At 49.8% G+C, this 137,760-nt stretch overlaps 10 protein-coding genes across 32 annotated transcripts in view; 2 read left to right on the forward strand and 8 right to left on the reverse strand.

Moving 5' to 3' along the window:
• Positions 1 to 1,254, reverse strand: part of LOC123578586 (natural cytotoxicity triggering receptor 1-like) — a 5,223-nt gene extending 3,969 nt beyond the window's left edge. Inside the window, exons 1-3 of the mRNA XM_045441519.1 lie at positions 812 to 1,254; positions 693 to 728; positions 225 to 509 (exon numbers count right to left, since the gene is read on the reverse strand). Coding sequence (XP_045297475.1) covers positions 225 to 509; positions 693 to 728; positions 812 to 845 — 355 coding nt within the window. The 5' untranslated portion in view covers positions 846 to 1,254. The remainder of the gene's footprint in view (positions 1 to 224; positions 510 to 692; positions 729 to 811) is intronic.
• Positions 1,255 to 4,140: 2,886 nt separating this feature from the next.
• On the reverse strand, positions 4,141 to 24,426 carry LOC123578590 (immunoglobulin alpha Fc receptor-like). The gene is given in 8 exon segments (XM_045441523.1): positions 4,141 to 4,422; positions 5,315 to 5,522; positions 7,933 to 8,220; positions 10,058 to 10,342; positions 13,287 to 13,322; positions 13,738 to 14,997; positions 18,867 to 18,907; positions 23,856 to 24,426. Coding segments are annotated over 6 exon segments (909 nt in total). The 5' UTR covers positions 13,772 to 14,997; positions 18,867 to 18,907; positions 23,856 to 24,426; the 3' UTR covers positions 4,141 to 4,364.
• A 1,782-nt stretch (positions 24,427 to 26,208) lies between these two features.
• LOC123578591 (killer cell immunoglobulin-like receptor 2DL4) lies at positions 26,209 to 32,647 on the reverse strand. Of its 2 annotated transcripts, XM_045441525.1 has the most exons (5): positions 32,541 to 32,647; positions 29,059 to 29,180; positions 28,829 to 28,861; positions 27,967 to 28,063; positions 26,209 to 26,520 (listed from the first exon to the last, which is right to left on the reverse strand). In XM_045441525.1, the coding sequence occupies exons 1-5, from the start codon at positions 32,579 to 32,581 to the stop codon at positions 26,424 to 26,426; spliced, it is 390 nt and encodes a 129-aa protein (XP_045297481.1). In that variant the 5' UTR covers positions 32,582 to 32,647; the 3' UTR covers positions 26,209 to 26,423. The 2 variants fall into 2 exon arrangements, with proteins under 2 accessions (XP_045297481.1, XP_045297480.1); XM_045441524.1 differs by lacking the exon at positions 26,209 to 26,520 and having other exon boundaries at positions 26,564 to 28,063.
• On the reverse strand, positions 32,646 to 43,261 carry LOC123578585 (leukocyte immunoglobulin-like receptor subfamily A member 6). 3 transcript variants are annotated; one of them, XM_045441516.1, is made up of 9 exons: positions 42,178 to 43,261; positions 41,202 to 41,641; positions 41,008 to 41,043; positions 40,535 to 40,819; positions 40,082 to 40,384; positions 39,561 to 39,857; positions 39,041 to 39,343; positions 33,559 to 33,609; positions 32,646 to 33,413 (listed from the first exon to the last, which is right to left on the reverse strand). In XM_045441516.1, exons 2-9 carry the CDS (start codon positions 41,341 to 41,343, stop codon positions 33,268 to 33,270), a joined length of 1,563 nt encoding a protein of 520 aa, XP_045297472.1. In that variant the 5' UTR covers positions 41,344 to 41,641; positions 42,178 to 43,261; the 3' UTR covers positions 32,646 to 33,267. The 3 variants fall into 3 exon arrangements, with proteins under 3 accessions (XP_045297472.1, XP_045297473.1, XP_045297474.1); XM_045441517.1 differs by having other exon boundaries at positions 33,559 to 33,606; positions 41,202 to 43,261; XM_045441518.1 differs by lacking the exon at positions 41,008 to 41,043 and having other exon boundaries at positions 41,202 to 43,261.
• A 10,406-nt stretch (positions 43,262 to 53,667) lies between these two features.
• On the reverse strand, positions 53,668 to 59,725 carry LOC123578584 (leukocyte immunoglobulin-like receptor subfamily B member 3). Of its 10 annotated transcripts, none has more exons than XM_045441506.1 (13): positions 59,287 to 59,724; positions 59,094 to 59,129; positions 58,627 to 58,911; positions 58,178 to 58,480; positions 57,657 to 57,953; positions 57,137 to 57,439; positions 56,774 to 56,824; positions 55,769 to 55,879; positions 55,398 to 55,440; positions 55,283 to 55,320; positions 55,045 to 55,100; positions 54,113 to 54,274; positions 53,668 to 54,034 (listed from the first exon to the last, which is right to left on the reverse strand). In XM_045441506.1, the coding sequence occupies exons 1-13, from the start codon at positions 59,318 to 59,320 to the stop codon at positions 53,888 to 53,890; spliced, it is 1,866 nt and encodes a 621-aa protein (XP_045297462.1). In that variant the 5' UTR covers positions 59,321 to 59,724; the 3' UTR covers positions 53,668 to 53,887. The 10 variants fall into 10 exon arrangements, with proteins under 10 accessions (XP_045297462.1, XP_045297461.1, XP_045297467.1 ...); XM_045441505.1 differs by having other exon boundaries at positions 54,113 to 54,277; XM_045441511.1 differs by having other exon boundaries at positions 54,233 to 54,274; positions 55,045 to 55,097; positions 59,287 to 59,723.
• Positions 59,726 to 63,174: 3,449 nt separating this feature from the next.
• On the reverse strand, positions 63,175 to 72,864 carry LOC123578461. The gene is made up of 4 exons (XM_045441333.1): positions 72,851 to 72,864; positions 72,290 to 72,639; positions 69,797 to 69,906; positions 63,175 to 63,816 (listed from the first exon to the last, which is right to left on the reverse strand). The coding sequence occupies exons 1-4, from the start codon at positions 72,862 to 72,864 to the stop codon at positions 63,634 to 63,636; spliced, it is 657 nt and encodes a 218-aa protein (XP_045297289.1). The 3' UTR covers positions 63,175 to 63,633.
• An 11,297-nt stretch (positions 72,865 to 84,161) lies between these two features.
• LENG9 (leukocyte receptor cluster member 9) lies at positions 84,162 to 97,752 on the forward strand. Of its 2 annotated transcripts, XM_045441534.1 has the most exons (3): positions 84,162 to 84,166; positions 87,306 to 87,310; positions 95,633 to 97,752. In XM_045441534.1, the coding sequence occupies exon 3, from the start codon at positions 95,657 to 95,659 to the stop codon at positions 97,223 to 97,225; it is 1,569 nt and encodes a 522-aa protein (XP_045297490.1). In that variant the 5' UTR covers positions 84,162 to 84,166; positions 87,306 to 87,310; positions 95,633 to 95,656; the 3' UTR covers positions 97,226 to 97,752. The 2 variants fall into 2 exon arrangements, with proteins under 2 accessions (XP_045297490.1, XP_045297491.1); XM_045441535.1 differs by lacking the exons at positions 84,162 to 84,166; positions 87,306 to 87,310 and having other exon boundaries at positions 95,539 to 96,194; positions 96,342 to 97,752.
• Positions 89,347 to 94,432, forward strand: CDC42EP5 (CDC42 effector protein 5). Of its 4 annotated transcripts, none has more exons than XM_045441537.1 (3): positions 89,347 to 89,754; positions 90,015 to 90,150; positions 93,493 to 94,432. In XM_045441537.1, the coding sequence occupies exon 3, from the start codon at positions 93,902 to 93,904 to the stop codon at positions 94,361 to 94,363; it is 462 nt and encodes a 153-aa protein (XP_045297493.1). In that variant the 5' UTR covers positions 89,347 to 89,754; positions 90,015 to 90,150; positions 93,493 to 93,901; the 3' UTR covers positions 94,364 to 94,432. The 4 variants fall into 4 exon arrangements, with proteins under 4 accessions (XP_045297493.1, XP_045297494.1, XP_045297495.1 ...); XM_045441538.1 differs by having other exon boundaries at positions 89,350 to 89,754; positions 89,993 to 90,150; positions 93,902 to 94,432; XM_045441539.1 differs by having other exon boundaries at positions 89,351 to 89,754; positions 93,826 to 94,432.
• On the reverse strand, positions 97,312 to 109,535 carry LENG8 (leukocyte receptor cluster member 8). Of its 5 annotated transcripts, none has more exons than XM_045441529.1 (16): positions 109,400 to 109,512; positions 107,728 to 107,820; positions 106,622 to 106,796; positions 106,138 to 106,239; positions 105,263 to 105,373; positions 104,206 to 104,458; positions 103,847 to 103,988; positions 103,398 to 103,586; positions 102,724 to 103,002; positions 102,495 to 102,635; positions 102,059 to 102,344; positions 101,229 to 101,330; positions 101,081 to 101,149; positions 100,861 to 100,990; positions 100,571 to 100,778; positions 97,312 to 98,593 (listed from the first exon to the last, which is right to left on the reverse strand). In XM_045441529.1, the coding sequence occupies exons 2-16, from the start codon at positions 107,763 to 107,765 to the stop codon at positions 98,431 to 98,433; spliced, it is 2,388 nt and encodes a 795-aa protein (XP_045297485.1). In that variant the 5' UTR covers positions 107,766 to 107,820; positions 109,400 to 109,512; the 3' UTR covers positions 97,312 to 98,430. The 5 variants fall into 5 exon arrangements, with proteins under 5 accessions (XP_045297485.1, XP_045297486.1, XP_045297483.1 ...); XM_045441530.1 differs by lacking the exon at positions 109,400 to 109,512 and adding an exon at positions 108,948 to 109,037; XM_045441527.1 differs by having other exon boundaries at positions 97,312 to 100,778; positions 109,400 to 109,535.
• A 4,212-nt stretch (positions 109,536 to 113,747) lies between these two features.
• TTYH1 (tweety family member 1) lies at positions 113,748 to 128,903 on the reverse strand. Of its 3 annotated transcripts, none has more exons than XM_045441531.1 (13): positions 128,432 to 128,903; positions 125,630 to 125,804; positions 123,609 to 123,720; positions 122,921 to 123,141; positions 120,143 to 120,238; positions 118,806 to 118,878; positions 118,355 to 118,430; positions 117,831 to 117,886; positions 117,597 to 117,689; positions 117,362 to 117,454; positions 114,494 to 114,636; positions 114,329 to 114,374; positions 113,748 to 114,239 (listed from the first exon to the last, which is right to left on the reverse strand). In XM_045441531.1, the coding sequence occupies exons 1-13, from the start codon at positions 128,886 to 128,888 to the stop codon at positions 114,201 to 114,203; spliced, it is 1,680 nt and encodes a 559-aa protein (XP_045297487.1). In that variant the 5' UTR covers positions 128,889 to 128,903; the 3' UTR covers positions 113,748 to 114,200. The 3 variants fall into 3 exon arrangements, with proteins under 3 accessions (XP_045297487.1, XP_045297488.1, XP_045297489.1); XM_045441532.1 differs by having other exon boundaries at positions 125,626 to 125,804; positions 128,432 to 128,660; XM_045441533.1 differs by lacking the exon at positions 114,329 to 114,374 and having other exon boundaries at positions 125,626 to 125,804; positions 128,432 to 128,663.
• Between the last annotated feature and the right edge of the window lie 8,857 nt (positions 128,904 to 137,760).

A 137,760-nucleotide genomic window follows, 5' to 3' on the forward strand; every position in this document is an offset into this window, starting at 1 on the left:
CACTTTTCATCACAGAGGTCACTTTTGAGGATACTCCCCAGATACATGCAAACATCCATCTCAGAACATCTCACCTGGAGAGCCTGACCTATGACAAATCCGCTCCTAGACCACAGATAACCAAGGAGTGAGGTTTGGATGACACTAAAGGAGATTAGTAAATGATGACCCTCCCCGGGATTCAGGCTTGGGGGATGACCACAGATAGAGGATGGGACATTTACCTGTTACCACCAGGTCCAGAGGGTCACTAGGATTTGACCAGAGCTCCCCGCTTCGGTAAATGCACCTGTATTGCCCTGCAGTGAGCAGGGTCATGGCTGAGATGGGGAATGAGACTATGTTCCTTATTCCAGGCTGTCTTGGGCTCTGCCAGGCAGAGAGGCGTCCCTCGAAATACAGCTGGTACTCAGTGGCCTCAGGAATCCCCTGGCATAAGATATTTACTGGCCTTCCCTTCGGAATCATGAAATTGGGCTTGGCCCAGATGATGGGTTTTGAAAGAATCTCTGTAAGGGAATCAGAGGCAGGAGTTCTACATAAAGCCCCTTCCCACCCACATTTCCACCCGGTTGCTGGCCTCAAGCCTTCCTAGCAAACCAGAGCCCCTGTCCCCTCCTCCAGTTGCTTGTAGGTGGATACTTAGCCTGAGCCCAGAAAAGAGACCCTGGGGCTCTGACGGAGGGACTCACGTGTCTGGGCGCCGATGGTCTGGCTCAGATACAGCCCTGGAAGACAGGAACAGTGAGCCAAGCCACCCCACCCATGTCCAGACCCCAGGATTGTGTCTCCCTCTCAGGAGAGAACTCACCAAGGCAGAGCAGGGCAGTGAATGTGGAGGTCATAGCCTAGATTCTTCCAGGCGAATGTGGAGATGGAGGCCAGCAGGCCAGCAGGCCAGGAAGATGCCACAGGATGTGGTGGGTAAAGCCTAGCACTAATTGCCATGGGGCTTTCACCTGACCTTTTTTTTTTTTTTTTAAACAAGAGAAGGTTCACGGTTTTCCCTCTACCTCTGACCATGAGGTATAAAGACACATCTGATCATATCTGTGGTCTAACCAGATCCTCTGACAGTTGTGTGCCCCACCTGAAACTCATTCGTTTCAGGGCCCACTTCTAAAATCTGAAATGTGGACATGACACCCAGGGAAGGCAGAAGACGATGTACAGAGAAGAAACGTTAGAATCATTAAAAAAAATACGTGTTTAGGGGCGCCTGGGTGGCTCAGTCGGTTGAGTGTCCAACTTTGGCTCAGGTCATGATGTCACAGTCCGTGGGTTCTAGCCCCGCGTCGGGCTCTGTGCTGACAGCTCAGAGCCTGGAGCCTACTTCAGATTCTGTGTCTCCCTCTCTCTCTGCTCTGCCCCCGCTCATGCTCTGTCTGTCTGTCTGTCTCTCTCTCAAAAATAAATCAACATTAAAAGAAAGTTTTTTTAAAATATGTGCTTAGCCTTGGCTCCCCTCTGTTCGTTGTGCATGTTGGGAAAGTTATTTGGTGTCATCAGAATGGAATGATAACACTATCTTCTCCAAAGTTTCATTACGATGTTTCAACAAAATGCTGTTTTTTAAATGAAAATGTCCTGTTTTTTACATAAGTATATTCCTTTAGTCTGTTATAAAGCAGAAATTAAATATTAAAATATTTAACATTTTCACATATTTTGAAATTCAAAATGTGTTCATATTTTTCCCTCCAAAGGTCTAAACGATGTTCGAAAATGAAATGTTATGCCAATTTATGTCGTGCCTTATGTTCTATGAGGAGATCTCTCTCAATCTGGTATCTTTTGTTCTTATTTCTTGATTTTGTGGTTGAACATATTCCATTCACTTTCTTATTTATATATAGCAAAATCCACTCTTTTCCTGTTCAGTTCTGTATGAGTTGTGATAAACGTATACAGTCACGTAACCGACACCTAAGTCAAAATGTAGGACAGTTTCGCCCTCATATAAGTGGTGTCAGTAGTGTTTTTCCTTGTGTGTCTGACTTATCTCACTTAGCATGGTGTCCTCTGGGTTCATTCCTGTGGTTGCAAATGACAGGATTTCTATTCCATTCTTTTCTGTGGCCTCCAGTCCTCAGCTCCAAATTCCAGGACCCCTCTTCTCTAGCCAGCCAATGTTCACCCATGCTCCCCTATCTAGATGGTCTCCACCAAAATATCCTTATAACGTTTGGAGGAAAGGCACTGTCCTCATGTGCCTATAACATCTTTCTCTTGGGTAAAGAAAAGATCAAGCGAGATGATCACTGTTGATTGAGATGGTAGCTCGCACATCCATTCTTGGGCGGATTCTGACCTACAATCGGTAGCTCTCCTCTCCCTGTGAAAAGGTCATGTACTGGATTGCCACTGTCTTGTCTTCCCATAGAGGATTCGCCAAGGACACAGTTGGGGACTTCTTCCAGCTGACTTCCTGTGTTGCATCATTTAGGGAACTTAGCCTTGATAGACTAACAGGAAGAATGAGTGAAGAAGCAGTGGGTGGGGACCAAGGGCCACCTACCGGAATGTTTACATTGACCACATTTCTAGAGAGAGGACACAGCCTATGCATGTGAGAAACCTGGTTATGTGCTATGGGTTTTTTGTTTTTAAGTCACTCTTGGCTTGTGGAAACGTTTAGATACCAAAGCATGGGAGAGGGAGGGCAGTGGTTGCTAGCCCACAGGAGACAATGAGGCAGGCTCATCTGTAGATGACAAAGATGTCTCTAGGCCAAGAGGACATCTTGTCTCACCTCTCTTCCACGATACATCTTAATTTGCTCATCATTGTCAGCCTAAAGTCCATCCATAGCATGAAGGTAAGGCTCCTGATGAATGGGTCCCTGCGTCAGGAAAGAGGTGATCATCCTTTGGGGACAAAGTGACCAGGGGTAGAGAAGTAGTTCTCTTGGAATTGTGAAAGTTCTGCTACCCCTTGCTTCAGAGATTTCTAGATTCTCTTCAAGAAGCTGGTTGCCTGATAACATGTTCCTTTGAAATTATTTTCAAAGTTGGCGGGAACTCCCTGGGATTGAAGTCAACCTGCTGGCACCAGAGAGGATCAGGCTAACATCTCCATGGCATGGCCCTAGTTGGGGTGGGATTTGGACTTTAGAGAATGGGTCTAGCCTCAGTTTCCTGATGGGTTTCCTCTCTACTTACTATTTTAATAATTTACACATGCATAATGACAGTTCTATATCTCAAGTGTTTTGGCGTGCTAGTTCTCCCATTATATTTTGAGGGTTCTTTGTTTCTTCACGAAGTTTGCAATATTTTATTGCTGGTCATTTATGGGTCAACTTTTTGCAAATTGTTGTAAAATATACATAACCAAATTTTACCATTTTAACTACTTTTTTATCGTAGCAAAAAAATACATAACATGAAATTCACCATCTTCACCAAGTCTAAGTATACAGTTCAGTAGTGTGCAGTACATTTCATTTTTAAGTAATCTCTACACCCAATATGGGGCTCAAACTCATAACCCTGAGATCAAGTGTTGCACACTCCACTGCTGAGCCGGCCAGGTGCCCTTCAAATCATATCATTTCTAAGCCTCTGTTTGTTCATGTGACACATGGATTGATTAAAATAAAATTCACAGGGCTGTAGTCAGCTTTTGTAAATGAAATGACTAACAAAAAGCCCAACATAGCGGTGAAGGTCATGGAATATAAGTCCTCATACTCTTTTCCCCAAGCCACGCCTTCCATTTAACCTAAATCAGCCCAATATATGAACTATCAAAGGTAAATGTACTCACCATTCAGTGCCTGGAATAAAAAAGGCAAAGCAGAATTTATTTTTACCCTGTTAAGGGAGTTTCGCTGGCTAGACATGATGCCTCTGAGTCTCTGAGCAGAGCCTACAGGGTTTTTGGGAAATATGGATTCTCAGGGCCTCTTGTGGATTGGCATCATCTGTAAAAGATGTTTATTGAAGGGGGACTTTATTTTATTTTATTTTTTATTTTTTAAAATTTACATCCAAATTAGTTAGCATGTAGTGAAACAATGATTTCAGGAGTAGATTCCTTAATGCCCCTTACTTATTTAGCCCATCCCTGCTCCCACAATCCCTCCAGTAACTCTTCGTTCTCCGTATTTAAGAGTCTCTTATGTTTTGTCCCCCTCCCTGTTTTTATATTATTTTTGTTTCCCTTCTGAAGGGTTGGCTGTCACTCACAGGTGCAGTTACTGAAGTAAATCCGTTTCTGATTGGCTGACATTTAGAAGCAAGGAGCTGATTGGTTGAATCACCAGGGCGTTTTTCATTGAGGGGAGTGGTCATTGCTGATGGGTGAAAAACTGGTTCCGGCGGCTTTTTGTCATCATGGCTACCAGACAACGTAGTCTTTTTCTAGGAGGGGAGGGTCTTTTTATTCCCAGGTTTACAGTATGCTTTTCCACACAAGGCCCTGGTGTGGACACAACCAAGTGTGTGAGGTTGATCCTATCTCTCTGTGGAATCAAATCTCATTGCATCTCTCAGGTCCAAATCCTGGCTCTGATGTAAAGTCTCTGATTAGCCTTCCTCTGAAACTGTGGCACTTCCTCGTGGTTTTATCTGGCCCAATATCTAACATGTCCTTCATCAACTTATTTGTTCATAATCTGAATAAATATTTCCAGCATTTTATGTTTTGCATACCTCACGATAGATACTACAAAGAGATGATTCGATAGACTAAGCAGCTCAAAGGACTGAGATAACCCAGAGGAGATGCTTGTTGGGGCTGTTTTCACAAGTCTATCAACTTTGCATTGGAGGCATGAGACATCTTGAAATGTTAGTTTCATAAGAACAGGAAAGTCTTTTTAACAACAGGGAAGGCATGTGTTAATACGCAAATGTCATCGTAGGGAAAACTAGAAAAACTCATGTCATGGGAAATATGGTATGTTGAATGGACAGTATTAATAATTAATTGGTGGTATTAATAATTAATGTCATTCTGAATGTTAAGGTCTTACCTAGGAGGATGTAAGGGTACCTGGTTTGGCTGATAAATTCAAGACAGATTAAAGTCTTGAGCCAGACCTTCTGTAGAGGCTGGAAAAAAAGTCAGGATTGAGAACTAGGAATACTTTGAATAATTTTTATCACAGACAAGACTGTACCGAGGATTTTATCACCAAATCTAGAAAAGTGGTGTACAAACGTATTAGATACATATAAGAAAATACGATTGGATTGGTTTGAAAATGGATCCAAAATTGTCAGTGCCTCTTTCTCCCTTATATTCTCCCAGTAGTTCTGCAGGGCTCCACAAGTGCTGACTCATTTCTCTTTCAGTGACCGGTGGCTACCTGGTGTCTCTTAAGGCTTTGTCCAAAGGTCCAGTCTGACATTTGTGTTTACTCCGGCTCAGTTCAGGAAAATCTGGCCAGTCTTCCTTGTTTGGAACCTTATGGCTGTGCCAATTTCCAATGACTATGGCCAAGAGAGCCACAAGGACCAGTCCTGCCACGCCCATTCAGATCAAATTCTCCATTGTGTAATCTTGGTTCATTATATCTGTGGACATAATTCAAAGGAGATGAGCAATCATTGGTCATGTTCCGTTTCATCCCAACACAGAGCCCTGAAAAGGAGCTCATTTCCCTGTTTGTGCTTCCACTAAACCCCCACCCTCAATAAGCTCATGCATTCACGAGTGCCATACTTAGTCTGTGAGCCTGGATCCAAGGGGCATCTTGTGAACAGGAAAGGAGGTGATTATGGGGATGTTGTGTTGGCTCTTGAATCCCTCTTCATGTAGTAATTTCCCTCAAAGTCTAGTCAAAGCCTTGCAGTCAAATGTTCTGCTCCTGAGCTATATCCCCTACATGCACCCCAATGTTTATAGAAGCACAATCAATAATAGCCAAAGTATGGAAAGAGCCCAAATGCCCATTGACTGGTGAATGGATACAAAGATGTGGTATATATATACAATAGAATATTACTCAGTGATAAAAAAGAATGAAATCTTGCCATTTGCAACAACATAGATCCAACCAAAGTGTATTATGCTAAGTGAAATGAGTCCATCAGAGAAAGACAAATATCGTATGATTTCATTCATATATGGAATTTAAGAAACACAAAAGATGAACATATAGGAAGGAAAGGAAAAATAAGATAAAAACAGAGAGGAGGCAAACTATAAGAGACTCTTAGATACAGAGAACAACCTGAGTGTTGCTGGAGAGGAGGTTGTGGGGCGGGGTGGTGAGCCAAATGGGTGATAGACATTAAGGAGAACGCTTGTTGGGATGAGTATTGGGTACCATATGTAAGTGATGAATCATTGGGTTCTACTCCTGAAGCCAAGACTACAATGTATGTTAACTACCTTGAATTTAAATAAATAAATTAAATTTAAAAACCCACAGCCTTGCAACACATTCATGTATTCAGAATAGTACATTTTCTCTACACTTTCCTCACCCCACATAACAATTTGTGTTCCTCTTCCATGCGTGACAAAGGATATGGTATGGTTGGTATCTGGGAAGTAGCTAGGAGAAAGTCTTCAGATAATCTTTGGTAAAATTTATCTCCTCTCTTGTGTGACTGTTCACTAGACATTGCTGTTCTCTGAAACTTTAAAAAAATTATCTTCATTTGTTATATGGGCTTCATAGGCCTATGTGCCAGGAATTAATAAAGTACTATGAGATTACAATGCTCATAAATTGTAGTAACTCTCTCTGGTTAAAATACAGAAATTAGGGACACCTGGGTGGCTCAGTCGGTTAAGTCCAACTTTAGCTCAGGTCATGATTTCATGGTTCGTGAGTTCAAGCCCCGCTGTCAGAGCAGGGTCTGCTTCAAATCCTCTGTCCCCTTCTCTCTCTGCCCCTCCCCCTCTCGTGCTCTCCCTCTCCCTCTCTCAAAAATAAATAGACATTAATAAATACAGAAATTAATTTCAAACGGATTTGGATTTTCAGATTAGAAGATAATACAAGATAGTATCATCCTGACACTGGGACAGATGATTTTAAAAACAAGACAAGGTGACTACTCTAAAGAAAAAGACTAATAGATTCACTCCTCCTCCATTGATGCCCAACTATCCATGCACTGTTAAATGAAAAGAGCACTCTAGCCTGCATGATCTTACAGAGCCATGACTACTGTATCTGCTCAGCTTGTGGAGTGATCAGACAAAGTGGCCACAGGAGATGAATGCGGTTGCCCCACTCAGCGGTCCGCAGTTACTTTCTTTTGCTCGAACTTGTCTTCTCTCGCTGAGCTGAGTAATGCAAACAGTATAATAATTGGGCTTATGCTAGAGTTTCTAGCCAATCACTCAGAGTGGAGTCTAGTACTGAAGGTCAATTTAAGGGTTCCCAGATGCAGCTAAGCATATGAAAAAAGAGAAGTGGGTCAGTCTAAGGTGGTGTCTGGGATCTATGTCTCAACCATACCCCTTAACATGATTCTAAACGTTGGACTCTCCATTCTCAACAGACCACATGTTTTTTTTTAATTGTTCTTTAATGTTTATTTATTTATTTTTGAGCGAGAGAGAGAGAGAGAGAGAGAGAGACAGGGCATGAGCGGGAGAGGGGCAGAAAGAGAGAGAGGGAGACACAGAATCCTTAGCAGGCTCCAGGCTCTGAGATGTCAGCACAGAGCCAGACTCGGAGCTCAAACTCATGAACTGTGAGATCATGACCTGAGCCGAAGTCAGACGCTCAACTGACTGAGCCACACAAGTGCCCCCAGACCACGTTTTTAAAGGGCACTGTCTACAGAACTCTCAGAGAGGATGTGAATGTTGAATGGGGTGTGGATGAAAGTCTTTCTCTCTTCACAGTCCTCTGCTTAATGGCCTTCTACTACCCCACTGTTTTTTCTCAGTGTACCTTCCATATTCCTGCTTAATGCCAAGGCCCCAAGAGGAGGATTCAGGGCTGGACTGGGGTGCACCTACCTGTGACCACAAGCCCCAGGGCATCACTGGGGGCTGACCACACATAAGGGCTGCCACTGTACCAACCATAGCACCTGTAGTTCCCTGAGAAGTTGTGGTTCACAGGGCCTAGAATAAAGTTGCCTTGGTGTACCCCATTTTGGTGCTGTGACAGGGTGGCTCCTCCTTCTTTGGTCAGTGAAAATCTATCAAATGGGATGTCTGTTGAGCTGCACTGCAGGGAAATATTCTCTCCCAGCATCACCACCATGCCCTGCACTGCTGAGAGGGAGGGTTTGTCGTACAAGCCTTAAAGAAAAGAGAGTGAGCTATTAGCAAGATTTTTCATCCTTTTCCCTTTATCCTCAACACTCATGTTAGGTCCATCCTAAGGGAAGGCAAGATGCTGATATTCCTTGATTCAAAGGAATGGGAGCTGGGAACTTCCCATTTTCCTACCCCAGGACATATACTCTGTCCCAAATTATTGCAGACGGGGCTGAGCAAACAAGCAGCCTGTGAGACTTGGGTGAGATACCATTTTCAAGAGATAGAGATCTTGTTTCTAAAGCCACAAGACCCACATGATTCTGTTCCCAATTACAACCTGTGGGGCTTTCCCCCACACCACCAAGAAATTCTGAGACACCCGCTGGGCATCCCATAATTCAACTTAATTCTGACATTATCTCCCTGGAGATAACGTCAGATCCCATAGGTTAGGAGCTCAGTCCTATGAGACCACCCCCACTTCAGATGCCAATCACAAGTCCTTGCTGTCACCTGTGCTTCTGACAGAATGGCTATAAATCAGAAGTTCCCAGAACTCCTTCCTTGGGTTCGCTTAATTTGCTAGAATGGCTTATAGGACTCAGGAAATCAGTTTACCCACTAGATCACTGGTTTATTCTAAAGGATGAAATCAGGGACAGCCAAATGGTAGAGATAAATAAGGCCCACGTGTCATATCCTTGTGCCCTGCTCTACCAAGTACCTCCTTGTGCTTACCAACCTGGATTCTCTCCTTTTGGGTTCTTATGGAGGCTTCATTACATAGGCATGATTGATTGAACCTTTGGCCATTGGTGATTGATTCAATCTCCAGCCCCTCTCCTCTCCTTGGAGGTAGTCCAAAAGTTATCTCTTTGACATAGCCTCAGGAGTGGTCAAAAGGGGGTTGTTAGGAATATCAAAACATCTTTGTCATTCATATAACTCAGGAAATTCCAAGGGATTTAGGAGCTCTGTGCCAGGAACAGGAATGAAGACCATATATATAGTTCTTACTATAAATCACAATATCACAAGCCACATGTCAAGGAAAAGGGCGGATAGTATCCAAAGAGTTTGAGGAGCTATGTCAGGGACAGAGAGAGTCGACATTATGTAAAAAGAATGTCAGCAGGTAGAAATTCAGGGTGGACTCTTCTAGAAAAAAGATGCTTCTAGAAGCACAGGGTCAAGCCACCTTGAAGAGAGAGAGGGCTTAAAACCAAGGGCTGGATTCATGCAGGGAGCATAGGGAGCATAACTACCTCACCCGCCTCAGGTACAGGCTGCATATAGTGATTTCCTTCCATATGGAAAGGGTTGGGAGACAAACCTGCTCATGCCACCTCAGCCAGATGCTCAATCTCAGCATCAACAGCCATATTCATTTGCATGGTATGTACCCTCAGTGTGATGTGGTGAAAATGTCACTGTGCTTCTGTGGTCTCCCTCACAGTGATCCAATGACCCCAGCAACTTCCAGACAACTTCCAATATTGGGACATTCTACAAAATACCTGACCAGCACTCCTTAAAACTTCCACATCCAAGGGGAACCTAAGCAGACATGATAACTCTATGCAGCATGGGATAGGATCCTGGGACAGATGGACTCTGGATAAAAGCTAAAGAAATCTAAATAAACTGCGGACTTCAGTGCATGCTAAGTTATCCATATTGGTTCATTAATAGGAAGAAAAGTCCGTACTAATGGAAAATGTTAACAGCAGGGGAGAGTGGGTGACAGGTCTATGGGAATGCCTTTGTCTTATCTTCTCAACTTTTCTGTAAACCCAAACTGTTCTAAAAGTAAAGCCTTTGAAAGAATAAGAAAGAAACAACACCCAAGGGCTGGAGACGCTGGATGTGTCCTCACCTGTCACCACCAGCTCCAGGGTTTTGCTGTGCTCCGATAATTTGTACTCTTTCCTATATTGGCACTGATAACGCCCTGCAGTGTTGGTATTCATGTGGCTAATGAGGAATTCAGCCTTCTCCTGAAATCCCAATTTCTTCTCTACCACCTCAAATGTGGGGTTTCTCAGGATTTCCAGTTGGTACAAGTAAGACTCAGGAGTCCCCCAACACAGGATCTTCACAGACTCATTCCAGGGAATCACAGAACCAGGTGTGGCAGATATAATAGGAATGGGAAAATACCCTGGAAGAAAATAGAGCCCAGAGTCAGGTGCCGGCCATGGAGAAACTATAGTGCTTTTCTTCTCTGTGGGGGAAATGCAAATAAGTTAAGGTCTGAAAGACCCAGGATTCCTTCCTTTTTAAAATCTTTTCTTTTTTTTTTTTCTTTTTTTTTTTTTTGGTATATTTCAATTGTAGTAAAATATATATAACATAAAATTCACCATTTCAACAATTAATTTTTTTTTTATTTTACAGAAAGTGAGAGCACGAGTGGGGCAGAGGGGCAGAAGGAGAGAGAAAGAGAATCCCAAGGAGGCTTCATGCTCATCATGGAGCCCAACCCAGGGCTCAATCCCATGACCCTGGGATCATGACCTGAGCTGAAATCGAGTCAGCTGCTCAATGCACGGGGCCACCCAGGTGCCCCTCGACCATTTTTTAAGTGTACAGTTCAATGGAATTAATTACATTCATCATATTGCACAACCATGACCTCTATTCTCAGAATTTTTTCATGACTCCAAACAGAAACTCTGTAACTATTAGGCAATAACTCCCCATTCCTCTTTCCACATCTGATCTACTTCCTGTCTATGAATTTGCCCATTCAAGGTACCCCGTATCAAATACAGTATTTGTTTTTCCATGTCTGGTGTATTGCACTTAGCATAATATCTTCGAGGTTCATGCATGTGTACCACGTGTCAGAATACCCTTCTTTTTGATGGCTAAGTCATATTCCCTTGTATGTGTAGACCACATTTTGATTATCCACTCATGCCAATGAATATTTGGATTGTTTCTATCTTTTGCTATTGTGAATAATGCTGCTGTGACCATTGGTGTACAAATCTCTGTTCAAGTTCCTGTTTTCAATTCCTTTGGTTGTATATGTAGGAGTGGAATTGCTAGATCACATGATAATTCTATGTTTAGCCTTTTGAGGAACTGAACCCCTTCCTTTTCACATGTTCATTTTCTTTTTGAGGTGAAGTTCACATAACATACAATTAACCATTTTTAAAGTGTATGATTCGGTGGCATTTGGCGCATTCACAATGTTGTCCAATCATCACCTCTATCTTCTTGCATTTTTATCACCCCAAAGGAGACCCTGTATACACCAAGAGGTCACTCCCCACTCTACCTTCCCACAGCCCTTAGCAACCGCTAGTCTGCCACAAAGTCTGTTTGGTGTTCCGTTGCCATGGCAACCCTCATGAACAACTACAACTCCAAGCCTGCTGGTTCCTTTATCAAGATGTATCATCTCTTTTAGACCTAGTGGTCTAATAGTGGTGTGCTCAACTGCAGCTCTGTGAGGAGGGGCGGGGGGGTGTAGAAAGGGAATTTGCCATTCTCATGAGGATTGCTGTGAAGGAAGACCAACTTGCTACAGGTGGCTGTGAAAGGTGTTGACTGTATTTACCAAAAATTGCAGGACTTCCTTTTATTTAATAGTATTCACTCACCAATACCTCCATGCTTTTGTTCTTCCAAAACAGATGAAGAGATCATGGATATCTCCATTAATGCAGATATAATGTTTATTTAATATAATGACCTAAACCAGTGGTTCTCAACCAGGAGGCAATTTTGCCTCCCAGGGGACAATTCAGTAATGCCTAGGGACATTTTTGGTTGTCACATGGGGGCAGAAGGCACTGTTGGCATCTTCTGGGTAAAGGCCAGGGATCTTACAATGCACAGGACTTCCCTCCAAACAACACCTGCTCCCAAATGTCAATAGGACTGAGGTTGGGAAACCCTGACCTAAACAACCTGGTTAAGACCTTTAGGGGAATGATAATATGGGAAGTGTCAGGTACTACTTTTAAAAATAGACAAGTGTAGGGGCACCTGGGTGGTTCAGTTGGTTGAGCGTCCGACTTCAGCTCAGGTCACGATCTCGCAGTCTGTGAGTTCAAGCCCTGCGTCGGGCTCTGTGCTGACAGCCCAGAGCCTGGAGGCTTCGGATTCTGTGTCTCCCTGTCTCTCTGCTCCTCTCCCATTGTGCTCTGTTTCTCTCTCAAAAATAAACATTAAAAAAATAGGCAAGTATATAATCACAGGTCATGACACACAGTCTGCAGTACAGAGACACAGATCTTGGCAATCTGATAACAGATGTGAGGGTTCAGCTGATACATGAGGATGAGTAGCCTAGGCGATGTGGACAGACAGGTTAGGAGCATTGTGGATCACAGGAACAACAGGAGAAGGTCCTGGATACAAATAAGTACAAATAAGTATGGGACACATGAAAACAAGGTCAGAGTGACTGAGGAGCAGAGACTCGGTGGGAGAATGGAAAATGGGCTTGGGGGAGCAGAAGCAGCCCAGCACAGCTAGGGAGCCACGGCCATGGCCATGTCAGTAGGTTTATCTGAAGTTAGACCCCTGATGGGTTCTATGAAGGTGATAAACATACTTGTGTTTTAAACACACAAGTAATTCAGACTACAGTCTTTAGAAGGAACTGGAAGAGAAAAGACAGGGATAGACATGGGATTCCATCCAAGGCAGTAACAGAAGTGACTGAATATACAGTTGTAATTGAGAGCTACTTCATACTAGTAGACTGCACAGGAGGGAAGGACTAAGGCAAAATCTTGCTGAGTGAAGCAAAGTGGATAGAGTGGAGAGAATCAGGTTGTGAAAACAAGTAGGTCTGACATAGGAACAGATATTGGGCAATCCCTGATGGCTCCCAACTTCCTCACCCTTGCAGTTGTGAACATTCAGTGAAATACATGTCTTAGATATGGAACAGACAGCCTCATGGAAGCAATCACTAAACCCAGGGCTGAGTATGATGCTTTTGAGGGGTCTGGAGAGGGGGGCACAGCAGAGATGGCTTAAATGGGGAAGAAAATTGGAATTCATTTTGGCTTTTGACTGTCTTTTCAACCCTTCTGTTCCAAAGTAGAAGGTGTCTGGGAAAGATTTAGGGGAACACTTACCTTCCTGTGCCCAAAGCTTCTGGCTCAGACAGAGCACTGGAAGAGAGAGATTCACAAAAGATCAGTTTTCCAGTTTCAACAGTAGTCCTTGTTCCAATTCATGCTGACTAATGACATGCAGGGTGTCAATTTTTTCCCCCCCACAGAAAGGATAGTTTTCAGGTTCATCTTTTAGTTTTACCTCCTAGATTCCAGGCCACAAGGCTCTCATCTATAGGAACTCTGGACCCACCATGGATCTCTAGACAGCATGATGTGGGTTGAACAGGCCCCACAAGCCACTTGAACTTGAGCAGACACAGTTACAGACATCTGAACAAGGCCCAACTCTCTACTAAGGAGGCCAGAATCTCCTTGGCAGCCACTGAAGTCACTGAGTCCTCATAGTAAGAGGACATGGACAGTTTTGGGACATCTTCCCCCCCTGACCCACTTGCATTACAGGACTCACCGAGACAGAGATGGATGGTGTCTCTGGGGGCCATGATTCTGTCAGAACCTCAGCCCAGTTAGTCTCTTGTTGGGGCACATTAGCAGAATGACAGATCCTCATAAAACAGTAAGATAAATCAGCAGGAAGTATGAGGTAAGAGTTCCTTGTCAGAGAATTTCTACATCTATTGCCTCACAAGTAATGGTTCCTTCCTAAAGAACTTAGCTCTGGATAGCTCTTGGGTGGGGTCTGAAGGAGACCAAATGTCCTGTTTAAGTTTCCCATGAGAAGTGAGTGTTTTCCTTGACCAATGTCTAATGGGCTCAAATCCTTATTCAAACCAGATCCCACAACCAAGTGGAAGGCTCTGGGGCAGAATGTAAGATGGTGCCATAGAGACAGAGGTTCTTCTCCATTGGACCATTAGTCAACAGCCATGTGGCCTTGCCTGTTATGGACCCATGTACCTTCTCTGGAATTCAGAGACAGAGTATATCCACTTGGGCTTGACTAGCAAGAGAGTATACTCTTGCACTGGGATTTTCTCAATGCCAGCATGTAGGGGAATCTTTTCAGGAGCTATTCATCATCTGTAAAGAAAGAAACTCCTATGCCTATACTTATCTGTATATCCATATCTCCATCTATCTATATATCTAGATACAGATCGTGGGGTATATAGATAGTTAGATGTAGACTAGCTGTAGTTAGCTGTAGACTCCTGGCATCACTAATTCTTCAAGGATGGGAAACCAAATATTCCAAATCAAATTCTCTACCATGTACACTTCATTTTAACTGTAATACATCACTCTTGCCTTTCAATACACCAAGTATCCTGGGCCTCTCCCATCTTTTGGAAGACACCACTGACAGATTTTAAAAATAGTGAAAATGAGTCTTTAAGAGAAGTGACTTTGCCAAAGACACCGCACCTAAGAAAGCACAAAGCAAAATCTAAATGCTAAACCTCCAAAAAATATCCATCTCTGAAGCATGTTTTGGACCCTTCAGGGGAGATGCTAGGGTTACTTGGTCACTTCATCCTGGGACAAAATGAACATGACAAACACGTTATATTCCAGTAATAGACAGATGGTGAATTTGCTTATTTGTCTGTAGTAACATAACGACAGAAGTCAGAACTTACTCTTTTTTAAAAAATTATTTTATTTTTTAATATGAAGTTTATTGTCACATTGGTTTCCATACAACATCCGGCGTTCATCCCAACAGGTGCCCTCCACAATAGAACTTACTCTTGAGGGAAATGAGGAACTGAAAAGAGATGAGGGATACGTTTTGAGAAATGGCAAAACCTACTTATCTTAGTACATTCTGATATGTGAAATATTTGATATTGTATATCAGAGGGTACATGGAAATGTTACTATACGCACACACACACACACACACACACACACACACACAGAGTCGCTGTCTAATAAAACATGGCTTTGTCGCTGCAAAAAATGAGTTTATCTCAGGGTATAACACATTTTCCAGGGGTTCATGGCACATTTTTCAGCTAGTTTTTGGAAATGGTGACCAGCATTGCATCCTAGACAAGGTTTTTTTTTCAACTTTAACATTATTGACAGGGTTAGATAGTGATTCTCTGCTGTGTGTGGGGGGGTGGGGGGCAGGAAGCACCATCCTGGGCATTGCAGGATGTTGACAAGCATCCCTGGCTTCTGTCCACTAGATGCCAGTAGAACCCCCTCCACAGTCGTGACAACTAAAAATGTCTCCAGACACTATTATAATGGTCCATGTGTGGATACAGCCACGTTGCCCCAGCTGAGAACCAGTGTCCTGTGTTGTCTGCTGGCATGTATGGGCTGAGGAACCAGAACTTGCTTTGGGACATTACTGAACTTCATGCATTCCACAGCATCCTTTCCTTGAGGAATTCAGGTTCTACAGAATGTAGACCCCACTTAGGGTCACAGAACCTAGATCATTCCAGTGGAAAGGTCTCTAGAACATCTTTCTAGGCACAAATCCCCAAAACCTTTCTTTAATCTTCTCTTCCCTGGGATCTCAACAGCCAACTTGTTCTCAGAATCAAACTTATCCCTAAACACCTTTTTTTTTTTTTTTTTTTTTTTTTTGCCTCCCAGGTGCCCTGGAAGTAGCCTCTTACTTCTCTACTGAGAAAGAGTACATTGTGGTCTGAGAGAAGGATTCGCCTTCTCATATTCATTCATAACACTGTAAGAGAAGTCACATGGAGACTTAAACTCTTTTCCAAATTCTTGCCTTAACCCTAGCATCCAAGCTGAAACCTTGTGTTCAAACTGAGGTTGTGGAAAACCTCAGTTGTCCATGTGATTGCTATGGGTCCATGCCCCAGTCTCTGGGGAGTTCCAGGTAACTCCCCCATGCCTCCCCTTGTAGATCTCAGTAGGACCTAATACACTTACTTTCCTTTCTTGGCTATTGTACACCTCTGTTGTGCAGAAACCAGGAGCCCCACAGAACTGACCCATGCACAGGTGCTGTCTGTCTGTTAGGTCCTCTCATCCTTGTTCAGGTCCCTCTACAAACTGTTGATGATAGAGAAAGCTGAACAACTTCCTTTCTCAATAATAGCTTTGGTTTCCCTGCAACATGTGCTGAACAAAAATATCTGACTTCCTGGAAATATTTTTGAGCCAAGCCCAAGGTCTCCCCTGGTTCCAAAACCCAAGTGTGTCTTAAAGTCCATACCTGGACCAATCCCCTAAATCCAAGGTATGATATATGTTTACAGGAGGTGGTTTCACCAGACAGTGGTTGGGTTCAGGGGTCTTCTTTTTGGGGCCCCATCATGGTCAACAAACATGCCATGTTGTGTGAACTTTGACAAGGTACTTAATCTCTTTGAATTTCCCTACTTAGCAAAGTGCAGATAACAAGGAGCCCTGATAAATTTTACAGAAAGATTCATTGAAGAAATATGTGTGAAACAGATTTTGTTGAAGAGGTGCTCAAAAATGTGAATTCCTGTCATTGCTGCACAGAAACCTGTCATTTTCACTGTTGTTCTCTAACAAGGTTAACTTTGATGCTAGTTCTGCATCCAAAATATTGCTGAGTCTCCCAAACTCTGATGTCTTAATTTCTTGCACTGTTTTGTTTTTTCCAGAATTATCCTGATAGATCCACATCCTGCTACTGGATTTCCTTGATTGAGCCTTGGGGGCAATCGTCTATACTAAATTGAGACATGGGGTGCGTGGGACTCCCTAATGTGCCCTGAAGGAGTTAGCTGCAAAGGTGATGGGCGAGAGCCAGACTCCATGCTGGGGACACCAGCCAGGTGCTCTCTGGCCACCAGAGCTTCCAGTATCTCTCACTTGAGGATACCTGGGCCTGCCCCAGCATGGCTTCCCGGATTCCAGTAAGATTGGGTAGATCTATCTGGATGGTTCTGGAAGGACATAAGAGTGCAAGAAATTAAGGCATCAGAGTTTGGGACACTCACCACAACTAGACACATAATTGTGACATAGTCACACAATGGATTCTTACACAGGATGGAAAATAATTTTTCACATGCAAAGATGTGATGAAATATCAAACATATAATGTTGAACGAAAGGTTCCAGTCACAAAAATGCATAGTATATGGTTCCATGTAGGTGAAATTCAGTAATAGCCAGGAAGAAAGATGATTAATAGTAGATAGATGGTAGCTTTGTTTATTTGTTTATAGTAGCATAGTAACGGAAGTCAGAACTTACCCACAAAAAGGGCCAAGAAAGTTTTCTGGGGTGTTAAGAATATTCTACATTTTGGCACAGGTGGTGGTTGCAAAGGTGCAAATGCGTAAAATTCTGTCGAACCACACACATGAGTACTTTAAGCCAAAATTAAAGCAACAAGTGTTTAAAATGATTATCTGATGATAAATTTATTGGTGATTTTTCTTTTTTCTGTATCTATTTTCCAACTTTTTTTTTTTCAACGTTTATTTATTTTTGGGACAGAGAGAGACAGAGCATGAACGGGGGAGGGGCAGAGAGAGAGGGAGACACAGAATCGGAAACAGGCTCCAGGCCCTGAGCCATCAGCCCAGAGACCGACGCGGGGCTCGAACTCACAGACCGCGAGATCGTGACCTGGCTGAAGTCGGACGCTTAACCGACTGCGCCACCCAGGCGCCCCTATTTTCCAACTTTTATACAAAGAATGAATGTCTTTTCTGTAATGAGAAAAGACCATCAACATTAAAAAAAACAACAACACATCTCTGACCCCCTAGTGTGTTTCACATTTTAGCCTGTGAGAGCAATACAGTTGTTTACCCTGTAAACAATGAAGAACAAAATTATTTAGAGTCTTAGCCTGGGGACACATTACTTCACACTATACATCATGTCTTAATTCATGGGTAAGATATTTGGTCCTGTCACAGGCAAATGGTCTTGGAGAATTCTTAATATCATAATTCTTGATTTGGACAGTATGTAGATAATTCACTTTAAGGTGGAGTTACATCAATGGTAGCAGTTAAAGATAGCACTAAGTAAGAAATTGACTCAGCATAATTACAGGGAGGTCTCTATTGACAGGGTCCAATGGAGCCAGACAGCAAGGAAGCCAAAGTCAAAATCAATAGGGATCAGCTCCTACCCTTTACCATAGCACAACCATAGCACAGAGCAGGGCAGAGAACTTAGGGAATAGATGGTAGAGATGAGAATAACAAGGACAACAGTCCTACGAATGTTTTCTAGGGGGTCCTGAGGTTTTTATCTCATCTTAGGGTGAGATGAATCTGAAGACATAATTTGTTGTTAGGACAGAGTTGTCAAGCGAGGTTTCAGAAAGAGCTATGGCGTCCATGGGTCTAAAGCCTCCTCAGGATCTTTCTGGGTGTGCTCAGGCATAGGATTCAAGCCTTGATTGGCTTTACAAATTCCATGTATACACTGGCATCACTCGAGTGTTCCTTGGGCCCCTGGGAAGTGGGGGTGGTTTTTTGCTGTGTGAAAATGCAATGACCCAACTCTGTGTATGTCACCTCCTGTGTGTCTTCTGCTGGAGGATCCTGCATGATGGGAAATGGGAAGGACGGTGTGCACACATTTGTGGGCAGTAGGAGGAAGTGAGACTGCACTGAAGAGGGTGAGCTGAGGAGGACCTACCTCCCTACTCACCATTCTGTCCACCTCAGGCTCTCTGTTCATTATAGCAGCATCTGTAGGGAATAGAAGTCATCAAAAACACATGGAAGGGCATTTCTGGGTCCTCATTTAATAGATACAGATACCCATGCACAGAGGTGCAGTATTTTTTTAAATATAATTTATTGTCAAATTGGCTTACAAAAAATTACCCAATGTTCATCCCAACAAGTGCCGTCCTCAATGCCCATCACCCATTTTCTCCTCTCCTCCACTCCCCCATCCACCCTCAGTTTGTTCTCTGTATTTAAGAGTCTCTTGTGGTTTGCCTCCCTCTCTGTTTGTAACTATTTTTTCCCCTTCCCTTCCCCCATGGACTTCTGTTAAGTTTCTCAAGATCCACATATGAGTGAAAACATATGATATCTGTCCTTCTCTGACTGACTTATTTCACTCAGCATACACAATGGAATACTACCTGGCAATGAGAAAGAATGAAATCATGCCATTTGCAGCAACATGGATGGAACCAGAGAGGTGCAGTATTGCCTGGAGTTACTACCAAAAAGTAGAGTCAGAAATTCTACCTCTCTAGGGGTGACTGAGCGTCCAACTTCAGCTCAGGTCATGGTCTCACATTTCGTGACTTTGAACCCAGCATCGGGCTCTGTGCTGACAGCTCAGAGCCTGGAGCCTGCTTCAGATTCTATGTCTCCCTCTGTCTCTGCCCCTCCCCGGCTCATGCTCTCTCTCTCTCTGTCTCTCAAAGATCAATAAACGTTAAAAAAAAAAAAAAAAAGAAATTCTACCTCTCGAAAAGTTCACAGACCCATCCCATTAATATCTCCCTATTTCCATTCCATTGATAAGGATGGAGGGCACTGGTGTTCTCTCTAGAAAACCTGACCTCTGTGGCTCCTGCCTTGAACCAGGCATCAGCCTGCAAACAGAGAACTCACACCTGAACACTCTCATCCTAGTCCCCTGCTCTGCTTAGATGGAAACTGGCCTCTTCTTCCCAAGACTCACTCTTTGTGGCATGGCACCAGCGATGAGTGAGGAAAAAAAGAAGGATGGTGAGGAAGACGATGGCCACTAAAGGGCCCAGCCAGAACATGCAAGTGTCTGGGGTTACCTGCAGGAAGATGTGAATCTAAGGAGAAAATCACAGTAGCTCTCCTTTATGGATTGCCTCCCATTTATTGATTGTTGGATAAATACCTACAGTATCTCTACCTCAACCCTGAATTGAACAACGTTCTTTAACAAAAGAAAGACTAAATTCTTTAACAAAAGAAAAAATTGAAACCAAAGTCAAAGGAAGTAGAGTTATTTTATTTTATTTTTTTTTAATTTTTTTTTCAACGTTTATTTATTTTTGGGACAGAGAGAGACAGAGCATGAACGGGGGAGGGGCAGAGAGAGGGAGACACAGAATCGGAAACAGGCTCCAGGCTCTGAGCCATCAGCCCAGAGCCTGACGCGGGGCTCGAACTCACGGACCGCGAGATCGTGACCTGGCTGAAGTCAGACGCTTAACCGACTGCGCCACCCAGGCGCCCCAGTAGAGTTATTTTATGTTGTACAGGCAGGAAATGATAACAAAATGGGTGAGCAAGGGCTGCACAGTGCCATGTGTTTGCTTTGCGTGGTCTCATGAGTCCTATAGTAGGTTACTGCTCGTCTGATCCTCTCTACCAGCTATTACTGAACATATTTTGTTGTTGTCCATTCACTGTCCCAACAAAACCAGTCCTTTTGGGAATTAAGAGGAAAGTTGACTCTTAATTAAGCACTCTTAATTAAATAGTGCTTGTTCCTGTCTCTAAGATTTGAACTGACTCAAAAGGGTATTGGTATTCACCTCCGAGGGATCTATCATATGTTCACAGATGACTGGTCGCAGGGGTGAAGTAGAGGTTTGAGGTGAGTGGAATGGAGTGGGGCAATTTACATCATGTATACAGCACTTTCTCTGTTGCAGAAGCATGTGAAATGCTTTCACGTTTTTGTCCTGACCTCATCCACACAGAGAACCTAAAACGGGGAGATTTAACCTCATTTTATTGTGGATAAAATAGAAGATAAATGAGCTTATCATACAGAAGTGGAAAAATGACTATTTGAAGCCAAGTGCCTTTGTATTTCTGGTATACTATACTGTTACACTAGGCATCCTCATTTGTACACACTTCCCCCCGCATGATTCCTCTCTCCTGACTAGTATAGGTTTAGTTGCAGTGAAAATTAATTGCACAGGGGCGCCTGGGTGGCACAGTCGGTTAAGCGTCCGACTTCAGCCAGGTCACAATCTCGCGGTCATGAGTTCGAGCCCCGCGTCAGGCTCTGGGCTGATGGCTCAGGGCCTGGAGCCTGTTTCCGATTCTGTGTCTCCCTCTCTCTCTGCCCCTCCCCCGTTCATGCCCTGTCTCTCTCTGTCCCAAAAATAAATAAACGTTGAAAAAAAAATTAAAAAAAAAAAAGAAAATTAATTGCACAAAGGAATGAATGAGTCCAAGAGCAAGCAACTAGGAAAAACCAGATCCAACAGAACCTCCTCCAAATGGTTCTACCTCAAGAACATGTCTTGTATTTATCTACTTCATTCATTTGGTGTCTAACTTGGCACCACATTTCACCAGGAGGGTGGCAATTGCATCTTCTGTGGTCTCTTGGCTCCCAGTTATACGCCTTACAACCCATTTTCATATAAGTCACTATTAATCATATATGGATTCCCAGTAGATGCTTAGACGATTTGCAATGGGACTGAACATGTAGCACACATTCCTTGTTCTTACTCAGCTCCTTTATACAATCTGGTTCCTCTCTGTCTCCTTCCATTGATCTTGTCATTCTCTCCACCTCCCCTGCAGCATTTAGACTCTTCCTTGAGCATAAGATTATTCTCACCTTAGTGTCTCCTTGGGTGATAGCTCTGGGATATCTTTCCAACAATCTTCAAAGAATTAAACACTTCTTGTCATTAAGGTCATGACCTAATACTGCCCAAAATTGAGAGAGTCTCTGCCACTCACTCTAAACCATCCACAAAGCACTATCACTTTATTTAAATTTTCATGTATACTTTCCTCATAATTGATAATTCATCCATTCATGCTCTCATTTTTGGCCCTTCCACTTAAGCTGCAATACCAGCTTCCCAAGATGCATTCCCAAGGTATCCTGTTTACTATTGGTAGTAGGCAGAAGAATGCATCCCTCAAAAGTTCCATGTGCTAATTCCCATAACTTGCAATTATGTCATGTTACATGACAAGGAGGAATTATGGTTGCAGATGTAATTAAGGTTGCTAATCCACTGGCTTTAAAATTGAGAGGTTATCCCAGATTATCTGGATGGCCCCAAAGTAATCACAAGAGTCCTTAATAGAGAAGGAAATGTGATGAAGGAAGGGGGGGGGGGTCTAAGTGGTTCAATGTGAGTTAGACTTGACCAATCATTGTTGGCTTTGAAGATGGAGGAAAGGGACCATGAGCAGAGGAACACGGGCAGGCTCTAAAAGCTGGAAAGGCAAGGAAATGGATTGTCTCCCAGAGCCTCCAGAAGGCACGCAGCCTGCTGCCATCTTGGTTTCAGCCTCATGAGACCCATTTCAGAACTATGAACTATAGAACTATGAGATCATTTTATCAACTGTGTTGATTTGGGGCGCCTGGGTGGCTCAGTTGGTTAAGCATCCAACTCTTGATTTGGGCTCAGGTCATGATCTCATGGTTTGTGAGTTCAAGCCCCACATTGGTCTCTGCTATCAGTGCAGAACCCGCTTTGGTCCCTCTGTGTCCCTCTCTCTGCCCCTCCCCGTTCGTGCTCACTCACTCTCTCTCCCTCCCTCTCTCTCTCTCTCTTTCTAAAAAAAAAACAACAAAAACTGTGTTGTTTTAATGTACTGAGCTTGTGGAAATTTGTTATAGCACCAATAGGAAATGACTACCTATGGCATATCCAGCACATGGACATACATGTGCACTGGAACAGTGCATGAACAAATAAATGAAGGAATCACATGTATGGGTGAGAGACTGGGTTCTGAGTTCTCCCTCACTCTACTAAGCATATCCGTGTTGCATCCTGACAGACAGGAGCTCATTTCTTGGCAAATGGAACTTCTCTAAGCACTACCTACCCCCACCAGCTGTTCTCTTCCTTTCTCTCCTCCAAGATCCCATGATTCTTGTGGGGGGCTGGGCCCCGCTGCCAGGCTGAGATCAGGTCGAGCAACGGCTCCCTGTTGACTCAGCCAACCCGGTGGTTCCCCTCCCATTCCCCCACTTTCAAGGGCATACGAAAGCCTTGTCAAGGCTGAGAAAGTTAATTCCTGAAGCCTGTGGTCTGCAGGTGTTGGCAGTAATGCTACCTCCCTTTTTCTACCCCGAGTCAGATAGAAACAAACATGGGAGTTGTGTTTTGCTAGCAATCTTATCAACAAGGTCTTGTTGTGACCCGTCTAGAAAATTCACAAGAAACACAGAACTAAATGTTTTGGTTGGCAGCGATTATGTGAAACCTGATTATTCTTAGAATGATCTGATCCATAAGAGTCTTATATTATAAAAGATTGTGTATAGCAACAATAAAGCCGTCACTTGGGCCATCAGCCCAGGGGACCCTCCTGTTCCCAAACTTTCTCTTCTCTCTTTTTTTCTTACATTCCTCTACCCTCAGGACCCTGATCTCGGTGTTTGTTGCGCCGGTTGCAACAGATTCTCATCTCTACTTAGGAGTGGGGAAAGAGCAGGTATGGTGTTATTCCTGGCAAGCGGATCAGGTTTATTTTCACTCTCTTCTTTTGGAGGAGGTCTCTGCTGCAGAAAATTAGAGTTTAAGAGTCCTCACTGGCCTCATGCTGACCCCAACCCCTTCTGCCATTGTAGAGTCTGGGGATCAGAAAGGCATGGTAATGAGCCCAAGATCACAGAGCTGGAAGGTGGCTGAGCCAACACTCAAACCCAAGGCTTCTCTTTGTCTACAAACAAGGATAAAAGAGATCCTTCACTTACCAGTTTTGGAGTTTGGTTCTCTGTATGGAAGGCAACTACTTGACAGGTTTCCTAGAAGACCAGTCAGGAGAGAGGTGGGGATGTGGAGTTGCCCATATTCTATCCACTGAAGCTCATTGTCATCTAACGCTGAGTTCCTGGGAGCTCCTGGGACCCCTCCCCATAATCCCTGGGGACTGAATCCCTGAGACTTCAAGATGCAGAAAGAAAACAGGAGAGGTTGGGGATGACAGGGGCCTCTACTTAAGAGGAGGTTTCTTGATCTTTCCCCAAAGGCACCTGTACCACCTTGGAGATCTCTCTGTGGGTGGGAGGTCAGGAGGGGCTCCTGGGAAATGAGTAGTGGTGAGGGGCCAATGCAAGCTATGATTTCCCCAAACTGAGCCCCTTTTCTCCCCCTCCTGGGCCCGCCTTGACCCCTTTCCATCTTCCTCTGTACACAGACCCCCCAGTGTGGGTCTCTGTGCAAGATGCACAGGAGGAGGCTGGAGGCGAGTCCTCAGTCTCTCCTTCCCTGTTTCTTTATCTATGTTTCTCTCTCTCCAGAACTCCTAAGCATCCTCCCATTATCAGAACACCCTTCACATATAGCCTTCAGACATATCCTGAATCACTGTGCACAGAGCAGGTTGTGTGCTTCCTCACCTGTGACAGAAAGGTACAGTGGGTCACTTGGGCCTGACCATTCACAGGGAGAGGAGTTGAAAGAGCCATGGCATATGTAGGTCCCACCCAGGGCTGGTTTTGTGAGACCCAGAAGGAAGTGGGCCCAGGATGCACCATCGTGCCTCTGCCCCTCAGCCAGCTGGTGCCCACGGAGCTGCCCGTCCCTGGGAAGATGGTACACGTCAAAGTTGCTCTCTGAGCAGCAGGACAGGGTCATGTTCTCTCCTGAACTCAGCACGGCACCCAGCTGGGCCCAGAGAGAAAGTTTCTTATGTAGACGTGGAGGAAACGGAGGCAGTTCAGTTAGAGAGGCTTTTCCTTGCTCACAGTGTACTTCACACCTGGACTGAGAATTCTCTTTCCCTGTTCCCAGAGCCTAATGTCCACTTTGTCCCCTCGTGTCCACCTCTCTATTTCCTGTTCTTGCCTTCCTCCATCTTTCCCTTTTTGTGTTGGTTTACTCTCTCTGCCTCTGTGGGATCTGTCGGTTTGATCTGTCTTTTTCTTTCATGAGTCTCTTATTTCATCTTGTCTCTTTCTGCATTATCTATCTATCTATCTATCTATCTATCTTCTATCTACCATCTGTTTATTATCTATTATCTATCTATCTATCATCTATCTATCTATCTATCTATTTATCATCTATCTACCTGTCTGTCTCTATTACCACCATCTTGGTGACTTTCTCTGCTTCTATATCCCTAGTTCTCTTTTGGGATCTCTGTTATCTACCCCACATTATCGTCTTTCTCTATCTTTGTGCTCCCGCTCAGGTCTCTGTCTTTTAGGGCTTTTATCTGTCCCCTCCATCTTTATGTCTACTTCTCTATCCCTTTTTCTTTCTTCTGTTTTATGTGTCACTGAACCAGTGTCTGTCTATCAATCTGTCTGTCTCTCTCTGTCTCCCCTCCATTCTGTGTGTGTGTGTGTGTGTGCACATGTACACATTGCATTTCTGTGTCTCTTTACATGAAAGACTTTATATGGCCATTGATGTACATTGACTCTGCTTTCTCTCTGATTGCATCTTTCTGTGGGCTTTGACCTCAGTAATCCTGTAGCATCTTGAGCAACCTTGAACATTGGCCCAAGAAACAGCTTTGGGAACCCATAAAACATACCACATATAGGAGCTAGTGACTGTCTCCTCCACCTGGGACCATAGTATCCAGGGTCACATTGTGGTTCAACTACATGGGATGAAGTCATGTAGGAGGGAATACCACACCTGTGGGTGCCACATGAGGAGAGGACCCAGGGCCCATGGGGAATCAGCCTGAGAAAGGCCAACCTGGCCTCAAAACTTGGTCATATACGTGGTGTGTCTTTAGGTTCTCCTGGTAGAGAAGAGGGTGTGGAGATTAACTGGAAACCACGTTCTAAACTGTCCCAGATTTCTGAACAAAGTCAGAGTGGAAGGGCACCTGTCTCTGATGTGAATGTACCCATCTGTGTCCCTTCCTTCACTCTTTGTCTCCACTACTGACTCCCTATTTCTGCCCCTTATCTGTCCTTTATGTTATAACTAATGGTTTGTACTGTCACCCTTCTGTCATTGTCTCTCTAGGTGTAGCTCTTGCCAAGGCTATCTCTCTGCATAAAAACCCATGTGAGTGTCCCTCATCACCACCCGGGGCTTCCAAGTCTTAGAACACCCTGTCTGTATCCCAAAGAGGATGGGAGCAGGACATTCTCACCTGTGATCATGATGTCCAGGAGGTCGCTGGGGGTAGACCACTCATAGAAGGAGTGATTCAGAAAACCGAAGCATCTGTAGGTCCCTGCATGGGCAGCTGTCACAGACCCATGATGAAGTTAGCATGGGAACCCTCACGATGGGGCTGCCCAGGAAGGTGCCAAGGGGCCTTGGATAGCTCCTCACTGTGAAGAACGAAGCTTTCAAACTGGATCTCTGAACGACAATGCAAGGTCATGTTCCCTTCTGATTTCACCAGGGGACCTGGCTGAGCTGAGAGGGAAGGTTTTCTGTAGATTCCTAAGAACATGGACATTGTAAGTTTACAAAGAGCGACCCTGCCTCACCCCATTCCCTGGGACCCTAAATGAGTGAGGGTGCCCCTGTGTCTGTCTTTCACCTCCTTCTTTGTGTCTCTGTGTCTTTCCTCTGCATGTCCCCCTCTGTCTCTGCCCCTCCTTTGCTCTGTTTCTCCATCAGAAGAAACAGCACCAGATTCCATTACCACTGTTCTCATCCTTGACACATTAACTGTTGCCCCTGTTTCCCACAGACCCCTTTTCTGCTTTGTATGGTGGGGGTGGGAGAATGACACTGCAGGCCGCATTTCCAGGCTCTTTTATCAGACCAGTTCCTGCTCTGTTTGATGAGTTGGAATCTCTGGTAGGAGACAGGAATTAAGCAGTAAAGCAGGTACCATAGTAACTCCCAGTGCCTACCAAGCCTGTGCCTAGTGGGGATGGGCACATCTTCTGCCATGTCTGTGACTTCTCCAAGGCCCCAGCTTCCACAGGGCACCCCTGAGTCTGGCTTTGGGAACGCTCCCCCCATTATGTCACTGCAGTCTAGTGGTGGCATCAACATCCTGCCCTTACCTATCGCAGGGAGTAGCTTCACTTTCCCTGTTTGGCTTCCTAATTTGTTCCTCACCTAGGTATCTTTATTGGTTACCTGTTGTTGCTGTAATAAATTGCTACAAACATAATGGCTCAAAAGAGCACCAATCTGTTGTCTTATAGTTCTGGATGTCAGAAGTCCAACATGGGTCTTATGGGCTGGGATCAAGGACAGCGTGGACAGGACTGTTTCCTTCTGAAGGCTCAAGGGGAGAATCTGCTCCTGTGTCTTTTCCAGCTCCTAGGAGCTGCCTGTATTCCTTGTCTTATGACCCCTTCCTCCAACATCAGAGCTAGCAATGGCTGGTGGAGTCTTCTTCATGCTGCATGACTCTGAAGCTCATTCTCCTGCTTCCTTCTACCCTTATAATTACAGTAAGTCCGTCTGGATAATCCAGGATAATCTCTCCATCTCCAGGTCATCTGCTTAATGACCTTCGTTCCATATTCAACCTTAATTGGCCTTGGACTATTCATAGATTTGGAGTATTATGGTGTAGACATCATTGGGGGCCATTATTCTGCCCACATACATTAAATGCCCTTGGAGCAGCTCCTATTGTTATAATTGGACCTGACTGACACTCCCACCAGGAAACTCTGAGATTAGGAAGATCAGGTCAGGAAATAGTTCCTCTAGAGAAGCACTCTCTGACCTGTGACCACAATCAACAGGGGGTCACTGGGTGGTGACCACACAGAGGAGCAGCCAAGGTAGGATCCACAACATCTGTAAGTTCCTGCATGTGCTGGGGTTACAGGGCCAGCGAGGAAGCTGTCCTGCAACATTATGCTGTAGAGTTCAGGAATGAGGGCATCAGTGACCTTGTACAGTCTGAACATGCCAAACCTGCAATGAGAGTGACACTGAAGAGTCACACATTGTCCTTGAGGAACCACTGGGCTTGGCCAGGCAGACAGGGAGGAGCACAGCACAGGAGGACCACCTGGGGGAGAAGGAAGCACAGTATTGGTCTCCTCTCCCTAAGCTCAGAGGCTCCCCCTCCTTCCATGTCTCTAAGGCTCCTTTCCAATCCAAGGGTGCCCATGCCACACAAAGACCCCACACCACAGAGACATGGCATCTCTTACAAGTAACCTGTTGACCGAGAATTCTGAGTGGGCACTGAATAGTGGGCTCTTAGTAGGTGTGGATAGTGTGAAGTTTGTTACATAAAAGAAGACAAAGCAGACACTGAAGAGGAGAGTAATGACCTATGTGAATGCCACGTCAGCAAACACATGAGGCATGTTACACGACAAAGCCATGTCAGAACATGCTGGAATTCCAGGGGTTCTGGCATGTGGATTTTGTACCTCTGCCATGGAACAATGTCAGCAGCAGCATGGGGCTCCTACTCTCATGGGCGTGCTGAGGAGCTTTAGTGGCTGTCTTGTCCTCAGACATCCTGTTGTTCCTGTCACCTTTTGCATCCCCTGTTCTACAGATGGCTTCTCCCAGACATCTCAGCTCTGAGCAGCAGTGTCTTCCAGATGGCTTTAGAGCATGGCTCAGCCAAGGAGAGGGTCTCTGGACCAGGACTAAGACTAAGATTTCCCTGGGCCCCCACTTTCTATTTCACAAGAGATTCTCCCATAAGGCCTCCTGCAGTCAACCCATCACCCAGCCTCCTGTGCCATCTGCCCTCCTGTTATAGGGATACTCTTATCCTGAGTGCATGGCAACCCAAGTTTTGGAGGAAAAGACTCACCCACTTGTGCCCAGATCCTTTGGATGAAGAACTCTGGAAAGAAAGACTCATGATAGGTGGTCCATCTCCATAGAAGACTTGGCCTCCCACTCTTTCCCCTGCCTGGCCTGAGCCTTACCATCAAGGTCCACCTTGCCTCCAAGGGAGCAGTCTGCTGTGGGGATGCCCAGCCTTCCAGGCCAATATTTCCACCATAGCGTCCCCTCCCTTCCTCCCCTTCCAGGACTCACCAAGACATGCCAGGCTGATGACTATGCGTGGTATGGCGCTGCTTCTGCTGAGCAGTGACCCAGCAAAGTTGAAAAGTACACAGGATGCCATGAAATGGGCCCAGCTCATGTTTATAAGTTGACTGCAATAAGGAAAGGTGATGCATACAGGCTCTTTTTGCTTTGCCAATGGGTGGTGCAGGGCGGGGGGGGTGTGATGGGGTGGGGTGGTTCAGCTTAGGGTAAAGCCAGGCTTCCTGGAAATCGTTCAGAGCTGTTGTGTCGCATCATTTATTGTGGTCAGACTTGAAACACAGACACAATCCCTCATACTCAGAATGACGAAATGATAGCTTTTTTAAAAAGTCTAAGCTGCAAAACCTTCATATGTAATGTGCAACATTTGTAGTAGATACTATCATAAAAAGAATTAGGGCCCCTGGGTGGCTCAGTCGGTTAAGTGTCCGACTTTGGCTCAGGTCCTGATCTCACGGTTCGTGAGTTCTAGCTCCGCGTTGGGCTCTGTGCTGACAGCTCAGAGCCTGGAACCTGCTTCAGATTCTGTGTCTCCCTCTGTCTGTCCCTCCCCTGCTTGCACTCTGTCTCTCAATCTGTCTCAAAAATAAATAAACATTAAAATTTAAAAAAATTTTAAAAAGAATTACATTGTATAAATCAAAATGATGTTCTAAGCTGATATTTTTAGTATTGAGCTAATACTTGTCAAAAATTATTTAATTTCCCTGTAGAAGGAATATGCAGTTATTTATTTATTTATAAAAAAATTTTTTTAACGTTTATTTATTTTTGAGACAGAGAGAGACAAAGCATGAACGGGGGAGGGTCAGAGAGAGAGGGAGACACAGAATCCGAAACAGGCTCCAGGCTCTGAGCCATCAGCACAGAGCCCGACGCGGGGCTTGAACTCATGGACCGTGAGATCATGACCTGAGCCGAAGTCGGACGCTTAACCGACTGAGCCACCCAGGCGCCCCTGCAGTTATTTAGAGTCATAGAGTTTCACTTTATTAGCAAAGAATAATGCATGTAAATTCTGGATCTTATGGTTTTATCTGAAATTCATCTTATGACCCAGAAATCCAAACTCAGAGATTCATCTATCATACCTCTCTGTAAATTTTATATAAATATATAAATATCCATTAACATGATGCTATAAGAAATTCACTTTCTAATAGCCAATTAAGAATGTCAAAAAACTCACCCTAAAACATTTTATGATCAAAACCCAAAACAGCAACACTCTCCAACTTAAAACAAGAAGGTTGCAATGACCACATAACCTAATCCATCTACATATATTCCCTTATCCCATCTCCTCCTTTAACTTCATATCTTGATATTTGTTGGAAATACAGTTTTAAGGCACTTACCTCTCCTTGTAAAATATGTAATTGTGAATATGGTTTTAAGGCACTTATCTCTCTTTGTAAAATATGTAATTGTAATAAATGTAAACATATATATTTTCACACACATACATACATATATGCACCCAAATACATAATTCTTTCAAATTTTTTAAATTACCGGCTTTGCATCTATCTTTTTTGTACTTCAGCTTATATTGCTATGATATACACATAATGATTTTTTTAGCTCTATTTCATTGGATTGCAATATAAGATTTCTTGCATAAATATATCAACATGTATTTATCCATTCTCATTATTATAGACATCTGGCTAACATGGACATCTGGGTAATATGGGTGATATATAGGTATCTGAACAATAATATTCTTCCAGTCCATGAACATGGGATATCTTTCCATGTGTTTTCATCTTCATTTTTTTTTTCATCAAAGTCTCACAGTTTCCAGAGTACAGCTCTTTCACCTTTTGGGTTAAATTTATTCCCAACTATTTTATTATTTTTATGTCATTGTAAATGAAATTATTTTCTTTTTTTCCTCTCATCAGTACAGCTTTTATTGAATCTTTAAAATATCACAAAAAAAGTCTGAAAAATAATCTGGTATCTTGCTGTTTCTGTAGCTGGACAACTTAGATATTGTTCATCAGCCTGCTGAACTCTTCCTTTTTCAGAAACATAGATATCATCCAAAAATTTTCTGATAATCCTTGTTTCCAACTATTGTGGCTCACTGAATCAAAGCAACTAAATTTGATGACGATATTGTCCTTCCTTTCTTATAAGACTATTCTCAGTCTTTCTGTTCTGCTGTGTCACTAAAACTTCCTAAGTGGACTCTACAGTCTCCCAGAGCTGTTTTGTTCACAGCATTTACAATGCCCACAGTTATTGATTGGGGTCTACTGTCTTGTTCTGGGACCTCAGAGAACCTGGTTATTCTGGCGCTCAGAGCACCCCTCTTTCCATAGGTGTGGAGGGTCACATGATCACTGCCATAGAAAGGGACCAGCACATCTGGGACCCTGCTGCAAGGAAAGCCCAGGAAGGAATGGGAGCCTGTCTTCAAGGGGCCCTAATTTTTTTCTCTTCTCCACAAGGAAGGTCAATAAAGGAAGGACTACTGTCTGTGGAGCACAAATTATTTCAAAAGCCTGTCATCGGAGATTTCCTTGTGTCAGAAACTCTCCACCACCAAAATATCATTTCCACTTTTCATGACAACACTAAGGCTGAGGGAATCTGCCTCTGTTTTCAAGGTCAAGCCTCCAGTAAGTTTCTGCTGGGAATGGAGTGCAGAGACCCTGTCCCCATATGCCAGCATCCCTGAACACAGCTGCCTGCCCTAAAATTACTGAGACTGAGGGAAAGACAGTCCACAAATGAGCTGGGAGTGATGGTTCAGCTGAGCCAGCTGCTCAGGAAAGTGCTTGGATAGGTCAGAGGGGGAGGTAGTGAGGTGGAACAGGCAGACTCTTAAGGACAGACCTATATGAAGCTCAGGCATTTATATGGTTACCACCATAATGGATTTCATAGGAAGCTTTTCCTTCCATTCTTTATAGGGCTGAAGTTAGTCATGCCTGCTTAAATAATAACTGTGGTCTCTTCTTGACATTAAGTATGTGATGGAATAATCCTACATACAGGCTTCTTGATGTTTTCTTTCATTGATTTAATGTGGTGTTTGAAACTGTTGATTTGTTTGTATGGTTTTATCTACACTAAATGACACCCTTGTCAATATTCTCATGCATATATCAGCATGCATATGCACACGATTTCCTCTAGGGCATAGAGTCGTGGGACAGAGCTGTGTCTCTTCCTTTGACCAGGTGAATCTGATCTACTCCCCAAATTGAATGGAACAATTTATACTCCTACCAGTAATGTATTGGAATTCTAAGTACACGGTATTTTCTCCAACAATCAATTTTGCGGTTGTGTTCTCTTGCCTCTCATGTGAATGTACTAGCAATGGAGATTACAATTCACTGAAACTGTGGCATTACACTGAGGTAGTACATCCAAGGATTTTACAAACAGAAGGAAGCATACGTACATGCTGGGGTTACCAGTGAGGTGTCCCACAGCTGGATCACACTCACCTGTGAAAGATGACTGTGTCCATGCTGGGCACACAGTGCATTCACATGACATCTTGATGTTGGCCATGAAGGGCGTGTTTACACCGAAGAAATGGGCAAACGCTGTGGGAAGCAGCTTTCTAAAAAATGATTATTTCGTGAACCAGTGTAGCGGCACAACACCAGGCTGTCACTTCAGACAACCCTGTGCTCAGTCCAACTACGGGTATTTCTGGAAAATACCCCAGGAATCATTGGATGAGGAGCAAAGAGCTTTATGAGTCCAGAGGGAGTTAAGGCATTGGTTTTGGATTTCTCTGTCACAAAGTGGATCTGATTTTCACCCACTTATTCACTTATTAAAACAAATATTTTGTTTGGTGCTGAAGGAATGGAAGTAGACAGCACACATTAGGGAATGTGAAAACTGAAAATAAAGGAAAATGTATCCCAGTAAAGTGGACCAGAACATGACACTGTAGGAAGGTATGAACCTAAACCAGTGTGAGATGTACCCTCCTGTCACAGGGATGAAAAAAGACAGGGTGGCAGTGAAGGGAATCCATCAATGGCAGGAGGGAAAGTACCACAGTTCATGGATGAAGAGTCCTGGCCAGGCAACAGCCCAGACAGTTTCTCAGCAGACAGTTCTGCTGGCAAAGCTGCAGATTTTCTTCCAGAACCCCCTGGACCATTAGGTTCATTCCCAGTGCTCTGCCACACAGAATGGTGGGTTGCCTCCATTTTCTCATTGTGTTTGTCTCCTGGTTGCATCTGGGGTTCTTCTGTGGCTGTGTCGAGGCTGAAATAGCAGAATCCCGAGGACCACCAGGACCAAGCCTGCCACACCCATGCGGATGAGATTCTCCAGCGTGTAATCTTTGGGGTTGGAGGCTAGGAATGAAGACCAAGAGGTTACAGAGGTCAGGGGAGAGCCAAATCACCCCGGATCCTGGATGCCCACCAAAGTCACCCACCTCCCCTTGATAGGACTTTACCCTCCATGCCAGTCCCAAAACTGAGATTTTCTTCTACTCACCAATGTTGGGGTCTGACTTGTTTTGGGGTGGGCTGATGGTGTCAGCTGCTACTGTGGGGAAAATAGAAGCAGATGCTCAGGAGCCTGAGACCACTGTCCAGCCTGTCTTCTGACTCTGTGTTCTATATCCCTCATTTCCTCATTACATAGTTTTTATACAGTTCCTGAACAACCCCTTCTCTGCAGTAATGGGGTTTCCTTTGGCATACTCATTGGATTTCTTCCATCTCCATGTCTTCTTTGAATTCAGACTTTGCTTATGAGTCACTCTGGAGTAGATGCTACCTGTGCCCTAGGAGCTCAGGGTTGGGGAGAAAAATATCCTCCCAACACAGAAATAATTGTGTCCTTATATGTCCCCTGTTCAGTCTGGGATACAAAACCCCATGTGCTCATGTCCCCATGGCTGAGAGTTCCCATTTATTCAACAGCCAAGGATCCAGCATCCATGGATGAGGGGTTGGTATCAGGGGCTCCTGAAGGTTAGGAGCACAGAGGGACCGGATATTCCGGGGCAGGGTCTCCTTCCCTCCATCTCAGCCAGCTCCCATCTTTCTGGACTGCATTTTAATCTGTACCTGGAACTTTACATCCTCATGTGCTTCCATTAATTCATTTTTCATATAATTAGAAATGCCCGGGGCACCTGGGTGGCGCAGTCGGTTAGGCATCCGACTTCAGCCAGGTCACGATCTCGTGGTCCATGAGTTCGAGCCCCGCATCAGGCTCTGGGCTGATGGCTCAGAGCCTGGAGCCTGTTTCCGATTCTGTGTCTCCCTCTCTCTCTGCCCCTCCCCCGTTCATGCTCTGTCTCTCTCTGTCCCAAAAATGAATAAACGTTGAAAAAAAAATTAAAAAAAAAATTAAAAAAAAGAAATGTCCACACCGGTTGATAGATATACACATAGATAGGTGCACACATCTATACAAAACACATTAGTATGGGGGCGCCTGGGTGGTGCAGTCGGTTAAGCGTCCGACTTCAGCCAGGTCACGATCTCGCGGTCCGTGAGTTCGAGCCCCGCGTCGGGCTCTGGGTTGATGGCTCAGAGCCTGGAGCCTGTTACCGATTCTGTGTCTCCCTCTCTCTCTGCCCCTCCCCCGTTCATGCTCTGTCTCTCTCTGTCCCAAAAAATAAATAAACGTTGAAAAAAAAATTTTTTAAACACATTAGTATGTATTTCTTAAAGGTGATGTTCATTTACTGGGTCACATAAACACCATTATTCCTTGCTTGTGTGTGGGTCTAGGCAGGGAGATCCTATTGTGAAAAGCTATTGAATGAAGAGCATGGCCATGAAGATGAATATCTGTATCTATCTATCTATCTATCTATATAGATAGATATATAGATAGATAGATAGATAGATATAGATATAGATATAGATATATAGATATGTGTGTGTGTTATATTCATAGATCATTTGTATATACATATATAACCATATATATTTATATTAACAGAAATATTATAGATATATGAATACATAATCACGTGTATTTGTATGGATATATAGATCTTCCTGTCTAGAGAAAGGGAGAGACAGAGAGGTGTGGTCTGTCTGTTCCTCAACAGAACTTCAGTCATGTCCGTGGCCTGGGGGCAGGAAGACGACAGGAACACTTGGTCTCGGGCTTGGTGAGTGGAGACAATTCAGGGACGCATGCCCATAATGGGAGGCTCCATCATCATCTTGGTGTTTTGGGACAAACTCTAGAAATCTGGTGATGTTTCCAGTAAGGATAGCTAATCATTTTATTTACATTGTCAAAGACAAACTTTGCTCCCACTATCTCACAAGGTCAAACTGAGGAAGTCCCTATGTATGGTTTTCAACTTCAAGGAACAGAGAAGTTCAGTGGAATTATAATAGCGAGTGAACACAAAGACAAGGAAATCATGAAAAGCTATTACCTCATTTTAATATGAAAATAAAAATAGCAAAAAAAAAAAAAGAGACAAAAATTACAGACCCCACATACTGAAAGTGATGTTGAAAAAGAAACCAAAGCAGGAGGCATCACAATTCTGGACTTCTAGCTGTACTACAAAGCTATAATCAACAAGACAGTATGGTACTGGCACAGAGACAGACACATAGATCAGTTGAACCCAGTAATGGACTGACACATTTATGGCCAACTAATCTTCAACAATATAGGAAAGAGTATCTAATGCAAAAGAGACAGTCTTTTCAGCAAATGGTGCTGGGAAAACTGGACAGCTACATGCAGAAGAATGAAACTGGACCACTTTCTTACACCATACAGATAAATAAATTCAAAATGAATAAAAGACCTGGGGCGCCTGGGTGGCACAGTCGGTTGAGCGTCCGACTTCAGCCAGGTCACGATCTCGCGGTCCGTGAGTTCGAGCCCCGCGTCAGGCTCTGGGCTGATGGCTCGGAGCCTGGAGCCTGTTTCCGGTTCTGTGTCTCCCTCTCTCTCTGCCCCTCCCCCGTTCATGCTCTGTCTCTCTCTGTCCCAAAAATAAATAAACGTTGAAAAAAAATTAAAAAAAAATGAATAAAAGACCTAAAGATAAGACAGGAAACCATCAAAATCCCAGAGGAAAACACAGGAAGTAGCCTCTTTGACCTTCGCCACAGCAACTTCTTACTAGACATGTCTGGAGGCAAGGGAAACGAAAACAAAAATGAACTGTAAGGACCTCATCAAGATGAAAAGCTTCGGCACAATGAAGGAAACAGTCAACAAAACTAAAAGGCAACCAATGGACTGGGAGAAGTATTTTTAAATGATATATCAGATAAAGAATAGTATCTAAAATCTATAAAGAACGCATCACCCTCAATCCCACGAAACCAAATAATCCAGTGAAGAAATGGGCAGAAACCATGAATAGGCAATTTTCCAAAGAAGACATCCAGATGGCTAACAGACACATGAAAAGATCCTCAACATCTCTCATTTCAGAGAAATATAAATCAAAACCAGAATGATAACCACCTCACACCTGTCAGAATTGCTAATGTTAACACCTCAGGAAACAACAGATGTTGGCCAGGACGGGGAGAAGGGGGAACTCTTTACACTGCTGGTGGGAATGCAAACTGTTGTACCCACTCTGGAAAACAGTATGGAGGGTCCTCAAAAAACTAAAAATAGAAGTATGTTAGACCCAGAAATTGTAATTGTAGGTGCTATCCAAAGAATAGAAAAATGTTGATTCAAAGGGGCACATGCACTCCAAGGTTTATAGCAGCACTATCAACAATAGCCAAATTATGCAAAAAGCCCAATGTCCATTTTCTGATGAATGGATGAAGAAGATGTGGTGTGTATGTGTGTGTGTAGGATACATACACACACACACACACACACACACACACACGGAATACTATTCTGCGATGGAAAAGAATAAAATCTTGTCATTTGCAACAATGTGGATGGAGCTAGAGTGTATTATGCTAAGGCTAAATAAGTCAGTCAGAGAAAAACAAATATCATATAATTTCACTCACATGTGAAACTTAAGACAGACAACAGATGAACATAGGGGAAGGGAAGGAAAATAAGATAAAAATAGAGAATGATTTTAAGTGATACATCACTGGGTTCTGCTACTGAAGCCAATACTACATAGTGTGTTAACTAACTTGAATTAAAAAATATTTTTAATGTTTATTTATTTTTGAGAGAGAAGGAGAGACAGAGTGCAAGCAGGGGAGGGGCAGAGAGAGGGGGAGAGACAGAATCCAGAGCACGTTCCAGGCTCTGAGCCATCAGCACAGAGCCCAATGTGGGGCTCACACCCACGAACCACGAGATCATGACCTGTGTTGAATTTGGATGCTCAACTGATTGAGCCACCCAGGTGCCCCAATAAATAAATTAATTAGGAAAAAAAAAACAGCAATGGGAAGTCAGAGAGTGCATAGTGAGTTAACGGCACATAAAAATATGCCCAAACCAATAGCTTCCTTAGGCATACTTAACTATTATTCAGACAACTTACTTTGTGGTATTAAAGTAGTTAACCAATTCTTAAAACAAGCTATGAATTGACACCATTTTTACGAATAAGGTTGAAAAGCTTTGAACCTGGTATCAGGTGTGCACCCAGTGGCAGTGAGGCCCCCAGGTAAGCATAGGGGGCAGCAGAGCAGAGCCCACAGGTATAGAGACTTCCCTCTAGGGGAGAGTCCGTGGGGCCTGACACCACAGTTCAGATTCTGATATGGAGGCATCAGGAAGAGAGTAGGAGGCCTCTGTCTACTCAGGATCCTTCACCCACCCCTCACCCACACCCTACCTCTCATCTCTGCTGAGACTGAAGGATGGGGGAGACTGGGTGGAGATCCCTGCTCTTTCCAACCTCTCCTGGGCTGGACCCTACTCTACGGAGTCCCCTGAACCCTTTATTTGTCACTGTCAGGTTTTCCTGAGGGTTGGGCCCTGAGCTGATGGAGTCAGTAAGGACAGGGTTGGGGACCCCTCACCTGAGACCTGGAGCTCCAGGGTCACTGGGGTGTGACAACAGGTGGGGGGAAGTGCTGTATGAGCCGTAGCACCTGTAGGTCTCCCCCGGGCTGAGGTCACAGGATTTATGGAGAATTTGGCCTGGTAATGCCCATTTCAGTACTCTGATCTAAGACGCAGGGGGGGATTGGCTGCCCCCTCCTTGGACAGAAGGAAAGTGTCCACAGAGCTCCAGGACTGACACAGCAGGGTCACATTCTCTCCTGAGGCCACCATGGGTCCTGGCTGCACTGAGAGGGAAGGTGTGGAGGGGAGCTGTCCTGGAGAGAGGAAGGTGGGTGAGGGGCTGTCCATCCTTGCTCTGACTGTCTGTCTGTCTGTCCTCTGAGTCTCTCCCCTTCCCCATCCCCTGTCTCTCTCCCTCCCTGGGGACCCCACACCCCTGATCCCAGACACTAACACCTGGGACACCCCCAGCAGGGCCTGTGCAGAGTCTGGGGCCCTGACTGAACCCGTGTTCCCTCACCTGTGACCAGGATGTCCAGGGGTCACTGGGGGCTGACCATTCGCTATGTGTCCACCATAGCATGTGTACCGGCCCCCATGGGAGCTGCTCGCTGGGCCCAGGGGGAAGTCGGCCCCTGAGAGCCCAGCCTGGGGCTGCAGGCTAAGGGCCTGAGGAAGGTCACGTGCCCCCTCCTTGTACAGAGCGAATCTGTCATAGCCGACGTCAGAGTGACACTGGAGGGTCAACCTCTGTCCAGGGGTCAAGAAAGGGCTCTGCTGGGTCAGGAGGGAAGGCTTCCTGGACACACTTGGGAGACAACCAGTCGTGGGTTGAGGAGCAGATTCTCCCCAAACCTCTCTTCTCCTGTCCTGGCCCCCAGGTCTCAGTGTCTCTCACATTCTGTGTCTCTGACCTGTGAGATCCCGTGTCCCCCTCCCCCCACCCTCTGATCTGGGGCTCCCCTGGGAGCAGAGCCTCCATAACCTGTCTGGTGGTCAAAACACAGACGGAACAAAAATCAGACTCCCTCACCTGAGACCAGGAGCTCCAGGGCATCACTGGGGTGTGACAACAGGTAGGGGAAGTTGCTGTATGAGCCGTAGCACCTGTAGGTCCCCCCCTGGGCTGAGGTCACAGGACTCATGGAGAATTTGGCCTGGTAATGTCCAGCTCCGTACTTTGATCTAAGATGCAGGGGAGGGTCGGCTGCCCCCTCCTTGGACAGAAGGAAAGTGTCCACAAAGCTCCAGGACTGACACAGCAGGGTCACATTCTCTCCTGAGGCCACCGTGGGTCCTGGCTGCACCGAGAGGGAGGGTGTGTAGGAGAGCTGTCCTAGAGAGAGGAAGGCAGGTGAGGGGCTGTCCATCCTTGCTCTGAACTGAGTCTGTCTGTCTGTCCTCTGAGTCTCTCCCCTTCCCCATCCCCTGTCTCTCTGTCTCTCTCCCTCCCTGGGGACCCCACACCCCTGACCCCAGCCACCACCACCTGGGACACCCCCAGCAGGGCCTGTGCAGAGTCTGGGGCCCTGGCTGAACCCATGTCCCCTCACCTGTGACCAGGATGTCCAGGGGGTCACTGGGGGCCGACCACTCGGAGGAGAGGTTGTGTCCACCATAGCATGTGTACCGGCCCCCGTGGGAGCCGCTCACTGGGCCCAGGGGGAAGTCGGCCCCCGAGAGCCCAGCCTGGGGCTGCAGGCTAAGGTGCTGGGGAAGGTCACGTGCCCCCTCCTTGTACAGAGCGAATCTGTCACAGCCGACGTCAGAGCGACACTGGAGGGTCAGCCTCTGTCCAGGGGTCACGACAGGGCTCTGCTGGGTCAGGAGGGAGGGCTTCCTGGACATACCTGGGAGACAACCAGTCGTGGGTTGAGGAGCAGATTCTCCCCAAACCTCTCTTCTCCTGTCCTGACCCCCAGGTCTCAGTGTCTCTCACATTCTGTGTCTCTGACCTGTGAGATCCCGTGTCCCCCTCCCCCCACCCTCTGATCTGGGGCTCCCCTGGGAGCAGAGCCTCCATAACCTGTCTGGTGGTCAAAACACGGATGCAACAAAAATCAGACTCCCTCACCTGAGACCAGCAGTTCTAGGGGGTCACTGTGGTGTGACCACAACTGGGGAGTGTTGTTGAAATAGCCATGGCATCTGAACGTCCACCTGGCGCTGGGGGTCACAGGGCCCACAGGAAACAGGGCCTGGAACTGTCCACTGGTGGGTTGCTGGGAGTCGAGGGTCCAGGCGGGTCTGGATTCTCCTTCCTTCATCAGGACGAACCTATGGAATCCCGTCCGTGAGGTGCACTGGAGGGTCACCTTCCCTCCTGAGGTCACGACGGGGCTGGGCAGGGCTGAGAGACGGGGTTTGCCATGGAATCCTAGGAGAGGAGGAGGGGGCGTGTTAACTGGGGCTCAGATTCCACCCCCCACAATGCCCCCAGGGCTGGACTGTGAGAGGGAGACGCTCTGGGAGCAGACCCCCTCCCTGAGGGCAGAGCCTGGGGCGGGGACCCTGAGGGGGCTCACACCTGTCACCACCAGCTCCAGGGGGTCACTGCGCTCTGACAAGCCAGCGGGGCTCCGATAGGAACAGTGATACCGTCCTGCATGTCTATCTGTCATGTGTGTGATGGAGAACTTGGCCATGTTCCCAGGCATCTTTGGGAAATGAACATCCTGAAGCCCTAATCTTCCCTCTTCATCCAGAAGGAACACTTGGGACTCCAGAGTCCCCTGACAGCAGATGGTCACAGGTGTCCCCCAGGGGACCACAAGGCCTGGCTCAGCCCAGATGGTGGGTTTGGGGAGGGTCCCTGGAAGGAAACAGGGCAAAATCACAAGACCTTCCCCACCCCCAGTTCTCAGCTCAGACCCAATCCCCCAGACGTCCCCTCTCCATCCGCCCAGAACTGCTGTTCTCCATTTGTGGCTGCCTGGTGGGTGACCCCTGTCACCAGTGAGGAAGGGACACGCTCCTAGGGACCCCTAGGGACACACTTACCTGCCAGCCCTTGGGTCCTGGGGCCCACACTCAGCCCTGGAAGAGAGTTCCTGTGAGAGGATGGCCCCAAATCCTGAGCAGAACCCCTCCTCCCCATGAGCCTCCTGTGCCTGGGGTCTCTGAAACCCCAGGGCCTGGCTGTGACTGCGGGTCCCTCCCAGACTAGGGCGTCCCCTCCCCTGCTGAGATCTCACCGAGAAGAAGCAGGGCTGTGAGGGTGGGGGTCATGGCGTCTCCTGCCTCTGGCCCCGGCTGTGCAGAGGGAGGGACCTTGGTGCTTGGAGGACAGACAGAAGCACAGGGTGTGGCCACTTGGGGGCTGGTCCGCCTGGTCATGGGGTTGTCATGTCAGCAGCCCCACAGGAAGGAGAACAGCCTGTCCCCAGGGGGTGGCTCTGGTGTCCATGAAGGTGTAGTAAGTGGACCCCGAGTTTTCCTGAGATGCCCTGTCTAGGTGAGGAGACCAGGGCACGTCCTTCCCTCCCAGAGACTCCCCTATGGGTTCTCCGTCATTCTCACCACATCCTGGGGGTGCCACCACACATGGGGTTCCCAGGCTCCGGAGATGCTGTAGGTGACAAGGGTTCTAGATCTTCTGTGGCCTCATGTCAGTGCAGACATACCTGTGGCATTTCTGCATGATTCAGGTCAAGGTCACCATGGCAATGCACACAGAGGAGAAATACAGGGAAATAGGGAAGGAAACACAACCCTCTCCTGGCCTTAGAGTGTGGGCTTTCTTTCTGTCACAGCCTTCGTGGACTTCTCTGTTTTCCTGTGTCATCATCCACCTCCACTTCCTGGGAACATGCCCATGAGTCCCTCCTCTCAGTGCCCCTTGTGTCTGGGGCAGAGTCCTTCTTCCCATTCTGGGGCCCTGCATGCAAGATGTAGGGGACAATGCATGGGTGAGCACCCTGATCTGGGGGACAAAGCTAATTCTAATGTAAATATTACTCCATCACATGCTGCCCATGTGACCTTAGCAGAGGGACCTGGTCTGTAGCACTTTGTCCTGAACCCCACTCCTCACAATGGGTGTGGGGTCAGGGGTACCCGGAACATGGCAGAATCAATCATTGTTAGTTTCCCAACCTGAATAAGAGGGGTGTGGTTGGGACAGGAGAGGACCAGGTGTTGGGCCCCACAGTCAGGTTGGACCAGGGATACACCCTCTCTAGAGAACGCATCTGCTTCTAACGTGGAGAAATGCTATTTATGATGTTTCTGACGTAGCTGGCATCCGTCAACTGCAAGAAAGGGGAAACAAACGTTTCTAGAATTGACAGGACCACAAGAGAAAAAGAGGCCAAAGCCAAGTGGCCACCAGTCCCTGGGATCCAGCTGGGGGTCATCCAATTTGATTTCTGCCTCTGTGTGGCCAGGAGGGGCAGCCAGGTGTTCACAGGCAGGAAGGGCATGTGCTTTCTGGGTGACTGTGGAAGCTTCATGACCTTCCGCCATGTGTGGAGTGGGACCTGACATGTCTCTGCCCACTGATCCAGCCCAAGGTCAGCACTGAGCCATGTTCCCTCTGTGTGTAAAGTGCTTCCTTCCGTTGGAGCCCCACATGGGTGTCAGTGCATGTGTGAATGTGTGGTTCCCATGGGAGCCATCAGTGCCCAAATTTCCCTCATCAGATACTATGTTGGGAGAGTGGAGGCCACAGGACAAGGTTTCCATGACTATCCACCCCTTACAGCTTCAAGACAGCCCTGGGAGCAACTGTCTCTGGAAATAGGTGTGTGGAGGTGAGTGTACAATATGAATGGACATCAGACTCTCTATAAGTCATTTATCATAGCTGAGATTATAGAACAGTAAGAATATAGGAAACTCATTATGTTATCCATGTTACACATCTGAAAGAGTAGAGAAGAAAACTGAAGTTTTGAAGCCATAACAGATTATATTATAGAAGATACATAAATTTAGAAATGCATTAGTGAATACGTTGGAGGTAAAAACCTATGGATCAGCTCTAGCTGTTTTTGGTGGAGACTTTCAGGTTTTCCATGAAGACTATCATGTCATCTGCAAAGTGCAGGATATAAAATCAATCTACAGAAATCAGCTGCATTTCTTTACACCAATAATGAAGCAGCAAAAAGAGATATCAAGGAATTGATCCCATTTAGAAATTGCACCAAAACCCTTAAGATATCTAGAAATGAACCTAAGCAAAGAGATAAAAAGATCTATTTGCTTAACTATAGAAAGCTTATGAAAAAATTGAAGAGGAAACAAGGAAATAGAAAATTATTCCATGTTCATGGATTGGAAGAACAAATATTGTTAAAATGTTCATACTGCCCAAAGCAATCTACTCATTTAATGCAACCCTATCAAAATAATACCAGCATTCTTCACAGAGCTAGAATAAAGAGTTCTAAAATTTGTGTGGAAACAGAAGAGACTCTGAATGGCCAAAGGAATGTTGAAAAAGAAAAGCAAACCTGGAGACATCACAATTCTGGACTTCAAGATGTATTACAAAGCTGTAATCGGGGCGCCTGGGTGGCGCAGTCGGTTGGGCGTCCAACTTCAGCCAGGTCACGATCTCGCGGTCCGTGAGTTCGAGCCCCGTGTCGGGCTCTGGGCTGATGGCTCAGAGCCTGGAGCCTGTTTCCGATTCTGTGTCTCCCTCTCTCTCTGCCCCTCCCCTGTTCATGCTCTGTCTCTCTCTGTCCCAAAAATAAATAAACGTTGAAAAAAAAAAAAAGCTGTAATCATCAAGACAGTATGGTACTGGCACAAAAAAACAGACACATAGGTCAATGGAATGTAATGGAGAGCTCAGAAATGGACCCACAAGTATATGGCCAACTAATTTTGACAAAGCAGGAAAGAACATCCAATGGAAAAAGACAGTTTCTTCAGCAAATGGTGTTAGGACAACTGGACAGCGATGTACAGAAGAATGAACCTGGACCTTTTCTTACCCCATACACCAAAATCGATTGAAAATGGATGAAAGACCTAAATGTGAGACAGGAAACCATCAAAATTCTACAGGAGAAAATAGACAGCAACTTCTTTGACCTAGGATGCAGCCACTTCTTATTGAACATTTCTCCAGAGGCAAGGGAAATAAAAGCAAAAATGAACTATTGAGACCTCATCAATATAAAAAGCTTCTGCACAGCAAAGCAAACAATCAACAAAACTAAAAGGCAACCGACAGAATGGAAGAAGAAATTCTCAAATGACATACTGGATAAATGGCTCATATCCAAAATCTGTAAAGAACTTCTCAAACTCAACACCCAAAAAACAAATACTCCAGTGAAGAAATGGGCAGAAGACATGAATAGACACTTCTCCAAAGAAGACATCCAGATGGCCAACAGACACATGAAAAGATGCTCAACATCACTCATCATCAAGAAAATACAAATCAAAACCACAATGAGATACCATCTCACACCTGTCTGAATGCCTAAAATTAACAACTCAGGAAATAACAAATGTTGTAGAGGATGTGGAGAAAAGGGAACCCTGGTGCACTGCTGGTGGGAATGCAAACCAGTGTGGCCACTCTGGAGAACAGTGTAGAGGTTCCTCAAAAAATTAAAAATAGAACTACCCTACAACCCAGCAATTGCATTAATAGGTATTTAATCAAAAGATACAAAAATGCTGATTCAAAGGGGCACATGTACCCCAATGTTTCTAGCAGTACTATCAACAATAGCCAAAGTATGGAAAGAGTCCAAATATCCACCGACAGAAGAATGGATAAAGATGTACTCAATGGAATACTACTCAGGGAACAAAAAAAATTAAATCTTGCCATTTGCCACAATGTGGATGGAACTAGAGAGCATTACGCGAAGGGAATTATGTCAGTCCGAGAAAGACAGATATCAAATAATTTCACTCATATGTGAAATTTTAAAAAGACAACAGATGAACATGGCAAAAGGGAAGGAAAAACAAGATAAAAACAGAGGGAGGCAAACCATGAGACTGTTAAAAAACAAGAACAAACTGAAGGTTGCTGGAGGGGAGGTGGGTGGGGTAATGGGCTGAGTGGGTGATGGGTATTAAGAAGGGCACTTTTCGGATGAGCACTGGGTGTCATATGTAAGAGATGAATCACTGGGTTCCTCTCCTGAAACCAAAACGGCACTGTATGTTAATTAACTTGAATTTAACTTTTAAAAAAAGACTAGAAGGAACAGTCTCAAACTATTTTTACCATCATTGAGAAGACACAGATGAAGAGCAGAATATAAAATTGGAAAACAATGTTGAGGACACTTTGTCAGATGCAATGCACAGACTGAAGTACTTGGGGAACAGGGAGTCTGGTGGATATGGTGAGTTCTGGAAGGAGAGCAGTGGGGAGGATATTGGGCAGCCATCCAAGGGGTCACTGGCTGGGAATTTTGCAGAGATGGAGACAGGAGACTGCTGTTGTGCACAGTATATCCATGACATCTGTGTCTTGATATTTCGTGGTGGAGTTCATAGTGGGAAATTTCTCAGTTTTTCCTCATTGAGGATGATATTAGTTGCGTGTCTTTTGCATATGGCCTTTATGATCTTGAGGTATGTTCCTTCTACCCCTACTTTCTTTTTTATATATTAAATATAATTTATTGTCAAGTTGGTTTCCATACAACACCCAGTGCTCATCCCAACAGGTGCCCTCCTCAATGCCCATCACCCATTTTCCCCACTCCCCCACCCTCCATCAACTCTCGCTTTGTTCTCAGTATTTAAGAGTCTCTTATGGTTTGCCTCCTTCCCTCTCTGTAACATTTCCCCCCCCCCCCACCATGGTCTTCTGTTAAGTTTCTCAGGATCCACATATGAGTGAAAACATACGTTATCTATCTTTCTCTGCCTGACTTATTTCACTTAGCATAATACCCCCCAGTTCCATCCACGTTGCCGCAAATGGCCGGATTTCATTCTTTCTCATTGCCAAGTAGTATTCCATTGTATACATAAACCACATCTTTATCCATTTGTCAGTTGATGGGCATTTGGGCTCTTCCCATAATTTGGCTATTGTTGAAAGTGCTGCTATGAACATTGGGGTAGAAGTGCCCCTATGCATCAGCACTCCTATATCCCTTGGGTAAATTCCTAGCAGTGCTATTGCTGGGTCATAGGGTAGATCTATTTTTAATTTTTTGAGGAACCACCACACTGTTTTCCAGAGCAGCTGCACCAGTTTGCATTCCCACCAACTGTGGAAGAGGGTTCCTGTTTCTCCACATCCTCGCCAACATCTATGGTCTCCTGATTTGTTCATTTTAGCCACTCTGACCAGCGTAAGGTGTTATCTCAGTGTGGTTTTGATTTGTATTTCCCTGATGAGGAGTGACGTTGAGCTTCTTTTCATGTGTCTGTTGGCCATCTGGATGTCTTCTTTAGAAAAGTGTCTATTCATGCCTTCTGTCCATTTCTTCACTGGATTTTTTCTTTTTAAGGTGTAAGTTTGGTGAGTTCCTTATAGATTTTGGATACTAGCCCCTTATCTGATATGTCATTGGCAAATATCTTTTCCCATTCTGTCCGTTGCCTTTTAGTTTTGTTGATTGTTTCCTTTGCAGTGCAGAAACTTTTTATTGGGAACTTTGTCCCAATAGTTCATTTTTGCTTTTAATTCCCTTGCCTTTGGAGATGTGTCGAGTAAGAAATTGCTGCGGCTGAAGTCAAAGAGGTTTTTTCCTGCTTTCTCATCTACGGTTTTAATGGTTTCCTGTTTCACATTCAGGTCTTTCATCCATTTTGAGTTTATTTTTGTGAATGGTGTAAGAAAGTGGTCTAGTTTCAACCTTCTGCATGTTGCTGTCCAGTTCTCCCAGCACCATTTGTTAGAGAGACTGTCTTTTTTCCATTGGATACTCTTTCCTGCTGTGTCAAAGATTAGTTGGCCATATATTTGTGGGTCCAATTCTGGGGTCTCTATTCTATTCCATTGGTCTGTTTTTGTGCCAACACCATACTGTCTTGATGATTACAGCTTTGTAGTAGAGGCTAAAGTCTGGGATTGTGATGCCTCCCACTTTGGTTTTCTTCTTCTTTTTTTTTTTTTTTTTTTTTCAATGCTTATTTATTTTTGGGACAGAGAGAGACAGAGCATGAACGGGGGAGGGGCAGAGAGAGAGGGAGACACAGAATCGGAAACAGGCTCCAGGCTCTGAGCCATCAGCCCAGAGCCCGACGCGGGGCTCGAACTCACGGACCGCGAGATCGTGACCTGGCTGAAGTCGGACGCTTAACCGACTGCGCCACCCAGGCGCCCCCGGTTTTCTTCTTCAATATTACTTTGGTGGGGCGCCTATGTAGCTCAGTTGGTTGAGGGTCTGACTTCGGCTCAGGTCGTGATCTCGCTGTCTGTGAGTTCGAGCATCAGGCTCTGTGCTGACAGCTCAGAGCCTGGGGCCTGTTTCAGATTCTGTGTCTCCCTCTCTCTCTGCCCCTCCCCCACTCATGCTCTGTCTGTCTCTCTCTCTGCAAAAATAAATAAACATTAAAAACTTTTTAAATTTAATAATACTTTAGCTATTCGGGGTCTTTTGTAATTCCATACAAATTTTAGGATCGCTTGTTCTAGCTTTGAGAAGAATGCTGGTGCAATTTTGATTGCTATTGCATTGAATGCCACACACTTCCAAAACTCAAAGGGAAGAAATAGAAAATTTGAACAGATGCATAACCAGTGAAGAGATGGAATCAGTTATCAAAAATCTCCCAACAAATAAGTCCTGGACCAGATGGCTTCCCTGGGGAATTCTACCAGACATTTAAAGCAGAGATAATACCTATCCTTCTCAGGCTGTTCCAAAAAATAGGAAGGGAAGGAAAGCTTCCAGACTCATACTATGAGGCCAACATTACTTTAATTCCCAAACCAGACAGAGATCCAGCAAAGAAAGAGAACTACAGGCCAATATCCCTGATGAATACGAATGCAAAAATTCTCAACAAGATACTAGCAAATCGAATTCAACACCATATAAAAGGAATTATTCACCATGATCAAGCGGGATTCATTTCTGGGCTACAGGGTTGCTTCAATATTCTCACATCAATCAATGTGATACATCACATTAATAAAAGAAAAGATAAGAACCATATGATCCTGTCAATTGATGCAGAAAAAGCATTTGACAAAATACAGCATCCTTTCTTAATAAAAACCCTCGAGAAAGTCGAGATAGAAGGAACATAGAAGGAACATCATAAAAGCCGTTTATGAAAACCCCACAGCTAATATCATCCTCAATGGGGAAAAACTGAGAGCTTTCCCCCTGAGATCAGGAACACAACAGGGATGTCCACTGTCACTGCTGTTGCTTAACATACTGTTGGAAGTGCTAGCATCAACAAACAGACAAGAAAAGGAAATCAAAGGCATCAAAATTGGCAAAGATGAAGTCAAACTTTCACTTTTTGCAGATGACATGATACTGCACATGGAAAACCTGACAGACTCCACCAAAAGTCTGCTAGAACTGATATATGAATTCATCAAAGTCGCAGGGTAGAAAATTAATGTAAAGAAATCAGTTGCATTTTTATACACCAATAATAAAGCAACAGAAAGAGAAATAAAGAAACTGATCCCATTCACAATTGCACTAAGAACCATAAAATAACTAGGAATAAACCTAAACAAAGATGTAAAAGATCTGTATGCTGAAAACTATAGAAAGCTTATGAAGGAAATTGAAGAAAATACAAAGAAATGGAAAAACATTCCATGATCATGGATTAGAAGAATAAATATTGTTAAAATGTCAATAAAATATTTTTAAAGGCAAAAGAGGAAAAATAAAAGAACAAACAAAAGAGGGGACAAACAAAAATAAAATGGGAAATCTAATAACAATCTTATCAGGAATTACACTATATGTAAATGATCTAAATACAACACTTAAAAGACAAAGATTTTAAGATGGGCTTAAGAAAAACAACTATATTAGTTTTGCTTCCCAATATAAACACTGGGAGAGGGACAAAACATAAGAGACTCTTAGATATGGAAAACAAACAGAGGGTTACTGGAGGGGTTGTGGGATGGGGGGATGGGCTAAATGAGTAAGAGGCATTAAGGAATCTACTCCTGAAATCATTGTTGCACTATATGCTAACTAACTTGGATGTAAATTAAAAAAAAAATTAATTAAAGATGAAAAAAAGAAAAACAACTATAAGCAAAACTCTATTTGCAGTCTATAAGAAATTCACTTCAAATATAATGGTGTAAATGGGTGAAAAGCAAAAGAATGAACAATGTGGATGAATCTTTAAATTTTTTTTTTCAACGTTTATTTATTTTTGGGACAGAGAGAGACAGAGCATGAACGGGAGAGGGGCAGAGAGAGAGGGAGACACAGAATCAGAAACAGGCTCCAGGCTCTGAGCCATCAGCCCAGAGCCTGACGCGGGGCTCGAACTCACGGACCGCGAGATCGTGACCTGGCTGAAGTCGGACGCTTAACTGACTGCGCCACCCAGGCGCCCCAATGTGGATGAATCTTGAAAACATTGTGCTAAGTAAAAAATCCAGACACAAAAAGTCGCATATTGTATGATTCCACTTAGATGTACTAAGTAGACAAATTCACAGACATAGGAATTGGAACAGAGATTGACAAGGGCTGGTGGCAAAGGGACATGGGAGTAATTATTTAATGTGTAGGGAGTTTCCATTTGGTATAATAACAGTGTTCTGGAAATGGATAGTGGTGATGATTATCTAAGATGGTAAATATACTTCATGCCACTGAATTATATGCTTTAGTGATGGTTAAAATGGTGAATTTTATGTAATGTAACCACATGAAAAGGTAGAAGAGGGGTGCCTGGGTGGCTCAATTAGTTGAGCATCTGACTTCAGCTCAGGTCATGATTTCACAGTTTGTGAGTTCAAGTCCCACATCGTGGTCTGTGCTGACAGTGCAGAGCCTGGAGCCTGCTTCAGATTCTGTGTTTCCTTCTCTCTCTCTGTCCCTCCCCCACTCACATTCTATTTCTCTCTCTCAAAAAATAAATAAAAACATAAAAAAGTAGAAAAATGAAAAATGTACTATGCAAACATTAATCAAAAGAAAATTTGAGTGGTTGTATTAGTTTCTAATTGCTGTTGTCATAAATGACCACAAACTTGGTATCTTAAGATAACATAGATTTAGGGGCGCCTGGGTGGCGCAGTCGGTTAAGCGTCCGACTTCAGCCAGGTCATGATCTCGCGGTCCGGGAGTTCGAGCCCCGCGTCAGGCTCTGGGCTGATGGCTCCGAGCCTGGAGCCTGTTTCCGATTCTGTGTCTCCCTCTCTCTCTGCCCCTCCCCCGTTCATGCTCTGTCTCTCTCTGTCCCAAAAATAAATAAACATTGAAAAAAAAAAAAAGAATGCTTTAAAAAAAGATAACATAGATTTATTATAATTCTGGAGGTCAGAAGTAAATAATCAGTCTCACCGGTATAAAGAAATAGGGGGGCATCTACCTACTCTATCTTCATCCAGAACTGGAACTCTGAATGCAACTGATTTCTAAATATTGACCATGTATCCAGTAAATCTGGAATTAAAAAAAAAAAATTTTAGTTAACATACAGTGCAATCTTGTTTTCAGGAGTAGAATTTAGTGATTCATCACCTACGTACAACACCCAGTGGCCATCCCAACAAGTGTCCTCCTTAATACCCATCACCCATCTAGCCCATCCCCCACCCACCTCCCTCCATCAACCCTGTTTGTTCTCTAAAGAGTCTTTATGGTTTGTTTCCCTCTCTTCTCTCTCCCTCTATTTCCTATATGTTCATCTGTTTTCCTTCTTAAATTTCACATATGAGGGAAATCATATATTTGTCTTCTCTGATTGCCTTATTTCACTTAGCGTAATGCATTCTAACTCCCTCCACGTCACTGCAAATGACAAGGAAACTTTTTAATTTGGATAATACATCTTTATATTATTTTTTATCTTCTGTGCACACACCTGTGTAATCTTGAAGCAATACAATTATTATTCTTATCCATTTCGGTGCTTATCACTTTGTTTTGCTTCATTTAATTGGTTGGTACCTCCAATTAAATAAATTCAATGCCATGCTGAATACAAATGGTCATAGGAAACATACTTGCATCATTTCCAATCAGAGAGAGGACTCCAAGTTCTCACCTTTAAAAATGATTGGCTAAGTGGTGATTGCTAAATATGCCTCTGTAAGTTCTAAGAAACAACCTTTTATATCTGATGAGTTTTTATTTTCATGATGAATTGTTGGTGTATTTTATCAAAAGCTTTGTCTGCACCTGTTGAGATTTCTTCATTTTTAAAATTTTAACTAAAGTACAATCATCTACATTGACATATTAGGTTCAGATGAACAGTATAGTGATTCAACAATTACATGCATTATGGAATGCTCACTATATGAAGTGTAGTTATTTAGTGTCAGAAACAAAATTATTACAATATTATTGACTATATTCCCTATGCTGTATTTTTCATCCCTGTGGCTCATTTATTTTCTAGCTCGAAGTTTATGCCTTTTAAGCTCTTTCATTTGCTTCACCCATCCCCACCCTCTTCCCCTCTGGCAACCACTAGTTTGTGAGATGGTCATTTTTTTTTTTAACTTATTCTGTTAATGTATTGGATTATATTGATTGATTTTTAATACTTTAAGCTACTCTGTTCTTCCTCTCCCCTGCAAAATCCAGTATGGTCATGATGTATTGCCCTTTTTATATACTGCTGAATCTTATTTGTGAATGTTTTGTTTAGAGATTTACATCTAAGTTTATGTGAGACATCGTTCCTTGCCTTTCCCATTCTACAAATTCCTTTCCAGGCTTTGGTGTCAATATTTTCCTAGCCTGATAAAATATTACTTCCTTTTTTTATTATTATTATTCTCAAGAAAGTCTTGTGTAATTCTGGTGTGTGTGTGTTTTGTAAGTGTTTGGAGGAAATTGCCAATGAAGCCTCCTCAACGGAAACATGTATATATTACAAGATGATTATCACTATGGCATTAGCTAATACTTCCATCCCATAACATAGCTGCCTTTTTTATATGATGAGAACATCTTAGGTCTACTCTCTTTGCCGCATTCAAGATGATACAGTATAGCTATGGTCACCATGCTGTACATTAGATCCCCAGAATGTATAATCTTAGAACTAACTATATATCTCTTAATTTTACACCTATAATCTTGACCAACACTTCACCATTTCTGCACCCCCCAGACCTGACAGCCACCATTCTGCTCTCCATTTCTGTCAGTTTCCTCACACTTCAGTTGGGGGGTGATTTTTGATCACAGAGTCAATGCATTTAATGTATACATAAGGTGATACATATTTTCTACTTATCCTTCATCATTTTGGAAACTTGTATTTTTGGGGATTGTGTTCATTTCATCTACATTTTCTAATATATTGGCATACAATCGATCATCATGTTCTATTATTGATTTAAAGTCTGTAGGATGTGATGCCCTCCTGAAAATGATAATGGGTGCCCCCCACTCTTGGCCATTTTGACTAGGATTTATAAATGTGATTAACGTTTTAAAAAATGAACACTTTGGGCTTTATTGATTCTTCTTTATTTTTTGTTCATCCTCATTAGTAGCTACTCTTATCACTATAATTTCCTTCCTTCTACCTTCATTTGGAATAATTTGCTTCTTTCCTCCTCTAAATTCTTGGTATGATAACTTGGATCATTGACTTTTTAGGCTTTTTTCTTTTCCTTTCTTCTTCTTTTTAAAAAATTACATCCAAGTTAGTTAACATATAGTGTAAAAATGATTTCAGGAATAGAATTTAGTGATTCATCACTTACATATAACACCCAGTGCTCATCCAAACAAGTGTCCTCCTTAATGTCCCTTGCCCATTTAGCCCCCCACCTCCTCCCCTCCAGCAACCCTCAGTTTGTTCCCTGTATTTAAGAGTCTCTTATGGTTTGTCTCCCTCCCTGTTTATTATTATTTTTGCTTCCCTTCCTTTATGTTCATCTGTTTTGTATCTTAAAATTCCACATCAGTGAAATAATAGATTTGTCTTTCTCTGACTGACTTAGGTCGCTTAGCATAATACCCTCCAGTTCCATCCACATAATTGCAAATGGCAAGGTTTCATTCTTTTTGATTTCCTAGTAATACTCCATTATATATATATATATATATACACACACACACACACACACACACACACACACACACCCCGCATCTTCTTTATCCATTCATCTATCAATGGACGTTTGGGCTCTTTACATACTTTGGCTATTGTTGATAGTGCTGCTGTAAACATTGGGGTGCGTGTGTCCCTTTGAAACAGCATACCTCTGTCCCTTGGCTAAATACCTAACTAGTACAATTGCTGGGTCGTAGGTTAATTCTATTTTTACTTTTTTAAGGAACCTCCAAACTGTTTTCCAGAGTGGCTGCACCAGTTTGCATTCCCACCAGCAGTGCAAAAGAGATCCTTTTTCTCTGCATCCTCGCCAACATCTCTTGTTGCCTGAGTTGTTAATTTTAGGCTTTTTCTTTTCTAATATATTCATTCCTGGTTGTTAATTTTCCTGCGCCATAGGTCTGATGTGTAACATTTGCATTATCATTCAGCGTAAGCATTTTCCCATTTCCATTTTGGGTTTCTCATTTCGCTCACGGATTATCGAGAAGTCTGTTGCTTTATTTCCAAAATGTAGGGGCTCTAGCTATCTTTGATGGCAGAATCCGGTCACTCCCAGAGGGTCCCAGGAGTTCTTACTGGTCTATGTTAGGAGTCCAAGCTGGCTGGGGCCATTAGGTGGCCTCTGTGGGCAGCTCCTGCGCCTCCTGGGGTCCCCGCGGTCCCCTCCCTGGAGTGTGGGGTGTGGGTCCTTCCTGGGCTAGCGGATGGCCAGAGCAGCATACACGCTGGGCTCTGCTGGAGGCTCCCCGGCTTGGGAGGAATGGGGTGCACTCGTCTCCCGTCTGAGCGTCAAGCGGTTCAGCTGGGCGTAGGTCACATCTGGGGGGACGTCAGATGCGGCAGCCTGCAGTGGGCGGGGGGAGAGGGGAGGTGTGTGGTTGGGGTGGGGCGAGCCTGGGAGCCTGGAGAAGAGAGGACCCACCTGACTGTCCATCTGCCTGTCTTCCTCTGCTTGTTTGTCTTCTGTGTCCGGCAATCCCCCCCACAGGGGGGAAGGAGAAGTGGCCGGTCCGCGACTGAGTCTTGATCTTGAGTGGCTCACCTGGGCATACGTCGTTCCTTGGGGGTCTCCATCCTCCGCGTCCTGCTGGAGACAGACAGTGAGGGGGAGATTCGTCTCCTTGATTCCACTCGACAGCCTCGGTGAGTTTTCCACACTGTTGCCAGAGTGATGCTTTCGAACTTTTAGGCAGCTTAGGTCAATCTCCCGGTGGACTCCTCAGGGACTTCCCGAGCCTTGGGGCATCTGGGTGCTTCCTACGGCTCCGAATCTGTTCCCGACACTGTGTCTGCTCATTTGGCTCCAACCACACGGCTGCCACCCCCACCTTCCTGAAAACGCATGTTGCTGCCTAAGGACCTTTGCGCCTGCTACCCCCACCTCCTGCCTTATTTTCCACAGCCGCACTTTGCACTCCGGGACACCGCCCACTTCCTCGCATATGCTCTGTCGCCCACAAGGTGAGCTCGCCGAGCGTGGGTCAGCTTTGCTCACTGTCGTGCCTGCAGCGCTAGGTGGGGCCTGGTACACGGTGGGCTCTCCGTGCACATTTGCCGGGCAAACGAACGAATGGGGCCTAGAGACCTGCGGGTGATTCCTTTCTTCACGCACCCTCTTGAGACCCGGGCGAGCACCCCAACAACCGGAAGTCCGACGGCGGGTGAGGACCAGTCAAGGGGGGCATGTGGGAGGTCCCGCGAGGTCACGGCAAGAGGCCCCGGGGTGCCCAAGGAGGGAGAGGGCACCCGGGGGACACCGCCACGACCGGGTGGGGTGAGGACACGGGAGTGTCCGTTGGTTTACGTTTGGCACCAGGAGGGCCCTCGGGGTCTGCACGGGAGCAGGGGTCTCACCCGCTGGTCCAGCTCCACCCCCTCCTCGGGCTGTGCGTCTTGCACGGAGGCATCTGCTGGGGCAGAAAGGGGGGCGTGTCTCTTGGCAAGGTCCCCTGGGCTCACACCCCACCCCGCAGTCCAGGGGCTCCAGTGGCGGGTGAGGGGCCGAGGCCACACGTGCGGGAGCGCGGTCCTCACTCCCAGCCACCAGCCCCTCCCAGCCCCCACCCCCCGGGGGCGGCCCCACTCCTCTCACAGAGGGTCTCCTCCTGGGTGGCGGCAGCCGGCCCGGAGCTGGGGAGGAGATGGGGTGTTAGGGGGCATAGACGGGCAGGCGGGTGGGGGCTCGGGGGTCTGCGGGCACAAGTTACCTGTCCTGCAGGCCTCTGTCCTGGGGCTCTGGGTCTGCGGCCCCTGCAGGAAGTTGGGAATCAGCCTCCCCCTGGGCTGGGAGGTTACGACCCCCGCCACGTGATCCCAGAGGAAAGGAACCCTTCACACATATTGCCCGTGTTTCAACATCTCCCAGACGGAAAAGAGGGAAACACCTTCAACTGGCACATGGGTGCCGACCTTCGGTGTTTTCTTTCTAGCCTCTCCGACGTGAGACTCTGCAGAAGTGTCTTTCCACGCTGGCCTTTCCCGCGTCTGGTTTCCCTCTGGCTGGCGCCCTGAGCCACTCTCCATCCACCCGCGGGAGAGCCACCACCCCCTGGGGCTGGTCACCCCCGTCCCTTCTCACCCGGCTTCCTGCCTTTGCCCTGACGCCGGCGACGGACGAGGAGGACGACGAGGAGGCAGAGCAGCAGGACGAAGGCCCCCGCGGCCCCGAGGAGGACGTACAGGTTGGGACCTTGGGCAGAGCCACACCGTGAAGGAGCCAGTGATGCCATTTAACTGGGCGCCTGCTGTGTGCCAGGCACGTGCTGGGCTCTGGGCATTCACCTCTGACCCTGTCAAGGGTCACGCAGCAGGGGACTGCCGCCCCCCCCCCCGCCCCCCACTCCACAGACAGGAAAGTGAGGCACAGGGAGGCTGATCACGTGTCCCAGGTGGCCCAGCGTGGAGGCGGCAGGGCTGGGACTGGAACCCGGGCTGTGGGTTCCCTGCGCTCTCCTCATGCTGCCCCCCCAGGCCGACACCAACTTGGGGCTCTGGGCTTCTCATCTGCAGGCGGGTCTGTCCCAGCGTCTTCGTCTGGGGCCGAGGGTCCTTCCAGATTCCCCTCACTACCTGAAGGCCCCCAGCCATTGTCCTCCCGCCCCTCCCCCTCCAGGGTCATCCCACTGCTGCAGAGGGCCAGGTCCCCATAGAATCCCCACCCGGAGGGGCTTCCCCATGAGCCCTCCTCTCCCCCCGGAGGGGGCCAGAGCCACGGCCAGAACTGAGGGGAAGTCTAATCTGGGTCACGACTCTCTCCTTTACACCTGGGGAAACTGAGGCCCAGGCAGGGGAGGGGCGTGTCCAAGCCGGTGTCTCCAGAGGTGCCTGAACTGACGGTGCAACCAACCCCTGCTCCCATGGACCCACCGCCTCCTCCTGACGGAGACCTTCACTTGCCCGCAGAGGCTCCTGGGGTCGGGGGGGGGGGGCTGCCTCTTCCCCAGCTGGGCCCCCACCCTCTCCCTCTGCCATGACCACCCCAGCCCTCCTCCCCCTGGCCTCAGAGCCCCTGGAGCCTGGTGGCCGCCCTGGCATCTCTGAAACACGGGAAGGAAAGCCCTGGACAGAAGTCACCGTGACTCACCAGCTGTTGAGCTGGGATCTGTGGCTGGGGGGCCGGGCTCTCCAGAGGATCCTGGGGGGAAGGGCAGCAGTAGAGGAGGGGGCTGGAGTTTCCCTTCAAGACCCTGTCTCTGCTTACAGCCTTCTCCCTCTGTGCCCTGCGGCCCCCAGGGCCCTCCTCCTCCACCTGGAGAATTGTGGTGACGGGGACAAGGAGAGGGGCAGGGAGGGAGGGGCGTGCTTCCCTCCTGTGCTCTGAGGGGCGGACCCCTCGGGTGACACTTCCTCTGAGCCCCTTCCATTATGTCTCAGCCAGGGCTCTCTTGGGCACAGGGCCCTGAAGACAACATTGGGACACAGAGGGGACAGGGCTGGGGCCCCTCACCTGAGACCTGGAGCTCCAGGGGGTCACTGGGGTGTGACAACAGGTGGGGGGAAGTGCTGTATGAGCCGTAGCACCTGTAGGTCCCCCCCTGGGCTGAGGTCACAGGATTCATGGAGAATTTGGCCTGGTAATGCCCAGCTCGGTACTTTGATCTAAGACGCAGGGGAGGGTCGGCTGCCCCCTCCTTGGACAGAAGGAAAGTGTCCACAAAGCTCCAGGACTGACACAGCAGGGTCACATTCTCTCCTGAGGCCACCATGGGTCCTGGCTGCACCGAGAGGGAGGGTGTGTAGGAGAGCTGTCCTAGAGAGAGGAAGGCAGGTGAGGAGCTGTCCATCCTTGCTCTGAACTGAGTCTGTCTGTCTGTCCTCTGAGTCTCTCCCCTTCCCCATCCCCTGTCTCTCTGTCTCTCTCCCTCCCTGGGGACCCCACACCCCTGACCCCAGCCACCACCACCTGGGACACCCCCAGCAGGGCCTGTGCAGAGTCTGGGACCCTGACTGAACCCGTGTCCCCTCACCTGTGACCAGGATGTCCAGGGGGTCACTGGGGGCCGACCACTCGGAGGAGAGGTTGTGTCCACCATAACACGTGTACCGGCCCCCGTGGGAGCCGCTCACTGGGCCCAGGGGGAAGTCGGCCCCCGAGAGCCCAGCCTGGGGCTGCAGGCTAAGGTGCTGGGGAAGGTCACGTGCCGCCTCCTTGTACAGAGCGAATCTGTCATAGCCGACGTCAGAGCGACACTGGAGGGTCAGCCTCTGTCCAGGGGTCACGACAGGGCTCTGCTGGGTCAGGAGGGAGGGCTTCCTGGACATACCTGGGAGACAACCAGTCGTGGGTTGAGGAGCAGATTCTCCCCAAACCTCTCTTCTCCTGTCCTGACCCCCAGGTCTCAGTGTCTCTCACATTCTGTGTCTCTGACCTGTGAGATCCCGTGTCCCCCTCACCCCACCCTCTGATCTGGGGCTCCCCTGGGAGCAGAGCCTCCATAACCTGTCTGGTGGTCAAAACACGGATGCAACAAAAATCAGACTCCCTCACCTGAGACCAGCAGTTCTAGGGGGTCACTGGGGTGTGACCACAACTGGGGAGTGTTGTTGAAATAGCCATGGCATCTGAACGTCCACCTGGCGCTGAGGATCACAGGGCCCACAAGAAACAGGGCCTGGAACTGTCCACTGGTGGGTTTCTGAGAGTCCAGGGTCCAGACGGGTCTGGGTTCTCCTTCCTTCATCAGGACGAACCTATGGAATCCCGTCCGTGAGGTGCACTGGAGGGTCACCTTCCCTCCTGAAGTCACCATGGGGTTGGGCAGAGCTGAGAGAGTGGGTTCGGCATGGAAACCTAGGAGAGGAAGAAGGGACACATTAAATAGGACCCAGATCCCCCCATAGTATCCCCAGGGCTGGACTGCGAGAGGGAGACGCTCTGGGAGCAGACCCCCTCCCTGAGGGCAGAGCCTAGGGTGGGGACCCTGAGGGGGCTCGCACCTGTCACCACCAGCTCCAGGGGGTCACTGCCCTCTGAGGAGCCAGTGGGGCTTTGACAGGAACAGTGATATCGGCCTGCATACTGCTCTGTTGCGTAGCTGATGGAGAACTTGGCTTTGTTCCCAGGCTCCAGTGGCTTCTGTCTGTCCCAGGGCACTGTGTGTCCGTCTTTATTCAGATGGAACTCGTGGGCCTCCAGGATTCCCTGACACCAGATGGTCACAGCGCTACCCCGGGGGACCACAGAGCCTGGCTCAGCCCAGAGGGAGGGTGTGGGGAGGGTCCCTGGAAGGAAACAGAGGCTGGGTCACAAGACCTTCCCCATCCCCAGTTCCCACCTCAGCCCCAAACCCCCAGACGTCCCCTCTCCATCCGCCCAGAACTGCTGTTCTCCATTCCCCGCTGCCTGGTGGGTGACCCCTGTCCCCAGTGAGGAGGTGGGATGGAACACCTGGGGACACACTCACCTGCCTGCGCTCGGGTCCTGGGTTCCACACTCAGCCCTGGAAAAGAGTTCCTGTGAGAGGGTTGCCCCAAATCCTGAGCAGAACCCCTCCTTCCCACGAGCTTCCTGTGCTTGGGGTCTCTAACAGCCCAGGGCCTGGCTGTGACGCAGGTTCCTCCCAGACTAGGGCGTCCTCTCCCCTCCTGAGATCTCACCGAGGAGAAGCAGGGTCGTGAGGGTGGGGGTCATGATGTCTCCTGCCTCTGTCCCTGTTGTGCAGATGGAGGGACCTTGGTGCTTGGAGGACAGACAGAAGCACAGGGTGTGGCCACTCGGAGGCTGGTCTGCCTGGTCATGGGGTTGTCACATCAGCAGCCAGGCAGGAAGGGGAACAGCCTGGCCGTCATTTCCCCAGGGCTGAGGCTGGAGAAGGCAGCAGGCTTTGCAGATGTTTCAACCACATCCGAGGCCTCACCTGATCCATAAACTGTTGTCTTCCTGGCCTGCTACCCCCTGGTGACCCAAGCTTCAACACGTATTTATTAAGTATTTGCAATGTATCTGGCCCAGAAATACATCACTGGACAGGACTGATTCAAACTAGTTTGCAGAGCTCAGACTACCAAAACAAAACCCCCAGACTAAAAAAGAAACATAATTTAAAAAAAATTTTTTTTTCAACGTTTATTTATTTTTTTGGGGACAGAGAGAGACAGAGCATGAACGGGGGAGGGGCAGAGAGAGAGGGAGACACAGAATCGGAAATAGGCTCCAGGCTCTGAGCCATCAGCCCAGAGCCTGACGCGGGGCTCGAACTCACGGACCGCGAGATCGTGACCTGGCTGAAGTCGGACGCTTAACCGACTGCGCCACTCAGGCGCCCCAAAAGAAACATAATTTAAAACGGAGTATCTGGTGTATTATTTTCCTGTTGTGTTGTTACCATAACCAGTCACTACAAGCTAGTGGGTAAAACTGTGAAGATTTACAATGGTAGTTTTGGAGGGTTGAAGTCCAAAACGGACACACCTGAGCTAAAATCTGGGGGTCCTCAGGCTGTGCTCCTAATTTTTTTTAATGTATATTTTTGAGAGAGAGAGAGCAGAGGAGGGGCAGAGAAAGAGGGAGACACAGAATTGGAAGCAGGCTCCAGGCTCTGAGCTGTCAGCACAGAACCCAACGCGGGGCTCAAACCCACGGACTGCAAGATCATGACCTGAGCCAAAGTCGGACGCCCAATCGACTGTGCCACCCAGGCGCCCCAGACTGTGTTCCTTCTAGAGGCATTCACATCTTCCCTGCCATCTTCAGGACATCACATCACTCCACCTGCTCTGGGGTCACTTCTTTGGCTCTGACCCCCTGCCTCCTTCTTTCACTCATAAGGACCTTTATGACGACTCATGTCCAGACATTCTGTGTCTACTGGAGTCCAGGAGCACCGCAGAAGGTCTTTCACAAAGGAGACTAGTTCTCTACAGAAATGGCATAGTGTGGTTCCAAAATCTCTAATATCTATGCCCTCCTTCATCCATATAGTTCTCTGCTGAAGGATGTTGACCTCATCTGCCACAGGTGCTCCAAACCCCACTGCATGTCTTGAGTCATGCAACTCAGGCAGGGCCCACTGCAAGGGTTTCTCTGGTTTCTCACCACTCATAGCCAACAGCCTCTCAAGACACTCAGTAAGTGGGTGGAGGTCGCAAGCCCAGGGAGCTGTATGTTGTCTCCACGTTCCCAAGTTGGCCCACTAGGGAGTGAATTTTTGTCTCCTTAGCAGGAGGATGAGACAGGCCAATGAGTCTTCACCTTGGGTGGGGTATCTCGACATGCCTCAGGCAGCTGTCCTCCTAGAGATTTCACCGAGGCAGCGGGAACCTGAGATTTGGGGAGATTTCTTTCCCACACTCTTACAAAGCACCTAGAAGAGTTGCTACTCCCTGTTTCACAGATCCAATCGGCATGGTGCGTTCCTGTGTGACGTCTTGTGTAATGGAGGGGCAGTCACGGTCCCCACAGCCTTGATAACACAGCGCTGGAGACATAACGTGGCCCCGAATGTGGACAGTGACAGCGTATAACTGGCCCTGATGGCTTTTACAGAAAGAGCCAAGAAAATAAACCCACCAATCAGGAGCTGCACAGCAGGTGCCAAGGGGATTGGTGGATTTTTTCTATGGGTCTTCAGATGGAGTAGAAGTGGAAACTGGAATGACCTGACACACAAGAGCCTGCTTCTCCAAGGCCCGTCTATGCCTTCCCTGAAAACCAAGTAGGCAAGTTGAGTGGGGATGTCTGAGACACCTACCCCTGTATCTTTTTGAGTCCTCGACAGCGGTGCAAATCTGTGCAATCTCTTCAAGAGTGCAGAATTACTGGGGTCCCTGGGTGGCTCAGGTGGTTGAGCGTCTGATTTCAGCTCAGGTCATGATCTCACAGTTCGTGAGTTCGAGCCCCACGTTGGGCTCACTACTGTCAGCCTGTCAGCACAGAGCCCGCTTCAGATCCTCTGCCCCTCCCCCGCTTGTGCTTTCCCCCCAAAAATAAATAAATATTTTTTTTAAAAGAGTGCAGAATTACCTTCGTTCCACTATTTCGGTAGGGAGACGTGTTTCCAGAGCCTTCCACATGGCCTTTCCTTTGCCAAATCTCTTACTCCACGTGTCAGAAAACCACTGCCCGTTGTTGAGGATATCTGTGCCGCCTAAAGATTCCAGAACTAGAAAACTAACTACAAGGGTGGGTTCAGGGACCCACTAATCACACCTCCTCTTTATGCCTTTACTCTCACTGGCCCACTCAGACATCCGTAGTTTGGGGGTCTCCAGAAGTAATTGAATATTTATAACCAAATGGTAAGGTCAACAATGCATTTTTAGGAAAAAAAAAAAAAATCCACAGGAGACTAGAGGTTACTATTTTACCAGTAAAGAAGGCGATGGCATTGTTCTTAAGTGAGGGGAGACAAAATGCTCAGAAACTGAAAAGCCTGCACACAGGGCATGGCGATACCGTCCGCTCTCAACTTCCAACACATGTTCCAAAACGTGAATGTGCATGAGGCGCGGGTCCTAACTTCCTCCTCTCTGGAGAAACAGATTCTCCTGGAAAGAGCTCTTCATCCCCATTTCTCCTACGCAGAAATTCTTACTCTGTTACTTCCCATTTCAGGGTAGATACCAGATCTGAATCTGCCTCTCTTGGTGAGTCTCCACTCCTATCTCGGCCTAAATGTCTCCTGAATCCCTCCCCGCTAGGCTCCCCTTCACCTACAGATCCAATATAATCTCACCTGGTGTCTAGGACTTTCAGGGAAGTGACTAATTTTGCACTTCAAACCGGTTTTATGCTATTAACACATAGATTGTCTCTCCCTGCCTCGTAAATAATTGTCCCTGATAGGGTAGGGGGTGCATTTCAGAATTTGTTATAATGACTCTGTAGACAAACAAAAGGAATTCAGCAACAAATTGCCCCATGGAAATCTTGGTTTTTAAATTTTTGGTAATCTTTATTTATTTTTGAGAGAGAGAGACAGAGCACGAGTAGAGGAGAGTCAGAGAGAGGGAGTCACAGAATCCAAAGCAGGGTCCAGGCTCCGAGCTGTCAGCACAGAGCCTGATACAAGGCTCAAACCCACAGACTGTGGACTGTGAGATCGTGACCTGAGCCGAAGTGGATGCTTAACTGACTGAGCCACGCAGGCGCCCCACCCCACCCCCGCCACGGAATTCTAAGCCACATCTTCTCAGTGCTGAATCATCAGCAGACCTCACACTGTGCTCCAGCACATGAAAGATAATAAGTGAACATTCATATAGCAAACACATTATTAATGCTTGGATAATATTTGCTTAGTTGATCGCCAATGCTTAGTTTAAGACTATTTGTGAATGAATAGTAAATTGGTAACACACCACCAAGAAGATAAATTTGAGGGGAATTTTAAAGTAGAATTCAAGGGGGCGCCTGGGTGGCTCAGTCAGTTAAGCGTCTGACTTCGGCTCAGGTCATGATCTCACAGTTTGTGGGTTCGAGCCCCACGTCAGGCTCTGTGCTGACAGCTCGGAGCCTGGACCCTGCTTTGGATTCTATGTCTCCCTCTCTGTCTGCACTCCCCTGTTCATGCTCTGTCTCTCTGGGCCTCTTAAAAATAAATAAAAATGTTAAAAATAAATAAATAAATAAAGTGGAATTCAAGGCTCATTCTAAAAGTACAAAGTGATATCATAAATATGACTCACTTTCCTTCCCCACAGAGTACAGCAGTGAGTTTCACAACCTCAGTGACTTTCCTGCCAGCCCCGGGCTGTGTGGAGGGGCCAGGGGACAGAGCCTGGAAGGCCACGCTGAGCAAGAGGGTGCATGAGTAGGCATCATTACCCTCCGCCTCTGTCCACGTTTTGACACTGAAATTTTACAGGAAGCAGAACAGCTATTTCCCCATTTGTCAGTCCCTATAGTGGTCCCAAATGTGATGTGGACTTCTCCTTTCTCAGGTAACCGTTTCTACCTGTCATAAGCACACAGTGGTGCATTGCAGGCGCTGTCCAAATGTGCCATCAAGTGAAGAGTGCCCGGAGGCAGGTTCGGAGCTGGACAGTCAGAAGGTTTGTGGTTCCTGCCCAGGTGACCGGCTCCCCCTGCACTTTGGTGGCAGACGTTGAGTACCTTTCCTCGCAGCTGCTGGTCATGGCTGGGGTGGTGCGTGGAGAAGACTGAGGGCTGATGAGAAGGGGTCGGCTCTGCAGAGGAAGAAACCATGGTGCGTACAAAAGAATTAGTTTGTCCGACGGCACCTCACATTTAGACTCGGGCTGTACATTTTGGGGTGGAGTATGACTCCAGCGACATTGTCCTCATGTTTTCTTTTTTTTTAATTTTTTTTTTTCAACGTTTATTTATTTTTGGGACAGAGAGAGACAGAGCATGAACGGGGGAGGGGCAGAGAGAGAGGGAGACACAGAATCGGAAACAGGCTCCAGGCTCTGAGCCATCAGCCCAGAGCCCGACGCGGGGCTCGAACTCACGGACCGCGAGATCGTGACCTGGCTGAAGTCGGACGCTTAACCGACTGCGCCACCCAGGCGCCCCATGTCCTCATGTTTTCTTAGTGGAGATTTTTGCTTTCGGAACTTGCTTAACTTTGGCACCCCCCAGGTTTGTCCACAGTGAAGTTGCCATTAGCCCTTTGTAATCAGTCACTGATTTGTGGGGAGCTAGTTTGAGACTAGGTACATATCACGTTCCGCCATGAAATTTCCACCAGCTGATTCTGACAGCCACTGACCATCATGCTGAAGCAAATGCCTTCTCTTCTCCCAGAGGTATTCATTTTTATATAAATAATATTGTGGATTTCACTGTTTTTAAATGCCTATGAAACATAGCTGGAGCTCCTGGTATTTCTTTGTTTTTAAAAATGTGTATTTATTCATTTTTGAGAGAGAGCCCAAGCAGGGTAGGGGCAGTGAGAGAGAGAGAGAGAGGGAGAGAGAGGAACCCAAGCAGGCTCCATACTGTCAGCACAGAGCCTGATGAACTCATGAACCATGAGATCATGACCTGAGTCAAAATCAAGAGTCGGCCACTTAATGGACTGAGCCACCCAGGGGCCGCTCCTAATATTCCACAATAAGCAGCGGCATCTGGGCTTTCTGATTCCCCCATATCTTCATATTGATATCTGATGTTCTTAAAGCACCATTTTTTCTTCTCTTTACTAGTATGTTCTTTTCATTTAACAGTTCACCCTAAAATCCGCTTTATGTAAAGATAACTTTCTTGCAAAAGGGTGAAATCGGACCACTTTCTTAACACCATGCACAAAAATACACTCAAAATGGATTAAAGACCTCATCGTGAGACCTGAAACCATAAAAATCCTAGAAGAGAACGCAAGCAGTCATTTCTCTAAAATTGGCCATAACAACATTTTTCTAGCTATGTCTCCTCAGGCAAGAGGAAAATTAAATCGTTGGGACCACATCACAGTAACAAGCTCTCATAGCAAAAGAAACCATCAACAAAATAAAAAGGCAACCTACTGAATGGGAAAAGATATTTGCAAATAATGTATCTGATAAAGGGTTAATATCCAAGATATATAAACAAACTGAGGGCTGATGGGGGGTGGGAGGGAGGGGAGGGCGGGTGATGGGTATTGAGGAGGGCACCTTTTGGGATGAGCACTGGGTGTTGTATGGAAACCAATTTGACAATAAATTTCATATATTGGGGGAAAAAAAAGAATTTACACAATTCAACACCAAAAACACAAATAATCTGATTAAAATGGGCAGAAGACATGGGTAGACACTTTTCCAAAGACGACATCCAGATGGCCAACCGACACATGAAAAAATGCTCCACGTCACTCATCATCAGGGAAACACAGATCCAAACCACAATGAGATACCACCTCACTCCTGTCAGAATGGCTAAAATCAACAACACAAGAAACAACAAACGTTGGCGACGATGCAGAGAAAAAGGAATCCTCACGCACTGTTGGTGGGAAGGCAAACTCGTGCAGTCACGTGAAAAACAGTATGGAGGTTCCTCAAAAAGTTAAAATAGAATTACCATATGATCCAATGATTCCGCTCCTGGGTATCTGCCCAAAGAAAATAAAAACACTAATTTGAAAAGACATATTCATCCCTATGCTTCCTGCAGCATTATCTACAAAGGCCAAGATATGGAAGCAACCCAATCATGGATAAGGAAGCTGTGATGTGTACATAGACAGATACACACAATGGGATGTTACTCAGCCATGAAAAGGATGAAATCTTACCATTTGCCACAACACGCTTGGACCTAGAGTGTATTGTGCAAAGTAAAACAAGTCAGAGAAAGCCAAATGCCATATGCTTTCACGTATATGCAGAATCAAAAAAAAAAAAAAAAAAAACAAAACCAAAAGAAATGAATAAGCAAACAGACAAAAAGCCGAATCAGATCTATAAATACAGAAAACAAACTGGTGGTTGCCAGAGGGGAAGGGAATGGGGGTGGGGGGTGGGCAAAAGGGGTGAAGGGGAGAGGGAGGCACAGGCTTCCAGCTGTGGAACGAGTAAGTCATAGAATAAAAGGTACAACGTAGGGAATCTGGTCAATGATGTTGTGATGGCATCATGTGGTGACAGAGGGCAGCTACACTTGTGATGAACACAGCCTATCATACAGAGGAGTTGAATCACTCTCTTGTGCACCTGACACTAATGTAACGTTCTGGGTCAACTATACTCTAAAAAAAAAAAAGAAGAAGATAATTTTCTATTGTCTTTTACCTTTTCAGTTTATCTAGCTCGATTTCCCACTAGTTCACCAGCACAAATAATGTTTCAATTAGTAACCTTGGGATCTATCTTCTCATATTTTGGAGGGCATTTCCCGGGCAAAAGCGTAATGTGCATATGGTGTTTTGGTAAATAATGACAATTTCCCCTAAATGTGAACTGTCCAATTTCTTTTTCCACAAAAAAGCAATCCCTTTATTTTAAGGAAATTGGTATTTCCCAAAGATATAGAACTTTGAGGGTCTGCGTTCAATTTTGCATTCCTACCAACAATGTGAAAGCATTTCTGTTCCTTCTCAGATTTGTAAAACCAACTTGGCAAGTTTCTATTTTTTGCCAAATAGAAAAAAATAACATTTCGGCTTAGTTTAAATTTGCATTTTTTATAGAAGTAAATCTGAACAGACTTTCGTGTTAAAGTGCCATTTTCTTTTTTTAAAATTTTTGTTCTGTATAAGAGTGTTCATTTTCGGGGGGCGCCTGGGTGGCGCAGTCGGTTAAGCGTCCGACTTCAGCCAGGTCACGATCTCGCGGTCCGTGAGTTCGAGCCCCGCGTCGGGCTCTGGGCTGATGGCTCAGAGCCTGGAGCCTGCTTCCGATTCTGTGTCTCCCTCTCTCTCTGCCCCTCCCCCGTTCATGCTCTGTCTCTCTCTGTCCCAAAAATAAATAAACGTTGAAGAGTGTTCATTTTCATGGAAAATATTAAAATTAATTTGGAAAAGAATAGAGCACAGGCATTGGATTATTCCTTTTGTTGTTGTGAAATATTCTGAATATTTATTTTTATTATTTATTATTTTTAAGTTAGTTTTATTTTTATTCTGGTATTTTTTAAAAATTCCATAATAGTTAACATACAGTGTTATACTAGTCTCAGGTATACAATATAGTGATTCAACACTACTATACATTACCCAGTGCTCATCATAGTAAGTGCCATTTTAATCTTTTTTATTAATTTCCTATTCACATAGTTTGCCATGTGTCTATTTTTCTTCAATAATTGACATCTATATCTATAATGTTCATATACATGTGTATGCATATACATATAAATATATGCAGAATCTTTGATATATGTTATAGATATTTGATTTTCCACCTATGTTTTGACTTTTTCTTTTTTGTGTCATGAAAAGAAGTTTATTTTAATTAAAAAGTTTTTTTAATGTTTATTTATTTTTGAGAGAGACAGAGACGGAGCACAAGCAGGGGAGGGGAAGAGAGAGAGGGAGACACAGAATCCGAAGTAGGCTCCAGCCTCTGAGCTGTCAGCACAGAGCCCGATGCGGGGCTCGAACCCACAAGCCGTGAGATCATGACCTGAGCTGAAGTCAGACACTTAACCTACTGAGCCACCCAGGTGCCCTAAGATATGTTTATTTTATGTAGTTCTATTTCCATTATTTTCTTGGCACTACCTCTGCATTTTGAGTTATATTTTATTTTTTTTAATATTTCTTTTTTATTTTTCTCGGCTTTATTGAGAATTGGCATATAACTGAATTACATCTTGAAAGTCATGTTTACTTCACATGCCTTTGTGGGTCATTTGTTCACCTATTTTATGTTTAGGGTTTTTTTTTTATGTTTGTTATTTATTTTGAAAGAGAGAGTGAGAGAAAGTACGTGAGCAAGGGAGAGGCAGGGAGGGAGAGAGAGAATCCCAAGCAGGCTCTGTGCTGTCAGCGTGCAGCCCACACGACCCTGGAATCATGACCGGAACAGAAATCAAGAGTCTGATGCTTCATCGACTGAGACACCCAGGGGCCGCCTAGTTTGCATTTAGATCTCTGTTTTATCTGGAGTTTAATCTGTGTACCGTGCGACCTATGGGTCTAATTTCATTCCTTTCTGCCCAATCCCATCTTTGCCCCAGTGAGTTGATATACCATCTCGTTAGTATCTATCACATACTAAGTTTCCATATGCCCTGGAGTCTACATCTGAACTTTATATCACGTTGCTTTTTTTCCGTTTATTATTGTGTCGACAGCAACTTGTTTTATTTTATTTTATTTTATTTTTATTTTTTCAACATTTATTTATTTTTGGGACAGAGAGAGACAGAGCATGAACGGGGGAGGGGCAGAGAGAGAGGGAGACACAGAATCGGAAACAGGCTCCAGGCTCTGAGCCATCAGCCCAGAGGCCGACGCGGGGCTCGAACTCACGGACAGCGAGATCGTGACTTGGCTGAAGTCAGACGCCTAACTGACTGCGCCACCCAGGCGCCCCAACAGCAACTTGTTTTAATCACGTGGTCACTTTGGTTGAGCCAGCCCACTCCTACGTCCATACCTGCACTTTGCTTTTTTCCTAGCTCTTCTTCCGTTTTCGTTTATCTCTGTGAACTTTCGTATCAACTTGCTTAGTCTGAAGAGAGCTCCTGGGTATATTTTGGGGACTCAGTCACACTTATAAATTCGCTTACAGAGAACTCACACCCTTACCATGCCCAGTCATTCCATCCAGTGATAAAGGCACGTCTCTCTTTTTGTGCAAGTCAATTTTTGGTACCATTCAGAAATGTCTGAAAGGTATATATTTGTGTGTGTTTCAAGTTATGCACATGGCGTAAAACATCCATTCCTTAGAATTTTCTTATCTTGCTGTCATTGGTCTTTAGGGTAAAGTTGGGATTTATTTGTGTGTATGAAAGCTGTTGGTTCCTACAAATTAATTTCACAACAGCTAACACATTTGATATTTTTTACTGCTGGGTGACTTTCACCATCGGGTCTCTAGGGCTTTCCAGGTCACTTCACTTCTAGCTGTACACTCTCGCTCAATATCTTGCCCTCCTCACCCACATCCTTGCTGTCCAATTCCCTAAGAATTACGCACTCAAATTCTCCCTGCTCCTCAAATTCTTCAAAGAACTGGCTCATCCCGCCTTTCCAACTCTGTTTTCCACTTGATATCCCCACCAGAGTAGAACCACCATAATTCACGTGAGGGCAAGGTCTTGCAATGCAAAAAATTTCAGTAAAAAAAAAAAAAAAAAAAAAAAAACACACACAAGAAAAAATGGCTAGAGTCCATTCTAAGTGTTTTAATACCCACCCCCTTGGTTTTTGTTGGCAACCAGCCTGGTTTCCGGGCTCATAGAATGCAATGAAAAATTTGTAGAAATGCAAGAATCGTAAATATATGTCTAATCTGGACAGTGATGTTGCAAAATAGGAATCCAAAAGTACAAAATAGTAAGAAATGACAGTAATACGTGCTTTCTTTCTCTTTCTTTTTTTTAAGTAATCTCTACACCCAACGTGGGGCTCAAACTCATGACCTCAAGATTGAGAGTCACATGCTCCTCCACCTGAGCCAGCCAGGTGCCCTGTGAAAGTTTCTTTAAGAGCCGATAGAACCCAATAACATGCTGAGGGAGGAGGCCCTTTGGGTATGACCCTTTCTTTACCTTGGCCTTCCAGAAAATTCTTAGCCAGATGAACATGGGTTCCAACGGGGATGGCCTCAAATGATGTGGTGTTGTGGTCTGTTCCAGGCTACCGTTCAGCTCTATTCTCCCTAAAGGATGATGGGAATTTCCCATTTCAGAACCGAAACAGAAGTTGGAGGGGAAAAAGGAAGCAGAGCTCAAAACAAAAATGAAATAAATTCTATCTTTGGGTTCAGAAGGCTGTGGAAATCGAGGGTTTAGCTTTCTAGGATTATGGGAGCAAATTCCAACGTCTTTGGTGAAATGACTGGGTCTCTGAAGACATTCAAAGTAAAGGGAACAATTGACCAGTGAGCTCAGTGCGGCCTGAGGTGACTGTTTATGAACCCCGAAAAGTGGAAATGCCCTCAATACTCATCTTTCAGTGAAGATATGGTCAAACTAGCTCTGGTTAGAGACAACCTCCAGCCAGTTAAAACCAGAATTAAGGACATTTAAGCATCTGGGAAGAAACACGCCATACTGAGCAAAGAAGTGAGGGAACAGAGAGGGATGTGTATTTATGGGTCATCTCAATTTTGCATTACTCCCATGGAGAGAAAAGACTAGCAACAAATACCAGGATTAACACAGGTTGGTTTGAATTGTAGGATTATCAGGTTTTTATTTCTTCTTCCTACTTTTCTGTGATTCCTGAGTGTTCTGTGATGAATGAACTGTTTATATAATAATAATAAGATACAAATGTATGAATAAAAAAAGGAAATTTGTAGAAGGTCCAGGAGTCCAATGAGCAGACACTGCATGAAATCCCCTGAATTTACATGCTAAAGCAGCCCTATTTCATTTCCCTCTGGTTGACTGCTGACTTCATATTAGATCTGCAGGTTTTAGAAGCATGTCCATGGGTACCCCATCCCAAGGATACTCATGAATCTTCACATTTGGTGTGGGGACTTCCTCTGAAGCAATGTCAACCCCAATCCCTAGCTGGGGAGAACCTTAAAGCAATAGGGGCTGGGAGCCCATAAATATATTCCCAAGTGTCTCATCATTTGGAAGGAAAACTCTGGATGGTATTCTGTTCTCTCTTGGAGATGCTGATAAAGTCTGGTCCACATGACCTACTGTAGCAACCTTAGGAAAGAATCCCTAATTCAGGAACCCCTCTCCCCATTTCTTTCTTTCTTTCTTTCTTTCTTTCTTTCTTATTTACTTATTTTTATTATTTTTAAATGTTTGTTTATTTTTTTGAGAGAGAGAGAAAGAGAGTGTCTGTGAGAGGGAGACACAGAACCTGAAGCAGGTTCCAGGCTCTGAGCTATCAGCACAGGGCCTGACATGGGGCTCGAACCCACAAACCATGAGATCATGACCTGAGCTGAAGTTGTACATTTAACTGACTAAGCCATTCAGGTGCCCCATCATCCTTGATGCCAAAGAAACTACCTGCACTAACATATTTGCCTTAGGCACTGCTTTTAGAATCACTAACACTAATTCAAGAACTAGAAAGTTCCATGAGGTTTCTCCCCCCAGTGACATGACTGCTTCTCTAATTGCTCAAGATTCCTCACCATAACTAGCCCAAGACGTCTTCTTACTGATTTATTCACCCATTCACCATTCAGTAAGTCTTACTCCTGTTCATTTCAGAAATAGTGAAACATGTCAACCCACAGCCACCAAATGAAGAGATAATGTTGAGCAAAGTGGATATATTCTCTGCCCTCATGGAAGATCTGGTGTCACTGAGAAAGCCCAATTAATAAAAACAATTACACAAATAAGTCTAATGTAGGAACCAGGATTAGTCCCATGGTGGAAAGTTTTAAAGCAACAGGACAACATAAGGTAAAGAGATAACCTGTTTTATGGATTCCAGATTGAAGGTGATGAGGGAAAATTATTTAAGTTACAGCTAAATGCCAAGCATGAATTGATATTATAGGAATTAAGTGACGTTAAGAGGAAGAAGAAAGCTCATCACAAGTGCCCTCCTCAGTACCCATTACCCACCTAGCCCATCCCCCACCCACTTCCCTCCATCAACTCTGTTTGTTCTCTATCCTGAAGTGTCTCTTGTGAAGTTGGGGGCGGGGGGAGGACGGCAAGATGGCGGAACAGCATGGAAGGTTTTTGTGCAGCCCTGAAATACAGCCAGACCAACACTGAACCATCCTGCACACCTAGAAAACTGATCTGAGGATTAACACAACAATCTGCACAGCCTGAATCACAGAATTCAGCAGGTACATGGCGCGGAGAGCTGAACCGGGGGAGAAAGTCACGGAGGGCAGGGAGCTGTTTGTGCTTGCGGAGAGAGGACGGAGTTGGGGGAGAGTACAGGACGCTTCCCCCCACCCCCAATGCCCAAAAGCGGCTGGAGAGAAAAGAAAGTGTATGCAAGGGACTGAACAAAAAAGCGAGAAAGGAGAAGGAGAGGGTTTAAATTCCATTAAACTCTGTAAACAGGGGGAGCGCAGAGTCCAAAGCTCCGCAGCTGCATACCTGGTGGAGCTCTGATGGGAGGGGCGAATCCCCAGGAGCAGAGAGCGAGGTCCTCGGGCCACATGGGAGGCTGTTCCCCTTCTGGGAGGACTCCCCACGGGCAAAGGTCCCAGCGGATCCTGGAAAACAACCACATTCGCTGGTGCTGGAACAGGGCCGTTGGGGGTGAAGCCTGGCGCCAGATGTGAGTTGTGATTTTCCAGAATCCCTGAAACGCTGCTGCTACATGCCCCCGTGAACTTTTTCTGGGGCGGGCTGGCACCCGGCTGCGGTCTATGGGCCTCAGCAGCAGCACAGCCTCGAGAACGTTCCCCGGGGCGGCCGGCAGGTGAGACCCTCCCGCAGAAGGTCTGAGCGGGGACAAAGCCACAGTCCCTCAGAAGTGACCGGCGGGAAACAGCCGCGCCTGAGATAAAATTCAGGAGGGAGGAGCTGCCTGGCAACCTGACAGCTTGCTCACGGACAGTGTGGAAGCAGGGAGTGGAGGGAAGCCGGACACAGAGGATGAGTGCGCGATTGCTGGCCGGAGAGAACAGAGTTCTGATACAAGAGACCCGCTACCTGGATGACGCCATTTTTGCCCCTCCGCGCATGCTCACACACGCCTAGGTGCGCCGCAACATCTACCCCAGTAAGCTAAGTAGCGCCATCTAGTGGAGAACCGAGCCGTTACACAAAGCCCCGCCCAACTGCCAACCGTGCTCTTCAGGAACAACACGAGTCTCTCCACCTGCTTAGTTTATGGACTACAAAGTGCTTCATAGTTCAACTTCTAGGGGAAACTGATGTAATTTCAGTCGTACTTCAGTCTGTTTGCTGGTCCATCTATTCAATTTTTTTTCTTTTCTTATTCTTCAATACAGAAAGAGAAAAAATTTATTTTTATTTTCCACTTCTAAAAATATTTTTCTTTTAATTTTTTTCTACTATGTTTTTTACTTTTTTGTAAATTTTTCAAATTCTATTTTTTTACTTCCATCATTTCATTTTATTCTCTTTCATTGTATTCATTTTTTAAAATTTTCATTTTCCTTTTTTTCTTTTCTTTTTTTAATATTAAATATAATTTATTGTCAAATTGGTTTCCATACAACACCCAGTGCTCATCCCAATAGGTGCCCTCCTCAGTGCCCATCACCCACTTTCCCCTTTCCCTCACCCCCCATCAACCCTCAGTTTGTCCTCAGTACTTGAGTCTCTTATGCCTCCCTCCCTCCCTGTAACTTTTTTTTCCTCTTCCCCTCCACCATGGTCTTCCATTAAGTTTCTCAGGATCCACATGAGTGAAAACATATGGTATCTGCCTTCCTCTGCCTGACTTATTTCACTTAGCATAATACCCCCCAGTTCCATCCACGTTGCTGCAAATGGCCAGATTTCATTCTTTCTCGTTGCCAAGAAAAAATTTGTTTTGAAGAACCTCCACTGTACCCCAATGTTTATAGCAGCACTTTCAACAATAGCCAAATTATGGAAAGAACCTAAATGCTCATCAACTGACAAATGGATAAAGAAGATGTGGTTTATATATACAGTGGAATACTACTTTGCAATGAGAAAGAATGAAATCTGGCCATTTGCAGCAACGTGGTTGGAACTGGGGGGTATTATGCTAAGTGAAATAAGTCAGGCAGAGGAAGACAGATACCATATGTTTTCACTCATATGTGGATCCTGAGAAACTTAACGGAAGACCATGGGGAAGGGGAAGGGGTAGGGGAAAAAAGTTACAGAGAGGGAGGGAGGCAAACCATAAGAGACTCTTAAATACTGGGAACAGGGGCACCTGGGTGGCTCAGTCGGTTAAGCATCCAACTTCAGCTCAGGTCATGATCTCACGGTCTGTGAGTTTGAGCCCCGCATAGGGCTCTGTGCTAACAGCTCAGAGCCTGGAGCCTGCTTCAGATTCTGTGTCTCCCTCTCTCTCTGTTCCTCCCCTGCTCATGGTCTTTCTCTCTCTCTCTCTCTCTCTCTCTCTCAAAAATAAACATTAAAAAAATACTGAGAACAAACTGAGGGTTGATGCGGGGTGAGGGAGAGGGGAAAGTGGGCGATGGGCATTGAGGAGAGCACCTGTTGGGTAAGCACTGGAAACCAATTTGACAAAAAATTATATTTTTTGATATTATAATTCAGGGGTCTGTCCACCAAGAAGATCTATCAATTTTAAACATTTAAACTCCAAATGTGACAGCACCCAAATATATAAATCAATTGATCACAAACATAAAGAAACTCATTGATAATAATACCATAATGGTAGGGGGCTTCAACATCCCACTTACAGAAATGGACAGATGATCTAAACAGAAAATCAACAAGGAAACAATGGCTTTATTTTTTTTTTAATTTTTTTTTCAACGTTTATTTATTTTTGGGACAGAGAGAGACAGAGCATGAACGGGGGAGGGGCAGAGAGAGAGGGAGACACAGAATCGGAAACAGGCTCCAGGCTCTGAGCCATCAGCCCAGAGCCTGACGTGGGGCTCGAACCCACGGACCGCGAGATCGTGACCTGGCTGAAGTCGGACGCTTAACCGACTGCGCCACCCAGGCGCCCCAAGGAAACAATGGCTTTGAAAGACACACTGGACTGGATGGATTTAACAGATATATTCAGAACATTTCATCCGAAAGCAACGGAATACACATTCTTCTCCAGTGCATATGGAAGAGTCTCCAAATTGATCACAAACAAATAAGCCCTCAACAAGTACAAAAAGATCGAGATTATACCATGCATATTTTCAGACCACAACGCTATGAAACTCGAAATCAACCACAAGAAAAAATGTGGAAAGATAACAAATACTTGGAACTAATGACCATCTTACTAAAGAATGAATGGGATAACCAAGAAGTTAAAGAGGAAATTAAAAAGCACATAGAAGCCAATGAAAATGATAACACTACAGCCCAAAACCTCTGAGATGCAGCAAAGGCAGTCATGAGTGAAATATATAGCAATCCAGGCCTTCCTAAAGAAGGAAGAAAGGTCTCAGATACACAACCTAACCTTACACCTTAAAGAGCTGGAGAAAGAACAGAAAATAAAGCCCAAAACAGGCAGAAGACAGGAAATAATAAAGATCAGAGCAGAAATCAATGCTACTAAAAAAACCAACAACAACAGTAGAACAGATCAATGAAACCAGAAGCTAGTTCTTTGAAAGAATTAAGAAAATTGATAAATCCCTAGCTAGTTTGATCAAAAAGAAAAAAGGAAGGACCCAAATAAATAAAATCAAGAATGAAAGAGGAGAGATCACAACCAACACAGCAGAAATAAAAACAGTAATGAGAGAATATTATGAGCAATTATACGCCAATAAAATGGGCAATCTGGAAAAAAAGGACAAATTCCTAGAAACATATAAACTACCAAAACTGAAACAGGAAGAAACAGAAAACTTGAACAGACCCATAACCAGGAAAGAAATCGAATTAGTAATCAAAAATCTCCCAAAAAACGAGAGTCCAGAGCCAGATGGCTTTCCAGGGTAATTCTACCAAACATTTAAGGAAGAGTTAACACTTATTCTCTAGAAGCTGTTCAAAAAAAATAGAAATGGAAGGAAAACTTCCAAAGTCTTTCTATGAAGCCAGAATTACCTTGATTCCAAAACCAGACAGAGACCCCACTAAAAAGGAGAACTATAGACCAGTTTCCCTGATAAACATGGATGCAAAAATCCTCAACAAGATATTAGCCAACTGGCTCCAACAATACATTAAAAAAATTATTCACCACAACCAAGTGGGATTTATACGTCAGATGCAGGACTGGTTCAATATCCGCAAAACAATCAATGTGATTCATCACATCAATAAAAGAAAGGACAAGAACCATATGATCCTCTCAATAGATGCAGAGAAAGCATTTGACAAAATACAGCATCCTTTCTTGATAAAAAAAAAAAAACCCTCAAGAAAGAAGGATCATACCTCAAGATCATAAAAGCCATATAGGAAAGACCCACTGCTAATATCTTCCTCAATGGGGAAAAACTGAGAGCTTTCCCCCTGGGATCAGGAACAAGACAGGGATGTCCGCTCTCACCACTGTTATTCAGCATAGTATTGGAAGTCTTAGCCTCTGCAATCAGACAACACAAAGAAATAAAAGGCATCCAAATCAGCCAGGAGGAAGTCAAACTTTCACTCTTTGCAGATGATATGATACTCTTTATGGAAAAGCCAAAAGATTCCACACACACACACACACACACACACACACACACAAAACCCTGCTAGAATGGATCCATGAATTCAGCAATGTTGCAGGATATAAAATCAATGCACAGAAATTGGTTGCATTCCTATACACCAGTAATGAAGCAATAGAAAGAGAAATCAAGGCATCGATACCATTTACAATTGCACCAAAAACCATAAAATACCTAGGAATAAATCCAACCAAAGAGTGAAAAATCTATACACTGAAAACTATGGAAAGCTAATGAAAGAAATTGAAGAAGACACAAAAAAATGGAAAAAGATTCCATGCTCCTGGATAGGAAGAACACATATTGTTAAAATGCCAATACTATCCCAAGCAATCTACATATTCAATGCAATCCCTATCAAAATAACACCATCATTCTTCACAGAGCTAGAACAAACAATCCTAAAATTTGTATGGAACTAGAAAAGACTCTGAATAGCCAAAGGAATGTTGAAAAAGAAAACCAAACCTGGAGGCATCACAATTCTGGACTTCAAGATGTATTACAAAGCTGTAATCATCAAAGACAGTATGGTACTGGCACAAAAAAAAAAAGACACATAGATCAATGGAATGGAATGGAGAGCCCAGAAATGGACCCACAAGTATATGGCCAACTAATTTTGGCAAAGCAGGAAAGAATATCCAATGGAAAAAGACAGTCTCTTCAGCAAGTGGTGCTGGGAAAACTGGACAGCGACATGCAGAAGAATTAACCTGGACCACTTTCTTACACCATACACAAAAAAAAAACTCAAATGGACTTTGATCTTGGCCGCAGCAACTTCTTACTCAACACGTCTCCGGAGGCAAGGGAAACAAAAGCAAAAAGGAACTACTGGGACCTCGTCAAAATAAAAAGCTTCTGCAGAGCGAAGGAAACAATCAGCAAAACTGAAAAGCAACCGACAGAATGGGAGAAGATATTTGCAAATGACATATCAGATAAAGGGTTAGTATCCAAAATCTATAGAGAACTTACCAAACTCAACACCCAAAAAACAAATAGTCCACTGAAGAAATGGGCAAAAGACATGAATAGACACTTCTCCAAAGAAGACATCCAGATGACCAACCAACATATGAAAAAAATGCTCAACATCACTCATCATCCGGGAAATACAAATCAAACCACAACGAGAGGGGTGCCTGGGTGGCTCAGTTGGTTAAGCATCCAACTTCGGCTCAGGTCATGATCTCACAGTTCACAAGTTTGAGCCCCGCATTGGGGTCTGTGTTGACAGCTGAGAGCCTGGAGCCCAATTTGGATTCTGTGTATGTCTCTCTCTCTGCCCCTCTCCCAGTCACACTCTGTCTCTGTCTCTCTCTCTCTTTCAAAAATAAATAAACATTTAAAAGAAAAATTTTTTAAGCTTGGGACACTTAGCAAGGTCACCTCCTTGCTGGGAAGTGATTATCATTTCAACTGTAAATACAGAGACAGTGTCTGCATGGGGGTTCGACATGATCTCTGAAAAACATGTGTGGGATGTTCAGATTACTGAAGGCTATTCATAGCTATTGGCAGTGATGGATCAATTGAGAGAAAGATGAAGAGAGAGAGAGGTCCAGCGGCCCCACAGGCAGAGCAAGTTACATGAAGAAGTGGCCCAGATGCACACGGTCTCCACTCCTGCTACACTATCTGTCTCACAGCCTGCACTTATGCTCGTGGGGTGCTCCGTATGATCAGCTTACAGAGGACTGGAAAGCTTGGACATGTTTAACGATGGTCTTGCACAATATGCGTGCAGCACCTGAAAGTGGATGCTGCACCACTGTAGCCCCTCCCTGGGACACCCCTGAAGGACATGGTGAAGGAAATCCTCCCAGTGGACAGAATTTTGAGCAGTGCACGTGGTTGTCCACTGTGCTTGGAAAGGGAAATGACCAGAAATAGGATTATATACCAATTCGTGGGCTGTGGCCAATGGTTTGGCTGGATGGTCGGGCACTTGGAAGCAACACAATTAGGAAATTGGTGACAAAGAAGCCTAGGGAAGAAGTAGGGACAAAGAAAAAAGACCATGAAGATAATTGTGTCCCATCTGAATGCTCACAAAAGAGTGACCTCAGTGGAGGAGAATTTTGATAATCACGTGGATGGGATGCCCCGTTCTGTGGATACCAGTCAGCCTCTTTCCCCAGCCACCCCTGTCATTGGGTGCATGAACAAATTGGCCACAGTGGCAGGAATGAGGGTTGTGCATGGGCTCAGGAACAGGGACTGACACTCAATAAAGCTGACCTGGTTTTGGTCATTGCTGAGTGCCCAATCTGCCATCAGCAGAGACCAACACTGATAGAGAATCATTCCTCAGGGTGATCAGCCAGCCACCTGGTGGCAGGATGATTGCACTGAGACTCTCCCATCATGGAAGGGGCTGTATTTTGTCCTTACTTCAGTAGAGCCTTACTCTGGATTCAAATTTGCCTTCCATGCACACAATGCTTCTGTCGAAACTACCATTGGTGGACTTACAGAATGTCTTGACTGCTATCATGCTATCTTTGCATCTGACCAAGGAACTCACTTCACAGTCAACGAGATGTGGCAATGGCCTCATGCTCAAGGACCATAGGAGAAGGGAAGGAAAAATAAGATAAAAACAGAGAGGGAGGGAAAACATAAGAGACTCTTAAGTACAGAGAACAAACTGAGGGTTTATGAGGGTGGGGGCTTGGGGTGGAGAAAGTGGGAGATGGACATTGAGGAGGGCACTTGTTGGGATGAGCAGTGGGTGTTGTATGTATGTGATGAATCACGGGAATCTACTCCCAAAGCCAAGACTACATTGTGTACACTGTATGTTAGCTAACATGACAATAAATTACTAAAAAAAAAAAAAAAAAGACTATTAAGTCCAGCAATAGTAAAAAGCTGTGCAATAAAGAGGAAAAAAAGGAATTCACTGGTCTTACCATGTTCCCCACCATCCTGAAGCACCTGGCTTGATAGAACGCTGGAAAGGCCTTTGAAGATTCAGCTACGGCATCAGCTAAATGGCAATACATCACAGGGCTGAGGCATTGTTTTCCAGGACGCTGTATATGCTCTGAATCAGTGTCTAATGTATGGTTCTGTTTCTCCAGTAGCCAGGATTCAAGACTCCAGCAATCGAGGGCTACAAATGGGAATGACACTATTATGCCTAGTGACACACTAGCTGAACTTTTCCTTCCTGCCTTATGCTTTCCTTCCTGTGACCTTACGCTTTGCTGGCCTAGAGCTCTTATTCCAAATGCGTCCACTAGGAGATGCAACCATGATTCTATTGACCTGGAAGCGAAGAATGCCTCCAGGCCACTTTGGGCTCCTCCTGCCTCTGAATCCACGGGCACAGAAAGGAATTATTGATTACCAACGGGAGACTGGATTGCTGCTCTGTTGTGACAGAGGTGAGAAAGAGTATGTCTGGAACACAGCAGATCCCTTAGGGTGTCTCTTAGTACCACCTGCCCTGTGAATAAGATCAATGAGAAATCACAACAATTTAATCCAGACAGGACTACTAAACAGCGAGTCCCTTCAGCAGGGTAGATTTGAATCATCATACCAGGCAAAGAACCACAACCAGTTGAGGTGTTTACCCAGGACAAAGAAAATATGGAATGGGTGGTGGAAAAGGTAGTTATAGATACCAGCTATGACCACGTGACCAGTTACAGACATGAAGCCTGCAATTGTCATTAGCATTTCCTCCTAATTTTATTTTAAATTATATTATTATATTATATTATATTATATCTTTATACGTATCTTTGTTTTCTGTTTTCTTCCCTCTCCTGTCTCTTAACATCTAACATAAAATGTATTAGTTTATATCATTGTATTTATTTAAGTACTATCAACTTTACGCCATAGTAATGAGTTATGACATACAAGGAAAAGAGTGAATATCACCCAAGGACTTTGATCCTATTCTGAGGAAAGGGTTGGTGTGTTTCCAGCTGTATGAAGGGTGGTTGCATCATATCGGGTGGAAGTATGACCTCATCATCATGTTTATCTGGAGATTAATTATAGTTTGAGATGCATATGGGTGGCAAGTTGACAAAGGACTTTGTGATAGTTAATTTTGTGTGTCAGCTTAGCTGGGCCCATGGTCGGATGTGTAGTAAAACATTATTCTGGATGTTTCTGTGAGGATGTTTTTGGATGCTTTAACATTTATTTGGTAAGTTTCCATCGAATGATGAATGGATAAAGAAAATGTGGTGTATATATCCAATGGAATATTACTCAGCCATCAAAAAGAATGAAATCTTGCCATTTGCAACAACATGGGTAGAGCTAGAAAGCATTATGTTAAGTAAAATATGTCAGTGAGAGAGAGACAAATACCATATAATTTCACTCATATGTGGAATTTAAGAAACAAAACAGATGAACATAGGGGTAGGGGGGCAATGAGAGAGGGAAGCAGACCATAGGAGACTCTTAACAGTAGAGAAGAAACTTAGGGTTAATAGATGGAGGTGGGTGGGAGAAGGGCTGGATGAGTGATGGGGATTAAGGAGGGTACTTTTGATGAGCTCTGGGTGTTGTATGGAAGTGATGAGTCACTGAATTCCACTCCTGAAACCAATTTTACCATATATGTTATCTAACTAAAATTTAAATAAAAACTTAAAATTAAAAAAAAATTATTTGATGAACTTTGAGTAAAGCAGGTTGCTCTCCATAATGTGAGTGGGTCTCATCCAATCAGTTAATAGAACAAAAACTGATCTCCTCTGAGCAAGAAGGAATTTTGCCAGCAGACAGCCTTTGGACCTGAACATCAGCCTTCCTGAGTCTCCAGCCTGCCAGCCCACCCTTCACATTGTGGACTTACTAGCCTCCATAATGGCATAAGCCAATTCCTTATAATAAAGCTGTTTATATATATACACACATCTTATTTGGTTCTGTTTCTGGGACAAACTCTGACTGATAACAGTGGGAACAGGGCTTCCTTTTGAGATGATGAAAACACCCTGAAACTAATTAGAGGTGACAGCTTCACAAGATTGTGAATGTACCAAATGCCACCGAATTGTACGCTTTTAAATGGTTAATGGTTAATTCTATACTATATGAACTTTCTTGGCAACAGGAAGAAACATCTATGATGTAATTAATGTTTGTTTGTAAAGCAGGCAGAACAGCCTTGACACTTTATGGGTGCGTGTACTCAGATTGTACATGTATCCAGAAAAGACAACATTACGACCAAAGTCCAGAGTACTTTCTTTATTGCTGTCTCTCTGCCTGCCCCAGTGTAGAGTAGAAATTATGTTCCCCAGACGACAGCATTCTGTGGTCAATGTGATCCGCATCTACATGTTGAGCTTTCCTCTCTCCTGCAAAATTCTGTCTCCTTCTTTGGGTGTCCCCAGCACCCTGGACCTGTGTATAAGCACCCTCCCTATTTCACCCATCAGGACCCAACCTCCCGTGGGTGGGTTCTGTCTTTGCTGTCCATGGTGCTGATCGGGACTTCCCTATGCGGTACGTTTCAGCACCATGGCCAGAGTCTATGGGGGGGGCGGGGCACAAATTTGCCATATTCTGATACCTCGGTTGGCAAGCTTGGCTTACTGAGCCCTTATCTTTGGTCCTCCTATATAGTCTCCACGAAGGAGTCAAATAAAAATATTCAGTCAGAACTTAAGAGTAAGTTGCAAAAATACAGGGGGATGTCAGTATTTGACATTAACTCAGACCCCCTTGGCAATCCGTGCATCCTGAACAGAGACAATTCAGAAGCTCAGAATGTTAGCCCCACACTCAGCATTAATGTTACCTCAAGCTCATTACCGCAGAAGATCCCTTACCAGACCAAGTTCAGGGTACCGACTTTTGAGTATGGCCAAAGGATAACAGACTTGGGGGTACAGCAAACTGGTTTCAAAACGTAGAGCTGCCTCTTGCTAGCTGTGTCCTTGGGAATATCATTTCACCTCTCTGAGGCTCCCTCTGCTTTTCTGTAAGATGGGTGCCTGCTTCGCAGGAATGTTCAGAATATTGATTGATGGTCAGAGATTGTTATACTCTGCCTGTCACAGGAGACAAGAAGTTCAGCTAAGTGGGAAAGATCTGGAGCCGGGTAGCCTGGGATTTGACCGTAGGTCTGTCTCATTAACTACATGACTTAGGGAGGGTCACCCCCATGCCTCTGTGTTGTCATGTATACAATGAGGATAATGCTAGGATCTATTTCACAGGGTTTTGGTAAGAAACTAAACAGTTTTATATGTGGTGTGTGGAGTAAGGTGCCTGACATAGAGTTAGCTCTCATGCAGGAATGAGAGTTGTTATTATCATCATCATCATCATCATCATCATCATCATCACCCTAGTCATTATGTGCCTAGACACAGCCTGATAAACTGCCTGTGTTCAGGAATGATGGATGCTCTTTGATAGATTACTGTTAGAACCGCTGACAACTGATACAGGTAAAGACACTGAGGCCAAGAGCTGAAAGTGACCAGCATGGGGTCACTCAGGTAAGAGTTGGTGGAAATGGGGCCCGAAGCCAAGCCTGTATGATGCCAGTAAATGGGCTTTTACCACAATCCCACCTGCTCACATTTAGCACCAAGGCAGGAAGGATCTGAGGAATCCCCTCTACCACTCCAGAGGCTCAGAGTACTTGGCCAGGAGTTTGGCCCTTCCCTCATGCCTCAGATGTTCCACTGGTACCAGAAGAGTTGCTCCTGCAGTGGACTCCCAGGACATTTCCCTGGGCGGAGGCAGGGGAGGAAGGAAGGAAGGAAGGAATGGTCTTAGTTGCATGGGAGATACAGGCACTGGGAGATGGCTCAGTGGGAAGGAGGAAGGAGCTGAGACTCATGACAGGGCACTCCAGAGACAGAACAAGGCTGTCCTGGGAAGCAGGCAGACTGGTTGCAGACCACTCCTGGTGCCATGGTTTCTCCTGGGGCTCCCTCTGCTGGCATGGTCCTCACCCCCTCTCTTCTGCCTCCCTCTCTGTCTCCATCTTTCTGGGGCCTCTTCTCTCTGATATAGATTTCTCTCTTTCTCTTTATGTGTGTTTCTGTCTCTCTGTCTCTGCCTCTGTCTCTGTCTCTCTCTGTCTCTCATTCTCTCTCTGTCTCTCCTCTCTGGGCCTCTCTCCTCTCCCTCTGAACCTAGATGGGGGTGTTTCAAAGTCCTTTTGGGTGTGGAAATCCCTTCTGGTGGCAAAACCCGACCTTGGGCTACCCTGCACCTCAACCTCCCCTGTTCACATCCCTGAGCTGGTGGAGAAACCCCCATAGCTCGTGCATTGGCCACTGCACCCTTATGGCCTCTGACTCCCCTGGCCTCCATTTCCTCATCTGCTGCTCAGAGCCTGGAGCCTGCTTTCAAATTCTGCGTCTCCCTCTCTCTCTCTGCCCCTCCCCCCTCTCAAAAAGAGACATTAAATTTTTTTTTAATTAAGTAAAATTAAGTAAATTTTAAATTTCAGTTCTTCGGTTCCACTAGACACATTTCAAGAGCTCAGCAGCCACACATGGCTACCATATTGTATAATGCAGATAACAGGACATTCCCATCATTCCAGAAAGTTCTGTTGGACAGATCCCTGTCTTCCTTGCTCCTGGGGGTCCTCTCCATCGTAGAACATACCCTCTCTTGTATTTTCCATCACTCCTTCCCTGTCAGGGTCAGCCTGCCTGAATTAAAATCCCACCTGCACACCTTAACAGCTGCATTAGCTAAGTTACCTAAAAATTAAAATTAATTTAAAAATGAATTTTAAAACACCCTTCTGTTGTGTGCCTCAGTTTCCTTATTTGTAATATGAGGATAATGATATCAACCTCCACCACCCACCAAACACACAATGCTATTGCAAGAATTAAATGAGGTTACATACAGAGAGGGCTTAGAGCAGTTTCCAGAAGATTCTAAGCACTCGATAGATGTTAGCTGCTGTTATTATTATTATCGTTGTTGTTGTTGTACATCATTTTCAAAATGCGGAAATAAGCTCAAGCCTCCTTTTGAAATATGTATGTAGGGGCACTTGCCTGGCTCAGTCAGTAAAGCGTGAGATGCTTAATCTCCGGGTCATGAGTTCAAGCCCTACATTGGGCATAGAGATTACTTTTAAAAATAAAATAAAATAGAGGCGCCTGGTGGTTCAGCCAGTTAAGCCTCCGACTCATGATTTCAGCTCAGGTCATGATCTTGCAGTTCATGAGTTTGAGCCCCATGTCAGGCTCTGTGCTGACAGCTCAGAACCTGGAGCCTGCTTCATATTCTGTCTGTCTGTCTGTCTCTCTCTCTCTCTCTCTCCCCCTCCCCCACTCATCCTCTGTCTCTCAAAAATAAATAAACGTTAAAAAAATTCTTTTTAGTGTTTTCTTTGAGCACCATCTCGATCAGCAGTACTCAACAAGAGGCAATATCCCCCCTACAGGGGACATTTGAGGGGAGGCAGGGGTGCTACTGGTATCCAGTGGATGGGGGCCAGGGGATGGGCCTGCACATCCCACATGCACAGGACAGCCCACCCGTGACAAAGAATGATCGGGCTCCAAATGGCATAGGACGAAGGTGGAATATGCTGGTCTATGTGTTTGCAAGAACCCAGACCATTTGGGAGGTGTACACCCCAAATTAATTTCAGGGGATACACAAGATGGAGACTGGATTGGAGAATGCCATCGAAACCTTATTAGTTGAGGTCTATTTCTCGATCTTTACAAACAGATGTGTTCATGTATTGTTCATGTAACTAAAAATTACATTAACAACAAAACAAAATAGTAGCAAATGTACCCAAAGCAACCAAAGAAACAATACTCTTTTTCTGACCCCTATCTGACTCTTATCTCTCCCCCGTTCCTGTCACTGCCAGACTCCTGGGGTCTGCACCTCCTCTCTGCCTCCTCCCCCACCCAGGGCAATCTGGCTTCCGTTGCCAACCCCCCAGCTGCTCACCCAGGCCATTATCAGGTCTCTGGGTTGTTACTGAATCCAGCGAATCTTCTTATCACGTTGGCCTGCTTTTGAGACTGCGGTGAGAGACTGTCTGACTTCCCCGAGCTTCTGGATCCCATGTCTCTCCCCCTCTTTCTCTGGCTGCTGCCAGGACCTTGTCCAAGCAAGTTTCTTTCCTTCTTGCTAGCCTCCCAATGTCACAATGTCACACTTCTCGGATGCTTTGTCCCAAGCCTCTGCTCTTCCTGCACCCCACCCCAGAACCAGCTACACGATCGGGGTGGGGGGTGCATTGCAAATGAAAATGTGGGGTCCCTTGTTCAAAATTGTTAATAATTTCAAGATAGTCACAGGAGATCATTAAACCAAGTGCACAGCACTTCTGAGCACAGGGCCCCAAGCGACCGTGCAAGTCAGTGGCCCATAAACTCACCTTGCTTCCTGCTTTCCTGGGTACAACCCCCAGCCTGCCTCACTCCCACCCCCTGTTCTCCACCTTGAGGGTGGCCTCATCATCCCCCAGGACCTGCTTTCTGAGGGTTGTTGGGGTAGACAAAATGCACCTCTCAAGATGTCCCGGCATGAATGCCCAAAACTCACGAATATGTTGATCACAGAGCAAAGGGACTTTGCAGATACGATTAAAGTAACTTACAGACCTTAAAATAGATTATCCTGGTGTGATGGTGAATCTTGTGTCCACTTGGCCAGTCTACAGCACCTGGTTATTTAGTCAAACACTAACCCAGGTGTTGCTATGGAAACATTTTGTAGATGTGGTTAAATGTCTATAGTCACTTTACTCTAAGTAAAGGAGAGAACGTGGCGGGGGGAGGGGTCTCATCCAATCAGTTGAGCAAAATAAAGGTTTCTCTGAGGGAAAAGGAATTCTGCTCCATCTTCTCCTGACCAACAGAGCTTCCAGTCAGTCCTGTGGATTTGTGTCCTGCCAGCCCTACAAGCACAAAACCCAGTTCCTTGCAACAAATCATATATATATGGTGTGTATATATATATATATAGTAAATAATCATATATATATTGTAACTAATCATATATATATGCAACTAATATATATATATTGTAACTAATCATAAATATATTGCAACTAATCATATATATATGCAACTAATATATATATATAGCAACTAATCATATATATATGATTTGTTAACCGTATTCCCTAGTAATCAGTAGAAATTAATATTTTATATATATCTTAACTATGTAGGTATCTTAATTATATATCTTCTTTGTTTGCTTTGGATACATTTGCTACTAATTTGTTTTCAATGTAATTTTTAGTTACACAACAATACATGAACACATCCTATTTGTAGAGAGAGAAATAAACCTTGACTAGTAAGGTTTTGATGACCTTCTCCAATCCAATCTCCATCTCACGTATCCCTGTATATCTTAATACGTGTGTGTATGTATATACACGTAGGATATGTCCTGGTTCCCTGGAGAACCCTGACTGATACACCTGTGTTACCCAGGTAGGCCCATCCAATCACATGAGCCCTTAGAAGCAGAGAACTTTCTGTGGCCAGAAGCAGGAGAGAGATGAAGAGAATGGGGAATCCAAGAGATTTGAAGCCTAAGAGGGATTCAACTCACTGCCGCCAGAGGGGAGCTTCATGGAAAGCATGAGAAGGAGGCAGACAGCTTCTAGGAGCAGACCAGGCCCCAGCTGACAGCTAGTCAGAGCCAGGAACCTCAGTCCTATGGCCACAAGGAACTGAATTCAGCCAATACCTTGAAAGAGCTTGGGAGAAGATCGCCATATTGACATCTTGATTTCAGCCCTGAGAGGCCTAAGGACCCACCCAGACTCTGACCTACAGACACCGTGGAATAAAAAAAATGTGGTGGTTGTCAACCATATAGGTTGTGGAGATTCTTTCCACCATCAATGGAAAAACAATACTCTCATCCTTGCTTCTCTCTCTTTTGGTTCTCAAGTCCAAGTGAACCTGCCTGAATCCCTTTGCATTGTAATTTCCTCTCCATTCTTGTGGCCCTGGCTCCAACTCAGGTCCCTCTCCAGGGTCCCTGCACCCAGCCTCACAGCTTCCTGGCCAGGGCCGGGAAAAGGACACTGCCAAAAAAAAAAAAAAAAAAAAAAAAAAAAAAAAAAAAAAATTAAGGAAACATCAAAGATTCAGTAACCAAGATTGACAACGCTGTAACACAACAAACGAATAAATGCGACAAAAAGGATCAATAACACATCCGCGATGAACAAAATATCGAAATCTTAAATGAAGATGGGATCAGAGTGACTGATTTTTTTCCTTTTGTCCCAGGACCCAAAAAAGCTTTCCACCAGCCTGATCCTGTCTTTCTTTGAAGTTTTGATTTTTTTTTTTTTTTTGTTCATTTTATACATCCATTTTCAAAATAGGGCATTAAAATGTTCTTTATTTTAGACAAAATGTGGTCTATCTGTGCCATGGAATATCATTCAGCCATAAAATGAATTAAGCACCAACACATGCTACAGCGTGGATGAACCTTGAGGTTCAAGGTCTGAGGTTCTGAGTGGAACACAGAAGGCCACATAGCGTAGGATTCAGTGTCTGTGAGACGTCCTGAACAAGCAAATCCAGAGAGACAGAAAGCAGACTGGTGGCTGTGGGAGCTGCAGGTGGGGAAATAGGGAGGGACTGGCTTAGGGACAAGGGGCTTCCTTTAGAGGGTGATGAAAATGGTTTGGAGCTGGACAGAGGTGGTGGTTATATAACACTGGGGATGTACCAGACATCACTTTTAAATAGTTCCTTTAATGTTGTGTGGATTTAACGCCAATAAAAGTATTTGCTAAAAATCTATATTTAATTATATTATTTATCTTGGTTACTGAGTTTTGTGTAACCCCCCCCCATCCACCCTAAATCCACCCTAAAATGCTGGATTTGAAATGCAGCATTCCTCTTGTGAATCCCAGAAGGAACTTTCTTCTTTCTTTCTTTCTTTCTTTCTTTCTTTCATTTTTTTTAAGCAGGGCAAAGGGACGGGGAGCTTTAAGGACTGCAATTTTATTTTATTTATTTATTTTTAAGTGTATTTCTTTTGAGAGAGAGAGCATAAAAATTGGGAAAGACAGAGAGAGAGGGAGAGAGAATCCCAAGCAGGCTGTGAGCTGTCAGCACAGAGCCACAGGCCGGGCTCAAACTCACAAACTGTGAGATCATGACCTGAGCCAAAGAGGGATGCTTAACGGACTGAGCCACCCGGCGCCCACCCTCCAGGAGCTTTCTAATACCTGGGACCCTGCTATCCTATCCTGGGGTACGCCTTCAGTACCCCAGGCTCCAGGACAAAAATCTAAGCTCCCAGTGGCTTTGGAGCTGATCTCTGCATTTTAGAGAGTGCTTTTTGCCTGTGGTCCTCCTCTGCTCACCTGGGCTCCCAGCCTGCTCTGAGTGTTCTTCCTCTTCTCCTCGGCTCTACAACCGGCCCCTCCTTGGAGGCTTTGTTCAAGCTTCACTTCCTTGTTACCTGTGAGATTGACTGTCTTCGCCAGCCCCAGCTCACAACCAAGACAGCCTCCTCCCTGGGCCTCCTCCCAACCAGCCTCCTCTCTGGGGACTCCACTCTCCTGGGAAGGCCCTCCCTCGTGCCTCCTGGGGGGGATCTTCCCAACATTCAAATCTGAGACTCCTCTTGTCACCAAAAGGTGCAAATGCTCAGAGTCATGGAATGATCTTTCCATGAGCAGTGTCAGGCAGGGACATTCGCCCAGGAAACTCTCCAAAGCAAGGTCAGAGCTGCTCCTGCGGGCTCAGGGACCTTGTCTGTTTCATTCTCTCACATTCTCTTTCCCTCTCCCTCCCTCTCCCTCCCTCTCTCCTGCCCTCCCTCTACACACACACACACACACACCACAGACACTCCTCCAACAGCTGCAATCTGGAAGAAATTACTCTTCTAAACAGCCAGACTTCCCCAGTTTCAGGAAATTCCAAGCTGGGCAGGAGGAGGGGCTGGGCTGGGAGGGGGGCGCGCCCTGTCCATCCCCCCACCCCTTCCGCGTGTCCTCTGTGCGCACCCGGTCCGGCCCAGGCCCGCCCCCACACTCAGCCCGGAGGCCTCTGCTTTTCCACCACCGCTTTCTAGTCCTTTAAATCCTAGAGGCAAAACTTTTGGGGGATAAGGAAGGCGGGGAGGGGCCTGGGCCTTAACCCTCTCTGCCCCAGAGGGACTGGGCTGGACTGGGCAGTGACTTCGCGGCCCGTTTGGGCTCCTACCATGGCCCCCCGAGAGGGGCTGACACTTCGGTCCCCGGTGCAGGTAAGAAGGGACCCGAGGCCAGAGCCTGCCAGGGGTGGGGGCTCGGACTCCTTGGGTCTGAGGCAGGGAGGGTCGGCGGCCTGGACCCCAGGGTCGGGGGGGGGGGGGGGGGGGAGGGGACGGACCTGGGACTCCTGGGTCTGAGGAGTAAGAGAGGTAGGAGGCAGGACCCCTGGAACCTGAGAGAGGAGGGGTCCTGAGGAGGAGGACGCCTGGGTCCTGGACCCCCCCCCTCCAGGTCCCGCATGACACTTTGCCAGGTGTGATCCGCCCGGAGGGAAAAGGAAGAAGGAGCGGACTTGGGACTCGGAGGCAGAGGCGGGCTCCGAACCAAGGAGAGGGGCGTCCCAGTCGGAGCCCGAGAGCGCGCCTGCCCCACTCCGCGAGGGCCACGAGGTAAGGGGCAGCGGGGAGCCGGGGTCCCGGGGCCCCGGCTCAGGGCCGGGGGGCACGCGGGACAAGACGCGCGAAGGGACCGCAGGCGGCAGCCACGTGGCCCCAGCAAGCGCGGCGAGCCCAAGGCAGGGGGGGTGGGGGGAGGGGGGGGAGGTGTCTCCCACCCGCGGACCCGGCCCCGCCTCGGCCCCACCCGCCTGGCCACCTCTCCCCCAGAGCCGAGAACCGGTCGGGCCGGGTCTGGAGCGGGCGGTTATTTCCGTCTTGGCGGGGCTGGGGCTGGAGGGGACGGAGGTGAACCAGCTGTGCCCTCCTCTCCTGCAGCTGCAGCTGCGGGCCTGCAGGGGCGCAGGGAGGCGGGAGGAGGGCGGCCAGGGCCCCCGGGCTCCCACCCTTGCGCCAGCACTCCGCCAAACAACAGCGCTCTGTACGAGCCTTGGCCGGCTGACGGAGTTTTTCCGAGCATGATCTCATTGTATCGAGCACTCAGCTCTGCTAGAAGGAGACTAGAGCCTTCTATTTAAGAGGACACCGAGGCTGGAGCCACTTACCCGAGGCCCTCAGAGCTAGCACCAAGAGGCCGCGCTCGAAAACGATTTCTAATTCATTGCGCTCAGTCTGGAATGGAAAAAACAAAACAAAACAAAAAAAAAAAGCAAAGCAAACAGATATGGTCAAGGGTGCAGGAAATCCCGGGACTTTAGAGCATCTCCGGACGTTGTTTTTTCCATGGGGATAACACACCCACCCGCCCCATCCAAAGGGGTCTGTGGGCAACAGGGTGGCCATCTTTAGACTCTCAAGTTTAGACTCTGCCTGGTGTCCAAACCGGGCCCCCCACATTTGTTGCCCTGTGACTCCGGGCAAGTTACTCCCTCTCTCTGTGCCTCAGCCACCACATCTGTAAAATAAGGGTCTCCCCCCTCACTGGGTTGTTCTGAGGATTGAATGAGTTTGTTTATTTGAGTAGACCATTTAGGCCCCCACCTGGCCCAGAATAAGGACTTAGGAAATACAATATCAGCATCATGAATATACTTTTCAAGTACGCCTAGCAAACAGGCTTTCCAACTCCCATTTTTCAGTGGAGTAAACTGAGATTTAAGGTTGAGGAAGGTAGTTCAGGGTCCCACGGAAAGGTGTGTTTGGCCAGGCACTGGGAAAATGGTGGTAATGTGGCCTGGGAGAGCCACAGAAGGGTGGCATGAGGGACAAGCTAGGGCGTGGGCAGGGCGAAGAGCCAGCGGCTGAGAGCTGCCCAGGGAGGGGTCAGTTCAAGAGGCAGCAGGCAGTGGAAGTGGTAAGTCTGGGCTCCGGAGTCCCACAGAGCTGGTTCTGTGACCTTGGGCAAGTCTCTTTCCCTCTGTGAGTGTGTCCTTCTCTGGGACTTGGGAGAATGATCTAAGGTGGCCACTGAACATTTACTGAACTTCTGCTTTGGCTGTGTGCGTTGGGTCCTGTGCCCAGACTTTATTGGCAACATCTCACCAGTTCTTGCAAAGGGACTGTGACGTGTTATGGGAACACCCTATGTCCCTAGGTTCCTTTTTTTTTTTTTTTTTTTTAGGAGGAAATGAGGTCCGAAAGGTTAAGTAACCTGCCCAAGGCCACACACACCACACAGCCAGACCGAATCCTGGGCGGTTGGCTGAGCTGTGATCTTTTTTTTTTTTTTTTTTTAATTTAATTTTTGAGACAGAGACAGAGACAGAGAGCCTGAGTGGGAGAGAGGCAGAAAGAGAGGGAGACAGAGAATCTGAAGCAGGCCCCAGGCTCCGAACTGTCAGCTCAGAGCCCGACACAGGGCTTGAACCCACCAACCGCGAGATCGCGACCCCAGCCGAAGTCGGACGCTCAACTCACGGAGCCACCCAGGCGCCCCCATTTGGTGTTCTTTTCACCTGCAGCTCACTCCACAGTAATGATGGGCACCCACTAGCTCTGGGAGCAGATTCTTTTTATTTTACACTGTGGGTTGAAATTCATTAATGAGAAAAAGTCAGCGTTTAAAACAAATAAAATAGATTAGGATTGAAAACATCTGAATGCCTTAGCTTGTAAGTCTTGTTTCATCCAATGTTTGTTCCCTTTTATTGGGGGAGCGGTGGGGAGGAAAGGCCATTACGTGCCAGGTTATAATTAGAATATATTTACTCATCTAGGTGAGGTCAGAGGAGTTTGAGAAACACTACAGAGGTGATAAAATCAAGACTGGTTTTTCCAGGGAAATAAACGTAAAGTGTGTGTGTGTGCGCACGTGCGTGTGTGTTGGGGTGGGGTAAAGGACAATCCTCAGAACACATCCAGCCATGGTTATTTTAAATCCTTTTAGCTTTAATTTTTCTCTGCATTTTCAGTGATGTTTCCCAGAGTGCTAGTTACTGAAAGAATAGTGCTGACTGTTTTACCTTCTTCATAGGGTTTTATCAAATCTAAATTGTGTTCTAGTTATTTGGGGACACATCCTCCTCCCCACCCTCCCCCCAACAACTGGCACCACCAGTTGGCTGGCACTATTACAAGTACAGTTTTCTTTGAGATTTTTCTACATGCCCTTCAAGGAAGGTGGTGTTATTTTATCCATTTTTTTTTTAATGGTTTTTATTTATTTTTGAAGGAGAGACAGAGCATGAGCAGGGGAGGAGCAGAGAGAGAGGGAGACATAGAATTTGAAGCAGGCTCCAGGCTCTGAGCTGTCAGCACAGAGCCCGACGCAGGGCTCAAACTCACGAACTGTGAGATCATGACCTGAGCTGAAGTCTGACGCTTAAGCGACTGAGCCACCCAGGCACCCCTTATCCATTTTATAGAGAGGAAACAGACATAGAGAAATCACATAATTTATCCCACTCATACAGCTGGCAAAGGGTGGTGCTTCAATTCAAACAGAAAGGCGATTTTTTATTATGATGATGATAACAGTGACTGTTAAAAGTACAAGGTCATCAAAGCCCCTCCCAAAAGTTCCATAAAAACAGCCAGGTTCCAGGATGTGGGCAAAGGTTGGCAGGCATTTCCAGGTACCATAGAGCCCAGGGAAGCCACGAGGTAGTAACACAGCTATTCCTGTAGGGCACAATTAGAGAAATTTGCAAAAAGTAAGACATTATATCGTCTCTTTTGGAATCAAATACTCATGATAAAATGCTGTGCAAGTATACAGATTCCCAGGCCCACCTTAGACCTGAATTTGAGTTTCCAGGCAGGCCTGCATTGGGACTTGATTATGCCCTAGGCAAAGGTCTCATGGATATATATTTATATGTTATAGCTGTGTTAGTGTAAAGGCAAATCTTTCCCAAACCTTTTAAAATAGATTATAACATTTTAACATTCTCTTAGGCCTCTCCAAGTGTGATGGGTCCCAGGCACTGTGCCTGCCTCCCTCCCCTCCATGCACAAAGTCATCCCGCCTTCAGGGAAGGGGCCTGGGAATCTCTGTCGGGCAGAAGCCAGAGTTTCTCCGTCAAGTTTAGGAAACACTCGGAAGAGTCGGTGAAGCACTGTTGCCTGGCCTGTGGGGAGACTCGAATATTAGTAATTAGTGGAATCAGCATGGCGTGGTGGTCGCGGGCCAACCTCCATTGGGGTCTACGACCTCGGGCCTCCGGGAGCCGCTGTTTCCCCACCTGTCAAATGGAAGTAATCCCTCCTTTGAACCGCTCGCTGCCTTAGGCCCAGGGTGGCAACGCGGCCTCGCTTGCTCACTCGCTCCCGGAGGAGGCAGCGCTGACCCGGCCCTACCCCGCAGATGCCGGTGCTGAAGCAGCTGGGCCCCGCGCAGCCCAAGAAGCGGCCGGAGCGCGGCGCCCTCTCCATCTCCGCGCCGCTCGGCGACTTCCGGCACACGCTGCACGTGGGGCGCGGTGGCGACGCCTTCGGGGACACTTCGTTCCTGAGCCGTCACGGTGGCGGGCCACCGCCCGAGCCCCGGGCGCTGCCCGCCGGGGCCCCGCGCTCCGCGCCGCCGCCCGCGGTGCCGCAGCCCCCGCCGCCGGTCCTCCGCACGCCCGCGCCCGCCGACCCGCTGCTGTCCTTCCACCTGGATTTAGGCCCCTCCATGCTGGACGCGGTGCTGGGCGTCATGGACGCGGAGCGCCCGGGGGCCGCTGCCGCCAAGCCCGACTTGGACCCCAGCTCCGGGGCACAGCACCCCAGGGCCCGCTGCCACCCCAACGCGGACCTCGAGAGGGACGACGTCATCGGCCTGTAGGCACCCCTGTTCCTGATGCTTTTTACCATCTGGCACCCCATTTCTTTATACATAAATGGCTAAGGTCTCTGCCCCGGGTTCTGCCTGTTTATTTTGCACGTAGGAAGGGAACATGGCGGGGGAGCAGGGGTGTCCGTGATGGGGTCCTGGCGCCTTTAAGGGCCAAGTGTGTCATCTCGACCTCTATTCCCCGCAAAGACTGGACCGAAGTCGAGGTCGGATGATTGCCCTGGTGAGATGTGGCCCCTTTAACAGAGGAGAGGCGTGGTTAGACGGTGCCCCTTTTAGGGGCGGTGTCCCCACGTGTGGGCTTTCACAGCCTCATTCATTCATCAATTTTGACGAAGGGCCTGGCCTGACTTGCTCCGGGGAGTAACCTGATTCACTCCAGGAGGGGGCCGCTGACTCGTTCCCGGAGGTGGGGGGGGGGGGGGTTGGCACCTGACTTGCGGCCGGGCCGGCGTGACTCGCTGCCCGGGAGGCTGCTGAGTCGCTCCCGGGGGGGCCACCTGACTCGCTCCAGAGGACCAAGTGCAGTCCCGCGTCTCCAGTGAACCCCCTGGGGAAGCTGCCCTTTATCCTGTGAGTGGCCGCACAGGTAAGTGTCCGGGAAGAGGCTGGGTCCTGGTGGAGGAGAGACCCTCCCAGCCCCAGATGTGTCGGCTCGAGGGCGACAGCGGCGTCCCATGTCACGGCTACCTAGTTTGAGCCTGCCGGGGTCCAGTCGTCCCGCTGCAGGCGGGAGTGGCCAGAGCTGGTCGGGGCAACACTTGCAACTCTTAGGCGAAGGGTGGAACCTAGGCATCCCCCCTCCCCGAGGGCCCCTGAGGGGGGGCAGGACCTGCATACAAATCACCAGGCGGGGGCGGAGCCAGACTCTCTAAGAACTTAGAAGAGGCGGGGCTGTACACGCAGACGCGGCGGAGGGCGAACCCCCGCACCCTGGGACCCCAGAGGGGGCGGGGTCGCACCGGTAAATCTTTTGGGCTGAGGCCGCAGAGGGAGGAGGATCCGGTTCCTTGAGGGCACTGACGGAGGCCGGCACCCAGGAGGCGGTGCCGAGCGTGTAAACCCTTTGGAGCGGGGGCGGGCCACACACGTGAATCGCTGGTCCGCGGAGGAGGCGGGGGCCAGACTGCCTGAGGGCACCTCCGTGGAGAACGGTCTGCCAGGCCCGGGATCGGAGGCTCCGCGAGCGAGCGTGCGCCGTTCCCGGGGCGGCGGGGGCGGGGCGGGTGACGTCACGGCCGGGCCTGCGGCGGCCCGCAGACGCTCTCGGCGCACTCCGCTCCCATGGCGGCCGAGCCCGAGTCGCCGCCGTCGGCCTGCCGCTTCTTCCTGGAGGGCCGCTGCCGCTTCGGCGCCCGCTGCCGCCAGCCCCACCCCGGGGCGCCGGCCTCGGCACAGCCTAGCCGCGAGGCCGAGGCCGGGGCCAAAAAACCCCCGCTGCGCACGGCCGCGGCCGTCATCCAGCGCATCCGCTGGGACCCGCGCCTCGACCCGGCCGACTTCTCTGTGGGCTACGCCGACCGCTTCCTGGGCGTGCGCGAGGAGCCCTTCTGCGCTTTCTGCTGGGACGAGCCGCTGGCGGCGCTGGGACCCGGCGTGCTGGCTGTGCCGCAGCACCGGGTGCGCTACTTCCGCTTCCGGGGCCGCCTCGTGTGGGACCGCGCCTCGCGTACAGACCACGTCTTCGGCTCGGGCTTGGCGGCCGGTCGCGGGCCCACCATCCTGGACGCGCTCGACAGCGGGGGCGCGCACGACGGTGAGGATGCCCATGTCGGCGAAGGCGCCCACGGGCCCCAGGACGTGCACGATGGCGAGGACGCGCGTACCCGCGAAGACGCCCCTGAGGCTGGGGATACGCGTGACAGCGAGGATGCCCATGTCGGCGAAGACGACGCCCATGGGCCCCAGGACGCGCACGACGGTGAGGATGCCCATGTCTGCGACGATGCCCACGGGGCCCGAGATGCGAGTGACAGCGAGGATGCCCACGTCGGCGAAGACACCCACGGGGCCCAGGATGCACACAGCGAAAAGGATGCGCTCGGCGGCGTAGCCGCCGCCCCTGCTGACATCCGAGTGGAAGAGCACAGAGGACCCCACCGGACAGAAGTAGAAGTGGGGCGGAGGCCAGCCACCGCAGCCAGGACCACGGAGCCACGGGGCGGGAAGGAGCAGGCCCAGGCTGCCCCAGGAAGGCCCGCGGGAGATTTCCCGGAAACCGAAGCAGAGTGGGGGCCTGGGGCCTGGCCCTCGGACTGCGGAGAGGCTGCTGGGGCCAGGGCCGCGGGGCCTCGCCAGCCCCGCCCCACGCATTTTGTGGCTCTCATGGTGACTGACCCTGGGCTGCAGGCGAGAGTAGCCAGAGCCCAAGAGAGGCTGGTCCAAGCCACGCCCTCATGCGCCGCGTTCATGGTACCCGCGGGCGCGCTGCACCTGACACTGGCCCTCCTGAGGCTAGCAGGCCCTGGGGAGGTAGCCGCGGCCCTCGGCGCACTGAGACGTGCGCTCTCGGCTCCAGGGCTTCAGGCACCCCCGCAGGTGAGGTTTCGGCGCCTGCTTCTCCTGAGGCACCATGTACTCTGTGCCCCTCCCTGCCCCTCCCTGGAAAATATGGCCCAAGTGCTGAGACAGAGGCTAGAGGCGGAGGGGCTCAGAGTAGTTCAGCCCCTAGGGGGGCTACACCCCCACCTCACCTTGGCCAAGGTGCCCCAAGGTTCTCAAGTCTGCCTCCCCGAGCCCAAGTTCATCCCTGGACAGGAGCTAGGGAGCCAGCCCCTGGGGAAGCTCTGGTTGTGCCGCGTGGGCAGGGGAGGAGATACCTACCAGCCCCTGGCTGAGATGCCCCTGGGGTGACCGCCCCCGCTCAGACCTCTGGGGGAGGCAGATCTCCACCCTAAAGAACAGGAGAAGACCCAGTCCACGCAGGAAGGGACAAAGTGCTCTCTCTCTCTCTCTCTTTAATTTTGGTTTCTCTCAAGCTTCCAAATGGTGCTCAGTGATCCAAGGAAAAGAATGAAGGAAGGAGAAGGGAGGGGAGAGGGAAGGGAGGGGAGGCAGAGGAGGAACATCTGGAAAAAAAGCAGCCTGACAGTCCAGCTGTTTGCAAACTCATTGCACATCCTCCAGTTACATGGCAGAAGAGGGGGGAGGGCCAAAAAGAAAAAGGGGAGGAAGAAAAATAACTTAAATAAACACACACAAAAAGAAAAGAGAAGGAAACATGACGTGAGCTGGTGATCCATGAAGGCAGGGAGGGAGGGAGGGAGGGTAACCGTTTTACCTGTGCTGAACCAAAGAAGGGTGGGGAGCAGGAGGAGGAGGGAGGGAAGGAAAAAAAAACCAGAGGAAACACGGGGGTGGAGGGAGGAGGGACACGGAGACAACTTAATACAACTGCAGACGAGGCGGCCCGGCCGAGGTCCCGCGATGATGGCCTCCGGAGTCCTCAGTGTGCAGTGGCGGCGTGGACGTGGCGGCGGCTTGGCGGCGGCATTTCTGGCGTGGGGGGCTGAGGGTGGGGCACAGTCTCTACGCGGCTCCCCTAGCCCCAAACACTGAGGCCCCGGAGGGCTGGGCAACAAGAGTCTGTGGTGAGGCGGGCGGGGGGCAGGAGGCGGGCTGGTGTGCTGGTGCCCCCGCCACAGGCGGGCACGGGCGGAGCGGCCTGTCTTCTTCCGGCCCCCCCGGCATGGGATGGGCCAGGGTGCCAGGTCGGTACCGGAGTACGAGCTCGAGAGAGAGAGAGAGAAAACACTGAGACAGCATTAGTAGAGGTGCAGGTGGACACAGAGCAGCCTACAGACCACGCCCCCAGCCCTCCGCTGTCCCACCCCCGCCTCCCCCAGTCCCGTCCCTCTGAGACAAAAAATAAAAACGTAGAAAAAATCTCTGTACAGACTCCCCGGTGGGAAAACGGGGACAGGGATGACGGCTCTTCCTGGAGCCCGCTCCCCGTGAATTAATTTACAACCCAAGTCCATGGCTCAAAAACAAAACGGCAAAGGCGGCGCTGGGGAGCCACAGCCCTGCCCCCACCCCGCCCCCATCCGCGCTGGTGCTCAGAAGGCTGATAGCTGCGCCAGGCTGAGGCGGCAGTCGATGCTGGCGTTGTCCGGGCCCGTGTAGGCCAGGCCCAGGGGCTCTAGGAAGGCCCGGCAGGCGGCCTCGCCCTCGAAGGCCAGCTCGGCCTGCAGGTAGGAGACTGGCAGCGCAGGGCGGAAGCTACGGAGACAAGAGGAGAATGTGATGAGGCGGGCGGCGGGCAGGGGAGGGCCCCACGAGCAGGGAGTGGGCGCCCCCCCTTCGGGCACCCAAAGGGCTTCCTCAGCACATTACCTGCTGACCTCTCATCACCACCCCTGCCCGACCTCCCCACCTCCAGGGGCTTGGGGGGGCCCGGGGCAGGGGTGGTGGCCCCAGCCCCAGTTGTGCCCCCCTTCACCCTCACTTACCTGTACGGGGGGACCCAGGAGAGGGGATGGGAGGGAAGGGCCCAGCTGGCTCCTCCGCTGCTCAAGGGCCTGAGCAGGCCCTCAGAAGAGGGCCCACTTTGGCCCAAGGGCAGGGGCCAGGCAGAGGGAGTGACCGGAGGGCACGGGCATGGACACGGGTGGCAGGTCTGACAGCTATTCTGGGGGAACCCGCCCTGCCTGGGTCTAAGTGCCTTGGGAACCCTGGGCACAGGGTCAACCCCCACTACACCCTTGCACACTGGCAACAGTCACTTGCAGTTGCGCACAAGAGACTTGGCACGTTCCAGAAAACGGCTGTGAACTGGCTGAGCTCGCTCCTAGAAACCGTGTCACCCCTACCCTTTACAAACACACACGAACGAACCCGGAGCTCCAAATCGCACAGGGAGAAAGCGGCAGAGAGGACAGATGCCTCACGCCCATGCCGCACGGTGGCCCTTGATAGCCACGGGGGGCACGAGACGGCCTATTTCTCCCCACATCTGAGCTGGCCTCCCGCACGCCCTGCCAGGACTTGGTTCTGGAGGCTCTGGGAGGGAGGGACGTGTCTGCCAGGGAGTAAGGAAGGGGTGAGAGAGAGCGTCTGGCCAGTGAGAGGCCAGGACCCCTGCTCCCAGGCCCAGCCTGCCCGCATGACACCCTGGGAACGGCTGTCCCGCTGCAGAGGGCAGACGGAGGGACAGCCCCCGGGGCCTCCAGACGTACCACCTCCCCATCACCCCTGGGTGCGCAACCGTGTCCTGTGTTTCCTGCTGCCTCCGTATCTCTGCCCCACATCCTTGTCTCTCCTTCTGTGGCCTCTGCCCTGGCTCCGCTCTGCCTCAAATCTTCTGGACCCAAACTGGATCCCGGAATGTGTGCATCTCCTAATTTCAGGGTGACTGTGTCTCCTCATCTGCACACCATCCCTGTGGCTACGCTAATGGACGTGGCCCCTTGGACCTACCAACCTCTGACCAAGGGTTTTCAACCCTGGCAAGACTGACACTGGGGCCGGGTAATTCTCCGTCATGGGGCATCCTGGGCACTACAAGAGGCTCTACCCACTAGACACCAGTAGCACCCCCTAGTTGTGACAACAACAAATGCCTCCTGACCTGGCCCCATGTCGCCCAGAGGCATCTCCGCGCCCTGACCACAGGTTCCCCAGCACAAGCACACGCGCGCACACACGGCACCAGTGACATCTATTGAACAGAGAACCGCCCTGACCTGGCTTGCCCCCGAATCACACCGGTCTCCCTAAACACTCTGCACTCTTTAAGGAGCTCAGAAACAAACGGGGCCTCGTCCCATTAGATGAGAGGCTACCAAGAGCAGGGCCGTCCTTCCTAGTCTGTCTCTACCGAGTGGGAGCTCAGTGACGGGAGAGCCTTCAAAAGTGAACAGAGACCTCGGAGGAAGGAAACCAAGAGCCCAGAGCAAGAAGACAAAGCAGGGTCCGGGGTGACGTGAGCAGGAGAAACAGAGACTCAGAGGGGTGCAGAGGGCGCCCTGGAGCAGCGAGACAGAGTGGGGGACACAGGAGACGCAGAGGGCGAACTGAGTGAAGGGAAGCAGGAGGGACTGGGGAGCAGAGCGTATGTGGGAAGAAGAGACGGGCAGAGAGGACCACAGGCCCGGGGATAGGAGCCCAGGAGGGTGCGGAGGGCAGAGGGGAGAAGGGTTGGACGGCGGCGGGGCCGGCAGAGAAGAGGGGGCGGGGAGAGAACCCAGCTTCACATACGTTTTGATCATCGCCTTGAGGGCCGCTCTGCGCTCCCGGTCTGCAAACTTGTCCACCAGGTACCCGGACATGCAGGGCGCGTGAGAGTAGAGCCGGAAGAAGCGGTGGTAGTTGCCCAGAGCCCAGGCCGCCCTCAGTGCCAAGGCATGGGCCACACAAGGGTCTGCCTTCAGTTCCCGAGTCAGGTACGCCAGCTCCGTGGTGATGTCTGGGGCCCGAGACAAACGGGGTCAGCGGCACCCGACCCTGGGGGCCTGGGACCAGCCCGACCTGCAGGCGGTGCCTCCCACCTCCTGAGTTCTTGGTGAAGATGTAGTAGAGGACCCGGTAGGCGGTGAACTCGCCCACGTTGCCGGGTAGGTTCTCGGCGTACAGCGACTTGAGCTGCGTCTGGCACTGGTTGAACTCCTCGTGATCGCCCTGGAGCCCCGGGCGCGGAGAACGAGAAAGAGAGTGAGGCCAGGACAGGGAGCCCCCAAGAGCCCGAGAGGGCCCCGGCACCCCACTCACCTTCTCCAAGGCGATGCGGGCGTGCGTCTCATACACCTCCACCGTGAACTCTGTCCGCACGCCTTGCACCTGGAACAGCAGGGGGGAGCGGTGAGGCCAGGGCAAGCCAGGACTCACCACGGCAAGGCCCTCCCAGCACCCCCCTCACCGTCAGGTCCTGCCGAATCGACTTCATCTGCTCGCAGGCAAAGGCGTAGTCCTGTTTCTCTTTCCAGTGGGACTTGACCATGCACAGTGACTTTTTCAAAACCTGGGAAGGGATCCAAATTAAGGCTCAGTGTAACTTTAGCAAGGTGAGCAAGGCTATAACTAACACCCGTTACTTCTTCTTTTTTTTTTTTTTTAACGTTTATTCATTTTTGAAAGACAGAGAGAGGCAAAGCACAAGCAGGGGTGGGGTGGAGAGAAAGGGGGACACAGAACCCAGAGCAGGCTCCAGGCTGTCAGCACCAGAGCCCGACGCGGGGCTTGAACTCACGAACCGAGAGATCATGACCCGAGCCAAATTCAGACGCTCAACCGACTGAGCCACCCAGGCGCCCCACCCATTACAATTTCTTAAACTCCGTGTGTAAGAAAAAAGGTGCAACATCAAAGCCACTTAGCATCTTGCTAGCAACTTCATAAGGAACCCAAAACACCCGGCAAGAGTGCCAGCTCCCGAGCCCCAGTTGCCCACATCAGCGTGTACCCTGGGCACAGGGTCAGCCACGCTGCCGCTGCCCAGCAGAGAGCACAGTGGCACGATCACCCGTCTCCCAAAGCGCTGGCCTGAGGAGGCGGCTTCCCTCCCCCTGCCTCCTCAACAGGAGACGGCCGCTCAGAGCCGAGGATGTCTCCCGAGGAGGCCACGTGACCGGGACCCAGGCTCCAGAGCGCGTCCCTGTGCAGCCACAGGCTCCTGCCGCCACCCACAGTCCCCTGTGCCCTGTGCCGGCGGTGGCCCCGCAGGGGGCCCCGCCCCTCCCAGGCACTTACTGCCACAGGGCGCACAGTGGACGGGTCGGGAGCACAGGTGAGGCGCAGGTAGTGCTTGGTGATGTCAGGGCAGGTGCCCACGATCTGTAGCTCCTGCCAGTCAGGGTCCGCGCCGCTGCTCTCCAGGCTGCCCATGTGCAGCACCAGGGGCTCGAGGCGCAGGCGGCGGGAGTGTCCGTGCTGGAAGCGGGCAGCCCGCTTCTGCTTCTTCAGCTCACGCTCAGGGTCCTCGCACTCCAGCGCAGCCATCTTTTTCCGGCTGCGCTTGGTGGGAGCCAGGTCATGCCTGGGAGAGAGGTCACGAGTGAATGCGGCCGAGGTCACCGGCTGCCTCGCCCGACACTCCCCAAGAACACAGCCCTCTTCCTCCCAGGAACCCGGATCTTGGCGCCGCACCCCCCCCCCCCCCCCCACCGCCACCTGCCCCAAGTCTCACCTCTTCCCACGCTGCGCCCTGCCTCGGCCTCGATCCATGTGGGCCCCCCGACCTCCTCGGCCCTTAGGGGGTGGGTTCCGGCGACCCACAGGGTGACACTCGTTCCCTGAGTAAGAACTGTCTGAATCCGAGTGGGAGTCACTGCACAGAAGCAGCAGGAAGGTGAGGCCTGAACCGGCTGCTTCCCACCAAGCCCCGAGCCCCGCCCCCCATCCCCAGGTCCTCGCACCTTCTGCGGAAGTGGCGGGTGGGGGACCGGGAGGAGGAACGGGAGCGCGAGTCCGTGCTGGAGGAGGAGCTGTTGTCCTTCATGAAGACATTGCGGTTGCCAAACTTGGCGAAGCTGCTGCCCCGGGCTCGGCCAGCACCCCCAGCCCCCGGTGTCCCTCGCTGGGACTGGGCACCCCCGCCCCTTGTCGCTGAGCCTGCCCCCCTGGGAGGATGTAGGCTGCTAGGGGCCTCCCACCGCTTCTTCTTGGGACTCTCAGCCACAGGCTCCCGGGTCAGCCTGAGGATATAGCAGGGCAGGGCATCACCAACCCAGTGCCCCCACCGTCCCCAGCATCTGCCGGCCACCCCAGGGACACACCACCTCAGGCGGGAAAGGAACTTACCCAGGCGACTCAGCTAACACACTGCAAAACCAGGAGGCAAACCCCAGGCTTCCTCTGTCTAGAGAGTGCTCTCCGCTGCTGAGCACCAGGCGCCCGGGAGCCCGCAGGACGTCCCTCCCACCCAGGATCTCATCCCCAGGCAGTGCCTGTGCCTCAGCTCTCCCCTCCTGGCTTTCCACCCCAGGGTCCGACCTCCCGGCTCATTCTCAGGGCTCCGGGGACCCAGGTCTGCGGGTCTCCGCTCCGGCACCCAGAACCGCCCTTGGCCGCACCCCCTGCCCGGACTAACCCCGGCAGGGGCTCCCGGCTCCAGTCGATGGTGTAGGCGGAGCCGTCCTGCAGCCGGGCCTGCAGCAGCTCCTTGAGCAGCTTCTCGGTCCGGTCCTTGTCCTCCTCCGACTCGCAGGCAGTGAAGCAGCGCTCCACATACTCCTTCATGTCCTGCGGCCAATCGTCGGGCTTCCCGGACAGGCTCCCCCTGGGAAGGGGCACACGTGGGGCTCAGCCGGGCAGCACCCCACAGCGCGACAGACGCCGCCATCGCCGCCGCTTGCAGAGCTGACACGTGCCAGACACGGTTCAAGTGCCTTCTCTCCCCTCTCATTTCCCGCTCACGGCAGCCAAGAGGGAAGGAGGACCCCACCCCATTTCTGGGGGAGCTGACGGAGTCTGGGTGCAGAGCGCACCGGCGGACCAGAGGCGAGGGAGCGGGGACAGCAGCGAGGAGGCGGCCCTCACCGGTGGTTCTGCGCTTTTTCCGGGTTCGGCTGGGGGCCGAAGCTGCCGTGCTGACCCTCTGAGGTGGAGCTGAAGCTCTGGCTGGTGACGGCAAAGGGCCGTTTCTGAATGTTGAACTTGAGACCGCCAGTCCCAGGGGCTGCTGTGGGGACCGCAAAAGCGGGGTTAGGCCTCACCCCGGCCCACCTCAGACCGCCCCAGCCCCAGGAACGGGAGGCACCCAGCTCCGGGTCACCTGCACCCAAACCCTGGGGGTGCCCAACAGCCCAGGACGGACCAGCACACCACGCACCCCACGCACCCCACGCCTACTTCTGGACCCCGCGGGCTCTCCTCTCCAAAGTCTACCGCCGACTTACGCTTCATCCGGTTCCACAGCTGTTGGCCCTTCTTGGGCTTGGCAGGCTCAGAGTAGGTGTGTGGCCCATAGGCCTGGCCGGAGGCGGGCCCTGCCTGGCTGTGCTGTGTGGCAGGGGCTGTTCCAGGCTGGGGGCCGCTGTTCAGAGTATGAGCCCCGTGCGGGGTGTTGGAGGGCTGAGGGGGCTGGGCTGCCGGCAGCTGCTGAGGGGGTGCCTGGTAGGACATGCTTTCTTCCATGCCGGGGACTGGGGGCTGGCGGAGGAAGCAGGCACTGAGGGCGGGAGCAGAGGCCTCTGTGCCGGCCCTCATGCTGCCCCGCACGATCACAGCACCACTCAGCCCTCAACCCTGTGCCATGACCCTCCCGCACCTCGCTGTCCCGAGCCCGCAGACAGCTGACAAGGCTCAGGCTCAGACCTGCAGCTGCTCTCCTCTGGCCCCCAGCTGCTGAATGGCAGCAGTGGGCATTAAACCCTGCAGCCCACCTCCATGTGAGCACTGGCCCAAGAGTGCATCACCCGGTGGTTCCTGTCTGAGCATATCCCGCATGCCAGTCAAGGCACAGAAGTGATTACACACACTCATGGGAGCTCTGTGAGGAAATGACAGGACTGGCAGAGATGCAGAGGTATCACGTGGCTCGTAACGACACCACCGGAGGGGGAGCTGGGGTTCTGGGCCAGGCCCACGCACCTCCCCAGCACCAGCTCCACACTCCCCACTGCACGCTAAATGCCAAGGCCAGACTGCGGATGTGGCTGTGCAGGTATGCGTGCATGCGCTGGACAGAAATCGGGAAGACGGGCTGCCACGCTGCAGACTGCTCCCGCCACCGCCCCAGCACCCGGCCCCAGGCCCCAGGCCGTGCCCAAGCCCTAGACCCTCCCTTTGAAAAGCTACACTTTGCCCTCCTCGTTATCAGATGAGGAGTTGCCCGGCAGGAGAGAAGGCAGGGGGCGGGTGGCTTAAATGATGCGGGTGTGCCCACTGCTCGCCCGCTCAGAAAAACTGTACTCCCCTTCTTCAACATTCCGAGGAGCCGGGTACGGGCATTACCTGGTTCAGAGTCCCCTGGTGCTGGGGTGCCGATGGCTGCTGGGGGGTGGCGGAGCCATAGGAGCTGGCCACGCCGTACTGGGAGGGGGAGCCGTAGCTCTGGTACATGCTCTGCAAAGGCACGGAAAGAAGGGTCAGCGCAGGCGCGGTGCCGTCCCTGTCATCCTGCCCGCTGGGGAGCCACACGCCATCTGTGATGCCCCACTTCCCCTTTCTATTTCTTCCTTTCCGCTGCATAAATGCACCCAATTCTCTTAAAGAAAACTAAAATAAAATGGGAACCTCGATCGATCCCATTCCATTATAGAAAATATTTACTGAGCACCAACTTTTCTAAGCACAACAGAGCCCCCCCAAAAGAGTAAATAAATAAAAAAACACGCTCTAATGAAGCCCGCGCTCAAAACAGATGCAGTCATCATAGGCAAATACGTGTCCAGCAGTAAGCACCATGAAAGAAAAAAAGGCCCAGGGAAGACGTGGGGCAGGGGTGGGTGAACTGCTTTAACTACTCAAATCTGCCAGAGGACGGGGCTCTGTGAGGCACGACCTGGGCAGCCCTCGGCAAGGCGAGGACGCAGACAGGCACGGGAACGTGGGAAGAGAGCTAAAACAGAGCACAGGTGCACGTCGAGCGTGAAAGACCTAGGAGGTCTCTGCGCAGCAGTGGAATGAGCGTGGGGACGGAAGCGGCCAGAAGCAGGGAGGCAGGTCCCAGGAGGCACCCTGAACTTGATCTTGTGGGCAACGCGCCAGCGGAAGATTTTCCAGAATTTGTTGCTGCCGTCTTCGGGCTGCCGGCTGGCCCTGGCCCCCGTCCCGACACCTCTCCCGCACCCGAGCGCGGCACCTGCCCCGCCGGGCCGGGCACTCACCATGGGGTAGTAGTAGCTGTAAGGGTAGGCGTAGTTATACTGCTGGTACCACTGGTAGTACTGCTGCTGCTGCAGAGCCGAGGCTTCTGCCTGTGACACGTACTGGGGAGAGGGACACACGCCATGAGCATCGGCAGCAAGAGCCCACAGGCCCTACGGACCCCCAAAAGGAGCCCGGACGACAGCAGTTAAGAGCGAAGGAGCAACACTGGGTCCGCCTCTCTCCAGAGAGCCACGGCCTCTGCCAATGATCGTGGGTCACCTCGGAGACCCCGGACACATTCCCCTCTTCAGGCTGGATCCCCTGGGACGAGGACCGTGAGGTGCCCTAAGCTCTCCAAGCAGAACACCCTTTGCTCCCCTCACCTGAAGGCTCCCAGGACATCTTCGGGGCACCCTGTCCTCCTGATACCAGACAGTACCAAGCGTGTCCCTCCCCTAGCAACCCCCCTACAGGCTACCCAGGCACTGTGTGCCTCCTCACTTGTGCGCTGGCCACGGGCCCGTTGCTGCTGGCCTTGGTGGAGCTGCCGGCAGCTCCTGCTTTGCTGATGCTGGCCAGAGCCTGGCGGGCCTTCTCCCACTCCGGGTTCTCATGCATAGGGGTCTCCATGCCATTCTCTCTGCCTGCCCCGGCCACCATGCTGTACTGAGAGGACCTGCAAGAGAAGGGACACTGGTCGTCTCTCTTTTCCCTGTGCACGGTGGGCAAGGCGGAGGCAGGCACATACCCGGGCTTGAGTCCTAGATCTCCCTCGCACCACCTACTGGAGCCAAGGTTTTTTTTAATCCAGAACACACTTTCGTTGTAATACACCGACACCTGGTTTCTGCGTCACACCTTTCTGTGAGAGATAGATTAGAGACCCAAGGCGCTACAGGTGCCTACTACACAGCAGTTCTTACAAATCAGACAAAAAGTGGGGCGCCTGGGTGGCGCAGTCGGTTAGGCGTCCGACTTCAGCCAGGTCACGATCTCGCGGTCCGTGAGTTCGAGCCCCGCGTCGGGCTCTGGGCTGATGGCTCGGAGCCTGGAGCCTGTTTCCGATTCTGTGTCTCCCTCTCTCTCTGCCCCTCCCCCGTTCATACTCTGTCTTTCTCTGTCCCAAAAATAAATAAACGTTGGAAAAAAAAAAAAATTTTAAACAAATCAGACAAAAAGATTACCAGTACCCACAGAAGTTAACATAGCATCTGGTGCCTAGTAGGCCTAAATGTTTCATTGGTCAGTTCTGGCTGACACCTCCCCAGCCAGCAAGTCATGATCACGCTGTTTTGAAAAAGACCAGGTATTAGCAGAAACACACAAGTATTTGAGGTGTTGGAGTCTGCCCCTTAATCACAGCTCACTGAATGAATTCTTACAGTTTTATGAAATAACCACCGTACTGTGAATTTAAAACAGTGCTCAGAGAGGTGAAGACCCGACCCTCTCCACCCTGCAGCCCAATGCTTCCCTGACCCTGGTGGCCAGAAGAGGCCCTCATCCCCACTCCACCACACGGTGTGCGCTGCCGTCCCTGAGGACACCACTGGTTCTTGCTTCCTCTCGCCCTCCCCTCTGGCCTCCGCCCCTCCAGCCACACTAACCAATCCGTGCTACGTTGATCACCCACGTTGGCCGCCATCTGGACCTTGGGGCATAAGGGGTGGACCTCAGGAGCCAGACTGCTTTTTCACCGTCTATGAGAAAAAGAGGAGTTAGAGAGACTTGCCAAGACGCAAGAAACAAGTCACAAAGTTGGGGACTGGAGGAGCCGGGCTCACAAGGAGCCCGGCACAAAAGGAGCGTCTGAGAAGTTAGGAGAGAACTCTGGGTGTGGAATCAAAGGGCTTCTGTGTGAGGAGAAGATCTCCACCACCCTGCAGTGTTGGAAAATGAAGGATTTGAAAACACAGAAGTCTGAAGAAATTTCCCAAAGGGAAAGAGGAGTGCCTGAAACCCACATGGGAAAAGGGAAGATTCGAGGGAAACCCTGAGACGGAAGAAAGGTCCAGCGGGCGGGGTGGGGGGCCTCAGGTAAGGGCTGAAAAGAAATCCAGAGAGGAAGACGGCTTCTGAGAAGCAGCAGAAGAAAAAGGATGCTTGGAAAAACAAAGTCTACATAACTCTTCAGGCTGCAAACAGGGAAGCATCTATGGGAACCTAGAGAGAACTCCAGAGAACAGATGGAAAAAAAATATCTGGGAGAAAGGGGGCTTCTGTAAGTTACTCCAACAAACAGGGAAAAGTGGAGGATGCCCATGATGGTGGGGGGTGGGCGCTAAAATGAAGGAACGTGTTCTCAGAAAGCTTTCAGGGAGCCTGAAGTCAGAGAAGTCCCCAAGGTCGGAGAACAAGCCTATATAAGCGGTTCCTAACAGCGGCCAGAAGAGGCGATCCCCTGTTGCGGTCTGGAGAGAAAGCTTTGGAGATGCCTGAAAACGTCCAAAACGTCTTCAGGAAACTAAGACTAGAGTAGAAAAGACTGCAAGAAAGTGAAGGGGGTGCCTTGGGGGCAAAACTCGAGGGGCTGAGAAGTATAGGGGGCTCAAAGGCGAGTCTCCGCTGGAGAACCCCACAGTCCCACAAGAAGAGAGGGGACAGGAACAGCAATCTGGAGTTGGAAGAAGCCCTAAGAAAAATCTGAAAGAGGAAAGAGATTGGGGGGCGGGGGGAGGGGCAGGAGGTGATGAGTGGGGACAGTGAGCGGGCGCAGCGAATGAGGGAGGCCCGAGACAGAAAGGAGGGTGGGAGTAAGGCCTGGGGTGGGGGAGGGAGGCTCGGAGGGTCCTGGGCTGGTCTGACCGGCACCGGCCACGAGGGGCACCTGGCCATCCCGCAGGCCCGGAGGGGGCTAAGGCGTCAGGTGAAGAAAGAGCCCGTCCAGATCCCGGCGACCGGCTCCAGAGCCACTGCCCCGGCCGTGCCGCGCGTGCGCACCGCGTCTCCGCGGGGGGGGGGGGGGGGGGAGAAGGTGCCCGGACCGCGCGTCGCCCGGGGCAACGCCATCCTCCCGGTGGAACCGCCCGGTCAATGGGGATTGAGGGAGGGGGGCGCTCGGGGCCCAGAAATTCCGAGGGCGGGGGCGGGGAGCCGAGGCCGACCGCGCAAGCGCCAGGGTGCGCAAGCGCAGTGGCCTCCCGGGCCCGCCACACCCTGTCGTCGCTCGCGCGCGGCGTCCGTTGGTGCGACGGCCGACCTAGGCCTCAGGACCCGCTGGGTGGAGGGCCGGAAGGAAACGCCGTCCCCGCCCGACCGCCTACCGCTCCCCACACCCACCTCACCAGTTTGTCCCCTAGAATCGTCAGCAGCGGCCCAAGGCGACAGCGACACGGCCGCACAACTGCTCGCGACCCGGCTGGTTCTTGTCTTCCTTGGGCTTCGGCGTTCTGACCGCAGCGTCCTGACGTCACACGGAGGCCTCGCCCCACCTCCCTCGACACAGCACAGCCAATGGGCGCCTCGAGCTTGACTTGAGCCCGCCCCCCGCTTGCGCAAGGACGCGTGGGCGTTTAAGGCAAGCCGGAAGACTAGGGTGGGGACGGTGGCCCCGAGGGGACACGCCCGGCGGGGTCGGCCGGCGTTGTGCCGGCACACGCAACCGTGTCTTGGCTCAGTGAGTGGTAGCCGCCGTTGTTTCCAGACACAGAGTAGCGTGAGGAGGGATGTGAGACTACCTGCCGTACAGCTGTGGAAGCCCGGGGCAGAGAATGGTGAAGTCGAAGAAGGGGGGTGAGAACAGCCTCCGGGAAAGGGAGCTTCCCTACTGCATGAAACTGCCAGGCGCCCCCGGCCGAGAATGCCTGCAAACGCACGGAGGCGGGCGACGGGAAAGGCCTGGGGACCACCGCGGGAGCACGGGGGGAGCAGGTGACCGCGGCGGAGTAAACGCGTGCGGGGTCCTGGACTAAGCTGATGGGTCTGTACAGGTGGGCAGGTGGCACACCCTGGAAGGGCAGTGGTGCCACGCTGGGAAATGTGGACCTGGCAGGGAGCAGGGTGCCCTTTGTTTCCATCCTGGATCCTGACCGGTGGCACGATCCAGTCCGGCTCAGGGACCGCTCAATGTACGCATAGTAGGCAATAGAATAATTATTTCAGAAGCCGTTTCCTTCCCGTGTTTTACTATTAGAAACTTTTCTGTTGATGACTGCGTATCATTTTAATTAGCACAGTTGATCTTTTTCTGGCTTCTCTCTTTAAAAAGAAAACTTTGTTTTAGGTTAATTTTGGGTGTACAAAAAGTTGCAAAGATAATTCAGAGTTCTGTGTATCCTACACCCGTTTTCCCTTAATGCTGTTATCTCGCATTATTGTAGTATATTTGCTAAACCAAGAAACCAACATTGGCACGTTACTGTTAACTAAACTGCAGCTTTATTTGATTTTTACTTTTTCCACTAATGTGTTCTTTATGTGCTAGGGTCTAATCTAGAATACCCCATTGCCTTTAGCATCCCTTTGCTCTTTTTACTTCTGAGAGCAAGAGTGAGAGCGTGCATACTTGTAGGGAAGGAGGGGCAGAGAGAGGGAGAGAGAGAATCCCAAGCAGACCCTGAGTTGTCAGCGCAGAGCCCCTTGCCGGGCTTGATGACACGAACTGTGACATTGTGACTTGAGCCGAAATCAAGAGTCAGACACTTAACTGACTGAGCCACCAGGCGCCCCTAGCATCCCTTTACTTTTAACGGTTTTATTTAAGGTGGGTTTCTTTCTTCCTTTCTTTTTCTTTCTTTCTGCCAGTAGGTTTCTTGTACATAGCTTATAGTTGGGTCTTTTTTACCCAAGTGAACAATCTCTGCCTTTTAAAAGAAGTGTTTAGGGGCGCCTGGGTGGCTCAGTCGGTTGAGCGTCCGACTTCAGCTCAGGTCACGATCTCACGGTCCGTGAGTTCGAGCCCCGCGTCGGGCTCTGGGCTGATGGCCCAGAGCCTGGAGCCTGCTTCCGATTCTGTGTCTCCTTCTCTGCTCCTCCCCCGTTCATGCTCTGTCTCTCTCTGTCTCAAAAATAAATAAACGTTAAAAAAAAAAAAAATTTTTTTTAATTAAAAAAAAAAAAGAAGTGTTTATAACAACACTTTTAGCAAGATTATTGGTATGCTTGCCTTTATACCTGTCGTCTTGCTATGGGGTTTCTATTTGTCCCATCTTTGTTTCCCTTTTCCCCTTTTGTGGCCTTCTTCTGGTTTGAGATTTTTCTTTTTTTAATAGGCTTTTTTAGAGCAGTTTTAGGTGGGGCCTTTGGGAGGTGTTCTGTCTCAGTCCCCCTTTGCTGTTCTGTGGTCAGACTCTGATGACCAGGGCTCACCTGGGTGTTTTCCATGTCAGGGATCACTCTCCTTTGCCTGATGCTGAGTCTTGAGCCCTGTTGTTTTACATATTTTGTCTGGCCTTTTGGTTGTTTCAGGAAGGAAAGAAAACCTAGTCCCTGTTCCTCCCTCTTGGTTGGAAGTGAAAGTCCTTCTATGTATGATTTTTAAAATAGAAGTATATTTATCTTTCATAAAGGTTAGACAAAATGTCCTTCTTTCTTGGTTAAAGCTCCCGGGTTACACATCACTCCTGGACCTGCTGGCAGAAAATCAGGCGGCCTGAATCTCAGGCTACTTTTGGAATCTGCAACCCATCAGGGGGCGTTTCAGCTTGCAGGCAAGGACTCACGGTCACCAGAGGGCGGTGTTTGAGGTCAAAGCAGCCTGAGGAGCTGCGGGCAGGCCCCAGGGTCAGCCAGCTCAGCTGCAGTCAAGAGGAGAAAGTGAGTCAACACTTAGGGCCCCCAAAGCCCCTTCACTGGAAGTTGCGGTCAGTTTCTGCTTCCCAGCTTCAGGCCAGTCCACCCTGAAAGCTTCCTTGAACATTCCTTGCAGTGCACAAGATGGAAACGATTAGCCAAGACTGGTCCCCTAAGGCTGGCCCTACGCTGTCTGACACCTGGCATTCTGGGCCAACAGGCCCTAACCTGAGACCCTCGGGTATGTGTTTTGAGCTTTAAGGACTTTTCGTGGTTTCGAGAGGCAACATGGTCCGTATCCCACACAGTGCCTGGTACCCTCAGTTCCCTGCACGGCGTTTGGAAGTAACCCCATCATTGTTTCTGGAGGGTAGAGATGAACATTCACACAGGCAGGGGGACTAGTCTGTTTTTGCCGCCCGGTGAGTTAAGGGAGTTCAGGGAGACTTGTGGTCTGGGAGAGCTTTGAATTTTGGAATCGCAGAGGAGGGCCTGGGGACCTGTCCTATGTCCCCTGCTATGATGGATGAGGCAGCTGAGCCCCAACAAACAGGTCAAGTGACTGACCACAGCCATCTGATGGTAAGTAAGCAGCAGGCAAGGCCCTTAATCACAGCCTGCACATTTGTCCTCTGTGCTGCCACCGCCTGTCACACCCAGCTCCGTTCTCTCCTTTCTTAGGCCTTCCCTAAAGTCCCGAACCCAGCCAAGGGCTGTTGTGTTCCGGAGAGCCCTGCCGTACGGTTATTTATTGGACTCGCCCTCTTTCTGTGGCCTTCAGCTCCGAATTTAGCCAGAAGCCAAAGTTTTGTTGCAGCAGACAACCCTTCACATACGTCCCTAGATTTAGATGCCTCTGCTCTCCTTCTGTGAAGTGAACCCCCAAAGCAGGCCTGCCTGGTCAGAGGGTCTCCACGGTTTTGATTTGATCACACGTGAGCAGACTGTTGTCACTGGATGGCGATTCCCAGTGTCAGGAGCCACGGGTTGAGTGCCTGCACCTCCACAGCCCTGCCATCAGGGAATCTTCGAGCTGACTCCGTGTTAGCATCGCTAACACGGGCTGGAAAACCGATCCTGCTTGTTTTCAAATCACACTTCCTGATTATTAGGGTTTGAACATCTTTTTGTCTGTTCACCGGTGTTGGGATGTTCATTTTAATTGCTTATTTTCAAGTCAAGTTGTCTTTTTCTTAGTCTATGGAAGCTTTGCAGATTTATGTAGTAATAATAACACATTTCTTTGCCATATGTGGTAAAATGACTTTTCCCTAGACTACTAATTTGCCTCTTGGCTTTATGGTTTGTTTTTTTGTGTTTTTTTTTGTGTGTTTTTTTTTTTTTTTTTGTTTTAGTTCCACAGTTTGTCAAATAAATTACCTTTTCCTTTCTAGCTTTAGAGGATCTTGCTGAAAATCCTCCCCTTCCAACCAAGGTATACCAGATACAAAATCTCCTACTTACTCTTTGAAATATTTCTGCCTCTTCCCTTGTCTACATTTAGATTTTCACCTGTCTTGTACGTAGAATGTTTTCTTCCGGGTGGGGGGCCACCGTGTTCGCAGATCTTTGAAAGCAAGCAGTCCCTTCATTCTGACTTGACGTCTGTCTTCTGTCCTATACATACACTCTAAGATCTATTTCTGGGTGGTCTGTTCCATTCCAGGGATGTCTGCCTCTTCCTGGGTCAGGACCTGGGTCCTGCTTTTAGAATCGGGCAAAAAAGTTGTTATTGTCATTATTACTATTTAAAATAACAATACCTCTGGAACCGCCACAGAGCCTGGACGGAAACAGAAGTGCCCGGCAGCCTCCGGCTGCCGTGAGGGGGTCCCTGGGCCCCAGCCGGGAGGCCAGATCAGGGAGGAGAGAAATAAGGACCCAGCTGCTTGTAAAATAAAGTTTTCCCTTTTATTTCAAATCAACCCATTCCCAAGTTAGTGCCGCAAGTGGAGGTCACGGCCCTAAGCCCCCTGGGGCATGGCAGGGGCTGGGCACTTGTGTCCCTGCAAGGATGGGCCTGGTGGCCAAGGGTGAAGGGTGCGGGGCTAGCTGGCCATCCCGGCCTGCCAGCCCCAGGCCCCCGGCCTGCCCCCTCAGTAGGGGCGTGTAGTAGAGGTGCTGTTAGTGGTGAGAGCCCGGTCAGGCTGGGTCAGTGGGATCTTCTCCGGCCGCCAGGGAAGGAACCGCAGGGAGAGGCAGACACAGGGGCCCGATGCAGACGGCAGGGCTGCCCTGGTCCCCAGAGTGAGGGACAGGAGAGCAGCGGCGGCTCCGGGAACCGGGTGTCGCTCTCTGGAAGCTCACCGGGGTGGGGGTCACGGGCTCCAGTCTGGCGTGGAGGAGGGGCTCAGATGGATGACTGCCACTGCACAAAGCGCTTGGATTCCTGCAGGGAGATTGGGGACAGGGCACGGAGGGGGTCTGGCGCCGTGGTGCAGGCCCCCAGCCCCTCCCCCAGACCAGCGGGTCCACTACCTGAGGGTTGAAAGGGTCGTCATCATCTGTGTCATCATAGTCGTCACTGAGTGGCAGAGAGGCAGGATGGGGGCTCCATGAGGAGGCTGACCCCCAACACCAGCCGCGGCCCAGGGGTCGTCCCCCCACCACCACTCCCGGGACCACGCCCCCTCCCCTCCTGACCTGGGCGGGAAGAGGGCCCAGGCGCGGGGCAGGCTGCACAAGGCGGTGGCTAGGGCCCCCGCGGACAGGAGGGAGAAGAGCAGCAGGAGGAGCAGGCCTTCCAGGGCATCCTCACACAGGCCCCGAAGGGCAGCGCCGTAGTCCTGGGGTGGGCGGGGGAGGGTGTCAGCGGGCAGCCCCCCTCCCCCAGGTCCCCCCCCCCCCACACACACACACACAGTGTGCACGGCTCAGACCGCCCACCTGGCTGTGCCCTGCTGGGCAAGTCACTTGACCTCTCTGTGCCTCGGTTTCCTCCCCTGTCACCTGGACTCAGTCCAAGCACCCTGGAGGTGCTCCAAGCACAGTCATTGTACCTGGAGGTATAAACCCAAATCGTGGCCTCCTCTCCACTGCACCCCCAGCTGCCACACCAGCTCAGCCTTGGTCTAGTGTGGGGCTGTCCCGTGCACTGGATGACATCCTCTCTGGGCTCTATCCACTGGATGCCAGTAGCACCCCCTCCCCGGTTGTGACAACCCAGACATGTCTCTGTGCACCCCCAAACGTCCCCTGGGGGCAGGATCTCTGGCTCAGAACCTCGCTAAGAAGAGCCACGGACTCAGAATGGCACCTTGCACGTAGCGAGGTCATTTCAGGTCACAGGAAGCCGAGAGGGGACCAGAAGGCAGTGCTGGGCCCTGGCGGCAGTGGGGACGGATCCTGGCAGGAAGGCACGTGCCGGCTCGAGGCTCCTCCCCCGGAGGAGCCGCCTGAGGGCTGCTGTGGCCTGTGCAGGGAGGGGGTGTGAGGGGCGGGGGCTAGGAGCAGCCCGGGCCCCCTGCAGGCGAGGCGTGGAACTGGACTTTAATCCGTATGCAGGGGAGTCGCAGAAGGGTTTTAGTGGAGAAAGAACTTGATCGGATTGTGTGTGAGGCTCAGCCAGCTGTTAGCTGTTTCGGGGAGGACAGATGGGGGGTGGGGGGGACAAGCAGGGGGACAGGGGAAATACTGTGTGGCCGCTGGGTGGGAGGTGAGGAGGGTGACCAGGGTCCAGCAGGGGTGGAGGGAGTCATGCTCAGAGCCCGGGTGGGTTTCAGAGGAAGGGCCAGCAGAACTTGCCTGGGGAATGGCTGCGGGAGGTAATGGCTTGCTGACAGACAGCAAGAAGGATGCTTCTAGAAGGTTTCTGGCTTGAGTCCTTGGCTGGCGGGCAGGGGTGCCTGGTACTGAGCCAGTGTGTCACAAGGGAGGGGCCCATCAGGGTGGTGGGGCCTTCTGTTTTTACTGTATCAGGCACCTACCCTCCTCATAGCCCTGCAAGGCAGAGATCAGCTCCCCCTCACACTGTTGCCTTTTGCAGTGGCAGAAAGTTGAAGCCCAGAGAGGGCAAGCCACTTGCCCAGAGTCACACAGCCTGGAAGGGGCAGAGCTGGGATTGGAGCCAGGTCTCTGAGGCTCCAGACCCACCCTCCTGGCACTTTATCCCTGATGTCAATCCTGATTTTAGTATGTGGGGACCCTAGAGCCTGGAGAGGGGAAACTGAGGCCGAGGGTCACATGGCACACCAGTGGAAGATGAGGCTCTGACCCACCCTTCTCCCTCCCTTCCTTCCACATTGAACCTTGGGAAGCGCAGTCCAGCCCAGTGTTGGCCTGGACCAGAGAGTGAGTGATCTGTGGGGCCCAGTTTGCCCTTCCATGGAAAGTCGGGGTGCTTTCTAGGATTTTGCAGCTCAGGTGTTCAGCAACCCTGAGTATTGCTTCATTGTGTCCCCCGTGGCCCCCTTGTTAGAGTGCCAACCTCCGAAGCTTTGGGGACAGTGGGAGCTATGGAAGGGATGTGATCACAGCAAGGGCCTGTTCAGATCCCTGATAGGGTCTCCAGAACAAAGGCAGGATGCCCACTTAGATTTGAATTTCAGATGCCCGACAGCAAAAACTTTTAGTACAAGCACCTTCCCAACACAGCATGGGACATACCTAACAGTAAAGAGGTTATTTGTCTGGTACATCTGGCAGCCCTGTTGAGGGCCCATGAGGGGACACACCACAAGGGCCGAGGAGGCACGTGTCCTCCAGGGGAAAAGAGGCCTGAGCTGCAGTGGGCCCTTGGGATGGGGGTGGGGCGAGGAAATGAGGGCATGACACTGGGTGACTGCCTGGCTGTGGAGGCTCACAGAGAGAGGGGAACGAGGCCTCTGGGACCCAGCCCTCTGCCCCTCATCTCCCAAGTCTGTTAGGTGGGGCAAGGACAGCATTTCCTTCCGACCGACAGCGTGACGAATGAGGGCTCAGGGAGCTACCAGCAGTAACGCACACAGCAAAGCCCCGTGCGTGCGGGGAGGACGGCAGTCCCGCGCAGGAAAGCAGGTGTCCTCTCCCTCCTTTCACCGGGGAGGGAAACCAGGGTTCAGGGACGCTCCCCTGCCAGTGGCCAAAGCGGACTGAGTCTGTAGGAAACCAGGCATTCTTTCTCTGGGGTGCCCTGCCCACCCCTGCTGCCTCAGTACGATGAGACCACCCCCCCCCCCACAAGAGCTTTACAGCTGCTGACCCCCTGCAACCTCGGTTTTATAAGCAAGGAAACTGAGGCACAGAGTAGGTAGTGACTTGCCTGAGGTCAGGAGCCAGGACTGGACCCCAGGCATGTCTTGCTCCAGAATTCCCTAACCGGCACAGGCTCGAGGAGGAAGGCAGGGAGCAAGGGAGGGGTGGGGCGAGCGGGGAGGAGGAATACAGATGATAGATAGGTGATAGGTAGGTAGGTAGAGAACAGCTATATGGCAGATAAATAATAGAGATAAACGTAAGGATTTCTCAGGGTTGGTGGGAGAAAGACCAGAGGGCTCCCTGGAAGAAGAATTTGGACAAAGGGACAGGACTCACCTTGTGCAGGCCGCGACAGTGCAGCAGAGCCACCAACTGGTGGAAGTTTCCTTCTGTGACATTGAGCGTCTCCTCCAAGGACAGCAGAGGCTTCTGCATGGGAGTGGAGTGTTACCCCACGCACTCCTCAGGCCGCGCGGTCCCCCGGACTCCGCCCCTCTGGACAGACCCCGCCCACAGGCCGCGAGCCCCCACCCGCCGCCCCGCCTCCTTCCCCCGGGAGCGGCCTGCGCACCTGCGCATCAGGGAACTGGGGGACAGCTTCTCGCTCCAGGCCCTGCAGCTGGGAGTGGATGTTGGCCAGAGCCCGCTGGGACAGAGTCAGCCTCTGCGGGAAAACAGAGGGAGGACCGGGAAGTCCGCGCCCCCAGCCCGCTGTGCATCCTGGCGCCTGCATCCCCCCCCAGAACCTGCAGTCCAGGCCCCAGCCCACCCTCCTCCGCCCGGCTCCCTTGCCCGCACCCCTAACCTGTTGAAAGGGGTTGGAGACTGCCTGGTTGCAGAGGAAATAATAGTTCAGGATGTCTGAAGCGGGAGGGAAAGAGGGGGGAGGCCATGAGCCTGGGTCCCCAGCGCCTCCCTAGGACAAAGGTGGGAAGGGGCAGGGCCCTGTCTTTCCACCCTCAGGGCCAGGGGCGTCTCCCCAGCTCAGGACCCTCCTGTGGTCCCAGAGGCCTGGCATTCAGGGACAGGCTAACACACCCTCCCTTCTCCAGCCACAGTCAGAAACACGCGGCTCTCCACACTCCCCTGGAACCAGATCTTCTGCCGTCCCGTCCTTGTCTAAGGTGCACTCCCATTTCCTCCCATTCCTGGGGAGGCGGGCCCAGCCCCTCCTCTGGTCTCCCCTCTCCAGCTTCTGTATCCCTCTCTTTTCCAGCCCATCAGGAGAGGTGCCGAGAGCTTCTGAGACTGAGCCCCCAACCCCACCCCAGGCGGGACTGGGCACAGAGGCCTGAGGACCCGGGGCCTGCGCTGGGTTGATGGGATCACCTGAATCGAGCCCAGTCTCCTCCTCGGTCAGGTTCAGGATGTAGGTGTCAGGACTGGAGCAGAAGTCGCTAAGGCCCTGAGAGAAGCATCAGGAAAAAGGGCTCAGACCAGAAACTTTTCCAGTTCCACACTCGCACAGAACTCAGTGTCTGGATAACAGCCCAGCCAGCCCTGGAAAGCCAGGAGTCCAGGCCCCCAGGCCCTCCTCCCCCAGGCCCAGGAGTCCTGGCCCCCAGCCCCTCCTCCCTCAGACCCAGGAGTCTGGGCCCCCAGCCCCCCTTCCCTTAGAACACACGTATCCAAGGCTCTAGCTTCCAGCCCTCAGGATCTAGACCTCAGAACCTGGGATCCTGGCCCCAAGTCCTTCCTCTCAGGGTCTGCCCCGGGATGCAGTAGCCAAGGCTGCTAGCCCCACGGCCCAGGGCCCAGGGGCCTGGCCTGCAGCACTCACCACAGCTGTAGCTGCCTCCAGGCCCATGGAGCCCCAGCTCAGGACAAGAACTAGGAGACTCATCACTGCCATCCTATAAAGGGGGGGGACTCATCACGGTCCATCCCATCACAGCCCCCCTTCCCTACCACCCTCTGGAGGCTAGAGGGGCAGAAGTAGGAGAAGAGAAACTGGGTGGGGGTGGGGAGTGCAGGTTGTAGGTCTGTGGTTGTTGACGTCAAGCTGAACAACTTCAGCTTGCTTCCCGGGGGTGAGGGGGGAAGACAGTGAGAAGGGCCCTGGGCTGACAAGCCAGCACCCCAGATCCCAGCCCGGCTCTGCCCCTGCCTTGCACCGGGATTCTGGGAGAACTACCGCCCGCTTCTGGACTCTTTCCCGGCTTTGAGTTCACAGGAGCCCAGCAAGCAGCAAACGTGCCTCCCAGGTTTGAGCATAGCTTGGTCAGCCTCCTGCTCTGTCCAGACTCCTCCCTCGAGGAGCGGGGACATAGCCAAGGCTGAAACTGCAGCCTGAGTTTTCTCTAGGGATGGGGTCTGGGCGCGAGGGTTAGCACTGGAGGGTGGTCGCCGTCCGGAAGCCTCAGGGGGAGCCCGCATGGGACAGTGGCACTTCTTACCCAGGGTGGGCGTGGAGACCGGGGAGCCCCAGCAGGGCCCCCAGAGGCAGGGAGGAAGCAAGGGCCCCCCTGAGTGGGATAGGCTAGCCTGAGTCGAACACCGGCTCCAGCATTCCCTGGCTGTGCAGCCCTGAGCAGGAGGCCCAAACTCTCCGAGCCCCAGTCCCCCCTGTGTCAAATGGGGAGAAGGAAAGCATTTCCTCACAGGGTCAGCCTGCAAGTTCCAGAAGAGAGCTGGCCGTATTTAACGAGCCGTTAAATCAGAGAGTGGCACCGAGATTCCCGTGAGCCACACAATGGCCACGCAGCCTCAGATGTGGTTGCCTTCTGCCTCGGTCCCTCCTCTGCACGTCAGGTGCCTGAGGGGCCCCTTGTTCGCAGGTGGTTGTGTGTGCACGGTCCTCAGCAGAAGTCAGCAATCACCCCCTTCCTGAGCACGACCGTTACGGGCTTTTTTCTAGGATTTGGAGCACCCGCGTGGCCTCGAATCCTGTGTTTCCAGGTCTGCCCTGTGCCTCCCGGGCTGCTCCAGGCCTGGTTTCTTTGTACGCGCTGGCCCAGCCCAGGACCCTCAGGGGCAAGCCTGTGGGATGGGGGCACGAAAGCAGTACGAGGCTGGGAAGGACAGCAGTGGTCCCTCTCGCAAGAGCGCCGTGGGATGGAAAGAGGTCCCCTCGTGCTGTGACGTGAGCCCGCCTGCCACGAGGGCGCCCGCTCTTACACGATCACCAGCCACTTGCTCTGCTTTGCCAGGCCCAGGAGCGTGAAGAGACAGACCAGCAGCTCCAGCAACAGCAGGAGGACGTAGGCCAGCCACCTGGAGAAGGGACAGAGTGAGACAAATCCAGTCTTCAGCACCCCGGCTCCCAGGCCAGGACTTGGCACAGGGGGACGGCTCCCCAACATTCATGCCCTGCTCTGCCTGACCATGCAGGCGCCCCCCCCTCCCCAGCCACCAGGCCCCCGGGCTGCAGCCGGCTCATCATGAAACGGGTGCGCTGGGAGGCGGGCCGCCGTAGCCCTTCAGGGCTCAGGTCCCAGGGCCGGGGCGCCTGGACCCGTTCCCGGATGGCAGCGAGCAGAAGCCCGCTAACAGGCACAAGTGATTGGCCTCCTGGAGCCCCACCTGCCTCCCCAGGCTGCAGGGTGAAGTGAGTCATTCCCATTGCACGGCCTGGGGCTCGGGGCCAGCCTTTCTCTGCCTCCTAGCTGCACGCAACCCTTGTCTCTGGAACTCTGCCTCCTGTGCCTCGGTTTCCCCGCCTGTACCACGGGGGGAAAACAACAGCACCTACTCCAAGAGCTTGTCGCAAGGCTAGTGGGAGAGCACTTAGAAGGGTGCCAAGGGCGCCTGGGTGGCTGAGTCGGTTGAGCGTCCGACTTCGGCTCAGGTCATGATCTCACAGTCTGTGAGTTCGAGCCCCATACTGGGCTCTGTGCTGATGGCTCAGAGCCTGGAGCCTGCTTCCGATTCTGTGTCTCCCTCTCTCTCTGCCCCTTCCCTGCTCATGCTCTGTCTCCCTCTGTCTCAAAAATAAATAAAAACATTAAGAAAAATTTTTTTTAATAAATAAATAAATAAAATAAAAATAAATTAATAAATAATAAATAATAAATAAAATAAATAAAAATAAATAAAAAATTAAAAATAATAAAAAAAAAAAAAAAAGAAGGGTTCCAAGCATGTGGACACACTTAATACGAGCTCGAACGCTAGCCAGGGAACTTCAAGTGTTAGTTACTTAGGTCTCAGTGACTGATTCGCTCTGATGGAGCACGGCCCCAGAGCACGCTCAGCGCACGGCATCGCTCGCACTGCTCCCCACGCGGCCCCAGAGCGCGCTCGGCGCAGGGCATCGCTCGCAGTGCTCCCCACGCGGCCCCAGAGCGCGCTCGGCGCAGGGCATCGCTCGCAGTGCTCCCCACGCGGCCCCAGAGCGCGCTCGGCGCAGGGCATCGCTCGCAGTGCTCCCCACGCGGCCCCAGAGCGCGCTCGGCGCAGGGCATCGCTCGCAGTGCTCCCCACGCGGCCCCAGAGCGCGCTCGGCGCAGGACACCGCTCGCACTGCTCCCCACGCGGCCCCAGAGCGCGCTCGGCGCACGGCATCGCTCGCACTGCTCCCCACGCGGCTGTGCCCAGGCTGCGGCCGCAGAGTGGCAGGGACCCTCCTTCCCAGGGAAGGAGCTGGGCCGCGTGGCCCAGTAGACCTCCACGCTTTCGCTGCCAGTGTCCCCACGGCACACGGCGCACAGCACACCGCACGCACACACCACACATGCGCACGGCACATGCGCGCGGCAGCTCACGCTCACTTCCGTCAGGGGCAGCCCAGCCTCCTGCCCTAGTTGTGTGCTGTGAACTCCTGCTCTCAGCCTCCAGGAACTCTGCCAGGAAGCTCTCCCTCCAGGGGCCCCGGTTCTCTTGCAGGAAACTGGCCACCTTCGTTGAGGGACGACTCCCAAGTGCCAGGCACTCTCATGTTGGTGCATCCAGATGTTTCCCGTTGGTGGTGGGCCTGCCTCACCCCGGTGGAGTTCTGCACAGCTACCGGAACCCCTGGAAGGGGGCTGAGGCCTGGTACGTGCGGCCTCTGGGCTCAGCCACAAAGCAGAAGCTGTCCTCACGGGGACCCAGGCCCGTCTGACGGCCCGTGGGCCATCCTCGTCACGGGCCGCTTCAGTCCTAGTCTGCCTCCACCTTCTCCGTGTGGCGTTCCCAGGCCTCCCCTGCAGCCCCCAGCCCCTGCCAGCCTCTGGACCCAGCCCACCCCTCTCTCCTGCTCAATTTTCTCCCGAGCTCCCCCCCACCCACCACCTTGGAGAAAATGTTTTACTCGTGTGTGTTCCTTATTGGCCCCCTTACTGGAAGACGGGCAGGAGTTGCCGTCCGTCTTAACAAAAACTTACACCTCACAGACAACCGTACAGAACGAGCTGGTCGCTGCTGGAAGCACTTAACAGATACGGACGCGTCTAATCCTCAACAATCCCACGAGGGGAACGCTATCCGTTATTCCCGTTTCACAGATTGGGACACTGAGGCACAGAACTCGTGAGGAACTTGTCACACGGTTAGGGAGTGGCCCTCTGGCTTTAGAGCTCCCATTCCCAATCACTCGGGTATGTCTCTCTTGCACGCCAGAAATAAACAAATAAATAAACGTGTGTTGAGTGGATACACGTGTCAGATGGGTGGATGACCGAGAAGAGTAGAGCCAGTCTGGGCATGAGTGGATGAATCCTCGGGGCTGAGGGGGGCGTGGGGCGACTCGGTCCAGCTGTGTCACAGGGTGTCTCCACCTGGGCACTACTGACACTTGACAAAGGCCATCCCTTGCTGCAGGGACCGTCCTGTGCACTGTAGGACGCGTCTCTGGTCTCTGCCTACCAGGGGCCGGTAGCTCCCCGTCCCCCAGGGGTGACCACCAAGCACGTCTCCCAACATTGCCTGATGTCCCCTGGAGGCACAACCACCCAGGCTGAAGGAGCGGTCACCCACCTGTACTCCTCCACGAAGGACACATCTTCGGCCACTTGCAGGGGACTCAAGGGCACTCCCCGCCAGAAGGCCAGCCCCTGCAGCTGCTGGGTCACGGCCTCCGCCTGCCGCCGAGCGCCCCGGGCAGCAGCCACCAGCTCCGTGCGCTGTGCAAGCACCTCCTCCAGGCTGGTCAGCTCTGTCCTCACTGCCTCACCCAGCCTCTCCACTGTCTCCAACACCTGCGTGCAGGGGTGAGTCTGGGGTCAGGGGAGGGCCTTCTTTGGGGAGGCCAGGGTTGGGGGACAGAGTTGTGAGGGTGAAGCAGCGGTGAGCGGTGGCAGGTGTCTGAGATCTAGGGGCTAGGACATCTGTGGAATGAGGAAAGGACGGAGGGGTACAGTTCTGTGGCCTCCATCAGGAACCCTGGGTGGTCAGCGGCTTGGGTCCCCGGTAGAGACCAAGTGTGAAGGGGGGAGGGGGTCTAGGTTCGAGCCCCACGGTCCAGATCTGGGTTAAGGTCCCGGTGGCAGTCAGGGATGGGGGTCCAGGTGTCCAGTCTGAGGTCCACAAGTTGCAACCTGAACTTCTGAGTCTGGGGCCCAGGGTTTCAGGGATGGGTGCTGGGCTCTGAGTGTGGGTCCAGTTTCTCCGGGAGGTGGCCCTCTGTGCCTCGGGGGATTGGTCTGGTCGCTGCCTGGCCCCTCACCAGGTGGTCTATGGTGCTGAGCGTGTGGTTGGCATGCAGCAGGGCCGAGCTGAGCTGGGACACCCCATCGCTGGTCTCGCTGTTGCCATAGAAACCGATGCCAATGCCGGCGCTGAGAGGGGAGGGACGGGAAATCACAACCTGTCCTGGGACCCTGGGGGCCGCGTCCCCCCCACCTCCTCACACGCCCAATCCCGGCTCCCACCCCCACCCCATTGGTCCAGCCCGTCGTGGGAAAGGAACGTCTCCAGCCTGGCCCCCACCGGTTGCCAAAGTAACGGGAAGCCCCCCCCCCACTCCCCCGCCCCGGGGACGTCATTGTGATGCTAATGGTGGGTGGAGGGGGGTGGGGGGGACAGATTTAACCCGCACCTCACTGGAGCCGAACTCCCGCGCGCCCAGCCCCAGGAGAAGCGCTCCCCCCCCCCCCCCAACCACCACCGCTGGCCCCACACCCATTCCTCATCCTTCCCTCAAGCATCCCCGACAGGAGCACCTGTCTCTTAGGGGTCCCCGCCGTCCCCTCCCTGCCTGCTGGGGGATCCTAGCAGTGCAGGGCCCCAGCCCTCATCTCCTGGGGGACCCCAGCCTGGAGCTCCCCGCCTTCCCCCACCCCCGGGGACCCAAGCGTCTGGCCAGCTGGGAGCGAAGCAAGGGAATGTGGGGCCGATGGGCCAGAAGCCTGCGCCCCCGCCCCTCCGCGGCCAGCACACAGAGCTCCATTGTGGGGTCTGAATGTGGGCCCGTCCCACCCCCCACCGCCCCCGGAGTGTCCCTCCGCGGAGGGGCCGGGCCGGACTGGGCGGAGAGAGGCGGGCGCCCGCACGGTTCCCAGCCCCGACTACCGGGCCCCACCCCCAGCCCTGGGATCCCACGCCCGCCCCGGCGCCCCCCCTCCCCCCCATTGTTGGAGGGCAGACAAAGCTGCTCTTGTTCCCGGGCCGCGGGGGCCGGCCGTGTCTCTCCCCCACGGGGCCTTTGTCCACCGTTCCTGTCCACCCCCACTCAAGAGAGCCCGAGGAGGAAGCATTTTGGATATAGGACGCCCAGCCCCCCTCCCCCACAGACACCCCCAAACACATTCTGCTGGTTCCTGCAGCAAGGGGGTGCGGTAGAGCCCAGCCCGCCACCCCCACCCCCCCCCAGCGGGTCCAGTCCTGGGGAACAGGGCGACTGTCCTGCGCTGGTGGGGGTGTGGCCTGCTGGCCAAGGCTGTGCTTAGAGCTGGCTCCTGCTGAACAGTGGGTCCTCAAGTCCTCCTTTCCTCTCCCCCCCTCCCCCCCACCCTGGGGGTCACAGAAAAAGGCAGGGCCTTGAAAAGTTACTTTCCGCCTCTCCCTGAGACTTGGCCTTTCCAACCTGGGTGTGAGTACCCTGAATCCAGGCGGGTTACTGTGGGAAGGAGTTAGACCCGCTCAGGTCTGGGCCGCGGGGTCTACTCTGGGATTCTGAATATTCCTACGATGTCTGTCTGCCTGACTAGAACATCATCAGCCCCATGAGGGCAAGAATCTTGTCGGGCCAGTTGGGTATCTCCTGGCACACAGTAGATCCCCAGGAAATAGTTGCAGAATGAATGAATGAATGAATGAATGAATGAATGAATGAATGGAGTTCATGAATGACGTCACCAGTCACCATTTACTGAGTTACCACTGTGAGCCAGGCACTGCACATGCTCTCATTTAATCTTACCATAACTAGCAGGTGGGCTTTGCTATAGCGTCCATTTTAGAGATGTGGACACTGAGACCTAGAGAGATTATATCCCCTAGCTGCACAGCTATTCAGTGACAAGGCCACCAAACCTGAGCTCTTAACCCCTGCCTCCTCCTGCAGGGCTGGCTGTCCTTGGGAGGTCACTCCTCCTCTCGAAACTCAGTTTCTCCATCCACGCAACGGGAGCTGTTCTCCCGAGTCAAGGCTGAGGTGGGATGCTAGGACACCCTCCGGAAGACTGAGCGCGAGCATGGGGAGCCCCGCCCCCACTTCCCCACCCGCCCTGGGGCCCCATTACCAGCCGACGAGAAGGGCAGCGATACAGCTCCAGGTGACACAGCCTCCCCCGGGTGGGGGGCTCTTGGCCCCAGGGGGCTCGGGGGGCCGGCAGCAGCAAAAGCGGATGAGGTAGACGGCAATGAAAATGAGGCTCAGGCCCAAGCCTAGGCCTGCCAAGGCCGCCACCAGCAACAGGGCCTGGGGAAGGGGGAGACAGGAGGCCTCAGAGGGGCTGGAGGTCCTGGACGTGGGGGACTCCAGTGGAGGTGGAAGGCAGCCCCGGCTGGATTGGGGGTCAAGCCCAGCCTGTGGTTCTCAGTCTGTAGGGAAAGGTGGGGTCCCCAGCTCCTCCCAGGCTGGCAGCTGGGTCAGCGGAGGCCCAAATCCTGGGTTCCAGTTCCGCTCTGCGTGTGACCTTCCCCTCTCTGAGACTGTCCCTCCTCACCCCCACTAGGCGGTTGGAATAGAGCCTCTCCTGGGACCTGCTGGGACCTGTCTCCGGAACCGAGTGGGATCAGGGGGTGGACGGGGGCGCCTGTTCCTGGAGATGTGTGCGCGAGGTTGGGGGTGGGCAGCCTGCCTCTCCCCTCCTCCTTGCTGCTCCTCCCCACTCACCGCTCGCTCTCTCCCCTGCTGCTGAGCTCTGCACACCCACCGCACTGGGAGTCTGTCACCCGGGGACTCACAGGGAGGGGGGCGTGACAGCCTCCATGGCAGTGAGAGCGTGTGCAAGGCTCAGAGACTTGGGACAGAGACAGAGAGAACCAAAGGCAGGGAGAGAACAGGCGTATGCAGTTGGAAAAGCCTTGCGGCACAACCTGACTCTCCACAGGGCAGGATTTCACAGCGGGTGCCATGCACGCCTGTCCTCTTCCGCACGCCCAGAACGGGGCAGGGCGTTACCTGGAGCCACACAGCACAGTAGGGACAACATGGGGAACAGAACCAGACCTCCAGGCTCCCTGATGCCATTTCCCGTAAACGACAGCCTCTCTGCTTTTGTCCCTGCAGGGTGGAGTGTGGGGTGTGTGACACAAGCGTGTGGTTTATTTGCGTGTCTGGCTGGGAAACTGGGTGTTTTATCTTTGACTGAGTTTGTCTACCATGAGATACTACACCTGACTCTGTGTGTGTGTATGTGTGTGTGTGTGTGTGAGAGAGAGAGAGAGAGAGAGAGAGAGGGCAAGAATATATGTGAAAGTGGGCGAGAAAGTATGTGTATACAAGTGAGCTTGGGGTGTATGAGTGACTGAGGGAATCGTGAGTGTGTATGTCTATGTGACTGTATGAGTATGGGGCATGTGTGAGTGTGTAAGTGAGGGCAGGAACGTGCGTGTGAGTGTGTGTATGTACATGTGACTATGTGGGTGTGTGTGAGTGTCTCTTCCAGCCTGATGGCACCCAGCGCCTGACTTTTTCCAGCCGTGCCCACAGTGGTAATCTCCCTGGGGGGCAGTGTCCCCTCCCGGGCCGTGTGACTTTGTGCGTGTCCCAGACCTGTCACCCTGTCGATGACGGGGGCGGAGTGAGCCTCTCCGAGAGCCTCCGGCAGTGACTGGGACCGGGCCAGCTACTGGTGCTTGGCTGTGTGGGCAGGTCTCCCCGGCCGTGAGGGGGCGTCGGTGACCGGCACTGGAGGTCGTGGTTGTGTAAGCGTGAGGCTGTGGGCAAGGGGGTTGGCGGTCCCCATTTGGTGGGGAGAGGGCGGCGCGGAGTGGCAGGGAGGAGCTGCTCCCGGCTGGCACAGCCATGACCCAAATAGCTCACGATACAGCACACATCCCCCTCTCTGCTTTTCTGGGACCCCCCCCCCCACCCCTAAGCTCTCCAATCCCCAGCCCTCTATCCCAGGAGCTCCCCCTGCACAGATCCGAGGGGCCTAGACCCTCCAGGCAGGGCCCCGGGACCCTTAGCTCCACCCTGACCCCCAGCTCCACCCCACCCCCCCACCCCGCCCCTGACACACGCACTCCCCCCACCCCGTCCCCGGCCAAGCCTTGCTTCTCATTAATCTCAAAGCCAAGGACTTGAATTAAACTGGGTCAGGGGACAGTTCTTCCTCCCCCTTTCTGGAGCTGACCCAGGCTGGGCCCCCTTACCCAGGGACTGCCGCCTGTCAGGTTCCCACCCAGCCCCACCCTCCGGACCCATTTCTGTCATCCTCTGGTCCCCAAAAGGAACCTCCTCTTCACCCCCACCCCCACGCGCCCCAGCGCGCTGGACGCCCCCCCCCCCACCCCCACCCCGGAATGTACATACAGGCTGCAAGCTTCCTCTGCCAGGACCGCCAGCTCAGTCCCCCATCCCTGGCCCTGAACCCCTCACGCCCCTTCCCCATTTCAGGTCTCAATCCCGTCCTGGACCGAGGCACCCCGGCCTTCTTCCTCCCCACCGCGATCGGTTCCTGTCTCTCCCAAGTCGTACCTTACCTGGGACATATTCACCTGGACTGCCCCGACCCTATCAGGGGAGGGGTCATCTCTTAGGACACGGAGAGTGGACCTGTCTCCCTGGTGGCCCTGGAGGCTCGCTTCCCAGACAGCTCCCGAAACCCTGGGGTCCCTTCCCTGTGGGACTGAGGGGTCCAGGCCCCGGGCCCTCCCTCACTTCAGGAGCCAGGGCTCCGGCCCCCAGCGCCCGTCCCAGGGGAACCTCCAGGTAGGGGAGCCTCACGTCCTGCCCTTTCAGATACCCCGAAGTCTGGGCCCGGCTCCCACCTGCGGAGAACACAGGACTCTGCCACCCAGCCCCCTCCTCCCTCGGGACCCCTCAGCTCTGCCCACCCTCCGGGCCCCCGCCCCCAGGACCCCCGCGCCCGCTCCCACCTGCTGGTATTCTTGCTCTTGGGGCGCGAAGCCGCTGGGTACCGGGCGGAGCTGGAAGTCGGCGCGGGGCAGCTGGTGGAGCAAATGCACCCAAGCCGAGGGTCGGTAGCCCGGGGGCGCCCCCATAGCCCCCGGGGAGGGCGCAGCGGGACGAACGCCGGGGCTGCGGGAGCCTCGACAGCGGAGCGGGGCGCGGGCGGAGCGGGGTCTGGCGGGGCTCAGGGGAGCGGAGCAGGGGGAGGGAGAGGGTGGGGGGCGGAGATTGGGGGAGGAGGGGGGAGGCGCGGGCCAGGCGGGGACCGTGCTGCCCCTGGTGGCTGCCGGGGGGACTGCGGCGCCGCAAGCCGGGGGGGGGGGGGGGGGGCCAGCGCTCCTCCCCTCGGTGACGGCTCCCACCCGTGGCGGGCGCAGGTACCACTCGGTCCGGCGACGGCCTTGTCCGAATGAGGCCGCTCATACTGTGATATCACCCTGCAGCGGCAGAAAGATGCCTTTATCTCTAGGAAGAATTTTTAGGTCTGTGCAAAGGTCGCTAAGTATTTGCACAGCATTTTCCAAACGGCGGTCAATTGCACCCATAAAAAAAACCTTCGTTTCTGTGTGTGAGGGTACTCTGGCTTATCAAGGATGCCATGTGGATAGAAGCCCCGCGTTTGTAAGTCTGCATAAGGGCACATCTTCTGTCAACAAACCTTCCTATGTGTGCAGACCGCTCTAGAAGGTACGCCTGCATACCAGTGTTAAGGACCCCTTCCACCCCTAGATAGAAGAACCCAGCTCATCTCTCCAGGGACCCCCTCCCATCCTTATAAGAATGCCTGACAGGTGTTTAAGAACCTGTCCAAGCTCATTAAGGATTACTTCAATGTACATAAGGATTTCCCACTCCCCCTACTCCTTGCCATTCACTTTACAGTTTATAAAGTATTTTTCCAGCCACTCTCGATGTTGAGTCTCACAGGAACCCACTGATGCCACACCAGTAAGTTGGGAAATAGAGACCCTTGGAGGGGACCCAGCCACTTTGACATTACTGTCCGGGCAGTCACTGTTGTAGCTAAAACTAAGGTTCCCAGAAATTGCCCCAGAGAACCTCCCACCCTTGTAGAGCTAGGCTAGACTTTGCCACGTGGGGTCCCCACCCCTGGCCTCCCCTGCAAGGACTGAGATGGGCAGGAGGAAAAAGGGGAGGTTAGTACCCCACCTAGAATTCTCATCCCAATATTGTGCCCCAGATTGGTGAGAAAGGGCTGGGGATAGGTAGTTACCCATTCCATTACTCAGAGAAAAATAATGATTAATGCTGGTGATGATAGTGATGGTGATGATGGTGGTGATGGTGATGATGATGGTGAAGGTGATTATGGTGATAGTGCTGATGGTGATGATGGTGTTGGCGATAGTGATGCTACTGATGGTGGTGACGGTGATTATGGTAATAGTGATGATGATGGTGGTGATGGTGATGATGGTGATGATGATGGTGGTGGTGGTGATGATGGTGATAGTGATGATGATGATGGTGGTGGTGATGATGGTGGTGATGGTGATGATGATGATAATGGTGATGATGATGGTGATGATAATGATGATGGTGGTCATGGTGGTGGTGGTGACGATGATGGTGATGATGATGATGATGGTGGTGGTGATGATGGTGATGCTGATGGTGGTGATGATGGTGGTCATGGTGGTGATGGAGATGGTGATGCTGATGGTGGTGATGATGGTGATGATGATGGTGATGCTGATGGTGGTGATGATGATGGTGGTGATAATGATGATGGTGGTCATGGTGGTGGTGGTGGTGATGATGGTGATGATGATGGTGGTAATGGTGATGATGGTGGTGATGATGACGGTGGTGATAATGATGATGGTGGTCATGGTGGTGGTGGTGATGATGGTGATGATGATGGTGGTGGTGATGATGGTGGTGATGGTGATGATGATGATGATGGTGATGATAATGATGATGGTGGTCATGGTGGTGGTGGTGATGATGATGATGATGGTGATGATGATGGTGGTGATGGTGGTGATGATGGTGATGATGATGGTGATGCTGATGGTGGTGATGATGATGGTGGTCATGGTGGTGATGGTGATGCTGATGCTGATGGTGGTGATGATGGTGATGCTGATGGTGGTGATGATGATGGTGGTGATAATGATGATGGTGGTCATGGTGGTGGTGGTGATGATGGTGATGATGATGGTGGTGATGGTGATGATGGTGGTGGTGATGATGGTGATGATGATGATGGTGATAGTGATGATGGTGATAGTGATAGTGGTGATGGTGGTGATGATGATGGTGGTGGTGATGATGGTGATAGTGATGATGCTGTTAATGGTGACAGTGATCATAGTGATGGTGATGATGATGGTGAAGGTGATTATGGTGATAGTGATGATGATGATGGTGGTGGTGTTGATGGTTATGGTGATGGTGCTGATGGGAATGACAGGATAATGATGGTGATGGTGACGATGTTGATGGTGGTGGTGATGATGAATACAGAAGAGTAAAGGTAGTTGCCCTCATCACACACACACTCATCATCACTGCCCTGGTCTTCTCCAGCCCACCTGCAAGTCCAAATCCAGTGGCTGGAGTCATGTCCTCCACTGTCCCCAACCAGACAGGCTGATAGGACCTGGAGACAATGACATTCCTGAGATGAGAAGCCATGAGTTGTGCTAAGTGACCCCAGGCTAGTGATTTCTGATCTTGGAGTCTCTGTTTCCCTGTCTGTAAAATGAGCTGAAAGAGGCGAGATTAGCCTGTCCTAAAAGCCCTTATCGGATAATCTACATCATATCCACAGCCAATGTTTACGGAACCAGCAAAACTTGCTAAAGGGGAGAAGAATTTCAAATTCCTAATGTGTGTAGTTGGGCATGTGTAAGTGTGGGTGGAGTGAGGTGGTCACTGTGAGTCAGCAACTCAAGAGCACTCAGTGGCTCCCTATTGCCCATCAGATCAAGTCAAATAAACACCTTAAGTCCTGCTTTCATGTCTCCCACCATCTGGCCTTGTGTCCACCCTCCCCATATAGATCATATTTGAGGGTAGACGCTTTCCAACTCGTGGGACCTCAGCCACACCGACAAATACGTTCTACAACGTGATCTGGCACACACACATGTGTATACACTTCCGAAGTGAAAGTTTCATAAACAAAACTGACCTCCGCTAAGCACATTGCTCTTCAACATCCTCCATGTTTATTCTGTTTCAGAAATAAAAATCTGGTCACAACCTCCTAAATTTTTCATGACTGGCTAATGGGTCTTGACTTGCAATCGAAACACACACACACACACACACACACACACACACACACACACAAAACCACTAATCTTGAATTCCAGAGGTCTACGTGGGTTGGTGTTAGAAAAGGAGTGGGGCGCCCGGGTGGCTCAGTCAGTTAAACCTCTGACTTCAGCTCAGGTCAAGATCTCGCGGTCCGTGAGTTCGAGCCCCGCGTTGGGCTCTGGGCTGATGGCTCAGAGCCTGGAGCCTGCTTCCGATTCTGTCTCTCTCTCTCTCTCAAAAATAAAGATTTAAAAAGAAAAGAAAAGGAGTAACTACTACTAAAGTGGAAGTAGGTTATATTGGCTTCCAGGGGGAGCTCAGTGTTTTGTTTCTGCACCGCTCCCCCAGCATGCTGCATGCATCAACAGACAGACAGACACACACACACACACACACACACACAGATACATACCTCTCCCTTTCACTCCCCTCAGAAAGAGGTTTGTTGGGGTGCCTTGTGGCTCAGTTGGTTAGGCGTCCGACTTCAGCTCAGGTCATGATCTCACAGTCCGTGAGTTCCAGCCCCATGTCGGGCTCTGTGCTGACGGCTCAGAGCCTGGAGCCTGCTTCCCATTCTGTGTCTTCCTCTCTCTCTGCCCTTCCTCTGCTCACATTCTCTCTCTCTCTCCCACACCCAAATAAATAAACATTAAACAAAATGTTTTAAAGAAAAGAAAAAGGTTTGTTGACTCAATCTCCCTCTTTCTCCCTGGGGCTCTTTCTCTTGTGTCTGTCTGTCTCTCTTACATATGGTTTGGGTCCCATAAGGGTTCACATTCTTCAGGGGATTGCTTCTAGCCTTTACTGGTTAAGCCCAAAGCATCCATCCCAGTCAGGGCTTGGGTGCCTGAGAACCGCGCCCCCCCCCCCCCCCCCCGCGAGCGGAGGAGGGCTCAGAGTACATGGTTGTTTCTATCTAGTGTCAGTCAATGCCTGCCATCTGGGAAGAGGGACACAACACTGCCAGATGTTTCAAATTTCCAGGAGAAGACAGAAACGTGGGTATTTTTAAAAGCAAAATCCCTCAGCTCTTAAATGTTAAAACTAATTCAAATACGAAAAAAAATACTGTGTGGGCCAAATAAAACCTGTCTGTGGGTTGGAGCTGGCTGATTTCTAAGCTCTGGTCTAGCCACATGCTCAGCAGCACCAGAGAGCGGAGAAGGGGGCCCACGAAGGGGCTGCGGAGGAGTAGACCAGACAGGCAGGAAGGGGGCCAGAGAGAGGCAGCAATGCCACCTTCTCCAGGAAGGCCTCCTGATTGATCTACCTCCATTGATAGAAGTCCAGAGCAGGGCCTGGCTAACGGGGTTCAGCACGTACCTCCCCCCCAGGACCTAAACTCTTACACTCCCCGGCTTACAAGGTGGTTGAGTGTAGCACAAGAGTCCTTTCACGTGGTGTTCTAGAACAGACAGGACCAACCTGCAGGACCAACAGTAATCAGAGTAAGGCTTACCCCTGAGGAGGTGGGGGTAGGGCTGACTGGGAAGGGGCTGAAGTGAAGGCATTGTTCGGTATCTTGATAAGGCTTTGGGTTTCACAGGGATCTGTGTTTGTGGTCCTCTTAAGATTTGTGCATTTCACTGCAAATGTTACCTCAAAAGAAAATAAGCACTCTAGCCAATGATACGTATTGCTTAAGTATCTGGGAGGTGGGGGGGGGGGGCAGGGGCGGGGGGGGGGGCGTGTAGCAGGTCTTCAGTGTCCCTTCAAATGAATCAAAAAAGAAAATAAGAGGGGTGCCTGGGTGGCTCAGTTGGTTAAGCGTCCACCTTCGGCTCAGGTCATGATCTCATGGTTTGTGGGTTCGAGCCCCATGTAGGGTTCTGTGCTGACAGCTCAGAGCCTGGATCAGATTCTGTGTCTCCCTCTGTCCCCTCCCCTCTCTCAAAAAATAAGTATTAAAAAAAAATGTAAAAAAAAAAAGATGGATTGACACAGGGACAGATACGTCATAAAGCAAAAATATTAACAGTAGAACCTACATAGTCACCATAATATTTCTTATTTTGTCCAGGTGTACTGAGATGTAATTGATACAGAACACTGTGTACGTTTAAGGTACACAACATAACGATTTGATATATGTATATATTACAAAACGATTATCACATAAGGTTAGTTAGCACCTCCACGAGCTTACATAGTTACGTTTTGTATGTGTGTGTGGTGAGAGCTTTCATAATCTGCTCTCTTGACAGCTTTCTTTCATTTTTTTTTTAACTTTTTAAATGTTTATTTTTTGAGAGAGAACGAGCAGGGGAGGGGCAGAGAGAGAGGGAGACACAGAATCCGAAGCAGGCTCCAGGTTCCGAGCTGTCAGCACAGAGCCCCACACTAGGCTTGAACTCATGGACCGCGAGATCATGACCTGAGCTGAAGTCGGACGCTTAACCGACTGAGCCACCCAGGCGCCCCTTGACAACTTTCAACTATACAATATGCTGTTGCTAATTATAGCCAATGCTGTATATTAGATCCCCAGCACTTAAATCTTGTGAGTACAAAGTTTGTACCCTTTGATCACTTTCACTCATCCCCCCACCCCCACCCCACCCCTACCAAGGACTAATCTGTTGTCTGTATCTATGAGTTTGGTGTTTTTGAGTCTACATGTGAATAAGAACATGGGGTATTTGTCTTTCTCTGCCTGACTTACTTCATTTAGCATAACGCCCTCAAGGTCCATCCATGTTGTCATAGATGGAGGATGTCTTCCATTTTTATGGTTGGATAATATTCCATTTTGCATATATACATCACATATACTCAGATATCTCTGAGTTAGTGGTTTTGTTTTCTTCCGGTAAATACCAAGAATGGGGTTGCTGAATTATAGGTATTCCTGTTTAATTTTTTGAGGAACCTCCATACTGTCTTCCAGAGAACGTGCACCGATTTACATTCCCACCAACGGTGCAAGGGTTCCCTTTTCTCCACATCTTCACCAACATTTATCTCTAGGCTCTTTTTTTTTTTTTTTTTAATTTTAGCCATTCTTAGCTCACTGTGGTTTTGATTTGCATTTCCCTGATGATGAGCGATGTTGATGCCCTGTTGGCCATCTGGATGTCTTCTCTGGAAAATTATCTATTCAGAGTCTTTGCCCATCTTATAATTGGGCTATTTGGGGTTTTTTTCCTCCCCACCGGAATATTTTTTCAACATTTTTATGTTTGAAAATTTTCATAGCAAAATATTGAGAAGAAAAGAGCAGGGCTCTAATTAGAGCAACAGAATAGATGATGCAGTATTGGATCACAACCCAAAAATGAAGTAAATATCCGTAAGTCCAAAACGGTATAAATGATAAAGTAATAAATGCAATAAATAGGAGAGAAAAGACAGCTCTCCCATGCAGAATAATTACAAATAATTTATGCTGATATCCTACCCTCAGGGTGGTGGAGGAAAACTCCCTCCTCTTCAAGATTGGGTTAGGCATAAGGACTTCTTTCTAGAGGGAACAGCATGACAACTGGAGGAAGAGAGTAATTTTGTAGTCCCCCATTCAGAATAATTACAAATAATTTATGCTGATATCCTACCCTCAGGGAGGTGGAGGAAAACTCCCTCCTCTTCAAGGTTGGGTTGAGCATAAGGACTTCTTTCTAGAGGGAACAGCATGACAATTGGAGGAAGAGAGTAACTTTGTAGTCCCGAGGCCTCACAAACACTGCCTCCCAGGGATTAGGACCAGCACCAGCCGTGGTAAGTCATGCTGATTAAGCCCTCCATATGGGGTGACGAAAACGGTATTTCCCCGTGTCGCTACTCTAATTATGAGAAAAAAGTCTGCCAGTCCCCAGTTGAGGCACATTCTACAAAACACCTGGCTGGTGTTCCTCAAAACCAGAAGACTTTGAGAAACCATCAGAGCCAAGAGGAGCATAAAGAGATATGATGACAGATAGAATGTGTCCCCCTGGACGGGATCCAGGCTCAGAAGGACACTTGGTAAAAACTAAGACGATCCTTCCTAATAAAACGCGGACGTCCATTAACAATGATGCCTCGACATTGGCTCATCAGCCGTGACACGCGTACCATAGCCATGAGTGATGCTAACACCAGGGGAAACCGGGTGAAGGGGGTACAGGAACTCTCTGTACCAGCCTGTGACTTTTCTGTAAACTTAAAACTATTCTAAAATAAAAATTTTACTTAAAAAAATTCAAATAAAAAAAAAAAAGATAGGATAGTAAAAAAAAAAAAAAAAAAAAAAAAGGTTTGGGCTCACTGGCGTGAACAGGAAACAGCTTTATTCTTTCTCACCCAGCCTTCACACACCATCTGCCTGAGTCTCCTTTCCCTCCCCCACGGCTATATCTGGAGCAGATCTTCCAAATTTTCTTGCCATTTTGGGGTTTTCCAACTGTCCCAATTTCAACGGGTCAATAGTCCAGCCTAACTCTACCAAAACATCCATTTGGCGTCCAAAGTCACTCCCTGTCTCCTAGGAGAGGCCTGAGCTAAGACCTCCCACAGCCCAAGGGCAGGGATGGGGGCTGGGGTCACTTTGCTCTCCTCTTTAAATGTAAAGGCTTCCTTTTAAAAGAGGGAAGCCGCCTCCCCTTTCCCTCCGCCCACCAAGAGTTTCTGCTTCCCTTCCTCAGAGTCAAATTATTGCCGCCATGGGCGTTCTTAAGCCAAAGACCACCAGGAACGCCCTTGGAATCGATCATGTTGGATTTGTTACTCACGGCAGTGAAAGAGAATGCACGTTGTGAGCTAAGAGGTTACACACACCGGGTAGCAGGCTGCTCTGGGCTGCATTGTGTCCCCGCTAAATTCTTGTGTTGACGTCCTACCCCCCTCATACCTCAGAAGTGCCTGTCTCTGGAGACAGATACACCTCCTCTCTAAGGAGGTGATTATGTTAGATGAGGTCGTATGGTGGGTCCTAATCCAATATGCCTGATGCCCTTATAAGAAGAGGAGATTAAGACACAGACACAGAGGGACGACCAGTGAGGACACGGGAAGGAGGTGGCTCCAATTCTGCCACCGATTCTGATGTGGCTTTTTTCCCCCCACACCACCGAGCAGCTCTCCGATACCAGCTGGGCATCTTAAAATTCAAGTCAATTCTGGGGCGCCTGGGTGGCGCAGTCGGTTAAGCGTCCGACTTCGGCCAGGTCACGATCTCATGGTCTGTGAGTTCGAGCCCTGCGTCAGGCTCTGGGCTGATGGCTCAGAGCCTGGAGCCTGTTTCCGATTCTGTGTCTCCCTCTCTCTCTGCCTCTCCCCCGTTCATGCTCTGTCTCTCTCTGTCTCAAAAATAAATAAACGTTAAAAAAATTAAAAAAAAAAAAATTCAAGTCAATTCTGATATCTGGAGGCAGCATCAGATCCCACGGGCTAAAGGCTCAGTCCCACAAGACCACCCCCCCCCCCCCCACCGCCCAGCTCAGATTCCGGTCAGGTCACAGCACCAGGCTGTCACCGGCCTCCTGACCCACCAGCTATACAGATCCTGGTTCCTGCACCGCATTCCCCACCCCTCCTCTGAGCTGACTAATTTGCTGGAGTGGCTCACCGAGCTCAGAGAAACATTACACCAGTCTACTGTGACAGGACATGACTCAGGGACAGCCAGCTGGGAAAGGTGCGCAGGGCTGGGGGCCAGGCACGGCCGGGCACATCACTCTCCCCACATCTTCACGCGGTCACCCACCTGGAAGGTCTCCAAATCCTGTCCTTTGGGGTTTTTACGGGGGCCCCGTTGCACAGGCAGGCTTGATTTAATCACTGGCCGTTGGCGATTAAACTCTGTCTCTAGGAGGGCACAGAGGTCACCTCTCTGAAATAACATCACACCTTTCTGCCTCTCATCACCTGGGAACTAGAAGGGCTTCAGGAGTTCTGTGCCAGGGATGCAGGTGAAGACCCAATACGTGTTTCTTATTATAAATCGCAATATCCCGACAGCAATCTACGAGCCAAGAAGAGAGCTGCTTCAGAAGACAGCAGCTCTACCAACACCTTGATCTTGGATTTCCCG

The sequence above is a fragment of the Leopardus geoffroyi genome, chromosome E2, assembly GCF_018350155.1.
Source record: "Leopardus geoffroyi isolate Oge1 chromosome E2, O.geoffroyi_Oge1_pat1.0, whole genome shotgun sequence".
Taxonomy (NCBI): Eukaryota; Metazoa; Chordata; class Mammalia; order Carnivora; family Felidae; genus Leopardus; species Leopardus geoffroyi.

Bases quoted from the DNA above. Each gene is read 5' to 3' on its own strand.
- LOC123578591 (XM_045441524.1), bottom strand. From the start codon at position 32,581: ATGCACTGTGTGCCCAGCATGGACACAGTCATCTTTCACAG. The intron at 29,181-32,540 runs GTGAGTGTGATC...TCCTTATTGCAG, and splicing joins GACACAGTCATCTTTCACAG to TCAACTTATAAACATGAGCT. The intron at 28,862-29,058 runs GTGAGTCCTGGA...CTTTCTTTCCAG, and splicing joins CATCAGCCTGGCATGTCTTG to AGTTCTTCATCCAAAGGATC.
- LOC123578585 (XM_045441516.1), bottom strand. From the start codon at position 41,343: ATGACCAGGCGGACCAGCCCCCAAGTGGCCACACCCTGTGCTTCTGTC. The intron at 40,820-41,007 runs GTAAGTGTGTCC...GTTTCCTTCCAG, and splicing joins CAGGACCCAAGGGCTGGCAG to GGACCCTCCCCAAACCCACC. The intron at 33,414-33,558 runs GTGAGTAGAAGA...CTTCATTCCTAG, and splicing joins CAAGTCAGACCCCAACATTG to CCTCCAACCCCAAAGATTAC.
- LOC123578584 (XM_045441505.1), bottom strand. From the start codon at position 59,320: ATGACCCCCACCCTCACGACCCTGCTTCTCCTCG. The intron at 57,954-58,177 runs GTGAGGGAGTCT...GTTGTCTCCCAG, and splicing joins CCTAGAACTGCTGGTCTCAG to GTATGTCCAGGAAGCCCTCC. The intron at 55,880-56,773 runs GTGAGTCACGGT...GCTCTGCCCAAG, and splicing joins AGATCCCAGCTCAACAGCTG to GTCCCAACCTGTACGTCCTC.
- LOC123578461 (XM_045441333.1), bottom strand. The intron at 69,907-72,289 runs GTATGCAGCTGC...ATCATCCTTTAG, and splicing joins TCCCATCAGAGCTCCACCAG to GGAGAATAGAGCTGAACGGT. The intron at 63,817-69,796 runs GTAAAGAAAGGG...CTTCCTCTGCAG, and splicing joins GAATTTTCTGGAAGGCCAAG to AGCCGACCCCTTCTCATCAG.
- CDC42EP5 (XM_045441537.1), top strand. From the start codon at position 93,902: ATGCCGGTGCTGAAGCAGCTGGGCCCCGCGCAGCCCAAGAAGCGGCCG.
- LENG9 (XM_045441534.1), top strand. From the start codon at position 95,657: ATGGCGGCCGAGCCCGAGTCGCCGCCGTCGGCCTGCCGCTTCTTCCTG.
- LENG8 (XM_045441527.1), bottom strand. From the start codon at position 107,765: ATGGCGGCCAACGTGGGTGATCAACGTAGCACGGATTG. The intron at 104,459-105,262 runs GTAATGCCCGTA...TTCCTCCGCCAG, and splicing joins ACCAGGGGACTCTGAACCAG to CCCCCAGTCCCCGGCATGGA. The intron at 101,150-101,228 runs GTGAGGGGGGTG...CTGCTGTTCCAG, and splicing joins CGATTCGGCAGGACCTGACG to GTGCAAGGCGTGCGGACAGA.
- TTYH1 (XM_045441531.1), bottom strand. From the start codon at position 128,888: ATGAGCGGCCTCATTCGGACAAGGCCGTCGCCGGACCGAGTGGTACCT. The intron at 125,805-128,431 runs GTGGGAGCGGGC...CCCCTTCCCCAG, and splicing joins AAGAGCAAGAATACCAGCAG to GCCCTGTTGCTGGTGGCGGC. The intron at 123,142-123,608 runs GTGAGGGGCCAG...CCCTGCACGCAG, and splicing joins TCAGCACCATAGACCACCTG to GTGTTGGAGACAGTGGAGAG.